This window comes from Gossypium arboreum, chromosome 12, assembly GCF_025698485.1.
Source record: "Gossypium arboreum isolate Shixiya-1 chromosome 12, ASM2569848v2, whole genome shotgun sequence".
NCBI classification, from domain to species: domain Eukaryota; kingdom Viridiplantae; phylum Streptophyta; class Magnoliopsida; order Malvales; family Malvaceae; genus Gossypium; species Gossypium arboreum.
In genome coordinates, this window is record NC_069081.1 from 88,127,132 (window position 1) to 88,271,310 (window position 144,179).

Sequence of the window (144,179 nt, forward strand, 5' to 3'; positions counted from 1 at the left end):
AGGTAAAACATTGGTAAGCCGATCCCAAAATCGACCATGGCTTGGATCAATCGTTCGCTCACGTTGACAAAGAATCAAGTTGGCTATGTCCCCATATCTTTCAGTAAAGATACCCCTAGTGTCCGAGTCCCACTGATTCCAAACCCGAACCAAATCTTCGAGGTTATTCTGGCGAACATTCACAGTTGCGTGCTCGGGCAGATTAGCAATACATCCCTCCACTAGACTATCCCCTTTTTCTTTTTGAGTTTTTAGACACCAGCCCCGAACCACGGCATTCTTCTCGGTTATTTTTATAATTGACTCTTCCATTAGAAACCCATTTTTGGCAACCGATCTCTAGTCAACACCTTCCTAATATTATGCCTATAATGCATGATGCAAAATAAGAACACAGACAAATATCTTGGTTAGTACAACAAATATGAATTACAGAAAATCAAAATAGAAAGTGTAAATGTCCAAGAAATAAAAGGTAAGAGGCGTTTCTCCCATGTACTTATTTTGGTGACTATTAACAGACGGAGGTTTGGCATGGCTCTATTTGGGTGGCTCGTATGGTTCACTATATGCGGTTTCGGTTCTAGACAGGTACTCGAATTGTTCGTACTATCGTCTACTAAGACTAGTACGAAGCCTCAGTCGTAGCCCATCACAGGCTCACGAGTTCAATTCGAGGAATTATATTTACTTATGCCTATGCGGAGGGACAAGTTAACTCACGAAAGCATAAGTCATATGTAACCCGAAAGTATTCACTAGCCTGTGCGGAGGAACGAGTTAACTCACGAAGGCATAGCGTTTACTTTCACTTAAACGGACGAAGCCCGGGTAGAGAGCTCATGTTATGAAAAAATGTAGGTGCACGGTGTGTGGGGAGAAACTTGCAAACCTTTACGCTTTATTTAAAACTAAAAACTAAAATCATAAAAACTTAGAGCTGAAAAACGGAAGATAAACAAGTTAGGAAAATATCTACAACACGATACCAATGATTTTTCGAAATTTAAAATTTTAAGGATCACGACTAAATATGTTTTTGAACAAGGAATTTTCGCAAATTTTGACAACACATGCTTAACTCGACTCGACTCTCAAAAAGGATCCCCAGTGGAGTCACCAGCTGTAGCAACGTAAAAATTTTAGCTTGGTCGCTAAATGTGGCGATTTAGTGAAAACTTGAAAACTCAAGTTTAATTTTGAAATAAAAAGGGAGTCGCCACCATCTTTTTTCTAGGGGTGATCGGACACCTAATAAATTTATTTTTTTAACAAAAAGAAGGCCGAGTTTAGGTCTACGTCGAAAACCAGAGAGAGATTAGTGTTCGGGAGTCGGTTACGCGCGAGGAAGGTATTAGCACCCTCACGACACCCAAAATTGGTATCTTGTAAAACACGTGTTGTCTTGATTTTCAAAAATACGAGTTAAATGTAACATTTAGTCGTGACCCGGTTGAAACACAAGAATTTTTAATTTTTTTTATCTTTGAGAAGGAAATACCGTTTAATCACGAGTCGATTGATGTTCACCCAACATAGCGATGAAATCGATAACTTAATGTTAAATCGGTACGTTGCCTTTATCATTGAAATAAATAAAAAATATGAATAAACATTTTAAAATGGTGTACAGCGGGATGATATAAAATGGACGGGAAATGAAAAATAAGAATTAGAAATACATCAAGGCACATAATAAATACGACAATAATATTAAAAAGAATGACAGTGCATGCGATATATTAAACGTAATAATAGTATCAAACACTAAATAGAAACAATGAATGTTTTTACATAATAATGATGTTAAGAGTATGTATGTAATATAGGAATGAAAAATGTTTACGTAATAATACTAAATATAGGTACACAATATATATATATATATACATAATATAATTAAAATGTACATACACAATATACATATGTAATAGACATATACTAATAATAATAGCAATAATAGTAATAATAAAAGATATATGTACACCAAATAACACATAATAATATTAAAATAAAATAATAGTGACATTAGGAAAAACAAGTATATTAGTGAGTATAATAATATATGAAGATAATACTATAAAATATATATATACATGCATAATAAAATATATGTACTTGTATTAATAATAAATATAATAGGAATAAAATAAAATAAATGTAATAATAATATATACATGATATATACAAATACAAGGTTAAAAGATATATATACTGTAATATATAAAAACTTATATATAATATTAAAACATTTACATAATATATATATACATAATTATAATGTTAAAAAGCATACTTAATATTAATAACAATACTAATATTACATAAAGATATACCTATATATACATTAAAGATATATACATATATAAAAACATGAATAATATGATATTTAAAAAGTATATTCGTAATATGTATAATAAAAATAATAATATACACATCATAAGAATATAAGAGTATTAAAATATAAAATAAAAATAGTGAAGAAATGAGTAAAAATAATGAGTAAAAATAATATACATAATAATAAGAAAATATTATAATATACATAATAATAAGAAAATATTATAATAAGTACTAAAAATATCTATATATCTATATATATATACATGTATAATAATGATAAAAAAAACAATGATAGTGAAAATAATAGATTATAATAATAATAGAAATGATAATATCAGTATGAAAAGTATATATACATACACATATACTGAAATATATACTAACATTAATAATAAATATAATATTATAATACTAATAATAAAATGAAATTAAAGTAACTAAAAAAATTAGCACTATATGTAAGTATATACGTATGCATATGTAATGAAAATATACACTAATATTTAAAAATATAATAATAAATAACAATAATATAATAATAATCGCAAAATTACTATGACAAATCTTATTTGAGGGCAAAAACGACAAAAGGATGAAATTGAGACCAAAATAGGATTTTTGGGGCGAAATTAGAAATAAAATAGGACACAGGGCCAAATTGTAACGCGCCCATGACTTAGAGGGACCGAGAACGCAATATTCCCAGTTACTAAAACGCTGCGCAGTAAGAAAGATTAAATTGAAAGGTGCGATAAATTTTGGGGCCGAATTAAAAAATGGAAAAAATTTGATTGTAGAAGCATGAAAAAGCGGAGGGGTTCAACGCGCAAATAACCCCTCTCTTAAAAAAACAAGCGGACCCTAGCTAGAGCGGGTCGGGTCGATCTGACCCGGGGCCAAAATGGCGCCGTTTCATTTAAAAGGAGGGGACCAAAACGCACCGTTTTGGTCCCTATAAAAGCCAAAATTTTTTTAAAATTTCATTTGAAATTGGGGAAAGAAAAAAAAAAGGGAAGAGGAGGAGAGGAGAGGATTTTCACGGAGGCCGCACATCGGTCGACACGGATCGTCACGAGCAGGGGAAAAGGTAAAAAATTTGTTTTTTTTTTTTACGTTTTATAATATTGTTTTTTTACTTATATTTATGTGTTTATAGATATAGAAAAAATAGATTCGAAAATAAAACTGAAAAATAAAAAATAGAAAATTCACCTTAGGGTTTTGGTTTGATTTGATGCTATTCTATTGCTTTGATGTTTGGAATTGTTCTTGTATTTAATTTACTAGTAAAAAAAAAAAAACAAAGAAAAATCCTTGTATTGATAAAAAAAAAATCCAACCCTTTATCTGTTTTTCATTCGGCTTTTTATAGCCTATTTTTACACTGTCTGTTTCTTATTATTGCGTGTTTACTTGACCTTGCAGGTGGGTTGGTGGCCGGTGGAGGTGGCCATGGGGCAGGTGGCACCAGGAGATGGTGTTGGCAGAGGCTGAGTCGGCAGAAGGCAAGTGGGGGGAAGGCAAGTGGGGGCTGATTAGGGTTAGGGTGGTTAGGGTATTGGGCTTGGTCATTGGGCTAGGTTGGTTTAGGTTAGTATTGGGCTGAGGGTAGGTTTGGGTAGTGGGTTTGGTTGTGACTGGGTTTAGGTTATTGGGCTCCGGGTATGGGTTTGAAAATAGGTTAAGGAGTTTGGGTATTTGGTATTTAGGTGGGTTGTTTTGTACTTGGGCTTTGGGGTTTAATGTGAAATGGGTTTTAGTATGGGTAAAATTGGGCTGTGGGTATTTTGTAAAAGGGCCAAAAATTGGCCTACAACACTTATACGTATATAACCAACCAATATTAACTTATAATCTTATTTACAATCAATCTACAAAATAACTATTAATAAGACACCTTAGGTACATGCAGATAAAAAAGGACCGTTGTTGGATGCTAAATCGACAATCAAAATTAAGAACCTAACCTGCGCTCGGAAAACAAAATTGTACGCTGAGTAAAAACTCAGTGGTATTTCTATAATCCGAATATTTAAAGATAAGAAATTACAAATATACGATTGAAATATAAACACATATTAATATTTATTTATTACAACAACCATATCATATTTCATTTGCTTCACAAATATTTCAATTCACATACTTGCTATATAAATAGCTTTTCACAATTTATTTCACATTTCTTTATACAATTGCATTATCCTTTCCATATTCATTTCATGAGTATATAACTTATATATTCCATATATTTGCAACATATTTCACATTCTATTTTCAATTCACTATTTCACTTCCATTTCTCATACCATACTATTTCAATATCAATCATAAAACTTTATTATTCATTTACCCCTATTAACACGACTCGGACTCGAACAGATACATAGATCCAACCAAAACACACTAGTTTGGCACCCAGTGCCTCATTGGATAATTTAAAATAATAAATTGACACCAAGTGTCTCATTGACTAAACCGAAATAAATTGGCACCCAGTGCGTCATCTGATTAATCCGAAGTAGTAAATTAACACCTAGTGTCTCATCGACTTGAAGTCGAAGAAATCCCTAAACTCTTCCAATCCTATGGCATGCTATCTATATCCAACTCAACCCAATATAGTTAATAAAGTTTAATTTCACCTTTTAGATACAACCAATATTCATTTCAATTCAAATAATCCATATATTCAATATATATATATATAAATATACACCAATTCAATCAATATAAATTCAATAAATTCATCACATGCTAAATCAATCCATTTTAATTGCAAAACACAATAATTCTGACATCAACACTTACCATATACATTAAATCGAATTATAACAATTAACAACTAAATTCGAACTATAGAAATACAAACTAGAAATTCTGAGCTATTCCTCATCGACTTTATCTTTTCCCTTTTTAGTCGAGGGTTCTGATACGATGTTAGCTACGAAATTAAAACAATTAAAAATCATCAATACAACACAATTCAATTTCATATTGAATATTTTAATTTTTACTCAAATATTGCCTAAATTTTAATTTAGTCCCTAAACCGAGACTAATTTTTTTCTTCATATTTAATTCTATATTTTTATTCAAATTCTACTTTAAACTAAATTTAACTCCCTAATTTCACTTAAATCTCTAAATTTCAATTTTTTTATAATTTAGTCCCTATTATTGAAAATTTACAATTTATTCTACAATTCAATCCTTTTTCATTTCTAACTTAAAAATATATCAATTTAATCTCTAATACTAAAATTATTCAACATAGACAACACTTAAAAACTCAATAATTTTTCAAATTTTGACATGGGTTGAGTAGTATTAGAGCCAGGTTTCGATCCTAGGACCTGTGGGTCAAATGTAACGCCCCCTTACCCGAGACCGTCGCCGGAGTCGAGCATGAGACATTACTAAACTTATTTTAGCATTTAAACAAGTTCAAACAATTCTCGTAGTAAACTGTCCATCTGCGTCACAGTCGCTAAAAAAATCATATCTCGAGTTACGAAACTCGAAATCAAATTCCATAAATTTTTCCTTAAACTAGACTCATATATCTACTTACTAATTTTTTTATAGAATTTTTGGTAAGGCCAATTAGTACAGTTTATTAGTTAAAGTCTCCCCTGTTTTAGGGTTTGGCTACTCTGACCCTTGTGCACTACAAATAAAATTTCTTCCTGTACAGAGATCCAATGATAATTTCGTTTGTTTTTCTTAAAAATATACTCAATAATAAATCCATACATATAAAGTGTGAGTCCTAATTATTTTTACACAATTTATGATGAATTTCTAAAGTCAGAACAGGGAATCCAGAAATTGCTCTGACCCTATTTTACGAAAACATAAATATCTCATAAAATAAAACTCTTTTACCTATTTTGTTTCTTCCAAATGAAAATAGATTCATTAAGCTTAAATTCAATATTTTATTCATCGTCTAATTATATCTCTACTATTTTTAGTGATTTTTCAAACTCACATTACTGCTGCTATGTGATTCTGTTTTATAGCCAATTTCACCATTTTATGGATTTCCATAGATTAGTTAGCACATAAAGCATACGTGTTATCAAATATAATCTTGATTAGCCACTCCAATAGCTAATCATTCTCAAACATTTCCAAGCCATCCATGAGCCATATCATAAGATTATATACACAAAATGATTATAATTCTATACATGCCATATTCCCAAAATATACAAGTCATTATACTGAAATAGTTTGTTGATAGTGTGAGCGCGCCTCCGACTGTTCCCGATCTCCTAGCCGGCTTGACAAAACTACAAAGAATAGAGAGGAGGGAGTAAGAATAATTGCTTAGTAAGTTCACATGTAAATAGCAAGTAACATAACCATGCAATAATACGAAATCCACATTTGCATAATATCACCAAAGCATTCATATCATATTTCTCATTCATGATCCTACCATATTATTGTTATATTGAAGTCTCAACCCGAGGGTTAAGTACATACCTGTACAAATTTTCTCATTCACCACACTTACCAACATGTCACCTTCGTTTTAGGTACTCACCTTATCCACTTAAGATTTACCCGTTGAACACATCGGTATATGATTCGAATACACGGATTTCATGCACATAAGTGCCATACCCGCAACTAGACAAACTCAATAGCCTACGGAAATTATGTAGCCAAGCTACCATGTAACCCGACCATAAATGAACTCGGACTCAACTCAACGAGCTCGGGCGTTCGCATCCATAAGTGAACTCGAACTTAACTCAACGAGTTCAGATGCGTAGTTACATCTCACAAACTCAGAATCAACTCAACGAGCTCGAAACTTAAATATCTTAGTGACATGTCACTTGTATTCTAATCTATTCCCAAGGTTCAAATGGGATTTTTCCTCAATCACACATCTTTGCTATCTTCCACGGAATATCGAAACCGATACTCGGTAGCAATTCATATTTAACAATTAGCACACATAATTTACATATTACTCAATAATAACCACAAAGCATAATATTTCATGATATTAATAATCATATCATATAAATAACATTAAATTAATTAAAATGAAAATTATGTTACTACATTTACACCTGAACTTACCTCAGTACAAAATAAAAAAAATTTGCAATTTAGTCCACAATCTTTTCCTTTCCCCGATCAAGGTCGATTCCACATCTTTCTTGGCCTAAAATAACACATTTAGCTGATTTAATACTCACATTTATCAAAATAGTCCTTAACTCTAACTTTAGAAAAATTACAATTTTGCCCCTAAACTTTTGCATATTTACACTTTTGCCCCAAAACTCAAAAATTAAATTTTTTCCCAAAATTATTATGTTTTATGACATGCTGATCATTTTCCCCTTCTATGGCAACATCAAATTCTCACTCTAACATGTAGTTATAAATATTAGGTATTTTTACCGATTATGTCATTTTACTCGTTTTCACGTAAAATCGTTTAGCAAAAGTTGTTTAACACAATTTAAAGCTTCATATTCTACCATAAAACATCAAAATAAACTCATTTCACCTATGGGTATTTTTCCAAATATAAACCCTAGGTTAAATTATTGCTAGAATAAGCTAAATCAAGTTACCGGGACTTCAAAAACGTAAAGAACATTAAAAACGGGCCTTGGAATCACTTACTATGGAGCTTGGAAGCTTGAAACAAACCCTAGCTATGGAGAACCCTTAAAATTTCATCCTAATGAAGAAGATGAACATATTTTGTCATTTTTTTTCCTTTTTTTTAATCTTTTAATTACCAAATGACTAAAATACCCTTCATTAAAAACTTTGGTTATTTCTACCTATGTATGTCCACTTTTGTCCATGAAAACCTAATGGTATAATTACCATTTAAGGACCTCTAGTTTAATTATGCTCTTCAATTAAATCCTTTAACATCTAAAACTCATATTTATCAACTTTTGCAATTAAGTCCTCGTAGGCAAATTATACATGCAATTCATGAAATTTTCTATCGATATTCTAACACATGCATCTAATCACTCAATAAATTATAAAAATTAATCGGAATAAATTTTCCTACTTCAGAGTTGTGGTTTCGAAACCACTATTCCGTTTAGGCCCTAATTCGGGATATCACAGATTTGGCTCGCAAGAGCTTTCCGATATACAACTCACGTGAGCTTCTTATTATATGGCTCGAAAGAGCTTCCCATTTATATGCTTGTATGAGAGTGCATGTACATGAATTGACGGATTACAATTTTGTGCACTTTGTGTGTACTACCCGTGTATCCAACAATATTCTAAATGGTTCAACGGGCAATGTTCTGTTACGAGACAATATGACTTCAATACAAACTAATACTGGTATATACATGAAATACATGGAAATGATAGTACATGATATATTGATATATTAAAATGGATGATATATGTATATGAGGAAGCGGTAAGAGAATGATACGTATCATGACATGTACATATATGAATATCTTTGATATGTTGATACATGAGAATTATGTAAGTTGAGACGAGTAATAAACTCAAGTGTGACATGTTGAGATAATAAGGTTACCGATGTTGAATTTATATGAAACATGTTCAAGTATGCTAACAAGTGTTGTTGTTTGATGCTTAGGAAAGTGCCAAGCTGTTGGTTGAATGATAATATGTTTAATTATAAGTTGCACTAAAATGGTAAGTGCTCAAATTAAAATATGCTTGAGCTCGTGAAAGAGTAGTAAGGTTTAAAGTTATTTAAAATCCTACTATGCTAGGGATGATATGTATAAGTGATGTTGTGGATTTATTCGTCTTGTGAATTATTGAATATCCTGCAGTATCAATCTTGGATTATCCTTGATGTGTATAAATTTCATATTTGAAATGAATTAATATGATTAAAGTTTATACGAGCTTACTAAGCATTTATTGCTTACGTAGTTGTTTTCCTTTACTTTTAAGATTATCGGAAGTTCGATTAGGTTGGAAGCCTGTCAGAGTTATATCACACTATCCATCGGTTCTATCAGTACTTTTGAATGTTTTGATTTTGGTTATAATGGCATATATAGGTTCTTTTTGGCTAAATGTTGGCCTATGTGTGTTTTGTTAAGTTTAGCCACTCATTTGGCTTATGTTTTGGTATTTTGATATGTGCATAATTTTCCTTAAAATGTTGATGTGTGGAATGATTTGTCGTTGAATGATGAAAGGTAAAATAGTAGTTGAAAATGCATATGAAGTATGTTTTATAACTTGATGTGATTTGGTACTATGCTATAGTATGTGTATATGTATTTGATGCTATTGAATAAGTGGTATAATTGGTACCAAATGGTAAGTTTTAGTAAATGATTTACATGTTGTGTATTAATGCAATTAGACATAAAAGTTGGTTGATTACTTGTTACATGGATTATATGGTTAAACATATTTGTATTTGTCATTTAAGGTGCCTAAGGGCATATTGGTTGTATGTGAATAAACTACATTCTTAGGGATTGATTTTACTTGTTTTGGATGTCATAATATGACTTGTTTATATGCACAATGTTAACTGAAGGTACATGCCTTGTTGGGTGAGAAAAATGGCTTATAAAATAGCCTATTTTCGTCCACACGGGCAGAGACACGGGCATGTGCCTTAGTTGTGTGTGACACAGTCGTATGTCCCCTGTATCTTTTAAAAAGAATGCAAGTCAGTAAGTTACACGACCTTAGACAGGGGCGTGTCTCTTGACCGTGTGAGTCACACGGCCTGGTCACACTGCTGTGTGACCCCTGCAGTGTTGAAAAATATTAAATGTTTCTGAAAAATTTTCTGAGTTTCCGATTTAGTCCCGATTTGTTTCTAATGTGTATTTTGGGCCTCGATGGCTCGTATAAGGGACAATATGTTTAATTTTGATTGGTTTCTGACATGTATATTATGTGATGTGAAATGTTTGAAATTTTTGTCTATTTGTTCTGTAAACTCCAGTAATGCTCCGTAACCCTGTTCCGGCCACAAACTTGGGTTGGGGGTGTTACAAGGGCATATATGAAAACCTGCTTTGTAAGTTTTATTTTCACAAGGGGGTTGAAAGTACTTAGAAGCATTTTCGTTATTTCAACTTAGTCTCATAATTAAAAAAAAAAAACCTAATCCAAGAATTTAAAAAAATGGTGTTTTTTTTATAAATTCAATCATTTTAATCACCAATCTTAATATTAAACATGGATAATTATATTTTAAATAAAACTATTATGAAGATTTTTATATTAGAAGTCAAATTGTATTTTATTCTCTATTCAAATTATAAGTAAATTAGTCATTGTATGTTAGATTAAAGAATAAAATAGTCATTTCTGTTAAAAATTTCATCTATTTATATTGTTAAAAACTAAACCCGAAGAGTGGAAGGATTTGAGTAAAAATATAAACCCAAAAAATGGACTTCGGCAACAAAAATAAGATCTGTTTAGAAAATATGTTAGGCCTCATGTAAGCTTTTTTGGCCTGGGCCAGACACGAATTTGCAAAAAAAAAAAACAGTTGTTGTTTTGTCATTGTTTTGCTGCCATTTCACTAATTATATTGTATCTATTTTGTCATTATTATTTGGATATTATGTAACTATTGTTTTATTGTTAATTTTGCTACTATTTCATAGATATTTGCTTGAGTTACACATATCTTAGTGTTATTTTAGTATAAAGACTTTTTAATTTATTTTTAATTTGTTGGGAAATATTTATTTTAATGTTATTAGTGTATTTTATGTATTATATTTTTAAAAATTTATTCTTATATAAAAAATACGGGCGGGCCGAGCCAAGCTTGGGTTTTAACTTTTTTATCCGGGCCAGGCCCGGGCCTAAAATTTTATTACGGTCCAGCCCGCCCATGATCACCTCTATTAAAAACTAGTGCAGTTGATGAAAAAACTCAATAATGATGTGACGTGCCATATGTATCTCAAACTAACAAAAATGGATCAAATTTTAATAGTAAAAATAGATGAAATTTTTAACAGAATGATCAATTTACTCTTTAATTTAACTATAATAATATTTTTAAGTAAATGACGAAAATACAATCGAACTCCTAATATATGAGTCTCTGCATCACTTTTACCTAGTATTGGTAAAATTAGTTCACAAATATTTAAAAGAAATAAAATATATATGAGACAAGTAGCAATAATATAATTTCGTTCGTTGAATTAAAATTTCATCCCACAATATTTTGGCTTTCTGCAAAATTTTCATCAGTATCTCAATAAAATTAATTAAGGGATGGAAATAAAATTATAAATTTTCGAAAGTTAGAATTAAAATCTTTTTATTAAGAAAATTTAGATTTGCAACTTAAGCAACTTTGTATGTAAGCTTTATATCGTATAATATGTATTAATTATATGCTTTGCTTTATTCCTTCCGAAGGGAGGACAACAATATGAAGGCTGCTTCACGTTTATAATAAAGATCGCTTGTATTTGATAAATAATAAATTTAAACACGATTTTTGGATAATTAATTAGTATATTATAACATGATTGTAGGATAATTTGATAAAAGAATTCATGAAGCTAATGTATTAGCAGTCAAATATACATTAAATCAAAGAACCAATTGGCCATTCTATTAAAAATTCTATCAATTTTTATTGTTCATTACATGAGGTACACGTGGCAGACCAAACCAGACCAATTTTTATCAGGGTTCCTCCGCAAAGTTTGTCCACAGAAGGTGAGCTAGGGCCTAAGATCAGGCCGAAAGGCATAGTCGTTGGACAACAGATGAATATTCTTGTACTACCCCTTGTTGGTCCCGAGGGACGGAAGAGGCTAGGTCAGTCGAAAGATGGTTATTAGTTCAAGGACACAAGGTGGCCTTGCTTTTTCAGGATAAGAAGGGTAGAGAAAATGCCATGAGCCAATGTTCGAGTACCAGTTCATCTTTGGCTCAAGAGCGCTTGATCAATGAGCTATTACGCACTCTTTCAAGGGTGGCTACTTCTAGGCAAACCTCCTAGCTATCTCTACACCTTTACCTCCTTTATCATTGAACGGTCATTTAGGCGCCTTAGATGGTGATCCAGGCTATTTTTCTTTCGACGATGAAGCTTATATCCCATCGCCTCACCGGCTAACCTCGACCCTTATTATTTTGAGGTCATATCTAGTATTTAGATTTGGTATTGCTCTCGCGGCCGGCATCGAAACTGTGTTATGGATGAAATTTTAACAAAAAAGATCAATTTACTTTTTGATTTAATGTACAAAGACTAATTTACCTATTTTTTTAGTATAAAAATTGTAATTTTGTTCTTAGTACAAAAGTCTCTATGGTACTTTTACCAAGATAATTTTATTATATATATTATAATAAAAGTTAAGTAAAACATGAGTTTAAATTTTAAAGACGAAATTATTAAGATAAATATAAAAATAAAAATAAAACAAGTTGAGAGTCGTTATAGGGTTTGGTGTTGAAGTTATATATATATATATAAACAGTCAAGTAGATAAGAATGAAATGCCATAGTTGACTAAGCAATTTGGACTTTATAATTCAAATAAAGCATAAAAAAAAAGAAAAAAGAGAGAAAGAAATAGTATATAAGTTAAAACAAAAATGTGGCCTACAAGACGAAAGTTAAAACATTTTTCTTTGAAATTTTCCTCTCTTTTTTTTTTCCTTTTCACTTTATTTTCGAAACTATGCATGCATATATATTTTCTACTGTCCCTATCCTAATTATGGTCCAACTATCCTTTACGGCTATACCACTTTTCTCTTTATGTTTTTTTTTTTTTTATATTTAAGTTTACCTTTATTTGTTAAAAAGAATGTTAATAAGTACCGATTGAGTCTTAATTCGATTGGTATAGATATTATTGCCAATGTAGGAGGATGTGAGTTCTAGTGTGCTAATATACGTTATCCTTCAATTTATAAGTTGAGGAGGGGCTATAGGTAGTTTTAGAAATTATGTTTCCTTTTAAGGGATGAACGCATGTTCAAATTACCTTGGAAATGATATTACTATTCATGAACCCCAAATAATGACCATAAAACGAACATGAAGAATGACAAAAAAGAATATTATCAAATTTCAAGAGTTTTGGAAAAGAAAAACTATTGATTTTTTGAAGTTTACTTTGAAGTGTGTCATTAGTTTAAAATATCATGTTTCATATTTGTCATACCTCCTACAAGAGAGGACACATGACAAGTTGAAAGACCACCGAAAGGATGAACTCTGCTGCTATAATTTTGGAAGGTCGTTGGAACCCTCACCTCCCATTCCTTCAGCCTCCCAGACTTTTGGATAAAAACGTGATCTTCTTGGTCACCAAACCTCATGTGGGTTCAGCTACTCTGTACTATCAAATCAGAATGAATGACAAAATTTGTCCTATTACAAACATCCTAGTCCCATCGAAGACATCTGCCTCATGCATTCTGCAATGATGATTAGATGGCGAGTTCAACATGCTAACACCATCCTACATGGGATCCTCGCCTATAAATACCTCCAAGAACGATAGAGAAAGGATTGATTCTCAAGTATACAAAGCCTATACTCTATCAACTTACTTTGAGTACTTAGTCCTTGCGTTCTCTCCACCTTCACTCCTTATAACCTCCAACTCCCTGCCTTGACTGAATGAACTAACCATCGTAACCACTACCTCATCTTCCTCCTACTTCTTTCCTCATTGTATCACTAAATCAGCAATATTCATTTAGCCAACTGTAGCAAAAAAAAAAAAATCAAACAATTGCATTTAACCTGTAAAAAAAGTATGAAACTTGGTGGGATTAAATGTAAAAGTTAAAGTTTTCAAAATTATAATGAGTCGAATAAATATGTCTTGTATTTAAAATAACCATATCATATATTACAATGAGGCAGATAATTATGTCATATTATTTAATGACTGATTCAGATTATTTTAAAGTTTAACGGTGATGTTAAGATTTGTTCTAATATTGATTCAGTTATATTCGATTTTCTTATATTTGTAAGTTATTTTTTTAAAATAATACAAAAATCAAATCATTAATCAATAGGAGATTATTAAACTCTTTTTTTTCCTTTATATTTTTATTTTTCATTTTCACGGTCAGCTATGATTCATTGTTCCACTTTAAAATGAGGTGCCGCGTTAGTTGTCGTGATTTGTCCACTTGGCAGTAGGGCCCACTACTTTAGAGTGGCTCCCACGTATCTACCACTTGTAATCTATGAATACTACGGTCAAGTACCACCATTTATGTACGAACTCAGACCGGCTGCCTAATATTTTTTTATGGTTAAATTCCACTCATGGTCATTCAATTATTAGTAACTTTACATTTTAATAACCCAATTATGTAAAGTTATAATTTAATCATTGAATTATTCGAAATTGATCATTTAAGTCACTACTTCATAAAATTACTCACACATCAACGTGAACCATTAGTTCACTATTTCTCAAATACACTTTTCATTTTGCTCATGTAGTCACATTGACATACTTTTGGCAACTTTTTGTGATTCCACCTTTGTGGAAAAATCATTGAATTATTCAAAATTATGAGTAAGTTCTCGTCTTGATCAGTGATCACGTTGACAATATTAACAAGTTAATGAATGGATGACTTAAATGATTAATTTCGAATAACTAAGTGACCAAATTGTAACATTTTATAATTGACTGATTAAAATATAAATTTATTGTTAGTTGAGTGAACATGGTGTGGTTTACTTTTTTAGGTCAAAATTTTCTATTAGCCCTTGTACTTTGCATAAGTTATGGGTTTAGTCCTTATAATTTAATTTGGTAAATCTTAGTCCTTGTACTTTTTAAATTTTAAATTCCATTAATGAAGTGGTTAAATCCATTTGATTAAATTTCTTATTAGTGTTATACCATGCATAAAGTTGTAGATTTAATCCATGTCTTCCCGTTGTAGATTAAATTTTTGTCTTAATACAAAATGACAACCATTAAATCTAAAAACTAACTTTTTTTGTGAGTTATAGCAAACTAACATGACATTACACATATGATAATAAATTTGTCGCATTAGATTTTAGAAATAACAAAATTTTAATGAATTTAATAACTACCATTTGGTCATGACTGAAATTCTAAAATTTGAAAAGATCTAAAACTGATCAAATTAAAATACAGATATTAAATCCACAATTTATACATAGTATAAGGACTAATAGTAAAATTTAACCCTTCTTTTTTAGTTTATTCACCACTCTCATCTATTTAAACCACAACTCCACCTCTAACAAGTTTCAAACTCTCTAGTGTCACCCCATCTCGAAACCCTGTTTCCTCCATTTTTGACCCTTCCATAGCTCTTATAATTACATCCCTAATTCCCCTCCCCCCTTTTTTTTCTTGGTTCATCTTCATGTTCTACATCTACCCTTCTTGAGGCGGCCTATAAAGATTACAAAATAATAATAATTAGCAGGCTACTTTATATATAGTAATGAAATACTCAGTTGCAGAGAAGGGTTCTTGTTGTTACTAATTACTAAACTAAGCTTTTTAATTCCATGAGAAAGATAAGAGGATTCAAGATCGGAAAACGGGTTATCCGATTTTCAAAGTGGGTCATCGGCAAAGCTCGGAGGAAACCATATGGATACCGTCGTTTAAAACAGGGAGGACTGTTTAGCAAATCAAACTCTTTGTCCAAGTTCATCAACTGGGGTCGCCGTTTGAAAAACGCGGCTAAATCTATATGTTCGGTGAAACTCGGGTCTGGTTATGGACCCATAGAGGAAAAACCGATTGAAGTTCCGAAAGGTCATTTGGCCGTCTACGTCGGTCGAAGAAACGGCGGCGATTTTCATAGAGTGTTGGTGCCGGTTATTTATTTTAATCACCCTTTGTTCGGCGAGCTATTAAGAGAAGTTGAAAAGGAGTATGGGTTTTGTCACCAAGGTGGAATCATGATTCCCTGTGGGTTCTCGGAATTTGAGAAGGTTCAGACCCGGATCGCCGCCGGAACCGTCGGAAGGAAAGTCGCTTGGAAGCGTCACTATTGAGAGGCTGCCGCCGCCGACGTTGGTAGTGGTAAATGTAGTCGATAATTAATTCTGGAATGGATTGTGATAATGATGTTTTGGTATACTAAACATTTTCGATGGTGTAATGAATTTTCTGGTGTACATTATAGAAAGGTTAAAATATGCCATTCAACCCTATATTCTTTACAAATTTAAAATTTAAAATTTAATCTCTATACTTTTATTTTTAAGAATTTAATTTCTCGACTTTTAAATTTTAAAATTCAGATTCATTGTTAACATTGTTAAATTTATTGGTGTGGCATCTGAAATATAAAAAAATATCCACTTGATAGTAATGTAACTAAAAAATAGGACATTGTAATTAACCTAAATTTAACAAAATAATTTTAATAATTAGACTTAAATTTTAAAATATATAAAATAGAGAAATTAAAATTTTAAAAGTAAAAGTATAAAGACTAAAATTTAAATTCACAAAAAATAGTACTATATTTTAACTTTACAAAAATATTTTTATTTATAAATGAGTAATTCATTTTAAATTTAATATATGATATTATATAAATAATTATTTATGTGGAAAATATGACTAATAATTGTGATTGATTGTGATTTTGATAATAAGTAGATGATTATAATTTGCTATGGTATCCTTTTCCTTCTCAAACTTTTTCTACAAACTTTAGCCAATAGTTGATAGCATAGATTTAAAATGATTAAACAAGTTGCATGATATTTGTATAAAGGTTACCTCTTGATATGATATTTTTATATTTAAAGGTATAAAATTTAAATTTTTGTTACAAAGCGGATGGCATAATTTGAATTACTTATGGGTTTCGAATTGATTTAATTTGGATGGATATTTTTTTTTTTGAAAAGTGGATATCGAGTAAGATGGGTAGATTTTTTCTTTTAGACAATGAATATGAAATGGTTACGGTAATTATTTGTCCCTCCCGTTCCACCTCTACTCCAGTATATGAAATTATCATTTTATCCTTATATATAACTATCAAAAGGGTAAAAATATAATAAAATATCGTAAAATTCATATATTTTATGTTTAAATTTTTTTTAAAGAATTATGTCTAAATATTTACTTGACTTAAAAATATTGACAATATTAAAGACAAATAGCAAAAATTAAATTGAAGTGGGATGGGATCAGGTGGGGTGGGGATGTATGCATCTAACATTTATGGAGCTGTTAGTAATTTTTAAAATTATATATCTATAGTGGAGTGGGGTGAGTGATGGAGCAGGCCAATTGTGGAAAGACGGTGAATTTAGCAATAGTCACTTCCGCCCCGCTCAATTGTCATCCCTAACAATGAGGTATTGTTGGCAAAAGTTAAGGCTTTGAACCCTTAAGTATCTAAATTCAAGTCTCATTACACTCTACTGTAATATGTGAGTTTTTAGTCTTACCATGCTAAATTACTATGAGTGGGTTTAATTTTCTTATACTTCGATTCTTTGTATATTTATATTTTGTATTAATTTAATTCTTTATTATTTAACTTATAAACTTGTTAAGATTAACTTAAAAAATATATTTATTAGAATTGTTATAACTTAAAGAAAGTGAATTATTTTTTTCTTTTAAACTTTAAGATTAAAAGAAAAAGAAAGTAGGCAAATGGTGTGTGTCACCATAAGTGTCCTAGTCATGCACCTTGAATGTGTCAGTGACAAATCCTATAGTGGATATGGAAATCACAAGTAGAGTCACCATATAGACAAATTCTGCCACTACTTTTTTATGTATAAAAATGGATCTTTTTTTATAGTCTAATTAAATGACCTTAAGCTATTTACCACATATAAAGCACCCTGTACCATGTCCATGTGGTCCATCATTTTACCTATATACTCAACCCACCCATGTGCAATGAATCATTGCTTCCATTTTCATCTAAACCACCCATAAAAACCTTATAAAGAATTATCATATTCATATCTTTCACATATAATTCATAAAAAGAAAAAGGGTTGGTTTCCCTCACTAGAATGCAGCTTTGGCAAGAGACATACTATAATGCTTAACTATATAGTGATTTCCATGTCAGTTATAAGTTATACTATGAAAGAATTTAAGTTTAAAACTATAATTAAAATTATTGAAAGAATCAATAATAAATTTTAAAAGAATTAATCTTCATAAATAGTATGATATCTCATTATGATGTGCTCATAAATTGAGAAGTCTTGTTATATTAAACTTTTAACCAAAATAAGCTAATAGGACAAATAATTGGCCATAAAATTGAATTGATATGAATGTAGCACATTTTATAGTCAGTTATTTATTTTTTAAAGAGCATTTGCAATAAAAAAAATTAATCATTATTATTGATTGTGGATATCTTAATTAAAAAAAAAGTTTAAAACCGAATATGATCGGCTACTAGATAACTTGTACTAATTGGCATTCATGAATGGCTTAAATCATGAATAGTTTCAAGTTTTATGTAAGTAGGGATCGACTCATAAAGGACTAAAGTGACTCTTGCTTAAGTGGTTTGATGGTGGAATGCATCAAAGCTCTCTACTACAAAAAAAAAAGACGGTAAAATGTTGACCCTAATCTATAAACTTGTCCACGGGTTAAGTGGTCCGTTTCGACTTAAGCTAGGCATAAATAAGGATTTTTCATTTTTAAAATTAAAAAAAAAAGTCATTTCTATTTAAAATTTGCTAGTTTTATAAACACCTTTTATATACATTTAGATTATAATATTATATATTTAATTTTATATGATATAAATTAAATAATATATAAAAATAAAAGAAAGTAACATATTATATAAAATTTGAAAACAAGTTGGGTTAAATTGAGTTTAAATTTTGAATATTAGAGTTCAAGCCTGATTCATATATTAAGTGCTCTTAAACTACTAATTTTGTTCCATTTTACCTAAAAAAATTATGACATCTAATGAAAATATGCCCCGTGTCATGTCCTTATTAGTTGATATCATTTTTCGGAAAACTAAGATAAAATTAAGAATTTAGAACCACTTTTAATTTTAAAAACCAAGCTGGAAATTCGGCTATAATTTAAAGGGTAATTTACTACTAAAGTTATCAAAATTTGGTTGTCCTACACTATGAATGGTAAGGTCTAACGATGTTATATAATTAAATTAAATTTTCAGTTTTCGTAAAGTATGAAGATCAAATTATATAAATTAAAGTTGAGGGGCTACTTCCCAATTGTTGTAGAGTAGAAGGATATAATTCATAATAAGACCTATTCATAACAAGGATACTATTATTGGCTTAATTATAGTTTTACTACCTTTACTATGCTAAAATTTTAGATTTAATTCCTCTACTTCTATAATGTTATTATCAATCTAAATTGACAACAGTATCCCACTATAAACAAGTGTTTTCCATCACGTTTAACAATGCATATGAAAACCACTTTTATAAACAAGGGTTAAATGCAATAGTAAAACACATTGCATTATTAGAGAAAAAAATTAAGTTTCAAACTCTAAAGACAATAATATTAGAAAAAACAATCACAAACCTCAAAAAAAAAATTTTATGAATAATAAAACAAACACGAAAATACTTTTATATTCGCATAAAAGAAAGTTTTTCAGTACAAAATGTGCATCGAAAGAATAGCTATGACTTGATTACCGATTAGTAACTTGTCCCTTATGTTTTTTCTTTTTATTATTTGTTGAGGACTAAAAAAAGGCACAAATATAAGTGTTATTTGGTCAACAAGTGTAGGGTGCAGAGATAAGACACATTGTATTTATAAGAATTAAACTTGGGTTTGAATTGTGAAGATGATATTATTAGAAAAGGTAGTCACAAACCTTGAAAAATTAATCTTAATGAACTATAAAATAGACATGAAGAATACATATATTATAAAAAAAAAGTATAATGTCAATTTTAGAGATACCTAAAAAATATATGGATTTTATCACACATCTATTTAAATTACCACATAAGCATGGCCTGCAAAACAATCTCACAACCTTAGAGATTTAATGAACACTCGTAATCAGTAGGCCAAATTATAAGGTTCATTGATTTTGTTGGCCTTTTTTTTGGGGGGTTATTTATGTTCTCGGTTGATTTAGTTGGTAGGAACATTGTGTTGTTGTTTTGGTCTCTTTGCTACTAGTTTAGTGGCTTTTATAAATAATATTATTTCTGCTGAGAAAAAAAATAATCTCAAATTTAAACCTTATCATTTACATCTTTTGTTAAATTGACCCTTAATTTTTTTTAGCTAAATTTGACCATTAACCTTTCAAAAAAAAGTCAAATTGCTTTTTTTAACGAAAATTATGACTAAAATATCAACATTTTAACGATGTTGACATGGCAATCTACATGGAAGTCCATGTGTACTTCATGCTGACATAGCACTATTTGTCTTATATGACACATCAGCAAATTCTTTTAAAACTTATAAAACTATTCAAAAAGTGTATTGACACATTTGGAGGCAAGAAAATTTCTATAGTTATTTCTGAGGCTAAAATAGTGGCCACAACTTCAGGCACTGTTTCATTGTTGTACTTGCCTATTTTCAGAGTTGGCAAATTTTATAACAAAGGTATTAGGCTATCTGTTTTTTGAGATATTTTGACAAGTTAGAGCTCAAAATATAAAGACCAGTTGAGTTAAAATTGAAGACTTGAAAATTGGTTCTTGCGGATCAAGTTTGATTACTTGCGAAATAAGTAAAGTCACTTTCTATATGTGAAGACATTAAATTACACCAAGATTGCAATGACCCGATTTTAGGCGTTGTTGGAGAAAATGCGACTTCGGAACTCCATTTTCATAAAACGACTCTGTAAGAATAAAATAAAAAGATTTACGGAGTTAGTATGAAAAAATATTAAAGAATCGATTAAGTAATTTAACTAAGAAAATCATTAATTAAAGTTTTAGTGACTAAATTATAAAAGTTTAATCTCTATTGAATTTTAAATTAAAAAATTCTTGAGGACCTAGTTAACAATTAACTAAGGACCTAATGGTTATTTAACTATTGTTAAATATGAGATAGTGGCAGATGATTATTTCCACTTAGCTTTATATTATAATTAGAAAGATATATATATATATATATATATATATCTTTAATTTATGAGTTAATCATGCTTTATTATTTTAATTAAGTTACTAATTATGGTATATGTATGAAATTTAGTGGAAAGACAATAAAAATATCATTTTTTTTTCATTTGTGTTGGCCAAGCTAGTGAGAAAAGAAGAAAAACTTGTTAAGCTTTTTTAACATTCGATCCTTTAATTGAAGTAGTAGGTGAGATTTCTTCATGATTTTTTAATGAAATTTTTAATCACCTATGCTTGATTTAACTTACCCATGTCTTAAATTTCCAAAATGCAAGATTCACCCGAAGTTACCATTAGTGAATATCGAAGGAATCAAGCTTGAAATTGATAGATATGTAATTTTTAAGTTTAGATTTAGTTGAAATTGTATTAGAAGATAGTGAGATTAATTTAGAATTGAAAGTTTACTTAATTTTGACATTAAGGATTAAATTGAATAAATTTAAAGTTATTGAAAAATTATGTTAAAGGTTAGAAGTACAAGGTCCTTAACGAAATGATATGAAATCAGATTTTGATCCCTTGTTAAATATTGAAAAATATGAGTACTTCATGTAATGACACGATTTTCAATGGTATCAAAAAATGCGGTTTCGGAACCTCATTTTTGTAAACGGAGTCAGTAAATATAAAATAGGAATATTTACGGGGTTATTATAAAAATATATTGAATATTGTCGAGTAAATTTGTTGAATTAATAGTTAATTAATGCTCAGGGATTAAATTGTAAAAGTTTAATTACTATAAATTTTTAATTAACAAAAGGCTTGAGGACTTAAATAACAATTAGCTAAAGGTAAAAAATGGTAATTAAACCAATTTTAAATGAGAATTCGTGGATGATGATGCCATATCCCATTAAGAATAAATAATAGTTACTTTTAAGTTAATAAAACCAAACTTAAGGTAATTAAGCTAGATTAATTATGATTAGTTTCCAAGCTTTTCAAGCTTTCGGTCAAACAAAAATTAAGGCAAACAAGTCATTTTTCTTGTAATTTTTATAGATTTGTGATCATGGGAGCTTGATTTAGCTAGCCTATGTACCAATTTGATAAACTATTAAAGTTTTAGAAAGTTTCCAATATTAATTAATTGTTGAAACAGGTTTGAAATGTATAGATTTTAAACTTAGATTATGAAAAGGACTAAATTGTAAAGTTAATTTATCTTGTTTGTTAACTTTGTTATATTAGGGATCAAATTGAATAAATATAAAACATGTCACGAAATTATGTTAGAAATAGAAAATATAACGTTCCTAATAAGAATATATGAAATCGATTTTAATTTGAAGCTAGAAATCGAAAGTTATGTTTATCTTTAATTTAGGGACTAAATTGAATAAATAGTAAAATTATTAAATGTGCCCATATTATAGTAAACATGTAATTTCTTTCTATTTATTTGAAAAATGGATAAATAAATAAATTTCATTTCATTTTTCACTTTTCACTTTTCACTATTATATCTTATAACAACCTTCACCTGAACCGAGCGTCGAGTTCAAGCTCCGATATGCTACATCTGTTGTCAGAGGAACTACTGATGAAAACATTGAAAATAAACTATTTGAACACTTCAACGTGTCATAATTACAGTCTTAACATGATAATTATACTTTCTCGAGACTTAATCAAGCTTAAGAAAACTCATTTGTAGACCTGAGCATGAATAAAGAACAAATAGCAAAGTTTTCAAAATTTTCTCAATTGGTATCGATACCCCTTGAAGGTACTGATACCAAATTTAACTTCAATGTTTCATAAAATTAAATTAAATCAAGAGCTATCAATACTAAACTTTAAGTACTAATACTTTCCTTTAGGTATAGATAGTGTTATTTGGTAATGATACCATTTTAACATTCTGTTTTGTAACAATTTAAAGCCAAAGTTTAAAGTATCGATACACATGTAATGTATTGATACCCTGATGTAGGTATTGATACTTTAGCCTGGTATCGATATTGTTTTGGCATTCTGTTTGTTTGAAAAACTGATTGAAAATGCTAGGTATTGATACTTTTACCAATGTATCGATACCTTAAAGCCAATGTGACAAAAGCTACCATTTGGTCCCTTTTCATGCCAAAATCAAAATTGGTTAAGATGTGCCCTTAATCACACATCGATCACACCTGCACAAAATACTCCCCATAGATACCAATCAATGCATATAGCCATTACCAATTCAAAACATCACAATTTGACACCAATTCTGTAACGCCCCCACGCCCGAGACCATCGCCGGAGTCGAGTATGAGGTGTTACTAAGCTTAGTTTAACATTTTTAGAACTCTGGATTATTGTTTCTACATTCACAGCTTTTAAGCTACTTGCGTCACAGTCACAAGAAAAATCATATCTCGAGTTACGAAACTCAAAATCAAGATCTGTAAATTTTCCCTGAATCTAGACTCATATACCTATCTACTAATTTTTTTCTAAAATTTTTGGTTGGGCCAATTAGTACAGTTTATTAGTTAAAGTTACCCCTGTTTCAGGACTCGACTGGTCTGACCTCTGTTTACTACGAATCACATTTCTCTCTGTACAAAACTCGTATGACTATGAGATTTGTTTCTACTAAAACTAGACTCAATAAGGATTCTGGGGATATAAAATATACCACCTAATTATATCTTTATAATTTATGATGAATTTCTAAAGTAGGAACAGGGGATTTAGAAACTGCTATGACCCTGTTTCACTAAAATTCAAATATCTTCTAACATATAATTCCTTTACCTGTTTCATTTATTTCATGTGAAACTAGACATAATAAGCTTCAATTTGATATGTATTCCATTACCAAATTCAATTTCTATGATTTTTAGTAAATTTTTAAACTTGCATCAGTGTTGCTGCAGTATTCTGTTTATGGCAAATTTCATCCCTTTTATGAGTTTTTATGCACTAAGTATCTTAATAATTTTCCTTAACATCAAATATAATCTAAACTAACTATTTTCATAATTTATCATTATCAAGCATTTCCTCAACTATTCCACAACCATACCATAAGATCATTTACACAAAAAAAGGTATATTGCTATACATGCCATACTTAAATTTACAAGCCATTACCAAAAGTCTTCCGGATAGTGTGACTGAGCCTTCGACCTATCCCGACTCCTGAGCTGGCTTGTCCAAAACTACAATGAGTAAGAAGGAGGGAGTAAGCATAAATGCTTAGTAAGTTCATATGCAAATAATAAGTAACATAACAAACAGTTATACCAATCAACATTAGCATACATCACTAAAACACATATCACATTTCTGATCATTTTTCATCATCTTATTACCTTATAGTGGTTGTATCAATACTCAACCCGAGGGTTAAATACATACCTGTCCAAAATAACCATTTCACATCACTCACCAATACTTCTCTTTACATCTCGAATATTCCTCCATTGAGTAGAACTTTACCCGTTGAACACATCGGAATATAATTCGGATACATGGATAATTTGCATATAAGTGCCACATATTCAATCAAGCAATCATGTAACCCGCCCATAAGCGAACTCGAACTCAACTCAACGAGCTCGGGCGTTCGCATCCATAAGTGAACTCGGACTCAACTCAACGAGTTCGGATGCCTAGTTACATCTCACGAACTCGGACTCAACTCAACGAGTTCGGACATTCGCATCCATAAGTGAACTCGGACTCAACTCAACGAGTTCGGATGCTCAACCATCCTAGTGACATGTCACTTGTATCCTAATCTATTCCTAAGGTTCAAACGGGCTTTTCCTCGAACACTTATTCTTGCCGTCTTCCGTAGAATGCAAAATCAATACTCAGTAACAATTATATTTAACAAGTAGTTCACATAATTTACATATTATTTGAAATTAACCACAAAGCATACATTTCATAATGAAATTCAGCATAACACATAATTAATATCAATAACTTAAAAATAACAATTATGCTACATTATTTACACATGAACTTACCTTGGTACCAAAATACAAAGATTTTGCAATTTAGTCCACAATCTTTTCTTTTCCTCGATTAAGGTCGATTCCACGTCTTTCTTGATCTAAAATAACACATTTAGCTCATTTAATACTCACATTATCAAATTAATCCTTAACTCAAATTTTGGCAAAATTACAATTTTGCCCCTAAACTTTTGCATATTTACATTTTTGCCCCTAAGCTCGGGATTAAACTTTATTCCTTATTCTTATGTTTTACAACATGCTGATCACTTTTCTCTTCTATGGCAACATCAAATTCTCACTCTAACATGTACTTATGACTATTAGGTATTTTTACCGATTAAGCCCTTTTACTCGTTTTCGCTCAAAATCGAGTAGCACAAGTTGTCTAACATAATTTAAAACCCCATACTCTATCATAAAACATCAAAATACACAAATTTCACCTATGGGTATTTTTCCAAATATGAACCCTAGGTTGAATTATTGTTAGCATAAGCTTAATCGAGCTACCGGGATCTCAAAAACGTAAAAATCATTAAAAACGGGGCTTGGAATCACTTACTATGGAGCTTGGAAGCTTGAAACAAACCCTAGCTATGGAGAACCCTTGAAATTTCGGCCTAATGAAGAAGATGGACAAAAATTGGCTTTTAATTTTGTTTTTAATTCATTTTAATAACTAAATGACCAAAATACCCTTACTACTAAACTTTCCAAAAATTCCTTCCATGTCCTAATTTTGTCCATGAACTTAAAATTGGTCAAATTTCTATTTAATACCTCCTCATTAATATTCCAAAACAATTTCATACTAAAAACTTCTAGAATGCAAGTTTTGCAACTTATTCGATTTAGTCCTTACTTTCAATTTAAGCACTTTAGGCATAGAATTTCATCACGAAATTTTCACACAATCATGCAATCATATCATAAACCTCAAAATAATTATAAAATAATTATTTCTATCTCAGATTTATGGTCACGAAACCACTATTCCGATTAGGCCCTAATTCAGGATATTACAACTTCAATCCAAACAAGTTAGCAATTACACAACCCATCTAACATACTTTCAACCATTCAACCAATTAAAGACTTTATAAATTCATGTTCAAATCATACTATTGAATATTCAAATTTTATCATTCATATTGATTCACACACAACATATATATAACTTATCATATTGTCAAAACATTCATTTGAACATATATGGATATTAGCTACTCACAACCAAACATTAAACAAGGTTTCAAGCAACCATCCATTCACAAGTTATTAAATAAATAAACACCTATGTACATGTCACAATACCAAGCTTAAACAAGTAAAAGTCTACCAAGTTACTAGAGGGATAGTGTGCCATTTGTGAAGTCTGATTGACGAGTCCGCAAACCGAATATCTACAAAGAAGGAAAACAACTAGATAAACATTTTGAATGCTTAGTAAGTTCTTAGAAAGTTCAAAGGTATTAAAATGATAACTTATCTTGATTCATAATATAACTAAACAAACTAAATAACTTGGTAGAGTTTACCTAGCATGGCAATCACAACCACAAAGTGAGCTTAAATGCCAAAATCCATTTTACCAAGTACCATTTCATAACATATCAATACATACATTTGAGTGGTCATATATGAATGCCCAAGTTTAGTATCCAATTCATACTTGAATTCTTGATTATCAAATATATATGTAACCTCTCAAACTCAGCCTAGACATTATGGCTGAATTCTGAAGGCTACATTAGCCACCAAAATGGCCAAATAAAAACCGTTCAGTCTGAAAACCACTATTTCGATCAATTTTTCAGAAAACTTAGCGCGGTTTCCTTAGGTTTATTAAACTTAGCGCGGTTTCCTTAGGTTTATTAAATACATCCTATTGTTAGGTTATCTATAATATAAGTCCAATTTATTCGAAAGATGTGTCATTTGAAAATAAAAACCCTCAATTGATTTTGTCAGTAAACCTTTAGAAAAACTATGTTTCACCATTTTGCAGCAAAAAAAAGTGTTGCTTTTGATTTTTGTTTGAAATCCCATGTTTTGAATCATATTAGGCTGATTATTAAACTTGATCAATTTTTAACCAATATTTCATGCATGCAAAATCCAAGTAAAAACAACCCATGCCACAATCCATGTTAACAAAATTTACAATCCCAAAATTCAAAATCAAAATAAGTAAAGAAGAATAAATAATACTTTATTACTGAAAATCTGAGATAAGACCTTCGTATGCCGAGTCCGATCTTAATCTTGAGGGTTATCTGTAAGAAATAAACTAAAGGGGTGAGCTTGAAAGCTCAGTGTGAGCCTTAATCATAAGAAATCAGTGAACTAAAGACCACAAAAGCATGTAAGTAAACAGAGATAACAGTGATAACAGTGTCACAGATCATTGTGTTTCAGAATATACAGAATCACAAAGTTCTCAGAATGTATGTATATGTGCATTAATGTCAGTGCAATTTCCTACCCATCTATCTGCTATACACCATGAGTTCCCCAAAACTCATTCATCCGTACACACCATAATAGTAAGAGTCGTAGCTCATTGTGGATAAACCACCAGTAACAATAAATAATTTCCTATAAACTGCCAGTAGTTTGCGGACGAACCGCCAAAACTCTGAACAATACTCCAGTGTTGTGGCTATGCTGCCAAAACTCCCATATTAGTGGATTAATCGGCAGAGCTCCCATATTTGTAGATAAACCACTAGAACTCCATAGAATTCCTCTGTTACCAATATTCCCAACCCCATGCAATAGAATGGCATAACATGCATGACAAGACCAAGTACAGTACAGAATAGTGACATGTATTAACATGCGATCAATGATTTAGTAACAATGTCATGCTTTACATGCAATCATTATACAGTAACAGACAATGACATGATTTTTCATGCAATCATAACATAGTAATAATCAGTATACTTAATAGAACAAGTCGTGCAATAACATGCAATCAATCATCAATAGCAGTAAGAAATCGACTGGTTAACCCCTATAGCACTACATATTTGATTAACCACACCTTAAGTCCCCAGACATTCGACCATCACCAATTAAGTCACTTACTGCATTCAGCCATACCACACACCACTTACCATGTTCAACAATCTCTTAAACAGTCCAATATACATTCGACTACCTTTTACTACCACGTACCATGCACGCAAAAAATCAACATGTATATACTATACATTTAATAATTACCAAAACTAAAAATAGGATAAAATAAGATCATATTGCGAGAGTGGATTTATCCCAAAGGGATTAAGGATATCCTATGAAGGTAACATACTTATGATAAGGTTATTGGATAAGCACTAATCGAGTTGCTTTCATAATGGTATGCCATTAGAGAGAGCTCAGTCACGATACAATAGTAGAATGAATTTATGACTAAATGAATTTATAATTAATGCACGAAAAGCTGGAACTTAATTATAAATCATTTGAGCCCTAATCACATATGTCTAATCAGCCCCTCCATTAGCTCGTTGAAATCAGAAATGAATTGCATGTTGAATCAAATGAACATAAATGGATATAATTGATAAGGTTAGAGAAATAGGAAACATTCGGAAATGAATGTGGTTTTCTCACTAAGTATGAAAATAACCTGAGAATTAATTTATGGTTTTCAAATTATAAATTAATTAATTAATTAATTGAAGTTCGAAAATTGAATTAAATTAATTGGTTATTGTGAATCTGTTGAATGTAGAAATTAAATATATTTTCTCATAGATTCTTTTACGGTAAAGTTGTCATAATTTTAATGGATTAACAATCGGGTTGAGAAAATTATTTAATTGGAAAATTTATTAATTTAAATTAATTTAATAAATAATGTCTATTTTGAGAAATAAAAAAACATGTATTGGGTTGTATTAAATTATAAAGTATTGGGTTAAAAGTTCAGAAAGTACATATAATTGGACCTAACACAGAAAAAGGCCAAAATCCCCATCATAATACATACGAAGGGAGGCACACCCTATTATCCCTCTCTCTTCTAGTTCAACTAGAAAGTTGTTTTTCTTTTAAATAGACTTCTACTAATTCAACAAGGGTTTCACTTCTTTTCCCTATAAATATATGGCATCGGTAGGGCTAAATACACAATAAGTTTTACACAATTTTGAGACATTGTTATTCTGTCCAAAAATAATAAGAATTTATTTCTAAGTATAAATTCTATTTTTTGAAATAACAATTCTACTAGTTTCTATTTAAGAGATATTTTTTTTCCCATTGAAAGTAAAGTAAATAATTTATGGTTCTATGTTTGATTCGAATTTATTCGAGCCCACACTCGAAGTAGTTTGTGATATGAAAATAGCGGAGAAGACCGTTCGATTGAAAGTCAGGAATGACAAGGATTTGTCTAGCTGAAAACACATGTGCAATTTTGGGTAAAGATTATTGCTATCAATATAAAAAATGGACTCAATTTTCAAATTTTTAATTTTTCACTGTGCAAGAGAACTATTTTCTCACTAGATTTTTTTCAGCAATGTTACAAAGACACTTATGGAATTATCATCCTATATTGGTTTTTAGCATTACTTTATAGAAAAGTGATTAGACTATGACTCTAATGTAAGCAAAATTTAACTAGTATTTAAACTTAAGTTTTGTCTAGGTTAAAGTAATTGATAGATTTAGAGAGCACAAATTTGTTTAAGTAAGGAATGTCTTATGCGTGCATTGTTTTTGGAAGCAATCAAGAGATTTTCTTGTATTGCAAAACTAAACTTTTAAAGGGGAAGCTTAGTGGAAGAGAGATTTAGTCTTTGTACAACATCGAGATCACTAAATTGGTGAGAGTTAGATCAATGTTAGAACTTAAATAATTAGTTGTACTATGAGAAAGATAGTGAATCATTGCTCTAGGTAAGGCCCCGCAGATGTAGACCAAAGTTGAACCACGTAAACAATCTCAATGTTCATCTTTATGTTTTCGCACATTTGATTTTGTGGTTGAAACTGTGGTCACAATTTCTAGCACTATTTTAGTCATAATTTCTGTTTGCAAAGCAAGTACCCCTCATTTCTACAAAATGAAAATAAAAGGTTCATAAAAATTCAAAAATAATTAGCATGAAATACATGTAAATTGTCATGTTGACTGCAATATTTAAAAATTTAACGTTTTACTTAATATTTTTATTAAAAAAATACTTCGATTTTTTTTAAAAGATTAATAGTCAAATTAACTTAAAAAAACAAAAATCAAATTTAACTAAAAGTAAAGACTAAAAAAAAAATCAACATTCAAGTTAAATTTGACATTATGTAAAAAGAATATACGAGCATGACTCGAACCGATCATCATATAATATGTAAATCGATAGGAGGCAACACGTACCCATTGTTTTTGCGTTGCCAAATGCCTAAATATGGCCAAAGCTTTAATGCTCTTCTCAACACGTTGTTGCCAAAATTTTTAGCCTTTGCTAACGTGTAATTGATTCAGTTTCGTACTTAAGTAAATGCTAAATATTGCAATACTTGCTATTAGGATTAAAGTGAAAGAATGGTATAAAATAGAGATATTATTTTTTTAATAGTTTAATATTATATTAATAATTTCATTCTAAATTTTAAGAATATTTTTATTTAGATTTAATTTTTTTAAGATAAAAATATTGAAATTTAATATAAAAATATTAATGTAGTATTAAACTATTAAAAAATATATAAATAACATGACGTCACTTTTTTATACTATCTATGACTTTAAATAACATAAGTGGCTAAAAACACTACTACTTAATTAGTCAAATACTTAAAAGAATATTTCCTTAATAGATCCTATTAAAGCTCTCCTTAAAGTAGAAAGATAAAATCCAAAAATAATTGAATATAGATACTCCAAATATAATACTTCCATTGTTTGAGTGTTTGATACACTGCTCGCCCTCAACCCTCAACATAAACAGAACACTCACCAAACCTAATTGGTTTTGTTATTTCAAATCTCTGAAACTATTTATAATGGCTCGACAATGTCATTAAAACATATATAATTCGTGTCGGATGAGAAAGTGTCTAAAAATCCTTCACCTTTATCCACAGTTCGAAGATTGTTAGTTCCTCACCAGGACCGATGATGTTTTTCCATAAAAACTGGCTATGAAAATTAAATACCAACCAAATCACCACCAACATGACCGAACATGCATGCATGTTCCATATGTTGTTTTAAACCTCAAACGACACCTGGTCCACAAAATAGTCCATGTGTTTGCTTCTTCACCGAACTATATATATACATATATATATTTATAATATCAAAAACAAAACCAAACCCCACACCACGAAATCCATGCATGTCATTCACTAGTGTACCAAATATGTCTACAAGCGTTACTACCGGTACCACCTTTCTTCTTCTTTTTCTCTTAGCCATGGCTACTGCCACCACTGGCTCACATTTAGAACAAGTTACGGAGGTGGTTCAAATGGCTAGGACCATGGTGGTGCAGTCAAGGAACTTGGCTAAGGCTTCGATGAGCTTATATGGGTTGCACAATACTATGAATTATCATGGTATGGGTTTGGCTGATTGTATTAAGTTGTATGATGAAAGTGAGTCTAGGCTCTCGGTTTTGCTATCCTCTCGAGGGTTTACTGTCGATGATGCTCGGACGTGGTTGAGCGGCGTGCTTGCGAACCATCGGAGTTGTTCGGAAGGGTTGGGACAGAAGGATTTTGGGATTCAAGAACATGGAGAGGATCGAAATTTGACGAGTTTGGTTAGTGAAGCTTTGGCATTGTATGCAATGTATGGGAAGGAAGCTGTTGTTGAGCAAGGTAATTTCTTTTAACTAATTAAATATTTGATAAATAATAATCTTAATAATATTAATAAAATATACCCTAAGATTTTGCCGCCTTTAATCGATAAAATTTTGATTCGATGTAAGATAATATTAATAACAAGAGATCATCATCAATTTTAGAAAAATAATCCTTCGAAATTTTCTTTCGGTATAATCCATCTCCCTCAAGAAATTCTCACTAACTTTTAAGTGGGTTGAAATAAATTCATTGGTAATAAAATAAAATGTAGATAAAGTTATGTACTTTGGGTTTCGTGATTCATGCATCTATGTGCAGCAAATTATGCACATATTTGTTCCATTATAGTGTTCATTGTTTTTTGGTTAAATTATGGTTTTAATCCCTTCACTATACTTAAAATTAAATTAATCAATAAACTAATACTGCTAATTATTCTAATTAAATAAAATACCAGCGTGGGTTTTTTTCCTTAAAACACCCCTTTCAAAATACTAGCATTAGCTGGAAGGTATTTTTCGAATTAAATTATCTTTTCAAAAATAATTTAAATTTTCAACACACTTAATTTTCCTAATTTATTAGAAAATGAATAAATTAATTTTTCCATATTAAATTAAAGATTAAATTGATTCTTCAGTTAAAATTCATTGTTAAAAATCAGATTATTAGTATTTATATCGGGTTAACCATTTGGATTAACTAAATTCAAAATTTTAAATTTCAAAATCTAAATTTAAGCAGAGTAGAAGGACTCGAAGAGGAATTTGACTTTTCTCTTTTATTGGACTGGTTCTTTTGCATAGAAACCTACTACTTACTAAATTACCTATTTGTTCTGTTCTCGACAGAGCTAATGCATAGACCACGACTCGGTGGGAAACTCTTAACATCATGGAACCCAACAACTCCAAAGGCTGATTTTGTCGTGTCAAAAGATGGCTCCGGTACTCACAAAACGATCAATGATGCGGTGGCCGCCGTTGCTAGGATAGGTAACAACCGTCGTCCAAGGGTAATCATTTATGTGAAAGCAGGGGTGTATAATGAGAAAGTAGACATAGACAAGAACCTTAAAAACATAATGTTGGTCGGCGATGGCATGGACAAAACAATCGTAACTGGTAACCGAAATGTACCGGATGGTTCCACTACTTATGGCTCCGCAACATTCGGTAAGAAACTCGGTTCAAATTTTAGATTTGATGATATGGATGCGTTTAATTCAGTTTTTTGTTTTTGTAGGTGTTTCCGGGGATGGTTTTTGGGCACGGGACGTGACATTTGAGAACACTGCCGGTCCGCATAAACATCAAGCTGTGGCATTAAGGGTAAGTTCCGATCATTCTGTGTTCTACCGCTGTAGCATCAAGGGTTACCAAGACAGTCTCTTCCTCCACTCGCTGCGACAATTTTACCGAGACTGTCACATACACGGCACAATCGATTACATATTTGGTGACGCCTCGGCCGTGTTGCAAAACTGCGACATCTTTGTCAAAAGACCGATGGACCATCAATCCAACATGGTAACGGCACAAGGGAGAGACGATCCCAACGAGAACACAGGGATTTCAATCTTGGAATCCCGAGTGAGGCCAGCACCCGATTTCGATTCGGTCAAGCATTTGTTCAAGAGTTACTTAGGTAGGCCATGGAAGAAGTATTCAAGGACGGTGTTCATGAAGACGGACCTTGACGGTTTAATCGACCCCAAGGGATGGAATGAATGGAGCGGCAGCTTTGCGTTGTCAACGTTGTATTATGCGGAGTATAGGAACACAGGGAATGGTGCTTCGATCGGGAATCGAGTGAAGTGGCCCGGTTTTCATGTCTTCAACCGGGCCGAAGAGGCTAACCCTTTTACGGTGAATAGGTTCATACAAGGAGAGCTATGGATTCCGGAGACTGGTGTGCCTTTTAATTCAAGGCTTTAATTTAATTGTTTCTTATTGTAATGTTGTTAATGTTTTTGTGATGTGATAATAATGCCTTTAAAAGTTTTAATCTAAAAATTATAGCTAAAATATTTTATGGGTTAAATTGTATGTTATTTTAGTATTATTAATAAAAGTTTAAAAGATAATTGTGATTAATTAAGAGTTGAAGTTTAAATTAATTTTTATATTTTTTATATAAAGCTAAAATATGATTTGTAGTAAATACTTGTGAAATTAATTCAATCAATAACTTAAATATAGTATAAATATAAATAGATACTCAATACTCGATAGCTTTGCCAAGAAACTTTGAGCATGTGATTTTTTAAAATTTGAAGAAATTACAAGATACTTTTACTATTTTGGGGTTAAGACTATCACCTATCCCTTGTTGCAGGATCAATAAACTAGTCACTATACTTACCAATATAATTAAATGAGCAACCGATAATAGTGTCTCTAAGTAAACTCTAATGTTCCTAAAGTTTATTATATATCTTGTAGAATCGTCTAACCTCTAAACTCAATCTATTTTCCTATATAAGCCATCTTCAAATTCAATTTATCAAACACAATCAAAATATTTTCTCTAAAAAATAATTTAATGTAACTAAATTACTAGTAAATTTACGTTTTAGTTACTTTAATTTTAAAAAAATTACAAAATGGTCACTGAATCACTCAAAAGTTTTCTTTAAGTCACTGTGTTGTTAAGTGCTTTTTTTTTTTAAGTCTAACTTGTGAATTTCAAGCGACGATTTAACGATTAATACGATGGATTAATGCTCATCGATGAGTAGAAGAACATACTTTAAATCCATGTCAATCTGATGATCAGAAAAAAATTTATTTAGATTTTGGTTTGCAAATTTGTGACGTTCAAACAATATAAAAAACAACAGAACTATATAAAAAAAAGGAGAATGGGAGCTTTCTATTGGTGCAGATGGTGCAAACAGATAAGGCCATACAATAATAATTTTAACAATCTAGTGACTTATATAAAAACTTTTAAATAATTTAGTGACTATTTTATAACCTTTTAATTTAAGTGTCCAAAACGTTAATGTACCCAAAACAAAAATAGAAAAGCCGAAGATATAAGATAAGCCCAAAAGCTATGAATTTTCAAAGCCCTAGTTCCAAATAAAAAGATTTAAAATTCCAAAAGCCCTAAAAGTCTAGAGCTTTATCTTCCTTGAGCCGACAATTAGGTTTTTTTTAAGCAAGATTGTACATTTTGGGCTGAAATTTCAATTTTCTAACTCTTTCATTGTCAATCGTAATTTAAGTTAAACTCGATCGCTGGCAGATAAATAGATTGGGGAGAAATTTTATTAAGTTTTTAGGGATTTGTTAGTGGAACCCAGATTATTTATTACTATAAAAGTTTAACCCTAATTTTCTCAATAAAAAAATTCCCCAATTTATTTTTTCAATCACAGACAATTCAGAAATAGTTTATTGGTTCTTTCCTTTTAATTTATTTTTGAATTGAACCGGGTGGTTCAATCTTATACATAAGGTCCAATGGCTGGTGGCTCTGATGCGGCGGAGACGCTTTCATGTGCTCGTTGTAGCAATCCTGCTAGCCTTCAGTATGTTATTGTTTTCGCTTTAAAATATTATCATTTTTAGAATATCAAATTTTTTGGTGTAATTAACATTGGGTAGTTTTCAAATTTGTGAGATATTTTGAATTAGCTTGTAATTGGTTTATAGTGATTTTTTTTTAAAATTATTTTGAGCATAAAAAAATGTGAATTGAGCTGTGTTTGGTTAATAGTGATGAACTTTACAATTAAGCTGAATCCTTTTGTTAATGATATAGCTTATTATCTGTAGGTGTCCTAAGTGTGTGCAGTTAAAGCTTCCTCGTGAAGGTGCTGCCTTCTGGTATGTATATCTTTTTCTTGTAGATTTTTAATTAGTCGCTGTACTTTTCAAAAATTAAAATTTCTGTCTGATAACTGTTAAATTTATTAAGTTATGCTATTTTCAAAATTTGATGAGGCAAACATATTATGGTATATTAAATATTGTGTTAGCTTTACTATTTCCACATAGTACTCTTTAAAAATCCAGTTAGTGAATTAACTATTATCATTTATGTTAGTATTAAAATGTCAAAATTCAAAAAGTATAGGGACTTAAATGATCCAATTGGAGAATATGAATTAAATCTACAAACCTATACATAATACAGTACTAGCAATTGAATTTATCCAAATAGATTTAAGTGTTACTGTTTGGGTAAGGACTAGACTAAAATTGACTAATTTGAACATCAAATTGAAGTAGGGACGAAATCCTCAAATTTCACAAAGTATAGGGACTAATAGAAGAATGTAACCCTTTTCTTCTTTAATGGTGTTGTTTTTATTGACAGCACTCAGGATTGTTTCAAGGCTTCTTGGAGCTCACACAAGTCAGTTCATTTGAAGGCAAAGCTGTCTTCACTTGGTACAGATGGTGCTGGTGGACAAAACTCTGATTTAGCTAGTGAGGGTTGGCTATATTGCTTGAGGAAAGGACAAAGTCGGACTCCGAAACTTCCTCCTTTTAATTGGACAGGGTACTTGTCTAAGATTGTAGTCCCTCTTTTACACTTTCTTTTTAAGTTTGGGTCCTTGTTATTTCTGATTTTTATTATTATCTTTGTTGTTCAGGTCACTTAGACCATATCCCATATCTGTCAAGCGTAATGTACCTGCTCACATTGATAAGCCTGATTGGGCTAATGATGTGAGTATTTGGAAATCAGTTCGTGTATATGGAATACTTATTAGCAATTGAGTGGGAAATTTGTTGATGACCGACCTATTCATGAACAACTAACCTTATTTTCTCTCTTCTTTCGTGTTGATTTTGCATTTCTAAGATATTTTTGTTGTCCTTTCATATGCAGGGAGTTCCAAAGGTTGAGCCGAACAGTGATTGGCAACATCGTGTTGAGGTAAGTTTATGCGAGTGAAATCTCTTCTTAATCCTTAGAGAACAAATAATATATACTTTATATGCTCCTTATGACTTTATCTTCTTCTTTTTTTTCTTATTAACTTTTGGTGTGTCTGTATGAAGATCAAGACTCCTGATCAAATTGAGAGAATGCGAGAAACATGTCATGTAAGTTCCATCTTCCACTTGATTTTGTTTTTTGATTCACAGCCCTTTGTTCAATTTTTAGTTATATCCAACTTTCTTTGGAATTGATTTTTAATTTTTCTCGAGTTGTTTCAAGATCTCTTGGTGTTTAAATCTCTATTGCTAGATTGCAAGGGAGGTTTTGGATGCAGCTGCTCGAATGATCCGTCCTGGTGTAACAACAGATGAAATTGATCGAGTGGTTCATGAGGCTACTGTTGCTGCAGGTTGGAATGAACTTTCATTTTGCTGCATGTATTTGTGATTGTGCATCTATCTGGTTTCACTTTATATGTAATCTCTCATGCAGGAGCTTATCCATCACCTCTCAATTATCATTTCTTCCCAAAGTCTTGTTGCACGTAAGTTCTTCTATATATATTTGTTGAATTTCTGGATATTATTCTATTGATGGTAGAAATACCATGGAGGCCCCTGTACTAGGAGTCGGATTGTATTTTGCCCCCTTTAATCAAAAAAGGGCAAATTAGTCTCTGTACTTTAGATCAAAAAGCAAATTGGTCCTTTCTATTAAAAATTTCATCCATTTGTACGGTTAAAAACTGGCTTGATTGACAGAATAATCAGTCAGTGACATGTGGCCTGCCACGTCTACACAAAAGGATCAATTTGCTCTTTAATCTAACGTTCATGGACTAATATGCCCGTTTTTTGAGTAGAGGGGGTGAAATGCAATTCAACTCCTAGTATAGGGGCCTGCACGGTACTTTTACCTTGTTGATTAATTAAAACATATTTCGTTTTCTTTTCCAGGTCAGTTAATGAAGTTATATGCCATGGGATTCCTGATGCAAGGTATTAGCTTTGTTCTAATTCTAGAAACTTTTACAGTGTTTACATTCATCGTTGGTATTTATCATCTACTAAGATGCGCTTGAACTGAAATCGGGTTGCCTTAGGAAACTGGAAGACGGTGATATTATAAATGTTGATGTGACTGTTTACTATAAAGGTGTTCATGGTAAGAATCTTCTCGTTTATATAATTCCAATGCCACATAATGAAGCTCCGTACTTGATGAAGGATTGACTCATTGTGCAGGCGATTTAAACGAAACATATTTTGTGGGAAACGTAGATGAAGCATCTCGTAAGCTGGTACAGTGTACATACGAGTGCTTAGATAAAGCAATATCTATTGGTATGTGATTCATAGTCTTTTTTGTCGATGAGTTTTTCATATTGTAATCTTTGCAATGGGATAGAGACTTGATTTCTGATAAATCTATTTTGGCACTCGAATTCTAGTTAAGCCTGGAGTGAGGTTTCGTGATGTTGGAGAAGTTATTAATCGCCATGCTTCGATGTCAGGGTTATCTGTGGTAATGTGTAAATTTGGTCTATGCATATATATTCCGGTTTACATATCATCTCGATTACAGTTTTTGTTTACGTCGTGCTCTATCATCTTTTGTTACTATAGGTGAAATCATATTGTGGTCATGGTATTGGAGAGTTGTTCCACTGTGCCCCAAATATTCCCCATTATGGAAGTATCCTTGTTAGATCAAGCTTCGCAAACCTGTTACATTTTATTTTTATGTTCAACTGTCCTAAATGCTTCATGGAAAATCGTGGTAAAAGTACCATGAGGGTCCTTGTACTAGGAGTTTTGCCCCCATTCACTTAAGCAAATTAGTCCTTGTACATTAGACCAATGAGCAAACTAATCTTACGTATAAGGACTAATTTGCCCATTTTTTAAGTAGAGGGGGTAAAATGCAATCCAACTTCTAGTATAGGGGTTTCCATGGTACTTTTATTGAAAATTGTCATCGACGTTTAATGATTTAACTGCTTATGTAAACTGTTTCTTTTATCTGCTGCTTCTCTTAACCCGATCAGGAAATAAAGCGGTTGGGGTAATGAAAGCTGGACAGACTTTTACAATTGAACCAATGATTAATGCAGGTGACTCCCGAAGTTTAATACTTATTGACCACTTATAAATTCTTTCGTTTTACTCACAATGTCGATGGATTTTTGTCTATAGGCGTTTGGCGTGATCAAATGTGGCCTGATGGGTGGACTGCTGTTACAGCAGATGGCAAACGCAGCGCTCAGTTTGAGCATACTCTTTTGGTAACATTCCATTTTCATTTCCATTTTTTTTGCTTAATGCAAGTAAAAGTATCTTAGAGGTCTCTGTATTAGGAGTTCGATTGCATTTTGACCCTTCTACTAAGAAAAAGGTAAATTAGTCTCTATATGCTAGATCAAAGAGCAATTTTATTTTTTGGTTTTTTTTTTTTTGTTAAAAGTTTCATCCATTTGTATTGTTAAAAACTAGCGTGGTTAACAGAATAATTAGATAGTGACACGCATGTGTTGACATATAGAGACCGGTTTTTAACAACAAAAATGGATGAAATTTTTATCTGAAGGATTAGTTTGCTGTTTGATTTAATGTATAAGGACTAATTTACCTATTATTTTAGTAGGGGGGCAAAATGCAATCTATTCCTAGTATAGGGTCTCCATTGTACTTTTACTGCTCTATGCATCATAGGTAGAGCTGCTATTTTCAATAAACATTCGGATTATGATCGTGTTCCTAGGGGACATTCTTGGTTGTCTTGCAATAATCTAATGATCCATGATTCCATTGATGCAATCTTCTTCAATGCAGGTAACAGAAACTGGGGTCGAAGTTCTTACGGCTCGGCTACCATCATCGCCCGACGTGTTACCTTGGTTAAACAAGTAATCTAATCTTAATTGTCCCATAAAATAATAGAACCCCAAGTTAAGTTAAAATCTATACAATATACTTATGGGCAAGAGATTATGCAGTGTACCCAACTTGGGGTACTCTTCGACCCTTTTTTGTTGAATGAGAGAAGAACTATACCATTTTCAATTTAAGCTTTTAATGGCAAGTTTTTAGTGTGTGATCATGTGTAAAATGGATTCTTTTTTTTCCCGCTTAGTTTTCTGTTTGTAACAAAGGCTGATCATAATTTGTATGATGATGATTTGATGTTTGTAGACCATTATAAATTTTGCGGTTCTTTACTACATTAATCAAGTTAGTTCACCTCAACATATACTATATAGATATATACTTTTAAAATAAGTTTTTGATTGATGACATTAATTTAATTGAGTAATTACTAAAATATTTATTTATATACAAAATAAGTTATTTTATTATTAAGGTGTTTTTGTCTTTTATGTTCTTTCTATATAAAGTCAATAATAATTCAATTATTTTAAACATTTAATTTTATCATTTCAATATATTTACTATATAATTTTTTTACTGTCCCATAATCTTAGATTTCACTGTATATAAAATATATTCTTGAATTTAATAATGTTTTTCAATTTTTTTATCCATATCAGTGTTGAAATTTGGTAACTTTTATTAACTTAATCTTTGAATATTTTTTCCATTTCAGTTATTTTGCTCAATTTAGTTCTTTAATTTGAATTTAAAAATATGATACTTTAGATTGTGTTCTATTATCATTCAAAATTTTAAATTGTTTATTTAAACTTTAAAATATAAAAAAAATTAAATTATTATAATAAAACTTAAAACTTAAAAAAAAAATTGACGGTATAATATACCCTTAAATGTCTTGAAATAAAATTTAAATTTAAGGATTAGAAAAATTTATAAAGTTACAAGCTAACATTGGCACAAAATCTTTTATTTGGCATTGTAATGTTGGTCCAATTAAATTTAAATTATATACCATAATTTTTCTTGCGGCGGCCAAGGTTTAAATAATTTTGTACAATATATTGTTAGAAAATCGGGTTCAGACAATATAACCGAAAATAAATTTAGGAAAAATTTAAAACAAAAATTTAGTTGCGATATCTAAAGTAATATATACTTAATCAAAATTGTACCTTCTCGATTTATCTAAGATGAACAGTTCAACGGAGTAGTCTTCTTCGATCCTCAACCTCGAGTTTGCCGACTAGTGAGGTAATTTCGTAATTTCTCTAAACTTTTAGACCAAATTATAAATAAGAAAAATATCTCTAAAAATTTTCTGAAATAATTTTTTAGAAAAGTGTGTATAAATAATGACTCAAGACTTTTTTATATTGAGAGAGTTTAGAGAGTTCAACTATAATTAAAATTAATCAAATTAATATTAAATTTAATCTAATATTTATTAAAAATAAATATTATTAAATTAATATTAAAAATAAATATTATATTAAATTTAATATTAAATCTTATTAAATTAATAGAATATTTATCTACAAGATAAACATTAAATTTAATTTAATATTAAGATAATCACTTTAATATTAAATTAATAACATTTATTAAGATAAGTATTAAATTAAATTTAATATTAAATTTAATAAAATAATATTTTTGAATAGTAAACTGAAGTCAAATTCTCTGGTATAGTCCTAATAGGAGTGTAATTCTTGCACTGCTCAATCACCAAAGACCCACCGCCACCAACCATTTTCCGGCCACAGGAATGCCGCCATCGTAGTCGCCGGCACCCCGAGCTGGTTCAGTTTCTACCAGTTCGGTCTGGGCTAGTGACGACCCGACCAGTTCAGTCTAGCCACCGGTTGGACCGTCGGCCTGATTTCACATAATAGGCCCGATTTGATCAGTTTTTAGATCTTGGTCTCGATTTTGGGCTCCCGAGCCCAATTTACGATCTCAGGTCCAATTTTCAAGTTCAATTACTCATTAATCAATTGTCTGACTTAAAATTTAATTTTCAAAAATATTATATTAATTTTAATTAATTTAATTTTACTTTATCAAAATTAATTTTCTCAAAAATCACTTAGATTTTCCAAATTAACTTTTCAATAAAATTTTTTAATCGATTTCTCTAGTTAAACAATTCTTATGACTATCCAATTTTATTCACATCGAATAAATTGACTTAATTAAATTATTTCCAAAGTCGTAAAATTTACTTCTAATTCAAATGCAGTCCGGTCAAGCTTTTGTTGAGCTAGCGAAGAAATCAATCGGATATATACCATTAGGCTCTAGTAATTGCAATTATGTCTAGAAGCATCATTCCAATTATCCACAATTACTTAATCAAGGAGTCAGTTCACAATAAATACCATGATTGAAAATTCCTTAATGTATACTCTAAACGAAAGTAATCCATCCAATTGCTTTGTCCAATTACCTCGTCATGTGTGTGTCAACCTCATATTTCTTTTGAGTTAAATACGTTTACTAAATACAATCATATTTTATCTCAATGTCACCATTGTGTCTTTTTAATAATTAATATGATCACTGTCAATAAATGAACGTGATAATTTTCTTGTTCAAGAACTAGCAACCCGTGACCACGTTTCATATTTATCAATCCACATAATGTCAATGAGAGGATATCGTTAACTCTTTAATTAAGCTATGAATTCCACTATTGTTAGTAAAGCCATGTCATACACAAGTCATGTACCCAACATTCCGGCTATCGGCTCGATCATCTTTAAAGCATAAGCCTCCACTTATATCAAAGCACATGAGTTATATACGCATGTTCAACGACTAACTCAGGATTTAGGTAAATCATAAAATGAATGTCACAAGTGAATTAATTCACAAACGAATTTAGAATTAATTAATTTTGAGTCCAATTCAATGTATTATTCTACCAATGAATACATCTATGTCTCTACCTGTGGAGTCAACTGTTACGATAGTCGAGACTAGCTATCTCCTTAATCGAAATTGTAGACAGCATAATAATCCTTCTTAATATTTGAATCAAATACTCACTTTGATTCTTTTATAGGATTACAGACTCATTTAGATTATCTATTAAAATAAATTATCTTTTTCGTAATGTAAACATTCTTATAATGTCTTTTATCATCAGTTTAAACATAGACAATTAATAAGTTGATATATACTTGTCACAAATTCGCCATGCATGCAAAATATAAAAAAAAGAAATACAAAAAATATAACATTAAAATATAAAATTTATTCATCCTTTAAATATATAAAAAAAATTACATGTTTATTATAATATATACACATTTCCCAACATATATATTAATAACGAATTTAGATGAAAGACGATTAGGTAATGCCTCAAAAATTATATCGTTGACTTTTAAATTGGGGGATTTTGATTTGGTAATCTTTTTACAAACATAATTGCTAATTTTAGGGACTAAAAGTTATATTAACCCAAAAAAATTGGTGCCTATGTACTTTGCCTTCTCTTCCTCGAATATATCAACGAAACTCATTTCGATCTCCCTTTCACCAACCTCACTCAACTGAGTCGACTCGATCAAAAAACAACAATGGCCTCTACTTCATCTCTCACTCTGTCTCAAGCTCTCCTAGCTCGAACCATCTTTTCCGATGGGTCCACCCAATCCTCCGACTACCGTGTTTGACTTCCCACCACCACTTTCTCCGGTCTCAAGCTCACTACCCCACGCTCCCGTCGAGTCCTTCCCACGCGCTTAAACCGGAGTCTCCGAGTCCGTTCCGCTGCCGTCGAGACAATCGGCACTCCTGCCGAGACTTCCTTATTGGAAAAATCAGTCAACACGATCAGATTCTTAGCTATTGATGCTGTCGAAAAGGCTAATTCTGGTCACCCTGGATTACCCATGGGTTGTGCTCCGATGGGTCACGTTTTATACGATGAAATAATGAGATATAATCGTAAGAACCCTTATTGGTTCAACCGTGATCGTTTCGTCTTGTCTGCTGGTCATGGTTGTATGTTGCAATATGCTCTGCTTCACCTTGCTGGTTATGATAGTGTTCAGGTAAAGCTTTTAAACTTTGTAGCCATGTCCGATTCGGTGAAAAATTGGATTTGGGTTTTCTTTCCTTTCAGTTCTTTTTAATGTTTTGCATTAAATATGGTGTAACGTGTAGTGTAATTGAGTACATAAACTTTTATTTATTACCATTATACATACGAAACTTCAATTAAATTTAATTCATATATATATAAATATATTCATTTATTTTTATATCGTATTAATAATTTTTTTATATATAATATATCAACATAATTTCCTACTTCGATAATGTTGTTTATAATTTGTGAAAATAGTATGAAATTAAAATTTCATATATAAAATTATGTCAAACTAAAATTCATATATAAAAATTGAAAAAAAGTTGATTATTAGATTAAAGAACTAAACTTTACAGTTATTGGATTTTGTTATAGGAAGATGATTTGAAGAATTTTCGTCAATGGCGAAGCAGAACACCAGGACATCCTGAGAATTTTGAAACACCTGGAGTTGAAGTTACAACTGGTATGTTAGAGGTCAAATTATGTTTTGGTCCCTCTTTATTAAGAAATTTTTGATTTAGTCCTTGGAATTTGGTTTTTTGCCTTTATAATATCATTTTGTTGGAAGTGGTGATTGTGTTTTTAAGAAAAATTCATATCAGTATTTTGTATAATTAATGATATTATAAACATAGAGGGACAAAATAGTACATGATTAAAATATAGGGGCTAATCACAAATTTAAGCATAGTAGAGAGATCAAAACCATAATTTGATACTATGTATCATATTGACATGGCATATATATATTGTTGGAAGTGTTGATTGGGGTTTTAAGAACAATTCATATAGTTAAAATGTATTTAACTATTTGGATTAATTAATGATATTATAAATATAGAGGACAAAATTATATTAGATTAAAATATAGGGACTAAAGACTAAATACTAAATTTGAGCATAATAGAGGGATCAAAACCATAATTTGATAGTATGTTATACTTATGCAAAAGTTATTATTTATATAGAATTTTGTCAAGAAACATCTTATTGACATAGACTCACTATAAATAAAGCAAATGTATGTACTTATGTCACGGGGTTAGAATTTTAGTCTTGCAAACCGCGCGACTTTAAGAGATTTCTTTGTTCCAAATCTGCATATGTTAGTGCAATTCTCGCAAAAGTGAGAATTCTTGCAGAAGTTCTTTAAGACATCGAAATATAGCGGAAACAAACTCGAATTGAAAGAGCAACGAAGAACAAAAAAGCCAAAGGAAAATGATGCACACAAAATGTTTGAGTAAATGCTCTCAATATATTCTTTAGCTAAAAAAGAATCAAGTAATTACAAATGAAGAGAGAGACCTCTATTTATAGTTGAGCTCTGTTAGATCTAATGGTACAAATTAAATTACATTAATTGTTGAGATTAGTTCTCATCTACAATAAGAGAGTTCTAAGGGCATTTTTATTTTTTAGGATTTAAAATAATTATCTTGGTACAATTTACTAGAGTGTTTCAATTCAATTAGGATTCAAGTAGATAGGTCTTGAGTCTCGTCCACGTGATGGGTAAGTCTTGACGAGCCGAATGACCCTAAGGGAACATGAAAGGTTTGAAATATGTGCATTAATTATGGGACCCTTTGTGCGGCCCATGACATTCTCCCCTACATCCTCAGAATGGAACTGGTCCATCTTCTCTTGGAATTACCATAGAACCTCGATAGGTTCTTAACTAGCTTAACTGTCGGGAAATCCCCTCCATCGTACAAGGTACTCATGCCTTGACTTGTAGTACTTCCGTCAGATCACTCGGTTTGCCATAATGCATTCAACATCAAAATCGTAGGAAATATTTACTCCTATTAGTGCTCGTTCGGACTTGCCTTGATTTGGATCCTCTTGATCCTCATGGAAAGGCTCAAGCATATTGACATGGAATACGGGATGGAACTTGAGTTTTGCTGGCAACTCTAGTTTTTAGGCTACCTTGCTTACACTTTTAGAATTCTGAAAGGTCCCTCATATCGTCACACAAGCCCCTTATGCAAGCCAATGTGGCACAAAATCAAGTGTTGTTTATCAAGAATTGAGTTACCAACGTGATACTGTACATTTCTGTGATCCTGATCAATCCATTTCTTGTTGTGCTTACTTGCCTTATGTAGGCAAGCTCAAGCTAAGTCATTATGCTTTTGCCAATCTTTAGCAAATCACTAAGCTACTAGATTTGGTCATTCGTAACGAGTCACAACAACATTGGATGTGAGTGATTGTTGCCCCATCATTACCTCGAAAGGACTCTGATTCATGGCCCCACCCCGCTGCAAGTTATAAAAAAAAATTGGCCACAGAAACAACTTTGACCAGTCTCTCTGTGTGGCACTCACATGTACTGAAGATAAGTTTCTAATACAGTTTTTACTCTTTCAGTTTGCCCATTAGTTTGCAGATGCATACTAGTGGAAAAGTTCAAGTCTGACCCCATCAACTTGTATAACTCTGTCTAGAATCGACCCGTAAATCGCCCATCTCATTCACTGACAATAAACTGTGGCACCCCCAATATTTCACCACATATCTAAGGAACAAACGAGCTACCTCCTCAGTAGGGCACTCATTGGTTGCTGGAATGAAAGTTTTATCATTGGAAAATCTGTCAAACATAACAACAATACTTGCAAACCATCAGATTTAGGCAAACTAATAATAAAATCCATAGATACACTTTTTCATGGACGTTCCAAAATGGGCAAAGACTGCAATAAATCGACTAACGTTTTCAACTCTATTTTGTCTTATTAGCACACTAGACAAGTCTTCATATAAGTCTCAACATCATCACTCATGTGAGGCCAATAATAATGGTCCTCAAAAGAGCAAGAGTGCGGTGTCTACTTAGATGGCTAGCTCGAGTCATGACACTTCTTCATGACTTTCTTGTACAGCTTCTCATATTGAGGCACATAAAAATGATACCCCTGAGTTTACAACAAATCTCCATTGAGCCAAAATCGTCTCATTTTTCTCTTTTTTTGGCAAGTTCTATCAATGTTTTGGTTGTGGGATCATTGAACAATCCCTCTTTAATGCACTCTAATAAAAAGCTATCTGGTTGGTTGTTTGTTGCAAATTTCATTTTTTAGCTTAATTCATTAGCCACTACATTGGATTTCCCCGACTTATATTACATGCTGAAATAAAATTCTGTGAAGAAAACCTGCCAACGAGTCTATTTGGAGGATAACTTTTTCTGAGTAAGAAAATAACTATTTTTCACATTGTTTATAAATACCACGAATTTGGAACCTAGCAAATAGTGTCTCTATGTTCGCAAACAATGAACCATTACGGTCATCTCTTTCTCTTGAATTGTGTATCACCACTCAGTATCATTAAGCTTATGACTCTCAAAAGCAATTGAATGACCATCCTACATCAATACTCCTTCAATAGAATAGTCTGATGCATCCGTATGCACCTCATACGATTTGGTATAATTCGATAAGGCAAGCATAGGATTTTTTATCATCACATTTTTCACTTAATCAACGATTTTCCGACATTGTTCATTCCAATCCCATATCTTACTCTTCTTCAATAAGTCTGTCAATGATGCGGTGATTTTGGAGTAGCCTTGGATGAAGCGTCAGTAATAGTTTGCCAGCCAAGGAAAGATCGCAACTTTGTTGCCTTGGTTGGTGGTTCCTAATCAGCAATTGCTCGAATTTTCTCCTCGTACATCCAGATTTTTCCACATCCCACAATGTGGCCTAAGAATGGCACCACACACTGAGCGAACGAGCATTTATCTTCCTTGAAAAAAATCTCATTCTCTCGCAAGGCTTGGAAAACTTCCCTTAAATGCTCCACATATTGCTTAAGTAACTTGATGTACACCACAATATTGTAAAGGTAAATAACCATAAAATAATCTAGAAAAGGTTGAAGTACCTTATTCATTAGGGTGCAAAATTTTGCTGGAGCATTGGTTATTCTAAAGGGCATAACCAAGAACTCATACGAGCCATAACACATCATGCAAACTATCTTTAGCTCGTCCCCTTCGGCTACCTTGACTTGGTGGTACTCGAATCACAAATCCAACTTGGTAAACCACCTTGCACTTCCTAATTGATCAAAGAAATTTGCAATGGGATGAACCGGATACATATTCTTCACAATAATCTTGTTTAATGCCTGATAATCAATGCACAATCTTAATGACTCATCGTGCTTTCTCTGAAATAGAATCGTGTACCAAACGGGGCTTTAAACGATCTAATGAACCCATAATATTTTCGCTACTCTTTTAACTTTGGCGGAGACATACAATATGAGACCTTAACTGACAGGTTCAATATTGGGCATCAACTCAATCTTGTGACCCACCTCCCTTTTAGGTGATAACTTTTTGGGCAACTCAGCAGTCATCACATCCCAAAAAGACTATAATAATTGTACTATTTCCTTAGAAATTTCATCAACGGACTTGATAAAATCGTCAGCTTTCAAGGTTTCTAATTATGAAACTTCATCTTTGCATACATATTTTGAAAACTGGATTGATGATAATACATTGGCTTCCACACCATTGTCTCGTTTAACTGACACTACACATCGGTGGCATAGATCCATGATGCACATGCAATCAACAAAAAGGACAAGAAGTGCATTAACTCGATCAAGGGATTTTAATCCAACCATAAAGTCATAATCATCAAATGGTATTAACTTGATAGTTTCCTTTTCGGTCGAACTGCCAAGTTGAAGTTCAACTCATTTTGTAACACCTATTATTGAGACTCTCTTGAAATTCATTGTCTCAATCCACCCCAATTTCCCCTCAAACTTGGGACCAAGATTCTAAGTAGACTATTCAGACATGAATAGATATAAAGAGTCCATGTCTATCAGTGCATTCAATCTTCTACCTGCCACCATGATGTCTATAAAGATCAGTTCCTTTTACTTACGACCCTTTTTAGCTTCAACAAACTCAAGATTGAATTAAGCTTCAACTTTACTTTTTTTGACTCATTATCTTCTTTGATGGTAGAACATAGATCGTTTCGGATAATTCCTTACCATATGCGGACCCTTATAAATGAAGCATTTCAATAGCCTTTACTTCTGTTCCTATTGTTTGTCGAGTTTAGCTTTTTGAACCGTTTGGTTCTTACTGTCTTCATTCTTTGTCAGTCTGTTTTTTTTCTCCCTCATCATTATTCTTTGGTTTGAATTTGGGCTTGGAAGACTCAAACCTTTCCGATTTCTTAGTACCTAGCTCAATAAGCGACTCTGCAACAGTCATGGCTTTGGTAAGTTCCTCAACTCCATGTCTTTCCAATTCCTTTTTAACTCATGGCTTCAACCCATCCATGAAAATGAAGAATGTCTCCTCACTCAAATCCGTAATTTGGAGCATTAGTTCACTGAACTGCTTCATATATTCTCAAATTGTGCCACATTGTAAAAACCGACGCAACTTAACCCAAGCCTCCTCTCGACATATTGGGGGGTAAAACTACTCCTTGAACTCTTTTTGAAACTCTTCTTAAGTCTCAATTTCGATCCCAACTTGCATTTCATCTAGGGATCTACGACACTACCGTAGAAAAGCGACATCAATAAAATACATGAAAGTAGTGTTTACATTAACATCATCTTTCTTGATACCCACAACACAGAAGTATTACTACATTTCTCATAAGAAGTTGTCCACTTCCCTCGTGAACCTTGTCCTCTTGAACTTTTTCAATTTGGGGACATCAATCTTATGGCTTAGTGTCGCATTTAACATTCTTTTTCTTATAGCAACTCTTCACACTGTGAGCTCTCCTTTGTGCTCCTCGATCTTTGAGTTCAAAGTTGTTATTATGGTTTCGAGAGCATCATTCCTTTCAATTAGCTTATCCACAATAGTGTTAAAAAGCACTTGCAATGTGTCCACATTGGAACTAAAGGCCTTTTCCAAATATTCATTGAACTGCTATTTTATTGGGTCTAACTCCTCAGTGCATGTCTCCATTACCTCGAGCGTTTTCTTCACTTCCCCCATGGATTTCTTGATATGGACCACTTGACTTTCCAAAGTCGACAGCATATCCCTTGATTTGTTTCGTTTCTTGCCCCTCTCATGAGTTTTTATTGGGACATTTTACTTTTCTGCTCCTTTTGACATTTCAACATTGCCTTCGTAACCTTAATTCGGATACCAACTGTCACAGGATTAGAAACTTAATCTTGCAAATCATGCGGTCTTAGGCGATTTCTTTATTCTAAATTTGCCTATGTCAGCCTAGTTGTCGCAAAATCGAGAATTCTCACAGAAGTTCTTTAAGTCACTAAAATATAGCAAAAGCGAACTTGAACTGAAAGAGCAACTAAAAATAAAAAAGCCAAAGGAAAGTGATGCACACAAGATGTTTGAATAAATGCTCTTAATATATTCTTTAGCTCAGAAAGAATGAAGTGATTACAAATAGATGTAAAAGTCCAGATTCAACGGTACAGATTAATTACATCAATAGCTGATATTAGTTTTCATCTACAATAAGAGTCTTAAGGGATTTAAATTGTTTACATGTTTATTATTTAGTATTTATAGTAATTATCCTGATAAAATATAATTTATTGGAGTGTTCCACTTCAATCAAGATTCAGTAGATGAGCCTTGAGTATCTTTCAAGTGACGGGCCAATCTTGACGGACCGAATGACACTAAGGAAACATGACAGGTCTAAAATATGCGCATCAGTTATGGACTTCTTTGCACGGCCCATGACACTTATATATGGTATATTTTCTTTTACATACAGGTCCTCTTGGTCAAGGTATTGCAAACGCTGTCGGGTTGGCTCTAACTGAGAAGCACTAGCTGCTAGGTTCAACAAGCCTAACAATGAGATTGTTAACCACTACACATATTATTACTTCTCAATTTTTTACGGTTCATTGTGTTATGATATCTTGTATGGATAATAAATTGATCTTTTTTTTATAGGTATGCTATTTTAGGTGATGGTTGTCAAATGGAAGGTGTTGCGAATGAAGCTTGTTCGCTTGCCAGACACTGGGGACTTGGAAAGCTTATTGCTTTCTACGATGACAATCACATTTCGATCGATGGTGACACGGAAATTGCTTTTACTGAGAATGTCGAGGAACATTTTAAAGGCCGTGGGTGGCATGTTATTTGGATTAAGATTGGGAATACTGGTTACGATGAGATTCGTGCTGCTATTAAAGAAGGAAAGGGTGTCAAAGACAAGCCCACTTTGATCAAGGTCAAATATTATCTAGATGCTTGTTGAGTTTATAGTCGAAATTAGGCTCGTAAAAATAGTCTTCCTCTTATTCTTTGCAGGTGACAAATAATGCAAACTTGTACAATGTTTACGGTAGTGCATTGGTTGCCATGGAAGTGGATGCTACTAGGAAAAACCTTGCGTGGCCACACGAGCCATTCCATGTACCCAAAGATGTTAAAAGGTAAGGAGATTTGTAGAGGTTTCAATATATGCATTTGATTATGTTTTCTTATTTGGTGTTTGAAACTTTCTTCCCATATTTGTAGGTATTGGAGTCGCCTTGTCTAACAGGGAGCTACCCTTGAAACCGAATGGAATGTAAAGTTTGCTGAATATGAGAAAAAATATAAAGATTAAGTTGAAAAGCTCAAATTAATCATCACCGGTAAGCTATCGACCGGATGGAAGAAGGCACTTCCAATGAGTACCCCTCTTATTGTCTCTATAACAGCCCGATTTAAAGCCTAGTCGAAATAGTGGTTTCGGGACAAAAAATCTGAAGTTAAAAAAATTATTTTATTATTATTTTAGAGTCATAGTATGTTTATATTAGTACATGAAAAATTTGGTGAGTTAATTTTGATGTTTGTGAGCCTGATTGTGAAAAATGACTAAATCGCATAAAGTGTAAAAGTCCTAAATTGATAGATAAAGGTGTTAAATAGCTAGAGAATCTAAATTGGGGGCCTTTAAAGGTCAATTAGACCCCTAGAAATAGGGTGGCCGGCCATAGGAGACATGTGTGGTAAAAAAATTCAATTTTTGGTGGGATTAGGTGACCAATTTTAACTAAAATAGAAAATAGAAAAAGGAAATGATATCACCCTATTTCCCATTTCTTCTTAGCTGAAAATATCAGCCATTGTCGGGGTTTTAAGCTTCAAATATTTTCAGTAACTTGAAACACTCACAAGTAAGTGATCCTAATGGCTTTTCTAAAATATTTTTGTATTTTTGAGACCCTTGAAGCATTAGTTTTCAAATGAGGGTGCTATCTTGCAAAATGATCAAGAGTTTAGGGTTTTTCCATGAAAGAATTTGTGTTGTTTGCTGAGTTTTTATGGAAAAAATGAGTCTTGGTCGTTTTATAAACAACTTTTGTGAAAGGCGTTAGCTTGAAAACACCGAAAGGGACTGTTTTGCATAAGTTGCAAAATAAGTGATAAATGTGTGAAATAGTGGGAATTTTAGGTTGCTATAAGAGTAAAAAGAGTTTAGCTAGGCTTAAGAGGTGAAGAAATTCGATAAAAATCAATTTTTGGGCATAGAGGTAAAATGGTCATTTTGCCAAAGTCTAGGGGCAAAATGGTCATTTTACTAAAAATATGAATTTTCAATTGCCTAATTGTAATTAGTGACTAAACGAGTGTATTTTGCTAATATAGATCAAGAATTTTCAAATTCGAACCAAGACCGGGGGAAAGCCAAACAAATCGACTAAACCGTATAGTCGCTACATTTTGAAATCCGAGGTAAGTTGTATGTAAATAATATAACTACGTTGCTACTATCTGTATGTAAATTGTCATTGAATAGATATGGCATGAATTTCTTGATTTCGAGATTGAGAACGTGTATTGATCATTGAGATAGTAGAATTCACGTTGGGACCTTAGGAAGTAAACCGGATATTCATGCCGTATCACTTGGGTCATTTGTGTGAGCTAGCGTAAGACATGTCTAGACATGCATCGGTTACATTATGAGAGCCAGTGTAAGACCATGTTTTGGACATGACATCGACATTGAGATGAGTACTAGTGTAAGACATGTCAGGGACATGCATCAGCCTTGAGACGTAAGCCAGTATAAGATATGTCTGGGACATGCAACGGCTATGAGATGTGTCAGTGTAAGACCATGTCTGGGACATGGCATCGGAACGGTTATGTGAGAGCTAGTGTAAGACCATGTCTGGGACATAGCATCAGCCTCAAAGATGATAGCCAATGTAAGACCATGTCTGGGACATGGCATCGGCACTTTACCCATGATTGAGGCTTATGAAATATCCGGTAGTGTTCCGAATGGTTGAACGGCAAGAGTTATAAATTTAAGTTAATAAGAAAAGTATAACCGTATTGTGAGTATTACAGGTACTTAAGTGATACATATGTATAAGATGTGAACTCATTGTATATGCTATGTGATTTGTATGAAGTAAAGAGTAAGTCATGCGTGTGCCCACTTTGGTATCATAAGTTGTTGGTAAATTGTAGACTTATTGTTGTATATTTATTTATATGCAACTTACTAAGCTTTATGCTTACTCCTTTTCCTTTTCAATTCTTTTAGTGTTGCCTAACTAGCTCAAGGATCATCGGAAGTCAGAGATATCGATCACACTATCAGCCGAAACATTCGGTATAGTTCGATTTATATTTTTGAATATGGCATGTATAGAATTAGAACTTATTATTTTGAGCCTTGGAGATTTAGCTTAAATGTGTTAGCTTGGGATAGATCCCACATTTAGTATTAAGCCATGAATGATAGGTAATATTTATTTTGAGTTTATAAAAGTTGCATCTACATGGTTGAATGAATGTTTATTGTGGCTGATTTGATTTTAGAAATTATGCTTGTTTTGGTATTGGCTGGTATTTGCGTGAAAATAGGTATGCAATAGTGGCAATGAGGTTTGGTAAATATCCTTATATTGCCCACACAGGTAGACACACGGGCGTGTGTTTAGGCCATGTGTGACACACGATCAGCCCTATAGGCGTATGGTCGGGTCGTGTGATCCCTGTACGTAAAAATTTCAAGTCAGTATGCATGATAATAAACACACAAGGAGAGTGACGATCGTGTGGAGGACACGGCCTAGTATAAGGGCTTGTGCCTTGGCCGTGTGACAATTTAAGAATGCTGATGTCAGAAACAGAATACCCAGGTTTTTGCACAAGGGTTAAGACACAGGCGTGTCGTGATCGTGTGAGGGACACGAGACATTGATACGAGCGTGTGTCTGGCTGTGTGAAAACCCCTGTAGGTGTGAATTAGAATTTAATTCCACACGAGTGTGGGACACGGGCGTGTCCCGGGGTGCTTAGGCCGTGTGAGTCACACGGACCACCAGCACGGCCATGTCGAAATGGTCACACGGGTGTGTTACCCTTCCACACGGGCGTATGCCTTATTTTAAGGTAAATTTCTTAAGGTTGGTTTAATGACCCAGAATGGTTCCGAATAGTTTTTAACGGTCGATTTGGGGCTTGTAGCCCCATAATAAAAAGTTTAAAGTAGAAATTGAAAAAGTTTTAATTTGGACCAATTCTCGGTGGCTTGAGATTGTTTGTATGTATGAGATAAAGTTAGGTAATGCCTTGTACTCCGACCCGGCGTGGGTTACGGGTACAGGATGTTACATTTAGTGGTATCAGAACTATGATTTAGTCGGTTCTAGGACTAACCTAGCGAGAGTATGAGTCTAGCTATACATGCCATAATTGTACATTGATAGTGTGACGAATTCTGACGATTATAAATTATGTTTTTATATAGTAAATGGATCCTGATAGAGTCACGGCGTATGACGTGAAAAGTAATGCGCCGGCTCCTGCCGAAGGGATCATGCCCGTTGAGAGTGAGCTCATGACTATAGGCCAAGGCAGAGGGGCTGGAGAAGTCTACCTTCAGATGATAGATGCTTGGTATACAGAGTTCGTTCCTGCGACCCCGAACCCTTCACCTCCCCCTCTCCCGATTTCTAGTATGCCCTAGTAACTCCGTAAGGCGCGGACATGTTTAGAAGAGAGAAGCCTCCGGTAGACAAGATCCGAAAATAAGGAGCCAAGGAATTTCAGGCTAGCATAGATGATGATCCGGAGAGAGCATAATTTTGGATAGAAAATACCATCAGGGTATTTTATGAATTATCATGCACACCTGAAGAATGCATAAAGTGTGCGGTGTCACTTTTACGGGATTCGACATATCAGTGGTGGAAACTCTCGTGTCTGTGGTACCGAGAGAAAGAGTACTTCAGAATTTTTCAAAGAAGAGTTCCCAAAAATGTATATTAGCCAGAGGTTCATGGATCAAAAAAGGAAGGAATATTTAGAGTTGAAGCAAGGTAATAAGATTGTGATGGAGTATGAACGCCAGTTCCTGAAACTCAGCAAATATACGCGGGAATGCGTATCCACTGAAGCTACCATGTGTAAGAGATTTGAGGATGGATTTAATAAAGATATCCGAGTATTTGTTGGCATCTTAGAGATAAAAGAATTTGTAGTACTCGTCGAGAGAGCATGCAAGGCTAAGGAGCTAGTAAAAGAAAGGAGAAAAGCAGTTATTGAGTCGCAGGATTCAAAAAAGAGATAGATAGGGAAATCATATCAGTTCTCGTCTAAAAGATCAAAAGAGTTTGTTACTCGATCGAATGTTTCAGTGGGGTTTTCAAATAGAAACAAGAACCAACAGAACGCAACTTCTAGAGCCCAGATCGCTTCTATCGCGAGTGTCGGTACTGCTCAGCCAAATAAGCCAGAATGCTTGCAGTGTGGCAAGGGTCATTTTTGCGAGTGCCAAGAAAACGAGAGGGGTTGCTACAAGTGTAGGTCACTAGACCACTTTATTTATAATTGCCCTAAAATGGGAGAGAGAAAGCAAGAAGTAAAGGCAAGCAATGCTCCATTGAGGGGTAGACCACAAAAGAACCTGGGAAGCGTGGCTTCTAGCAAAAGTGCACCCAGAGACGCTGTAGTGAGGTTCAAGGGCAAAGCACCTGCAAGGACTTATGCTATTCGAGCTCAGGAAGAAGCAGAATCTCCTGATGTGATCACGGGTACTTTTTCTATCCATGATATATCTGTTGTTGCATTAATTGACCCGGGATCTACCCACTCTTATATTTGTATAAAATTAGTACCTCGTATGAGCATGTTAGTAGAGTCCACTGAGTTTGTGATCAAAGTTTCTAACCCTTTAGGCAAATATGTATTAGTGGACCAAGTGTGTAAGGATTCCCCTTTGACAATTAGAGGTCATTGCTTTCCGACTAACTTGATGTTATTTCCGTTTAATGAATTTGACGTAATTCTTGGGATGGATTGGTTGACTTCTCATAATGTTGTAGTAGACTGTGGGAGGAAAGTTATTAAGTTGAAATGTGAAGACGGGAATGTTCTTCGAGTTCAACCAGATGGATGAAATAATCTGCCTGTATTAATATCGTCTTTAACTGCTAAGAAATATTTAAGGAAAGGATATGAGGCCTATCTAGCTTTTGTGTTGAATTCTCAAGTATCTGAGTTGAAGATTGAATTGGTACAAGTGGTCTGTGAGTTTACAGACGTGTTCCCGGAAGAATTACCCGGACTACCTTCAGTGAGGGAAATCGAGTTTGGAATTGAGTTAGTTCCCGGTATGACGCCTATCTCGATTGCTTCATATAGGATGGCTCCAACCTAGTTGAAAGAGTTGAAAGCACAGTTGCAAGAGCTAACGGATAAGGGCTTTGCGAGCCAAGTTTTTCACCATGGGGTGCTCTAGTACTTTTCGTGAAAAAAAAAGACGAGTCGATGAGATTATGTATCGACTATAGACAGCTCAATAAGGTGACAGTAAAGAACAAATATCTTTTGTCAAGAATCGATGATTTTTTCGATCGGTTGAAGGGGTCCACTGTATTTTCCAAGATTTATCTAAGATCCGGGTACTACCAGTTGAGAGTGAAGAGCAAGATGTACCAAAGACTGATTTTCGGACTAGATATGGGCATTATGAATTCCTTATTATGCCTTTTGGTTTGAATAATGCCCTGGCGGTATTTATTGATCTGATGAACCGCATTTTCAGGCCATATTTGGATAAGTTTGTTGTCGTCTTTATCGATGACATATTAATTTATTCGCGTGATTAGAGCGAGTACGCAGAGTATCTGAGAGTTGTGTTGCAAACCTTGAGAGACAAAAGATTGTATGCCAAGTTCAGTACGAGTAAATTTTGGCTTAAGGAGGTCGGTTTTCTAGGACATCCTGTATCAGGAGACGGGATCCAAGTTGACCTAAGTAAGATTTCGGCTATTGTTGAATGAAAACCTCCGAAGAATGTGACAGAGGTTCAAAGCTTTTTAGAGTTGGCTGGGTACTATAGACGGTTTGTAAACAGATTCTCTGTGATAGCTACGCCGATGACGAGACTACTATAAAAGGATGTCAAATTTGAATGGACAGAAAAGTACCAGCAGAGTTTCGAGAAATTAAAGGCTTTGTTGACCGAAGCCCAGTGTTAGTGCAACTGGAGTCGGGTAAGAAGTTTGTAGTATATAGCGACGCCACTTTAAATGGTTTGGGGTGCGTGCTTATGCAAGAAGGTAAGATCATAGCTTACGCTTCAAGACAATTGAAGCCACATGAGAAAAACTACCCGACGCATGATTTAGAGGTGGCCTCCATCGTGTTCGCACTGAAAATTTGGAAATACCATTTGTATGGGGAGAAATGTCGGGTATTCACCTACCATAAGAGCTTAAAGTATTTGATGACTCAAAAGGAATTGAATTTACGACAACGATGGTGGTTAGAGCTGATAAAGGACTATGAATTGATTATCGACTACCATCCGGGAAAGGCGAATGTAGTCGCCGACGCTTTAAGTAGAAAATCGTTATTTGTACTGAGAGCAATGAATGTCAATATGACATTATCTGATGATGGTACAATTCTAACAGAGATGAGAGCTAGACCGACGTTTCTTCAAGAGATCTGAGAAGCTTAGAAAGGTGATGAAAAATTGAAAACCAGGAGAACTCAGTGTGAGTCTGGAATTGAATAAGATTTTCGTATCGGTACCGATGGATGTTTAATGTTCAGAGATAGAGTTTGTGTATCCAATGACAATGAGCTTATTCAGAAGATTCTGAGAGAAGCACATAGTGGTTGTTTGTCCGTCCACTCTGGCAGTGTGAAAATGTACAACGACCTTAAGAAAATGTATTGGTCGTCGGTTATGAAAAGAGATATTTCAGAGTTTGTGTCTAAGTTCCTGGTATGTCAAAAGTAAAGGCTAAACATCAAGTGCCTTCGGGTCTGCTTCAGCCTATCATGATCCCCGAGTGGAAGTAGGATCGGATCACTATGGACTTTGTGATGGGTTTGCCAGTAATCACGGAGAAAAATGATGTTGTTTGGGTTATTGTGGATAGGCTAACAAAGTCGGCACATTTTATACCAGTGCGTACCGATTACTCCTTTGAGAGATTAGCCGACCTGTATGTTTCCGAAATTGTGAGACTACACGGAGTGCCCATGTAACAGCCCGATTTTGGGCTTAGTCGGAACAGTGGTTTTGGAGCTACTATTTCGAGGCCAGAGAAAATTATTTTGATAGTATTTTGTGTGTTATAACATGTTTATAAAGGTGCATGAAAATTTTGGTATATTAATTTTAGCGATTTCTAGTCCAATTTCGAAAAAGGACTAAATCGCGTAAAAGGTAAAAGTTGTATTTTAGTACCCAAATGTGTCTAATAGCTAGAGTATTAAAATTGAGGGCCTTTGAAATGAAATTAAACCCTTAAATATGGCTTGGCCGGCCATGGGACAAGAAATTTCAAATGGTCAATGTATTTGATAAGGTGATGTCATATTAGGTGATAAAATGGTACCCTAAGGAATTAGCTTCAACTTTTTCATTTTCTTCCTTCTTCTTTGACCGAAAATACCAGAAAATAAAAAGGTTATGAAGCTTTGAAATTTCAGCAAAGAAACTTCCTTGAAAGTAAGTGATTTTAATGCTTTTTCTTGAAGATTTTTACATTTTTGGAACCCCTAAAGTATAAGCTTTAATAAGAGGGGACTATTTTGCAAAATGATTAAGAGTCTAGGGTTTTTCAATGAATGTATATGTGTTTTTTTCTGAGTTTTTATGGAAGAATGTGAGTTGTAGTTGCCTAATAAACAACTTTTGTGAAGGAAATTTGCATGAAAATACCTTAAAAAGGTTATTATGCAAAGTTGTAAAATGGGTTGTTAATGTGCGTAATAATGATTTTTATGAGTTTCCATAGTTATGAAAATGGTTTATCTAGGCTTAAGGAGTATAGAAATTGAATAAGAATCTTGTTTCGAGCCTAGGGGCAATTTGGTAATTTTGGCAAAATAGAGGGGCAAAATTGTAAATTTTTCCAAAGTGTGTCAATGGACTAATGTGATTAGTACATTATTTTAATTAGCTAAATGTGATGTTTTAGATGTTAAAAAATACGATTTGGGACTAGAATGGGGAAAATTAATTTATGGACGATTACGTCTTTTTCACTTTTGTGGTATCGAGGTAAGTTCGTATGTAAATAATACCATGCTAGACATGTATTTAAATGTTACCATCATATGAATTGTACAAATATTAATGTGTATGTGATTAATATAAATATGATGAGACAAAGCATTGATAAGCGAGGAAAAATCTCATTTGAACTTTAGGAATAAAATAGGATACGAGTGACATGTCACTAGGAATTATGAGTCTAGATGACTAGCTCGAGAGTGAGCATTTAAATGTCATGAGATATGAGGTAGCTTTAGCTACAATTGAGGCACTTATATGTAAAGGTTTTTCCGAGTATCCAATTAGTATTCCAAGTGTTCAATGGGTAATCCGAGGAAAGAGTTGATGATGGTCCCAATGAGGTAAGTCATTGGTGAGTATGCACTTGAGTTATGTTACGAGTTGTTCAGGTATGTACACTAAGCCTATGAGAATGCCTTGGTATGTGATGATCTATGATGCATAAATAGGTGTTCTTACCATGATGGATGAAATGATGTTGTATTAAATTTGTGAATAATGATCATGAATGAGTAACTTAGCCTTGACAGATTTGAGTTACTGCAGTAGTGTAACTTTGAAAATATGCTAAAAATAGTGAAAAATGAGTTAGAAGCTGAATAAAATATGGAAATAAATCTTATTGAGTTTAGTTTCTTATAAAAGAAACCGTGTAAGCAAAAGAATTTCCTATAATGAGATATGTGAAGTTGCGTGGGACAGAGTAAGAATGACTTTGAAATCCCCTGTTTTGATTTGAGAAAATCATTATAAATTGTACAAAAATAGTTATGAGTTATAATTTATATGTTTAGAATCCTTAATGAGTCTATTTTCAAGAGAAATAGACGAAAACATTATTCAAGTCCTGTGCTATGAGATAATTGAACTTTAGTGTAGAAGGGTCCGAACTGCCAGACTATGAATCAAGGGTAACTTTGAGGAATTAACTATACTAATTTGCTAAACCAAAAATTCTGGAAATTTTATGGTAGAAAGGTACATAAGTCTAGTTTCAAGGAAAATTAACGGAACTTAATTTGAAGTTTTGTAGCTCCAGATATAAATAATTTAGTGACTGTTGCTAAGGAAGACAGCTTGTCGTGAATTTGAGAATATGTTGTAAACATTGATAATACATGTTAATGAGTTGCTTATTGTTTTCATATGAACTTATTAAGCGTAAAGCTTACCCCCCATTTCCCTCCCATGTTCCCTAGGGTTGCTAAGTTAGCTTGGGTTTGAGGCCGTCAAGGATATTATCACACTGTCGAGTTAACGCTATCAGCGTAAGTAAATCCTAATGTTTCGAGTCTATGGCATGTATAGGGTTTTTAGGTTGAATGTGTGATATTATGATTTAGCCAAAGGTATTGGCTTGTTATTAAGGTGGTATGTAGTCTTGTAAATTGGCCTATGTTGGCTAATGACGTTATGGGCCTATATGATTATTCTTATGCATGTATGTTATTATCTCTTATGATGTGGCTTACAGCATGTATGCCTAGAGATTGAATTGAGATTCATTGATGAGTTAGTAACTGATGCAAGATTAAGTGATTGGTAAATAGTTAATAATATGGATATGATTATGCATGCCTAGTGATGGACATGAGGTTTGTGACGTAATGATAGTTATGACAAGTATGTGGTAATGATATGAGTAAATTCTATGATATTTATTGTATAGGAAATTGTCATGAGCATAACATGTTTGTAGATGCTTAAGAGCTCATTTATGCCATGTTGTATGTTATTGGATAAGTATGTGTGCATATGTTGTGAGGGTGACAAATGGCTTGGAAAATAGCCTTGTAATTGTCCACACGGGTAGACACATGGGCGTGTGTCTAGATCGTGTATGACACACGGTCTGCCCCATGGGCGTGTTGTCCAACTGTGCGTCCCCTGCACTTAAAATTTTAAGTCAGTTTAGTACACGGGTAGGTCATATGGGCGTGTGACATGGCCGTGTTTTAAGTTCAGTGTTGCGTACGGGCTAAGAGCACGGGCGTGTCCCAAGCCACACAGGCGTGTGTGACCACACGGTCTATACCCACACGGGCGTGTGGAGCCTTAAAGCATGAAATTTTTCAAGTTTTTATTAAGTTCTTGGTTTAGTCCCGAACCGCCTTTAATACATGTTTTGGGCCTCGTGAGCCTGTTTAAGGGACAAAATGTATGTAAAATGAAAAGTTTTAAATTGATCAAAATTTTACAGCCTGATTTTTTATAGTTGGTTGGGTTTAAGTTTGGTAACACCTCAAACCCTATCTGGCATTGGATATGGTTGTTGGTTGAGCTTGAAGTGGGTCAAATTCACGGGGTTGAATTAATTGAGGAGACTGAAAAGAAAGTTAGAGTGATTCGTGACTGCTTGAGGGCTGCATCAGATAGATAGAAATCTTACGCGGATTTGAAACGAAAGGAAATTAAGTTTCTAGTCGGTGATAAGGTATTTTTATAATTATCTCAATGGAGAAAAGTTATCAGATTTGGTAGAATAGACAAGTTGAGTCCTCGTTTCATAAGACCTTATGTAGTTACCGAGAAAGTAGGGTCAGTTGCCTACCGATTGGATTTGCCACCGGAATTGGAAAAGATTCACGACGTATTTCATGTGTCTATGCTACGTTGATATAGATCAGACCTTTCTCATGTGATTAAGTCGACAGAGGTTGAAATTCTTCCAGACATGACTTATGGCGAGGAGCCAGTCAAGATTTTGGCTCGGGAAGTCAAACAATTGAAAAATAAGAATATAGCACTTGTGAAGGTTTTGTGGCATAAATATGGAGTCGAGAAAGCCACATGGGAACTCGAGGAGACTATGAGAGATCAGTACCTGAACTTATTCGCTGGTAAGATTTTCGCGGACGAGAATCCCTAAGAGGGGAGAAATGCAACAGCCCGATTTAGGGCCTAGTCGGAATAGTGGTCTCGGGACCACAAATCCAAAGTTGGAAAAATTATTTTATTATTATTTTGTAGTCATAGCATGTTTATATTAGTACATGAAAAATTTGGTGAGTTAATTTTGACATTTGTGAGCCCGATTGTGAAAAAGAACTAAATCACATAAAGTGTAAAAGTCCTAAATTGATAGCTAAAGGTGTTAAATAGCTAGAGAACCTAAATTGAGGACCTTTAAAGGGCAATTAGACCCCTAGAAATAGGGTGGCTAGCCATAGGAGACATGTGTGGTCAAAAATTTTAATTTTTGGTGGGATTAGGTGACTAATTTTGACTAAAATAGAAAATAGAAAAAGGAATTGATATCACCCTATTTCCAAAATATTTTTATACTTTTGAGACCCTTGAAGCATGAGTTTTCAAATGAAGGTGCTATCTTGCAAAATGATCAAGAGTTTAGGGTTTTTCCATGAAAGAACTTGTGTTGTTTTCTGAGTTTTTATGGAAGAAAATGAGTCTTGGTTGTCTTATAAACAACTTTTGTGAAAGGTGTTAGCATGAAAACACCTAAAGGGACTATTTTGCATAAGTTGCAAAATAAGTGATAAGTGTGTAAAATAGTGGGAAATTTAGGTTGCTATAAGGGTAAAAAGAGTTCAGCTAAGCTTAAGAGGCGAAGAAATTCGATAAAAATAAATTTTCAGGCATAGGGGTAAAATGGTCATTTTGCCAAAGTCTAGGGCAAAATGGTCATTTTACCGAAAATGTAAATTTTCAATTGACTAATTGTAATTAGTGATTAAATGAGTGTATTTTTCTAATATAGATCAAGAATTGTCAAATCTGAACCAAGACTGGGGGAAAGCCAAACAAATCGACTAAACCGTATAGTCGCTACATTTTGAAATCCGAGGTAAGTTGTATGTAAATAATATAACTACGTTGCTACTATCTGTATTTAAATTTTCATTGAATAGATATGGAATGAATTGCTTGATTTCGATATTGAGAATGTGTAATGATCATTAAGATAGTAGAATTCCCGTTGGGACCTTAGGAAGTAAACCGGATATTCATGCTGTATCACTTGGGTCATTTGTGTGAGCTAGCGTAAGACATGTCTGGGACATGCATCGGCCACATTATGAGAGCCAGTGTAAGACCATGTCTTAGACATGGCATCGACATTGAGACGAGTACTAGTGTAAGACATGTTTGGGACATGTATCAGCCTCGGGACGTAAGCCAGTATAAGACATGTCTAGGACATGCATTGGCTACGAGATGTGTCAGTGTAAGACAATGTTTGGGACATGGCATCGACACGGTTATGTGAGAGCTAGTGTAAGACTATGTTTGGGACATGGCATCAGCCTTGAAGATGATAGCCAATGTAAGACCATGTCTGGGATATGACATCGGCACTTTACCCATGATTGAGGCTTATGGAATATCCGGTTGTGTTCCAAATAGTTCAACGGCGAGAGTTATAAATTTAAGTTAATGAGAAAAGTATAATCGTATTGTGAGTATTATAGGTACCTAAGTGATACATATGTATAGGATGTGAACTCATTGTATATGCTATGTGATTTGTATGAAGTAAAGAGTAAGTCATGCGTGTGCCCACTTTGGTATCATAAGTTGTTGGTAAATTGTAGACTTATTGTTGTATATTTATTTATATGCAACTTACTAAGCTTTATGCTTACTCCCTTTCCTTTCCAATTCTTTCAGTACCGCCTAACTAGCTCAAGGATCACCGGAAGTTAGAGATATCGATCACACAATCAGCCGAAATATTCGGTATAGTTGGATTTATATTTTTGAATATGGCATGTATAGGATTATAACTTATTACTTTGAGTCTTGGAGATTTGGCCAAATGTGTTGGCTTGAGATAGATCCCACACTTAGTATTAAGCCATGAATGATGGCTAATATTTATTTTGAGTTTATAAAAGTTGCATCTACATGGTTGGATGAATATCTATTGTGGCTGATTTGATTTTGGAAATTATGCTTGTTTTGGTATTGGTTGGTATTTTCGTGAAAATAGGTATGCAAGGGTGGAAATGAGGTTTGGTAAATAGCCTTATATTGCCTACACGGGTAGACACACGGGCGTATATCTAGGCTGTGTGTAACACACGGTCAGTCTTATGGGGGTATGGTCTGGCCGTGTGACCCCTGTACGTAAAAATTTCAAGTCAGTATGCATGATAATAATCACACGGGTAGAGACACGACCGTGTTTCTCAACCGTGTGGAGGACACGGCTTAGTACACGGGCGTGTACCTTGGCCGTGTGACCATTTAGGAATACTGACATCAGAAACAGAATACCTAGGTTTTTGCACAGGGGTTAAGACACGAGCGTGTCGTGGCCGTGTGAGGGACACGGGATATTGACACAGACGTGTGTCTGGCCGTGTGAAAACTCCTGTAGGTGTGAATTAGAATTTAATTCTACACGGGTGTAGGACACAAGCGTGCCCCAAGGTGCTTTAGCCGTTTGAGCCATACGGACCACCAACACGACCTTGTCAAAATGGTCACACCGGCGTGTTACCCTTCCACACGGGCGTGTGCCCTATTTTAAGGCAAATTTCTTAAGGTTGGTTTAAGGACCCAGAATGGTTCCGAATAGTTTTTAACGGTCGATTTGGGGCTTGTAGGCCCATAATAAGAAGTTTAAAGTAGAAATTGAAAAAAATTTAATTTGGACCAAGTCTCGGTGACTTAAGACTGTCTGTATGCATGAGATAAAGTTAGGAAATACTTCGTACACCGACCCGGTGTGGGTTACGGGTATAGGGTGTTACAATCTCGAGTCTGAATATCGACTAAATTTAGTCAAACACTTGAATTCCTAGACAAATCTTGCTTCGTATGTAAAATGAGGCTTTTTTGTTTGCGAATTTCTAGACATATACTCCAGTGAGCCCCGTTGATGCTACGAGAAACCTCTCTCAACAAAATCTCAATGCTCTTGTAAAAGTACTCCCAGGTTTTCTCAGTGGAAGTGCAAGCCTTGCTTCTTCCAACATGACATTGCTCAAAATGTATGGTAATTTCCAGAAAGACACCCCCGAGGAACGTAATCTTTGGTTTGGTGTTAGAGAACACGGAATGGGAGCCATCTGCAACGGCATTACACATCACAGCCCTGACCTTATTCCGTATTGTGCTACTTTCTTCGTTTTTACCGACTATATGAGAGCTGCTATTAGGATGTCTGTATTGAGTTAAGTTGGAGTTATTTACGTTATGACACACGATTCCATTGGTATCGGGGAAAATGGATCAACCCACCAACCAATCGAACATTTAGCTAGCTTTCGTGCAATGCCTAACGTTTTCGTGCTTCGTCTAGCTGATGGAAACGAAACTGCCGGTGCATACAAAGTTGTTATCCTCAATAGAAACACACCTTCCATTATCGCACACTCTCCAGAAAAACTACCCCAACTACCCGGAACTTCCATCGAGGGGGTTGAAAAAGGTGGCTACATTTATATCAGACAATTCTTCAAGAAACAACCCTGACATAGTCCTAATTGAAACTGATTCTGAGTTGAAAATTGTCGTTAAAGCTGGCAATGAACTAAGGAAGGACGAAAAAGCTGTTCGAGTTGTCTCCCTTGTTTCTTGAGAACTATTCGATAATCAATCAGACGCCTAAAAGAAAGTGTTTTACCATCTAGTGTATTGGCTAGGGTAAGTATTTAAGCTGGATCAACTTTCGGGTGGGAAAAGATTGTTGGATCGAAAGGGAAGGCAATTGAAATTGATCGGTTCGGGGCAAGTGCACCAGCAGGTAGATTATACAAAGAATTCGGTTTAACACCAGAGGCTATTGTTACAGCAGCAAAGGAACTTTGTTAGGCATTATTAGGTGCCTTTTATGATTGTTTTTGTTTTTAATAATAAAAGAAATCATGTGAATTTCTTATGTTGCTTTTGTGATTTTATATGTTTATGAATTTGTAATTCCTCTTTGAACTATTTTCAATTTGTTGGTATCATGAGTTAATTAGATATTAATTTAATTGATAAATTATTAAATAAGTTATTTTATTATAAATGTATTTTATCTCTTTATATTCTTTTTATATAAAATCAATAATAATTCAATAACGTAATATATTTTAAACATTTCAATTAAATATTCATTTGATTTTTATATTAACTTTTAATAAATATATTTACTATATAATTCTTTTTACTGTTTCATAAATTCCAGTATATTAATATATAATTTTAAATCTTGATATTGTTTTATAATTTGATTTTTAATTTTTTATTCATATTAGTCTCAAAATTTAGAAATTTTTGGAATTTGGTAACTTATATTAACTTGGTGTTTAAATTTTTATTCATATTAATTGTGTATTATCCTCACTTAAAATTTTAAAATTTTATATAAACTTTAAATATTTAAATTATTATAATAAAACTTAAAAGAAAAAAAAACATGGCCACGAAAATTAAGAATTAAGCTGAAATAAATTATCAAAATTTAGGGTTAAATGTCACATTATATAATATTTAAATATTTTGCAGCAAAATTTGAAGAAATTATATAAAATTAAGCAGTTTCGCAAGAAATATTGAAAAAAAAGAAGAAAATGTTGAATAGATGATCATCTTCTTTGACCAACACCACCGAACAAGCAAATTGAATTTTCCAACAACCTTTCACGTTGCCCTTTTCTATGATGCCATCTTTTATTTGGCATTACAATGTTGGTCCAATTAAATTATAATTATTTACTTTATAATGAGGCGGCTAAGGTTTAAATAATTTTTGTATTACTAACCAATCTGGATGCTGCTTTAAATATTATATCTTTGACTCTTACATTGGGGGGTTTTGATTTGGTAGAAACGAATTGCTTTAGTAAAGGGAAATTAGGATATTGTTTAGGGACCAAATTTGAATAATAAATTTTAGAGAGTGAAAGAATAATTTTATTATTATAATTTCATAAATTTTAAAAAGATTAAAAGGCGAAATATATTAAGGGACAAGGTTTTACTTGGACGTAAACTCATGTGTGCTTAATTATATATATTATCTTTAAATTCTTATTATTTTTCGATTTAAGGATTTAATGTATGAATAATAATAGGAATTAGATTTTAAATTAATTTTAAACTTACAATTATTTTATTTGAGTTTTAATATATTTATTTATTGTTTTTACTTGACGTAAACTCATGTGTGCTTAATTGTTTTATATAAATATATTTGTATTTAAAATTTGATTTATGTGTTTAATTTGATAAATTAAATTAATAAAAAATTAATCACGGAAGTTAAGTGAGATGACAAAGGTCTGGTCGAGAGTTGGATTCTTGTCCTGGGTATGGTGTAACTTTAAAACTCGTAGCCAACTTCTATCCTTTTAATGAACTTAAAAAATGCGGATGATTAATTATTGGGCTCGCTCCAGTAAATACATTAAGAAATAAAAGAAATTAATGAAAAAAAATCCATAATGTAATATTAATATTTCAAATATTAAATCAAAATATTTTTAAATTTAATAACCATACTATAATTTAGTGTGATTAATTAAATAAAATGAATATAATTTACATTTCGAAAGAATTGATATTAGTGGATTAGGCTTGAAAGATAGCTTAGTGATAAAAATGGGTTACTATAACTTTCAACCCCCAAACTTGGCAATTAGGTTCATTTTAGTATTTGTATTTTTTTTAGTTCACCTAGATATCTAAACTTTATAATTAAATCTATTTTGGTAAGTACAAAAGTTTGATGAGGCAGCACAATCTCAAATGCCCACATCATCAATGATGCAATCCAAGTTGTCAAGTTTAGGCACTAAAATGAATCTAATTGCTAATTTTAGGGACTAAAAGTTATGTTAACCCAAAAAAAGTTGGTGCCTATGTACTTTGCCTTCTCTTCCTCGAATATATCAATTGAACTCATTTCGATCTCCCTTTCACCAACCTCACTCAGCTGAGTCGACTCGATCAAAAAACAGCAATGGCCTCTACTTCATCTCTCACTCTGTCTCAAGCTCTCCTAGCTCGAACCATCTTTTCCGATGGGTCCACCCAATTCTCCGACTGCAGTGTTTCACTTCCCACCACCACTTTTTCCGGTCTCAAGCTCACTACCCCACGCTCCCGTCGAGTCCTTCCCACGCGCTTTAACCGGAGTCTCCGAGTCCGTTCCGCTGCCGTCGAGACAATCGGCACTCCTGCCGAGACTTCCTTATTGGAAAAATCAGTCAACACGATCAGATTCTTAGCTATTGATGCTGTCGAAAAGGCTAATTCCGGTCACCCTGGGTTACCCATGGGTTGTGCTCCGATGGGTCACATTTTATACGATGAAATCATGAGGTATAATCCTAAGAACCCTTATTGGTTCAACCGTGATCGTTTCGTCTTGTCTGCTGGTCATGGTTGTATGTTGCAATATGCTCTGCTTCACCTTGCTGGTTATGATAGTGTTCAGGTAAAGCTTTTAAACTTTTTATCCATGTCCAATTTGGTGAAAAATTGGATTTGGGTTTATTTCTTTTCAGTCCTATTTAATGTTTTGCATGAACTGTGGTGCAATGTGTAATTAGTACATAAACTTTGATTTGGTGTACTTGAACTTGAATTGAATTGTGGTTCGTATATATACATAAATACATTCGTTTATTTTCATATTGATATAATTGTTTGTGTGTATAATATATCAACATAAAATGTTACTAATTCGATAATGTTGTTAGTGATTTGTGAAAATAAGATCAAATCACAATTTTATGTATAAAATTGCCCCATATCATAGTTCTTCTATGACATTACACATTATAGTTTTGATATTTATCTCTAAAAGAAATGAAAAAAAAGTTGATTATTGGATTAAAGAACTAAACTTTACAGTTATTGGATTATGTTACAGGAAGATGATTTGAAGAATTTTCGTCAATGGCAAAGCAGAACACCAGGACATCCTGAGAATTTTGAAACACCTGGAGTTGAAGTTACAACTGGTATGTGAGAGGTCAAATTATGTTTTGGTCCCTCTGCTATTAAGAAATTTGTGATTTAGTCCTTGGAATTTGGTTTTCTGCCTTCATAATATCATTTTGTTGGAAGTGGTGATTGTGTTTTTAAGAAGAATTCATATCATTATTTTGTATAATTAATGATATTATAAACATGGAGGGACAAAATAGTACATGATTAAAATATAGGGACTAAAACACAAATTGGAGCATAGCAAAGAGATCAAAACCATAATTCAATACTATGTCATCATACTGACATGGCATATATATATATATATATTGTTGGAAGTTTTCATTGTGTTTTAATAAAATTCATATGGTTAAAAGTTGTTTTAACTATTTAGATTAATTAATGATATTATAAACATAGAGGGACAAAATTATACCAGATTAAAATATAAGGACTAGAGACTAAATACTAAATTTGAGCATAGTAGAGGGACAAAACCATAATTTGATATTATGTTATACTTCTGCAAAAGTTATTATATATTTAGAATTTTGTCAAGAAACATGTCATTGGCATAGACTCGTACTATAAATAAAGCAAACATTTGTACTTATATGTGGTATATTTTATTTTACATACAGGTCCTCTTGGTCAAGGTATTGCAAATGCTGTCGGATTGGCTCTAGCCGAGAAGCACCTAGCTGCTAGGTTCAACAAGCCTGACAATGAGATTGTTGATCACTACACGTATGATTACTTCTCGAGTTTTTTCGGTTCCTTGTGTTATGATATATAATAAATTGATCTTTGTTTTTGTAGGTATGCTATTTTAGGTGATGGTTGTCAAATGGAGGGTGTTGCGAACGAAGCTTGTTCGCTTGCCGGACACTGGGGACTTGGAAAGCTTATAGCTTTCTACGATGATAATCACATTTCGATCGATGGTGACACTGAAATTGCCTTTACTGAGAATGTCGAGGAACGTTTTAAGGGGCTTGGGTGGCATGTTATTTGGGTCAAGAATGGGAATACTGGTTACGATGAGATTCGTGCTGCTATTAAGGAAGCAAAGGCTGTCAAAGACAAGCCCACTTTGATCAAGGTCAGATATTATCTAGATGCTTGTTGAGTTCATAGTTGGAATTAGGCTCGTAAAAACTGTCTTCCTCTTGTTCTTTGCAGGTGACAACCACTATTGGTTATGGATCTCCAAACAAGGCAAACTCGTACAGCGTTCACGGTAGTGCATTGGGTGCCAAGGAAGTGGATGCTACTAGGAAAAACCTTGTGTGGCCACACGAGCCATTCCATGTACCCGAAGATGTTAAAGGGTAAGGAGATTTGTAGAGGTTTCAATATATGCATTTGATTATGTTTTCTTGTTTGGTGTTCGAAACTTTCTTACCATATTTGCAGGCATTGGAGTCGCCTTGTCCAACAGGGAGCTGCCCTTGAAGCAGAATGGAATGCAAAGTTTGCTGAATACGAGAAGAAATACAAAGATGAAGCTGCAGAGCTCAAATTAATCATCACCGCTGAACTACCGGCCGGATGGGAGAAGGCACTTCCAGTGAGTACCCCTCTTATTGTCCCAAGTCCTGAGTCCCGACTAAATTTAGTCGAACACTTGAATTCTTAGACAAATCTTTCTTCGTATAAAAAATGAGCTTTTTTCTGTTTGCGAATTTCCAGACATATACTCCGGAGAGCCCCGCTGATGCTACCAGAAACCTCTCTCAACAAAATCTCAATGCTCTCGTAAAAGTACTCCCTGGTTTTTTTGGTGGAAGTGCAGACCTTGCTTCTTCCAACATGACCTTGCTCAAAATGTATGGTAATTTCCAGAAAGACACCCCTGAGGAACGTAATCTTAGGTTCGGTGTTAGAGAACACGGAATGGGAGCCATCTGCAATGGCATTGCACATCACAGCCCCGGACTTATTCCGTACTGTGCTACTTTCTTCGTTTTCACTGACTACATGAGAGCTGCTATTAGGATGTCTGCATTGAGTCAAGCGGGAGTTATTTACGTTATGACCCATGATTCCATTGGTCTCGGGGAAGACGGACCAACCCACCAACCAATCGAGCACTTAGCTAGCCTCCGTGCAATGCCTAATGTTTTCATGCTTCGTCCAGCTGATGGAAACGAAACTGCCGGTGCATACAAAGTTGCTATCCTCAACAGGAACACTCCCTCCATTATCGCACTCTCTCGACAAAAACTAACCCAACTACCCGGAACTTCCATCAAGGGGGTCGAAAAAGGTGGCTACATAATATCAGACAATTCTTCAGGAAACAACCCTGACATAATCCTGATCGGAACTGGCTCTGAGCTGGAAATTGCCGCTAAAGCTGCCGATGAACTAAGGAAGGCTGGAAAAGCTGTTCGGGTCGTCTCCCTTGTTTCTTGGGAACTCTTCGATAATCAATCAGACGCCTACAAAGAAAGTGTTTTACCATCTGGTGTATCAGCTAGGGTAAGTATTGAGGCGGGATCAACTTTTGGGTGGGAAAAGATTGTGGGATCGAAAGGGAAGGCAATCGGAATCGATCGGTTCGGGGCAAGTGCACCAGCTGGTAGATTATACAAAGAATTCGGTTTAACACCAGAGGCTGTTGTTGCAGCAGCAAAGGAACTTTGCTAGGCATTATTAGGTGCCTTTTGTGACTTTTTTTGTTTTTAATAATAAAAGGAATCATCCAAATTTCTTATGTTGCTTTGTGATTTTATATGTTTATGAATTTGTAATTCCTCTTTGAACTATTTTCCCATAGTTTTTGTATCACTTCTTGCTGCTTTAAATGCTTATACGTAAGAAAGAGTTGATAATCTTGCTTTTAAAAAAAGGGTTAATATTACTTTTAGGCGCTGAGTTTCACAATTAGTTCAAATTTGATATTTAGGAACTTGTCAACTAAGTTTTGACATTGTAGCACTCTAAGATTTTGTCATGACATCAAGTTTTTATATTTGTCAAGTTAAAATGGACTTAACTATCAAGTTCAAGAATCGAAGTTGATTAAAAATAATAGACACTAAAGTTGATTTAATTATCAAGTTCACCACTAACAATATCTTTTTCAAGGTTCAAATTTACATTAAATTAAGTAATTATATTGATTATGTGACTATAAAAGTATCAAGAAGGTCTTTATATTAAGATTCAGATTGCATTTTGCTCCATCTACATAAAAAATAGGTAAATTAGTCTTTGTACGTTAGATCAAAGAGCAAACTGGTCTTTCTATTAAAAAGTTCATCTAATTTTATTGTTAAAAATTAATCTTTGTACATTAAAATATAGTACACGTGATATGTCAAATGCAATTGTTTAATTATTTTGTTAGTTATATCAATTTTAATAATAGAATTTTTTATCAAAATTCAATTTATATGAAGGCCAATTTAATTATTTTTCGAGTTAAAAAGAAATAAAATAGAAAGTCTATTCTAATATAAAAGACAAGGTACTTTTAGCAGTAGCAGCATAATGAAGCAAGCTTCTGTTATTTGCACGCTTTAAAAATTAAACAACTCCTATATCTACCTACCTACCCAGCCACCCACCCACCCATCCATCCATCCATCCATCCATCCAAATCTCAATCTCTAAAAAATGTCGAAAAATTAAAATTAAAATAAATCATAATTTTATATTAAAATAATTGCAAATCTAAAATGAATCCAAAATAAAATTGGGTTTATATCAATAGTACCTGTAGTGTGGACCCATTAAGACAAGAATTAAAATTGAGGGGGTTTGGTAAAGCTAATTCCCACACCAACCCCATTTTCTCCTAGCCTTTAGATTTTGGTTGTTGGTGAAAAAAACCCTTCTTCCACTCAATTCAATCCAACAACCACCATCACCAAAAAAGCTTCCTTTTTTAATCCCAAAAACTCCATCAAATCTCAATTTAAAGAAATAAAGTTAAAAACTTTGTTTCTAAGAGAAAAGTGAGTGTTTGAGACAGAGATGGCAACGCAGGTTGGCAAAATCGACAATGGAACACAAAAAACATGTGTTCTTCCCAATGTTTCAAAAACCCAGAATCCCAAACATGTTCCTTTTGTTTCATTCAAATCAAATCTCAATGGAAAGACAAGTTCTTGGGGTTTGGTTGTGAAGAACAATGGGAAATTTGGGTCAATAAAGGCTCGGTCTTTGAAGGTTTCTGCTTCAACAGCAACAGCTGAGAAACCATCTAGAGCTTCAGAGATTGTGCTTCAACCAATTAATGAAATTTCGGGTACTGTTAAGTTACCTGGGTCTAAATCATTGTCTAATCGGATCCTGCTCTTAGCTGCTTTATCTGAGGTATGTTGATTTTCATTGGTTAAATTTTGGTATTTGTCCTTCTACTTTGCGAAAGTTATGGATTTAGTCCTTTAATTTCATTCGAATTTTTTAATTTTAATTTATATAATTTAAATCCTTTTGGTTATATTCAATTACTAGCACATGTTCTCTAAGGGAGGGGGCAAAATGAAAATTTCCCATATAGCTCCTTTTTTTAAGTTAGTGTAATGGTAAAATTTTACTTTGGTCCTCAAATTTTTTATTCATTTCTGGTTTCCTTAAAATAATTTTCTAGCATTGGATCATTATAGCTCCTTATGCTTTTGAAATTTGAAGTTTCCACATTGGTTAATACTTGAGTAACATGTAAAATAACAAATTGATATAGCATTACACGAATGATAATATGACGAATGATAATATGTTTGTCGCATTAGGTTTTGAAAATTACTTAATAAATTTAGCAGTTGACCGAAATTTTAAAATTTTAAAAAGTATTAATTCTAAAAATGACTAAATTAAAGTACATGGATTAAATTCACAACTTTGGTAATAGAGAGGGATTAAATTCAAAACTTGGTAATGCCATATCCTTATATGTTTTTAATGTTTTGTTTGATATGTAGGGAACTACTGTGGTTGAAAATCTGTTGAACAGTGATGATGTTCATCACATGCTTGTTGCTTTGGGTAAACTTGGTCTGTATGTGAAACATGATAGTGAAAAGAAACAAGCCATTGTTGAAGGTTGTGGTGGTCAGTTTCCAGTCGGAAAAGGTGAAGGTCAAGAAATAGAGCTTTTCCTCGGGAATGCTGGAACTGCAATGCGACCACTTACTGCCGCTATTGCAGCTGCCGGTGGCAATTCGAGGTCTGTCCCTATAAGAAAATCATGTTTTATAGTCAATGATTCCTTATAATTGACATTAGCTTTTCATAGGGTAAAAGTATCATGGAGGCCCCTGTACTAGGAGTTAGATTGCATATTATTCGGCAAATTAGTCTCTATATATTAGATCAAAGAGCAAATTGGTTCTTTTTGTTAAAATTTTTATCTGTTTTTACTGTTAAAACTGGCGTGGCAGGGACTAATATTCTAGAAGGCAAAATGGATGAAATTATTTAACAGAAGGACTGGTTTGCTCTTTGATCTAGCGTACAGGGATTAATTTTCTATTTTTTGAGTAGAGGAGGCAAAATGCAATTCTACTCCTAGTATAGAACCTCCATGGTACTTTTACCAATTTCATAGTCATGGAACTATATATGCTTATATGTTGATGCTCTTTGTTTTGTGTATTGGTTTCGAGTTAATGGATATATGTTACATGTCTCTCTTTAGCTACGTACTTGATGGCGTACCCCGAATGAGAGAGAGGCCGATCGGGGACTTAGTTACTGGTCTTAAGCAGCTCGGTGCTGATGTTGATTGCATTCTTGGCACGAATTGTCCCCCTGTTCGTATAGAAGGAAAGGGTGGTCTTCCCGGGGGAAAGGTACGGTTTAAATCATTTTTGTTATGTTCAAGTGCTTCTAGTGTTGCTGCCTATATTCACGATATATTTTTGTTTTGGGTCATTTTGCAGGTGAAACTCTCTGGGTCTATTAGTAGTCAATACTTGACAGCTTTACTCATGGCGGCTCCGTTGGCTCTTGGGGATGTGGAAATTGAGATAATTGATAAACTTATTTCCATCCCATATGTTGAAATGACTATGAAGTTGATGGAAAGGTTTGGGGTCACCGTGGAGCACACGGATAGCTGGGATCGATTCTTTATCCGAGGAGGTCAAAAGTATATGTAAGTTTCTAAATGTGCACTCACTTGCATGGCTGGAATGGTCTCGGACGAGTAGTAAAATTTATAAATCTTTCAGGTCTCCTGGAAATGCTTATGTTGAAGGTGATGCTTCGAGTGCCAGTTACTTCCTTGCGGGTGCAGCAGTCACGGGTGGGACTGTCACAGTAGAAGGATGTGGAACAAGTAGTTTACAGGTACTTAGTGAAGTATTGTTCCCGTTGTTATGGCGCCTTTAAGGCCTACCTCGAATTCCATCACTATATAACTTGTGCTTGTTCTTTTGTTTCGATTTAAGGGTGATATAAAATTTGCCGAGGTTCTTGAGATGATGGGTGCCAAAGTCACCTGGACCGAGAATAGCGTAACTGTCACCGGACCCCCAAGAAATTCCTCGGGGAGGAAACACTTGCGTGCTATTGATGTCAACATGAACAAAATGCCGGACGTTGCTATGACTCTTGCTGTTGTTGCTCTTTACGCTGATGGTCCAACTGCCATAAGAGATGGTATAATCTTGCTTTTCAAATTGAACCCGAAAATGTATTTGGATTAAATTTAATATTTACCTTTCTTAAATAACATCGTCTTTGGTTCTCTTCAGTGGCAAGTTGGAGAGTGAAGGAGACCGAAAGGATGATTGCTATATGCACAGAACTCCGGAAGGTAGTTTTGATCTAGTTTTATGCTTAAAACAATCCAACTACGTGATACTAATCCAGGTTTCTTCCCTTAACTATATCGGTGCAGCTCGGAGCAACAGTCGAAGAAGGGCCGGATTATTGCGTGATCACACCACCAGAGAAATTAAACGTGACAGCAATCGATACTTATGATGATCACCGAATGGCCATGGCATTCTCTCTAGCCGCATGCGCTGAGGTTCCAGTTACCATCAAGGATCCTGGTTGTACCCGGAAAACCTTCCCTGATTACTTTGAAGTTCTCGATAGAGTTACGAAGCACTGAATGACTCTCTTACTTTAGAGAAAGCAAGAAAAGCACGAGAGATAGGTTCGTACCACCGTCCTTAAAAATCATAGGACGAAAGGCAATCAAACCTCGTCTTTGATGTTCCATCTTGTAATCTGATAATTCCGCAATCGGCAGCTCGGGTTTATTACCGTTTCCTCGATAATTTATTTTTCTACTTGTAATGGGTGAGTAGTTGGTCTTTGGTCGCTGTCATGAAGACTGTTATGTTAAACAATATTTGCTCAATTAAGGATTGATTCTTTTTTGCTACTAGTAGTACTATAGTTGAGTGGCATAATTGAAATAAATTACGTTGAGTTGGGTGGTAAATATTTGGGTTTCGATTTTGAATTTTGTGAATGGAAAAAATAAAAGTTCCAAAAGTTCTCTCATTTGATGTTCGACTTAGTTTGACTTTGTAATAATCGAACTTAAATATTAAAGAATTAAATTGTATTAAGAGTTAAATTATATTTTTCTCTCTTTACTCAAAAAATGGGTATATTAGTTTTTATACGTTAGATTAAAGAATAAATTGATCATTTTGTTAAAAATTTTATTTATTTCTATTATTAAAAATTGATCCATGTATGTAAGCAGGAGGTACATGTGTACCTCTCTAGTTATTTCATCAGCCATGCAAATAAAAATAAATGAAATAATGTACACAGATTATAATTTACAACTTTTAGTAAAAAGAGTAAAATACTGTTACGAAATGAAAATTAGAAATAACTGAGGTAACAGGTTTCGGTTTTACTAATATATTTTTCATCAAAGTAATGTATGCAGTTGTTAATTTTACCAGAAATGACACACAGATTTATTTCTAATTTGATTTACCTGATTAATTAGAGCAGTATTATTTCACTGAAAATTTTTACTTTTAATTTAAGTTAAATGAATTTGATAATTTTTTTCAGAGAGTGAGAATTTTATTAAATCAATCAAACACCAATCACTTCTTATCAACAACAACAAAAGAACATTTCCACAACCCAACCACCATCACATCAAAATGCTTTTTTCTTATAATCCGACAACTCTTTCCAATTTCCTGTCATTTTTGCTTCAAAAACAGTTGGTGTCTTTGACACAGAAATGGCACAGGGCAGCAAAATCTACAATTCAACCTAGAAAACATGTGTTCTTCGCAAACATGTTCCTTCAGTAACAGCTTCAGAAACATTGATACAACCAATTAATGAGATTTCGGAAATCTCTCCCATAGTATCCTGCTTTTAGCTGCTTTATCCTAGGTATGTCGATTTTTATTTAAGTTCTTAGGCTATTAGTAAGTTTATGTTTTGGTCATTTAATTTTAAAAGTTATAAAATGATCACTAAACAATTCGAAATTTTTTTTTAACTCATTCAGTTGTTAAAATCGTTGTTGTATGATCTTGTCTATTCACAACGCCTGTATTAATTGTAGACTCTCATCCTCCAGTTGAATTTTTTTTCATGAAATATCTTTGAATGTCTAAACAACTTTCTTCTCCTATTTCCAACACTAACCTTCAGATCAACTTAGATCTAATGTATATTATTTTACTCATTGATTAGTATTGATCCACCGTCACTTGAGCTCGCTAATTGGACTTTTAAGAAAAAGGGAATTTAACAACCCAATAACTTAAATAAAAACTTTTGAATAATTCAATGACCATTTTATAACTTTTTAAAATTGAGTGATCAAAATATAAATTTACTAATAGTTTAGTGACATTCGGTATAGTTTTTTTCCAATAAAATTTGATAATGCTATGATTTTTAATGTTTGGTTAGGGAACTACTGTGGTAGAGAATTTGTTGAACGGTGATGATATTCATTATATGCTTCTCGCTTTGAAAAAACTTGGGGTGTATGTAGAACATGAAAATGACGAGAAACGAGCCGTCCTCAAAGGTTACGAAGGTTGGTTTCCAGTAGAGGATATGGAAGGTCAAGAAATGGAGCTTTTTCTCGGGAATGTTGGAACCGCAATATGGCTTTTTACCACTATTATTGGTTCCGCCGGTGGTAGTTCGAGGTTTTTCCTATAATTTTAATAATGTGGAACTATATGCTTTATATGCTGATGTTCTTTCAAATGCATATATGTTACATGTTTATTTAGCTACATTCTTGATAGCATACCCCGAATGAGGGAAAGGCCGATCAGGGACTTAGTTACTGGTCTTAAACAACTTGGTGTGGTGTTGATATTGATTGTACTCTCGGTACGAATTGTCCCCCTGTCTATATAAACGAAAAAGGTGGTCTTCCCAGGGGAAATGTACGTATGGTTTAAATCGTTTTCGTTATATGGTGTTGTTACCATTTATGATGTTCCATTCTGGGTCTTTCGAAGATGAAACTTTCTGAATCTATTAGTAGTCTATACTTGAGTGTGTCACTCATGGCAGCTCCTTTAGCTCATCGGGATGTGGAAATCGAGATCATCGATAAATTGATTTCGAGTCCATATGTTGAAATGACTATAAAAGTGATGGAAAGGTTTGGGGTCACCGTGGAGCACACAAATAACTTGGATTGATTCTTTTATCCGAGGAGGTGAAAAGTATAAGTAAGTTACGTAGCTGCAAAATCCCGTACTCAGTTTCGATAAATGTTGTAAAATCAATAAATCTTCCAGGTCTCCTGGATATGCTTATGTCGAAGGTGATGCTTTTAGTGCAAGTTACTTCCTTGCTGGCACCAGCAGTCACGGGTGGGATTGTCACGGTAGAAGGATGCGGAACAAGTAGTTTACAGGTACTTAGTAAAGTATTGTTCCCGTTGTTATGGTTGTCTTTAAGGCATATCTCGAATTCCATCACTATACAACTTGTGCTTTTTTTTCTTTCGATTTAAGGGTAGGGGCGAAGCCATGTAGAGACCTAAGGGGGCCATGCTCTCCCAAAGTTTAATTTTTTTTCAATTTAGTCTTTTATAAATATACTATTTTTAACAGCCCATTTTCAGTAAAATTAGAACAGTGATTTCAAGACCGTAAATCTGAGATTAGAAGAAAATTTATTTTAATATTATTTTATGGTTTATAGTATTCTAAAAATATCGTATGAAAATTTTGTTAAGAAATTTTATCGTTTACATGTCTAATATGATGAAAAGGACCAAATTTCATAAAATGTAAAAGTTGAATTCTAGTAGCTAAAGATACCAAATAGCTATGAAATTCAAAATTGAAGGTCTTTATATGGAAAATAGACCAATTGGTGGAGTCATTAGATAAGGATGATTATTCATCATTGGAAAATTTAATAAAGAAAAGGATTAAATTGGAAAGATGATAAAATAAAAGATGATAAATGAATTAAATAATAAAATTTCATCATTTTCATCATCTTTCCTAAAATAAGACATGGAAACCCTAGCCATGGAAACCGAAGTTCAAGCAAGTTTATTTTGCTTAATTAGATAAGTATTTTGGTCCCGTTTTTAATAATTTTTATATTTTCGAGATCATAATAACTTAATTTAGCTATCTTGAGGATTAGTTCTAAAATGAGATAATATAAGTTCGAAACGAACTATTACCTGTATATACATGAAGTACATGGAAATGATATTACTTGATATACTGAAGCATGAAATGATTGTTACATGAATATGGAACTTGCTTGATGACTTTGTTCATCTATGATGATGAGCTATTATATGTGCTTACATGGCTAACATGTTGAAGATATGTGTTTAGGCTTTTGGCCAAGTTGATTGGAATATGTTTTGTATGCTTACCTTCTATATGAAATAATGGTAAGTTAAATTCCATGTTATACGAACTTACTAAGCTTAAATGCTTATTCTATTTTATTCTCCCTGTTTTATAGTAATTCGGAAGCTCAATTTGGTTGGAAGCTGGTCGAAGTTACTTCACACTATCCATCGGCCCATTTCGATATATAAAGTAAATCAATTTTGGTTATAATGGCATGTATAGGTTAATTTGGCCAAATGTTGACATGTAAATGTTTTGTTGTGATTAGCCATTTGAATGGCTTGTGTTTGATATATTTTGATATATATATGGCTTATCATGCTTGATGTGTGTCGAAACCATTTTTTAAAGGGATGTTTGAAAAACGGGGATCGACTTTTGAAAAACGAAAATGGGAGTCGCCACCAACCTTTTTAGGTGTGATTGGTTCACCTTATAAAACGTTTTGGTCTACGAAAATTAAGAAAATAGGTTCGGGAGTCGGTTACGTACGAGGAAGGATTAACACCTTCGCAACGCCCAAAATTGGTACCAAATTGAATAGATTTCTGTCTTAATGTCAAAAATTTGAAAGGATTTAAAAAATAAGATCTCTTTTTTAAAACCAGAATTATTTAAGTTAAAAAAATTGAAATTCCTTAGCTCCGAAAGAATACAAACATCACATCCAACATGATAGGACAGATATTCTTAAACTCTCGTAATTGAGATCATCTCGTGATTTACAAAATCTATTTAGAAGGATACTTTAGGCATTTAAACAAATAGGAAATCGCAACCCAGCATGTTAGGGCACTATTTCTCGAAGTTTCCAAACATCAAGCATTGCCTTTTATTTTTTTTTAAAAAAACCTTGGAATATTATTTTAAATGACGTTTTAGGATGACATATTAATGCATCATGAAGCATAGATGTACAAAATATTCTAACATTTCCATACAAACATAAATAATATCATTAAGACAAAACTAAATAACATGAACATACGTTTAATAAAAAAATCATACTAGGTAAATATAAGATAATAAACAAATAAAAACACGAGTAAACTAAAAGAAAAACATAATACATGAAAAAATTATATAACAATATATATCATAAAATAGCACATAAAAGAAATAATTAAACATAGCATAAAAAAATGAAACTATGCACAAATAAGATAAATGACATACACTAAAAAATGAATAAATAGAACATTTACAAATTATAAAAATATAATACAATAGTTCAAAATACATGAAATGATAATATAATATATATACATGCATAGAAAATATATATTTGAAAATAAACTATATAAAAGGTTAAATATTATAATATATAAAATACATAATCAAATGTATAAAAGATAGGAATAAATATACATATTTGAAAAATGAAGAAATTAAAATAAAAAAAAGATTGAAAAACTAAGATAGACGAAGAATAAAATAAGAACAAACCACAGAGAGTAAGAACGCAAGAGGGAGAGAAATTTGAGTGAATGCTCTCAAGAATTCTTATTGCTTCCCTAAAACTCAAGTGTGTTTACAATGAAGGGAGAGGCCTCTATTTATAGTTGAACCTCCTCAAATCCAACGGTACAGATCAATTACATCAATGGTTAAGATTAAAAGATATCTACAAATTAAATCTCCAAGATTACAAAATCATATCTTCAAGATTGCATATCGTATCATATCATATCTAAGATTGCATATCACATCTAAAATTGCATATCATGTCTAAGATTGCATATCCTTAAAGATTATATTTCCATATGAGTCAAGCTTATAGATAGACCTTAAATCTTTTCATGTAATGGGCTATTCCGATTAGGCCAAATTATATGTTTGTAATTTTGTACTGGACTTGGACTTTGTTTTATTTTTATTTTTTAGGGGTTTATTATTTTAAATACTGAAATGGGCCGGGCAAAAATGGGCTATTACAGCTGCCCCTCTTTGCTCATTGTCGTGTAACGAGAATAGAGTAAAGACTATAAAAGGTCCCATTTTGCCCGGTCTCATCAGCTTCAGACTTCATGGTCTTCAATCTGCTCCTTGCAAACTCAGGACTGTCATGTTGATATCTTCGATCTGCTCTCCGTCGAACACAGAGACACCAAATCTGCTTCTTCGATTTGTTTTCTAACAATACAGAGATGCCAAATCATCTTAGATCTGCTTCAGCGTAAACACGTGAAAGCCAAATCTGCTATGTCTTCGATTTGCTCCTTGTGAACACAAAGATGCCAAATCATCTTGGATCTGCTTCAGTAAAATTATCTGAAAGTTACATTTGCTATGTATCTGCTCTCCGTCGAAATGGAGATGCCAAATCTGTTATCCTGGATCTGCTTTGGTGTGAGAACATCCGAAAGTCAAATCTGCTATGTCTTCGATTTGCTCCTTGTGAACACAAAGATGCCAAATCATCTTGGATCTGCTTCAGTAAAATCATCTGAAGGTTAGATCTGCTATATATCTGCTCTCCGTCGAAATAGAGATGCCAGATCTGTTATCTTGGATCTATTTTGGTGTGAGAACATCCGAAAGTCAAATCTGCTATGTCTTCGATTTGCTCCTTGTGAACAAAAGGATGCCAAATCATCTTGGATCTGCTTCAGTAAAATCATCTGAAGGTTAGATCTGCTATGTATCTGCTCTCCGTCGAAATGGAGATGCCAGATCTGTTATCTTGAATCTGCTTTGGTGTAAGAACATCCGAAGGTCAGATCTGCTATGCTTTAACCTGTTACCCTACTGCTTAGGAGGTTAAGGCGCATCTTCGATCTACTCCACTACTGCTTAGGGAGTTAAGATTTGCAAATTTAACCTGTTACCCTACCGCTTAGGGGATTAAGGTGAGGCTTCGATCTGCTCCACTACTGCTTAGGGAGATAAGATTTGCAAATTTAACCTGTTACCTTACTGCTCAGGAGATTAAAGCGAGTCTTCGATCTGCTCCACTACTGCTTAGGAAGATAAGATCCATAATTTTGACATGTTACCCTACTGCTTAGGGGATTAAGGCGAGTCGTTATTGATCTGCTCCGCTACTTATTAGGGAGATAAGATCTGTAATTTTAGCCTGTTACCCTATTGCTTAGGGGATTAAGGCGCTGAATTTTGTAATTTTCAATCAATCTTGCTACATTGTCCACTGGGGAATCCACCTGTAGAATTGATTTCCTGGAATTTATGCTTATGCCAAATAATTAAGATGCCATGATCGAAATGAGTCAAATGCTCCTAATTAGACATATTATGATGCAAAATGTTTATGAAAATAACTCCTATTTCAGACGTCATCACTCATTCATCTATTGAGCTTTCCACCTCGTTCTTCTCGACATATCAATCACACTTTGCTCGTATGCCTCGAATCTCAATTTAGTCTACCGTGCCACTCCCCGAATGTTACGACCCACTGAAGATGTTTATGAAATGATCATTTCTTAAGATTAATATTTCTTAAAACATCCAACCACCTTTTGGACTGAAAAAGAAAATCTCTTGAGTATCTCCAACCCATACATATGGGAATTCCTTAAACAATTGTCTTGTTTCAGTTTCTTGTATTATCTAGAAATTTCCAGAGTAATATCCAAAACTTCGTTTGTGAAGATTTTTTTAGTTCATCTATCATTATTTCAATGCAACATGCCTTATGAATAATGGAAGACAAATAAATGGATTTTGAGGATAATTAGATTTGGAAAAATTATTGGAAGAAATGCGAAAAGATTAACCTGAGAACATATCTTTGCGAAGAAAAAGAATCCAAAAATAGTAAATAGGATAGAAATCGGATGCCCCAGATATCGCCGCTTAAGCGTCTATACACCAGCTCCATGAAGACTTTCTTGAGTTCAACATGTGTTTAAAAGATCCAAAGTAATTCGTTGATGCCTCGATATGTAACATACTTCACTTCTCGTCGAATCTAGTATAGCAAAGTTACTGCATGACTTTCCAAATTTGAGCTGCCCTTTCGGGTTTTCAACTCAAAACCCTTTTGGTCTCAAGGTGCCCTTTGCGTGTTTTCACCTTGGCCTCTCCATTTTTCTTTTTTCTTTTTTTTTCTTTTTTTTTTTTTGCTTTTGAAATAGAAGTCCCAAAGTGCCCTTTGCGGGTTTTCACATTGGCTTCCCTTTTCCTTCAGACAAAGTACTCCTTAACCGATTCCGAATTCACTAGATCAGATAAATTCTTCCTATCCATTTCTTGTCAAAATCAGTGCACCTCTAGAGAAAGCCCCCTTCGCAACATATGGCCCTTCCCAATTCGGCATCCTTTTGCATGGGAAGGATCTTCTTCAGCACAAGGTTTCCTTTATGAAATTCTTTTGGACGAACCTTCTTTGTCATAAGTCTGTGTCATCCATTCTTGGTACATTTGCTTAGGATGAATACTTTCAAGTTAAGTTTGCTAGAGGTATTCAATTCTTGACTCTATCAAAGCTTAGAGGAAAAATCTTAATTCATAAACCCATGAGAAAGGGATTGCCCCAGCAGCAGTCTTGGCTATTGTTTGTCAAACCCTACAAAAAGATTGTTCAATGGTTCTCAGCAGACAAGAATGAAGTTGCTGACTTTATCCTTCAACCTGGAAAGCTGAGGTATAGAGATTACTCTCGGAGCATACATCCCACCATGACTCGATGATGTTTCTGAAGTATCCCTAGTCTTCATAAATTGCCCCCCAACTGTGAAGCTGCCAAATGAGCGTAGCAAATAGGAGCCACAACAAATATGGCTGTGGTGCTCCTTTGATATATATAGGATAGAGAATGAATAAACTCGTGCAGATCATCAGCTGAAAACCCAGCCTGGTCTAAGAGAACATGATAGTGGGTCTGCCTCGTGATTCCAATCATTCCAGCATGGGTACCAAGGTAAAAAAATCATTGTTCTTTGGATAGCATACTTTGTTGTTAATGACAGTACCATGTAGCACATTGTCAGGAGATCTCTACTGAAAAAACTTGGTATGATGGTTTTTTGTACAACAATAACCACAATCTTTAGGGTTCCACTTCTCGTCCAGGAACTTGCAAGCCTCAATAACTTGATCAAAACTTGATTGAATTGAGACTCACTAACCCCATCCCTGAAAATAATGATTTGATCAGGTTTCCTCTTCCCTGAACTTGTATAGAAGTCTAAGAGAGCTTTCTTCATGATACCGTCATCCACTTTGTCAGAAACTGGTTTTGAAGAAAAAAATTTATCATTTTGAGCTTCAGAGACTATGTACGGCCTGATGCCCCATAGTTGGAAATCAATGGCCACCTCCTGGAGTTAACCATCGTAGCTATTGGTGGCACATCAGACTGCTCAGGAAAGTCAAACAATGCACCCATTCCATGGATGATGGTTGGAACCTTTGAAACAACTGGAATTGAAGGTGTTTGCCCCAGCGTAAGCATAGAGAGTAGACGGTAGTTTCTTATGCTAATTTTTACTAGTCTCGGTCATCTTCTGTAATTTGTTTTTTTTTTCTTTTTCTTTTCTTTTGGCAACCTTTGTTGCACTGTGGTATGGCGCATTATCTTTGAAAAGACAACAAACTTTTGGCATTGTGCAATTATATATAATCTTTTTTTTTTTTTTGAAATGGATGACTTTTGACTTTGTAATATTGGCATATGAAGCAATCTCCCCCTCTTAATGGAGTAGTTGACGTCTACAAAGATAAGTCATTGTCAGCTTGAAACTTTTGACGAGTTCGGACCCATAACATACATGCCCCATAAGTCTTGACTCCTTTAAATTTGGCATTCATTGTACAACTGATGCGATCCCTTTCCATAGTGGACCAACAGTGTCCCAAAACCTCATGTTTATCCTGGCAATTGCAAATCATCCTGCATAAGTCTTTAGACCACATTTTTGAATTCCCATAATAGTCTCAACAAGGTCTTGTTTTGTCTCCTCAACTAATTCCAATTTCGTAATCTTTCCTTCCTCTAAGGCCATATTTCCTACCACCACTTCATGGGGTAAAAACCATTTTCAACAAATTCAGAAACAAGTCATAATTTCTGTCACCTTCAAAGTACTGAGATTCCTCTAAACACATATCGCACTCAAAAGGAACTCTGAATCTGTAGTATCGTTACCCGTGTCATTGATATCTATGGATCTATGATAGGTACACAAAAGAATATACAAGGAATAAATGAATTCAAGAATGACTATTTACATGAAATGTCAAAGGTCAAAAGAATCAGAATATTTACTCAGATGAATAATAAAAGTATGTTTTATTGAAAATGAAAATGTCTGAACATGAGCCCACTTCTCAAAAGAAATCTCATTACTCCTAGGCTTTAGAGCAACAAGAGTGTTCTGAATATTACTCCGTAAAATTCCTAAAGATTACAGGAAGTTCCTCTGCAGTCCAATTGTTTAAAGAACTTCCCGGTTCGTAAGGGCGAATACCCTCAAGGTTTCTTTGTTCAGTCTCTTCCTCATGTATGACATTGATGGGATGATTTTCATTTCTAAACACCCCCTTCTCTAGGTAAGCTATCCCTCCTGATACAAAAGTCTAGGATATGTAAGGGAGCATATTCTTTTCGCTCAGCCGTGACTTTCTTCTCTCTTTCTTTCTCTTTTTAACCTTAATTAGGGCCTTTTTATAGATTTAAATGCATGTGATGTGATGCAATACAAATGCATGAATGCAAAAGAAAATGAGATGTTGATCTTGAATTCAATTCCATTAGAATAACTTTTCTAGAAAACAGATTTCTTTACATGAAAATAGATTACATATGTGGTCTTGCTCTTCATAGTCCAAGTAAACGCTGATCTTTTCTTCATGGTCGAATCTTGTAAATTATCTAAAAGATGTCTTTTCTAACTCCTTGTTGCTTAATCTGAGCCTCGATCTCTTACTTGCTTATCTCTATGATACTCATCAAAAAGTGTCGGCTCTTAGATAGTCTTCGTTGGCAATTAAATCAAGTCATGTATTCCTTCGTGGACTATCAGCTTTCTCTTGTCATGCTCTTGGATAATCTTTATTGGCTTGAATCTCTGGCAATTACATCATGTATTCCTCCGTGGACTATCAGCTTTCTCTCGTCGTGTTTATTTGGACTATATTCAAATGACCGCACTATAATCCACTTTATCAAGAAATTCGTTTCCTTATGACAAACTATTGAAATTCGTTTCCTTATGACAAACTATTCTATTTAGGAATCGAATTTCGAATCAACACCTTCTTTTCTTTGATGTAATGTAATGCAAATGCATGAATACAAAAAGGTATCGATCTCGATTCAGTTTCATTTTAGAAAACGTTATTTAAGGAACAAAAGTCTTTTCATAAAACGGATTACAAATACACTTTCGCTCGTAGGCCCAGAGTCTTAACCCTATCTAATAACAAAGCTAACTATCGACCTCTATCTGAACTACCCCGCTTTACATTGCTTTAGGAAGAGTAACGGTGTATAGCCAACGAATCCCCAAATCCCAAGAAGAGGTACCCAATCAAAACTACCGCAGCGATAAAGGACTTCATTAGGAGTCATCCAAGGTGCTTTCCACAAAACCTCTTCCTCTCGAAGATTCTAAAGAATATCCATCCACCTTTCTTCTGTAAGGGGGAATAACCCTCAAAGAACACTCGGCAAGGAACCTTCTCAAGCTTCCAAAAGTGACTATGGAACCATACTAACAACAACTATGCGCATCCAATGAATCTACTTTACTAGCTCTCCGACATGTACTTCAAGGATCAAAACGTCTCAGCTAGGATTGCTAGCACCGGTGTCTTCTGTTGACCAATACGATCAAAAAAATCTACTACTGCCTCAACTATGTGCCTTATCGCCTTCGGGAAAATCACCAAATCGTAAATACTTAAGGCCCAAACGTTGACCTTCTTCGTCACATCAGGGTATGCCAATATCAGATCCCTCAAAATGGCCCACAGAATGCACTTACTATCGCCCTTTTACTGCACTCGAGCTACAGCCCACTGCTCACTCATCCCTATGATCATCACTAGTTTCCTCACGAAAATTAGGAGGCTAGCAGGCATAACATAAGCTTTGTTACCTTGAATTCTCGGACAGCGAAACAAGGTTGTATACTCCTCCAAAGTAGGCACTACATCTACCTCTCCAAATGTAAAACAACTATAAACAGGGTTCCAGAACTGTACCATAGCTCGAAACAGATGCTTATCTACCTTAATGTCTAGCAAATAGGAAAGATCTCCATAAGTCTGAAAGAAAAGCTATCTATCTCGTCATCCCGTTGGGCCCAAATGTCCTTCATCTCCCGAAAATATTCTGTGTCGAACTGATACGAGTAAAGTCCTACAACTCTGATGTATATCCCTCGGTGACACTATCTCCTTTCTCTAACTGGGTTTTCTCTGACTAGGTACAGACAAAGGCGTTGTCCACCACTTTATTAAGATATTCGTTCCTCATTACAAAACTTTCTAACTCAAAAATCGAACCGTGAATCGATACCTTTAAATGCCAAATGACATGCAATGATAGCAAAATAAAAATAGGTCAGTCTCATATATATATATATAAAAATGATAAATAAATACTTATAAGGGTAGCTTACTAAAGGCTATTACTATCTTTCCTAGGGTAAGCTCTTTAAGGTTTACTATATGAGTTTTAGCTCTAAAGCAAGGGTACCTGAACCAGCAGATTCCTCGGTCTTCATCCATTATAGGCTCATGCATGACGAAGTTCGTTCGGGGACACATTTCCTATGGCCATACGGAGATGAAAATCTCACGAAGACATAGGTACAGCATCCCGGAAGCAATCCACTAGCTCATACGAAGGTGAAAACCTTACGAAAGCGTAGCTTCTCACTCCCACTTAAGGGTGTGACCACAACGGTCATACAAATGCAATGTACGACAATTAGATAACAAACATATGCAGCAAACACATGTAAAATAGGATCAAATTTTAAATTTTCCAAAACTTCCAACATTAAGACATAAAATAATCAATTTCTTGGCTCGACGTCCCCAGTGGAGTCGCCAAGCTGTCGAAACCATTTTTTAAAGGGATGTTTGAAAAACAGGGATCGACTTTTGAAAAACGAAAACGGGAGTTGCCACCAACCTTTTTAGGTGTGATTGGATCACCTTATAAAACGTTTTGATCTACGAAAATTAAGAAAATAGGTTCGGGAGTCGGTTACGTACGAGGAAGGATTAGCACCTTCGCAACGCCCAAAATTGGTACCAAATTAAATAGATTTCTGTCTTAATGTAAAAAATTTGAAAGGATTTAAAAAATTAGATCCCTTTTTTAAAACCGGAATTATTTAAGTTAAAAAAATCAAAATTCCTTAGCTCCTAAAGAATACAAACATCACATCCAACATGATAGGACACGATATTCTTAAACTCTCGTAACTGAAATCATCTCGTGATTTACAAAATCTATTTAGAAGGATACTTTAGGCATTTAGACAAACGGGAAATCGTAACCCAGCATGTTAGGGCACTATTTCTCGAAGTTTCCAAACATCAAGTATTGCCTTTTATTTTTTTTTAAAAAAACCTTGGAATATTATTTTAAATGACATTTTAGGATGACATATTAATGCATCATGAAGCATAGATGTACAAAATATTCTAACATTTCCATACAAACATAAATAATATCATTAAGACAAAACTAAATAACATAAACATACGTTTAATAAAAAAATCATACTAGGGTAAATATAAGATAATAAACAAATAAAAACATGAGTAAACTAAAAGAAAAACATAATACATGCAAAAATTATATAACAATATATATTATAACATAGCACATAAAAGAAATAATTAAACATAGCATAAAAAATGAAACTATGCACAAATAAGATAAATGACATACACTAAAAAATAAATAAATAGAACATTTACAAATTATAAAAAATATAATGCAATAGTTCAAAATACATGAAATGATAATATAATATAATATATATACATGCATAGAAAATATATATTTGAAAATAAACTATATAAAAGGTTAAATATTATAATATATAAAATACATAATCAAATGTATAAAAGATAGGAATAAATATACATATTTGAAAAATGAAGAAATTAAAATAAAAAAAGGTTGAAAAACTAAGATAGACGAAGAATAAAATAAGAACAAACCACAGAGAGTAAGAACGCAAGAGGGAGAGAAATTTGAGTAAATGCTCTCAAGAATTCTTATTGCTTCCCCAAAACTCAAGTGTGTTTACAATGAAGGGAGAGGCCTCTATTTATAGTTGAACCTCCTCAAATCCAACGGTATAGATCAATTACATCAATGGTTAAGATTAAAAGATATCTACAAATTAAATCTCCAAGATTACAAAATCATATCTTCAAGATTGCATATCATATCATATCATATCATATCTAAGATTGTATCATATCTAAGATTGCATATCACATCTAAGATTGCATATCATATCTAAGATTGCATATCCTTAAAGATTATATTTCCATATGAGTCAAGCTCATAGATGGACCTTAAATCTTTTCATGTAATGGGCCATTCCGATTGGACCAAATTATATGTTTGTAATTTTGTACTGGACTTGGACTTTGTTTTATTTTTATTTTTTGGGGGTTTATTATTTTAAATACTGAAATGGGCCGGGAAAAAATGAGCTATTACAATGTGTGTTTGATATGTTTGAGTGATGGTGAACTTATAAGTATGTTGATGATTGGTTTGAATTGGTATGTTTGGCATAATTATGCATATATGTGGTTGGAACAATAGGTGATTGTGGATGTTGATTGACATGTTATAAGATGATATTTGAGGTGCCTAAAGGCATATTGGTTGTATGTTGTGGTAATACATGTTTAGGACATGATTCTAGTTTGATTTAAATGTCTTGTTATGGCTTGGTGATGTGCAAATTAATGTTTATAGGTTGATGTCAATTTGGGTGAGAAATGTGGCTTGGAAAATAGCCTATTTTCGTCTACACGGGCAGAGACACGGGCATGTGTCTCAGCCGTGTGTGACGCGTGGTCAAATGACACGGGTGTGTATCCCTTGCACGTTTGAAATATTTTTTAACATATTTCGAAAAATTCTTTGAGTACCCGATTTAGTCTCAACTTGTTTCTAATGTGTATTTTGGGCCTCGATGGCTTACATAAGGGACATCATGCTTGATTACGACTGGTTTCTGATATGAATGCTATATGATATGAAATATCTATTTATTTGTTTTGTAAATTTCAGTAATGCTTTGTAACTATGGCCCTCCCAAAAATATAAATAGACCCTCTAAAATTTAAGATTTTGCAATTTCCCCTTTGTATATATGTTATAGCCCTCCTAAAAATATAAGTAGGCCCCATCAATATTTTTTATAGTATTAAAATTAATACTTAAAAATTATTCTTGATAAAAACAAAAGGATAATTTTATTGAAGAAGCTAAATTACTCATGATGATTTTTGAATGATATTTTTGTTAAATAATAATTTAATGTTTATTTAATATTTTACTTAAAATAATAATATTTTATAAGTGATATAATAATATCTATAAAAAGAAAAAAAAGAAAAGATGAGACTTTTATCATTTTCTCTTTCATAACGGTGACTAGCAAGAAAAGAAAAAAATTTCTTCATCATTTTTCCTCCAAATTTTAAGCATAAGATATGTTTTTCTTCAAATTTTTCATAAATTTTGAATCTTTGAAGCATGTTTTACATATATGTACCAATAGTTTTATTTTATTTTATTAAGTGTATTAAAAGTTGACATTAAAGGATATTGATAGAAGCTTATAAAATTAAGTGAAACGTGCATGTTTCTAACTTGCTAGAAATGTAAAAATGAAACAAAAATAGCTAGATAATTTTATAGTAAGTTTCGGCCAAAGTGAAGGGCAGGAAGAAAACATTTGTCACTTTGTTTAAAATTATATCAAATGATAGCTTGTGAAACAGTGAGCATTCTGGTGAAAACAAAATAAAAAATGGTTAACCGAGTTGAAAGTTATGTGAATTTCGGATTAGGAAACTTAAGTTGTCAACTTGATAAACCATGTATATATAAGCTTGTCATTAGTAGTTGATTTACTTAGTATTTAAAATATTATATTTCGAATTGAAAACTATGATTTCAATTATAAAGTTAGTAAATTCTTGATTTTAAGTTGAATTTGACTATTATGATTTCGAATGGTTGAACAAGCATAAGCATGAGTATGTTTGATTAAAAGTAAAAAATTATATATTATGCTATTTATGATTTGAATATGGAATGAAATTGAAATGATAGAACGTCGTGCACAATTTTAAGTAATGATATGTTATTTCTTCTTAATTGTTGGAATACTGCTTCTTTTGAAACGATTTTTTATATGTTTAAATCAATTGTCATGTTAGAATACTTTTTCTTTTAAATCGATTGTTTATATGTTTAAATCGATTGTTATGTTGGAATATTGCTTATTTTGAATCGATTATTTTTACGTAGCACGTCTAATTTTAACTTGTCCCCTTAAGATTAATATCCTGGCTCTACCACTGTATTAAGGATGATGTAAAATTTGCTGAGGTTGTTGAGATGATGGTTGCCAAAGTCACTTGGACCAAGACTAGCGTAACTATCATCGGACCCCTGAGAAATTCATTGAGGAGGAAACACTTGCATGCTATTGATGTAAAGATGAACAAAATGCTAGATGTTACTATGACTCTCGCTATTGTTGCCCTTTACGCTGATGGTCCTAGTGCCATAAGAGATTGTATAATCTTGAACATGTTATAGTATAGGGTAAACTACACCAATACTCACCAAACTATTAGTGAATTTATTTTTTGTCATCTAACTATTTAATTTTATTTTTTAATCACGAACAGGCTAATGATGGTAACTTTTAAAATTGGCATAATAGCAATTTTAACCCTTAACATTTACACATTGTGTAATTTAGTTTTTTTTGCAATTTTGATTTTTTGTGACATTGAGGATTAATTTAAAAAAATAAAAAATAAAAATTATTATATTAGATTTTTAGTGTTTCTATTTTTTATATATATTTTTCAATCAAATTTAGTTGATAAATTTAATTTTTAGCTTTTAGGTGAAAATGTCGCAAAGAAAAGCAAAACTACAAACAAATATCAAATTATACAATGAATAAATGTTGAGAGTTAAATTTTTAGAATCAAGACTAAATTAACACAATGTATAAATGTTGAGGGTTAAAATTACTATTATGCTACTTTTAAAAGTTGTCACCATTAGTGTGCTGATGAATAAAAAATAAAATTAAATAATTGAGTAACCATTTTATAATTTTTTATATTTGAGTGACCAAAAAAGAAATTTACTACTAATGTATTCTACCCTTTAGTATATATGAATAGCATAAATAGGAGACCTTTTGTAATAACATCTTCTTTGGGTTACTTCAGTGGCAAGTTGAAGGGTGAAAGAGACCGAAAGGATGGTTGCTATATGCATGGAACTCCGGAAGGTAGTTTGTGATGACCTGAATTTTACTGTTATAAAAAAAGTGTATTTTCGGGTCTCCGTTTTTAAAAAATGAATTCGTAAATATTTATTAAAAATATTTACGAAGTTAATCGAGTGGTTAATTAGAGTTTAATTAAGTGAATTAGCTTAAATTAAGGATAATTGGATAAAAGGATTAAATTGAATGAAGTGTGAAAGTTTAATTATAGAATAAAGAAAATTGAAAGGGCTAAATAAGTAAATAAGCCAAAAGAGTGCCAAGTGTATGACAAAAATAAATACAAGTGTAATAAATATAATACACACATTTGTAATACATGTATGTATTTACTTATTGTTTGAGTAAATATTAATGTATTTATTATTATTAAATTGATATTATATGATAAATAAATAAAAGTAAGACAAATGTGTGGTAATGATTGGGTACAAGTGTATTAATAAAAATACATATACTTGTAATGCTTGTATTTAAGTATTAATAGATATTTATTATTTATAAAAGGTATTTATTAATTAAATAATTATATTATAAGTTTTTATGTGAAAAATAAATAAAAAGTTGACAAATGTATGGTGCATATGGTGACATGTGTAATACTAATATACATACAATTGTAAAATACATGTATATTTACTTATTATATGAGTATATTATTAAATTATATATTAATATTAAGTAAAAGATATTTATATAATGAATAGATTAAAGAAAGACAAATGTAATAATATATGTGTATACAAATGCAAAATAGATATTAGTTATTAAATAGATATTTTATTATAGCTATTATTAAGTTATTATAATATATATATATATATATATATATATAAAGTAAAAGGAATAAAAAGAAAAAAAATAGAAAAAGAAAGAAAGGATGAAACCAAACAGAGAGCAGGGGAAAGAAAGAAGGAAGGAAAAAAAGAAAGAAGGAAAAAGGGGAAAATTGAGATTTCAAGGCTTAAAAGTTAAATAGGTAAGTCAATTTAGCCTTTTTTACTTAATTTTGATGTTTTGGAAGCTTTGGGACAAGGTTTTGATGAAATTAAGTGAATATTTTGAAATTTATTAGATTTCTAAATATTTTTCATGTTGAATAAAAAGATGAATTAGGGGTTAGTTTGATAGGAATTCAAGTTAAAAATGAAATAAGGATTGAATTGTAAAGTAATTCATAAGTTTTATGTTGTAGGGACTAAATTGATGAAATTTTGAAATTAGGAAAATATGCTGGAAATTTAATAGTTAAGTATGAGTTTGGACAAAATTTGAATAGAAATGAAGTATGAATTGAGATGGAAAAAGTAAGTGAATTTAGTTAAGATTAAATTGAAATTAAAGTAGAAATTGTATTAATTAGATATAAATTAGTAGTGAATTAACGAATATGAATTGTTTTAATTCTCATAGCTAATGTTGTCTCGAGAAATCTCGGCTAAGCAAGAAAAAATGGCAAAGACAACGGGAGTTAGCTCGAGAAAATACGGTTTGTATTTCTATAATCTGAACTTAATACTTAAATTGTTGGATTTATTATTTAATATATATATATATATATATATATATATATGTAGTAGGTGTTTTGAGATGATTATTTGAATTGGATTGAATATTGATTATATTGAATTAATTTATGAATATATATGAATGTTTGAATTGAAATGAATATTGATGTGGAAATTGAATAATAAATATTTGTTATATTGGAAAATATATGTAGTTGGAAGTGTGATGAAATTGATAGAAAATTGTGATTATTGTGAAATTGAATATTTATTAGTGAAAAGTGAATGGAATTATATTGAATTGAAAAATATAGTTAATTAATTAAAATATGAATTAATTGAAAATTGGAAAGTGAATTAAATACCCTATTAACTAGTCGGGCTAGTCGATATAGTTGGCATGCCATAGGATATGGAAGAGTACGGGTTTTGCCGGCTTCGATCGAGCACTTATGTGCCGACTCTTCATTCTTATTACAATTAATGTTACCGATTCGGTACTTTGTGTGTCGGATATTATTATCATACTCATTCATTATCGCTTTAGATTTGTTCCGATGAGGTACTCGTACCGCATCTTTATTCTTTCCGGATTTGTTCCGACGAGGTACTCGTGTACCGTATTATTCTTTATTCTTATTCTTCGTTCGGCTTCACCGATGAGGCACTATGTGCCGTACTGGTGTGTTGGTTGGATCCGTGTATCCGTCTAGGTCCGAGTCATGTTAATAGGGTAAATAAAAGAGTTGGAAAGATCATTGTTCTTTGAATAATTTAATTGTTCTTGTATATTTGATTTTCTTGAATAATTGATCATTCTTGGATAACCGATCAATTGATTGATCTTGAATAATGACTATTACTAAATAAATAATTGTTCGATTGATGATCGTTAATGAATATTACTTGATTGATTAATTGCTATTGAAAAATAATAAATGATTTTGAATTTAAAGTAGACCAAAACATTGGTTGGAAAGTGAATGTTTGAATACTCATTGAGTTAGAATAGTTCAATATATATAAATTAATATGTTTTATAATTGTTTAAGTGTTCGATTATAGAAATACCATTGAGTGTATACTCAGTGTTTGGTTTGTTTCGTCATGCGAGTTAAGTTAAGGCTAGATCATTGAATCAGCATCCCAGGCCGATCCCGAATTCGATGAGGTAAAGCATGTTGAGCATTTGTAATGGCATGTACCTAGGATGTCTTATGAGAGTTATTTAGGTTGTGAAAGTATTGATAAAATAAGTAAATTATGATTGGCAATGGTATATAGCATGAATTTGAAATTTGAAAGAAAAATTCGTAGTAATTCTCATTTAGTCCCGAATTGATTTTTACTGTTCATATTGGACCGCGAGGGCCCATTAAAGGGACATTATCTTAAAATTATGATGAGTCTGAACGTTTATATTTAATTAATGTCTGTATTGTACTATACTGATTGGTAATGTCTCATAACCCTGTTCCAGCGACGGTATGGGGTTAGGGGTCGTTACATAGTTCCAATCTAGTTTTATGCTTAAAACAATCTTGGCAAGAGATATTGATTCGGGGTTCTTCCCTTAATTACATTGGTTTCATATTGCAGCTCAGAGCAATGGTTGAAGAAGGGTCGAATTATTGCGTGATTACTCCACCAAAGAAATTAAACGTGACAGTAATCGATACTTATGATGAACACCAAATGGCTATGACATTCTCACTAGCTGCACAGAGGTTCCAATTGCCATCAAAGATCCTGGTTGTGCTCGGAAAACCTTCCCCGAATACTTCGAAATTCTCAAGAGGGTTACGAAGCATTAAATGACTCTTTTACTTGTACTAGTGTTACAGGGCTAGATCTTTCGTCTCGCGATCCGTGCAGCCTTAGGCGATCCGTTCATCCAAACTCGCCTAAGTCAACCTTTACTCAAGTGAGGATTCCTTTAGAAGTCCTCCAAGGCACCAATTTGTAAAGCGAAAGCGATTTATGCCAAAAGAAGCTTACACAGAACAACAGAAAGAGCACATACAAAGTGTTTGAATAAATGCTCTCAATATTCTCTTATTCACAAAAAATAATGAAACAATGAATGGAGTGAGTACAAATGAGGGGGAGACTCTCTATTTATAGTTGAGCTCCCCAAAACCAACGGTCAAGATTACAATACATTGACAAGCGAGATTAACTACATCCCTTAAATTATGGGATTTACAAGATATGTCATATCAAATCAAATCTAATCTTTACAATATATGATTCTATCAATCTTCTAAGATTAATTACCAAAATAGCCTAACTTGCCATATCTTCATTATCTGGCCAACCAGGCTTCACTCTGACAGACTTCTTCAACAACTTACTGAATCGGACCAGTTCTTGTGGGCCAAATAATCTCCATCTACACAATACCTCCACTGGATGTATTTGGTGCGATGGTCACAGGCTTTGAACTGTGACTGGTGACACTAGAGGGAAAAAAAGGCATAAGACATAAGTTTGTACCACCATGATGGAACCTTGTCTTTGATGTTTGTTATATAATTATAATAAAAATAACCCAACCCAAGGTCCAACTTGATTAATTCTCCTATATAATAAAATTCTAAAGAACTTCTTTGGGGGACAACACCGAGAGATTCCATTTTTACCATCTCTATTTCTTCACAGAACTCTCTCCCCTCCATTGGTTTATACTTTGTATCAACAATTAGTACCGTGGACGTCGATCGAACACGTGACCTTCAAATAATTTCAAAACCCGTACCCTTCGACGCCACTGACGGCCATGGATCAACAGCTTTCTACAATTGAACCCGTTATTAGTCTTTGCATGAAACCAAACTGAGCCATCGGACACTGGCTTCATATCAGTCTACCCAAAGCACACCGTAAAACACCACCATGGTTCGACAATCCCCTCTTTGCCGGAAACCAACAAAATAACAGTTACTTTCCTCCATTAACCACTGAGAATCCCGTGGAGACTCTTCCTCATCCACCCCCAAAACAATGGCTTGTCTAATTAGGGATTATTTTTGGAGGCTTAAGTGATTCCTGCTTTTTGGAAAATTTCCATGCTCCGTACCTCACTTCATTTTCCAGATAAGTCTTACTCTCTCTTTTTATATATAAGGATGAAATGCTGCAATTTTGTGAATTTACTGAATTAATCTCATGCGCAGTCTTACAGGGGTTCTTTTAGTATTCCATTGTATTTGAATTGTGGTCTTATGATCATGATTTATTAAAACCACAATAAATATAGCTTTCTAAATGCAGAAAATTTCAGTTTTAGAGCTCAGTTACTCAAGCCTGGAAAAGTGCATGACTTCATGTTGCAATTAAAAAAGGGGGGGTGACCCTTGTTATAATTAATTAGGACTTGCATGCCATTTGGGTAGAAAGGTTGGAATAGTGGCTATTGCTGGCTCTCTGTCCCCTGTATAAAACTTGACTTTTGCCAGTTCTTATTTCTTCTGCATGTACAGGTTTGTATCTCATTTCCCCCATTCTAGAAAACTCACAAGTTGTTCTACTTCAATTTCCTTCATCCTTGTTTTCTTGCAACGCTTGTAACTAATATTCACAATATTTTTCCTTAATTATCTGTATCTGGATGAGTTATGTAATGATTCTTAAAGCCCATTGATGAACAATTTTGTCTAATAAAATCCAAAATCAAGTTCTCCTTGAAATCCCGGCGGGCTAATTTAATTAGAAAGGTTAAGAAGAACAAACATCCAAGCTAGGAATAAGCAGGTGAGATGCTGCAATCTTTTTTAGTTATATATATATATATATGTTGAGTGTTTTTCTGTGTGCCTTCTTAGTGGGAGAATCAAGTATATAGTTATTGTTCATAGAATTGAATTTCTAGGTAGGCTCCATGCATATTGACATGTATACTACCCTAGAGTTAACACGTATTCACCGGTCGAGGTGTTTGCCGATTTATTTGTTTGGCTTTGTGCCCTGTGCTCACGAATAGCTAGGGATGTGCGAATTGAGCTCGCGAGCTCTTCCAGCGAAGCCCCTTAACCACTCCACCGGGTGGGATCCAAATTATGTTTACTGTTTGTAGTGTTCAACATTGTTCCCCATATTGTTTGACCCAAAGTTTACTTAGAATTGAGCTTTAGGCGTACTAAAGTTTTGGTTTAGGAATCGGGACAAAGTCTGTACGTCTTTTCTTATACAAATATGCTTGGCAATTAACACTATTTTTGCAGGATGAAAGAAGCACTCGGCAACCAACTAAGTTCTTCATACCTCTGGCTTCTATGTGCAGTTTTTATATGCAAATGATCCTTGAATTCTGAAGTTAGTTTGCACATATTCATCAACATTATTTATGGCATCTTCGATAGCAATTCGCTTGATTCATCCAGGCAAACTAAAATCCATAACATAGGAACAACAGTTGTAGGTGTTGATAAGTTTAGCAACAAGTATTATGAGAAACTTGGGGACATTCAAAATGGTTTGTTTCGTTATCCTTTTTTTATATAATGTACATGTTGAAAATGCACCACCGGTTCCAAACATTTCATTGGATATTTATATTACGAGTGTCATTTTTACGGTTTACCTGATATTCATATCGCGGTTGTCATTTTTATGGTTCGCTCGATATCTATATCGCAACCTTGGATGTTTTAACAGTTCGCTTGATATTCATATAGCGGTTGTCATTTTTACGGTTTGCTCAATATTCATATTGCAACCTTCGACATTCTAACAATTAGCTTGATTTAAGATCACAACTGTCATTTTCACGGTTTGCTGATTTTAACTTGATTTTTACGGTCGTTTTCTAAGCTTGCTAATTTCTTCAACAAGGTGAGGGACAAATTTTTACTTATGAGAAACACGGTTCGCGGTATTCTGCAATACAATTCTTGACTCCTATACCACACTATTGGACAACAAAATTTGCTTGATAAAATTTCAAGTTAAAACCTATTTAGTATGCCCTAAATTACACACTTCACAAGTGTAGGCTTGTCTTAGAAGAATCCGACTTGATTAATTCCCCTATATAATGATATTCTAAAGACCTTCTTTGGGGGACGGACACTTAAACATTCCATTTTTACTATCTTCTTCTCTACTTCACCAAAACTCTCTCCCCTCATTTTCCATATCCGTTGATATTGTGTATCAATTCATCTCGTAATCTAATAATTCTGCACTGGGTAGCTCAATTTTATTGCCATTTCTTCCTAGATAATTTTATTTTTTCTACTTATAATGTGTGCGTACTTGGTGTTTGATCCTTGATATTTCATATGCAACAAAATCTCTCATAATTTGAGCTTACATTTATGCTTAAATTGAGGCTACATTTTCAAAAATCTTATTGATATAATATTAATATTTTAATAACGTAAATTAAAATACTTTAAAATTAAGAATCAATTTAAAATCAAAGATAATGATTATAAAATATTTGGTGAAATTTATAAAATATGAACAAAATAAAGATTATAAATCGGTTTTTTTTTAGGTCCATTTATAGTGATTCATTGGGGATTTTTTCATAATTTGCTGCTAAGTTTCTAAGGGAAAAAAACAAATGAGCCTAACTATGTTAGGGTTATTTTCATCAAATCCTTTAACTATGTTTCAATTTTTAAATTAATATTAAAATTTTAAAATTTTAATTGAGGTATCAATATCGATCGTATCAATTAAGTTTTATCATCGGTCTAAATATTAACATGTTTATACCTATTGCATGGATAGATTGAATTCGATGTGTTAAAAGAAGAAGAAGAAATAATTCTTCTAAATTTAAATGACACTTTTTTAACACGTCATATTGAATTTCTCCTTATGATAGGTAAATACATGTTTACAATGTGAATCTACATATTTTAAATATGCTTTACATCATATAAAACCGTCATTTAACAATTAAGTTGATAGAAGAATTTAATGGATACAATACCAATACTTTAAGGATTGAATGAAAATATTTGAAAATGTAGGGGCCAATTAAAAACTCGAACATTTTGTGAGGTAATCCTTTGTTAGATGTCGTATTTTTATTTTTATTTTTCAATTCAAACCTTAATTTAAAATATATTAACTAATTATTGCTTCCAAGTTGCAATTAAAACTATATATGCTTCAGCTTTCAAGCATTCTGAGGTAAGTGAAAAGGCAACAGCTTGTCAGCTTATGAGCAATTTAGTTTAATTGTTTTGGGTTAAAGTATCTTGGTGGTCACTGTATTATAGGGATTGAATCAATTTAGTCTCTATATTATTAAATAAATTAATTTAATTCCTATATTATTAAAAAGAATTAAATAAGTCCAAATTGTAATAGAGCTAATATTTACTGTATAAAAATGCCTTGAAATTTATTTATATTTTCAATTGCAATTCAATCCTAAACAAAATCTTTCATTTACAAAACCATAAAAACTTTAAAAATATTAACTCCGTTAAATAATATTTGATATTTTTAAAACAATAAATGTTAAACCTATTCCAATTTGACCTTAATTGATTCTTTTTAATTGTACAATGACTAACTTTGATCTATTTAATAGTAGAGAGACCTAATTAGGTCTCTATAATAGAAGGACCTCTCTGATAAATTCACCAATTATTTTAATTTTTATGTTTCAATGACATCAGGCCTTATAAATCGAGTCAAGCTGAGTTCAAGCCATGCTTTCTTTTTCCAAGAGAGTTTGCAAGTACAAATAGAGCACAATCACAAATATATTTATTCGAGTAATTACAAAGTAGTTATAAACTAATTTAAAGCACAAACAAATTAAGAATTAGAATAATTTGAACTAAAATCGATGGACAAAACTAAAACCGATGTAAGATAATAAAGCTGGAGAATTTAATTTTGTAAATAACAAAAACAAACATAATATTTTTTTTTTTTTTTGGATAAAATGAAATTCTTATTATAGTGCAAGTAGAGGGGGGCATTGACCTAGGAAAAAGTCATTTTCATGTGTGATGACAAATTGTGCCCTTGAAAACTATATCCTATCGAAAAGGTTTTTAAATAAATATAATATATAATTTCATGTTGTCAAAATAATAAAAGACTTTTCTTGGGTTTGCTTTTTAAATATGTAAGCTAATTACATCATAAAAAAATATATTTTTTTTAAAAAAATTGAGATTATTATGGTGCTCGTCATTACTAACCCCTTATACCCTTTACTCCAATAATGATAGCTTGCATAGTTCGTTTACATGAGTTTATACGTGAGCTTGCATGTGATGGGTTCGACATTTAGAGAACATGTGTTAATTTTAGGATAAGGTATATGTTGACATGCATGGAAGTCTCCCTAAAATGTCACATCTAGGAACCATATCATATAAATAGAGAAACTAGTCTCCTTCAAAATTATAAATTTTTATATGTAAATTGTAAGTACGGTTATACATATAATAAAATCAATCAATATAATATATTCATTATTTCAACTTATATATATTTTAATGTAATTGTATGCTATTTGAGCATGTACAAAGGCTTATTCAAAACTATACATATTTTAATGGTACAATTAGTGGATCGATCCCTTAGTTTTAAATTGTAGTATTTTCGGATTTTGACTTTTTTTCTCTTTTTCTTTATTATAAGAATTGAGAATTTGGAAATATACTTTAAATTTGATCTTATCTCTGCCTTCATTGGGTGCTCAAAGTTTTTGCTTTCACCAAAAAGAAAAAAAGAAAGAAAATGTTTATATAATTCATAAAATATTATAAATAATTTTAGTCTTGCAAGATTTTTTTAAAGTAATTTAAATAATTACTTTGTCTAAATAAACAAATAAAAATATTAAACTCACACATGATGAAAATTTAAAATTTTGCATTCCAAAATTCTTAACTGTAAACGAAAACTTTATTCACACATTGATTTAATATTGAGGGGAGGTCAATTCTTTCCATATAAGTCTTTTAAATGTCGTTATTTTGAAGTCGGTGGATCTCTCAACGAGTTGATATTATCTTCAGGTCAAGCTAAGATTTTTTCCTTTACTCTATAAGGAGCCTAAACTAAAAGTAAGAGTCACAAAGTGAAAGTGCCTCATTGAATCAAGTTGTGCATAATAAGAGAATATAAGCATCGTTCGCTTGGTAAAATTTAAACTATTGCCCCTTATATGACTTCAAAGAACATATATGCTACCCTCGACAAAGATGGGTCTTAGGAAACAAAACCCAAATTTGACCTAAAAATAATACTAACATGTTGAGGAATTTATCAACTCTATACCTTCCCTCAATATTTAGAAATCTTTAAGAAAAACAAAAAAGAATATGGTTCATCAAATTGTTGGCATATGGTGAGTTACATGCATCTCCACCATTTTCGTACGTTGAAGCCTCCGCCCCCCCAACCCCTCTTTTTTCCTGTTTAATTATTATTATTAATCATAGACCAAGTTGAAGTTTCCGTACGTACAAATTTAGGGTTCATAAGGAATCAAATTTTCTGAAAGTCAAATGAACAGCGCCCATAAATACGGCCATTAAGCCTTAACTTGCTGCTACTTAGTTATTTGCTCAACTACAATAATTTTCTACTTTAAACACAAATTCTTTCTTATAGAATAATAAGTGTTTACAATATGTGAGTCTTTGTTCCAATATATATTATTTATTAATTTTATCTAATTCCTTTTGATTTGATTTGAATTTTTTCGATTTTTTGTTTGTTGTACTCTATATTAATTTGATTCCATATTGTAATTCGTTTGACAAGTATCTATACTTTAGGGGTGAAGGGAGGGATAGGGAGGGGCTCTAGCCCCCTCTAAGATGAAAAATCGTTAATTTTAGTTCCCAAATATTATAAAATCTTAAATTAACATATAGTAGTTTGGATTTAAAAAATACTAGAATTTCTATTTAATTATTTTGAAAACCATAAAATATAAACTAATACAATAATAAAATTATATTTTAACTCTTATAAAAATATATAATTTAGTCTTGACTCCTTAAAATTTTTTTGACTTCCACTCTGCTATACTTACATTGTACATGTGAATGAACTTTATTTGTAATGGAGAAACTCTTTAAAAAAATCCTCAAAAATTATCTAGTTAAAATCAATGAACAAAAAATTAATTTAAAAATCAAAATAAAAATTATATTATAATTTTTGAAATTAAAATAAGTTTTTTATCATTTAAACAAAAATCAAAACCCTTAGTCAATAGCGAAACTAGGGAGGCTGATAGGGCTCAGTCCCCCTAAAATAGAAAAATTTTCATTTATACCTTTTGAATTTTTTTTAAAATTTAAATTAGTAAAGTTAAAATTATATTTTGACACCTTAAAAATAATAAAAATTTAATTAAATAAGTTATTAAAATGATAAAGTTATATTTTTATTACCGAAAAATTTATAATTTAATTTTTATCCCTAAAAATGGTTTCTCATTACTCCCATGCTCATTACTCCCATGCGATTACATATTCCTACATGGATAGTTTAAAATCAAACCCAACAAAACCTCTCAACTTGTCTGTCAAATTGACTGTGTTCGAATAAAAACCTAGTGTTTTAAGTTAATTAAAGCTTATAAAAACAATATTAATGTTTTTGCAACTTGTCGGATTAGACTGTTTTGGAATCTCTTTAATTAATATTAATGAAAAAGAAAATTATTTTCTTTTTTTCTATTACTGAAAGCATGCAATTATTTATTTATTTTATTTTATTAAATCTAAACTATTTCTTGATTATTTATATTGGAATAAATTTTCTAATGGTATGTAGTACAAAATCTATCATGTCATTATCATTTTTTTATTTTACAAATAAATAAAATATTAAAATTTTAATTATATTTTAATTGGGCAATGCTAAAAAAAACGAAAATTAGCTTAAGTCAAAAGAAATCAAAGGAATAAGACAAACATTAGAGTTGACTAAATAAAGATTGTACTTACGTACGATATCAAACACTTAGTGAATAAAAATTTAATAACTATATTTTTATGAAAAGTTAATTTTTTTTCATATTGGATAATTTTATATTGTAATACAAAAAAAAATACGTTGTGAGGTCATTTTAGAAATGATTTTGGTACCTAGTAGAAAAAATATCATGATTGTTTTTATACTAGGAATCGGATTGAATTCTGTCCTTTCTACTAAAAAATGGGTAAAATTATTCTTATACGTTAAATGAAAGAGAAAATTGATTCTTTTATTAAAAATTTCATCTATTTTACTATTAAAAATTAGTCCATATATATCAACATTAAGTACATGTGATCTTGTTTAGTTACTACATTAGTCACACTAGTTTTAATGGTACAAATAGATGAAATTTTTAACAAAAAGATTGATTTGCTTTTTGGTTTAATGTACAGGATTAATTTACCTATTTTTTAAGTAATAGGAGAAAAATGTAATTTAACTCTTAATACAAGGATCCGTATGGTATTTTTTCTATCCCTATTCTTTATTTTGACATTCAATTCTCTTACTACTATTGATATGATTTTTCATTCCAAATCACTAACACTGTTAAAAAAAAGAGTTTGTCGACTTATATGAACTTTAAAAGAAAAAAAAACCCGACCCAAAATTTCTTATTTCATTTAAAATTCAAAACTATGATTATTAAAATAATTATTTTTAACTAATTAAAAAATTTTAGCTCAACCTCATGATTTGATTTTTTAAAAATAAAATTAAGAAGAAGAAGAAGTAAATCATCATTTGTTGAATATAGTATGGGGAGTAAACGACAATTTTACCCAAATTATAATGTAATAGTTCATATTCTTTTCATTTTCATATGAGAAAGAAGTTAATAATAATAATAATAACAATGCTAAAGCTACATATTACAGGCCTTTAAATTTATAAATGTCAACGGCTTCACAAAAATGGCATCACCTTCACCACTTTGCATGCATTTATAAGCTGAACCAATCTCAAATATTACACAAAATTAAAAAAAAAAAAAGTGTAAGAGAATTTGAGGAAAACGATGAAGCTGGTTTGGTCGCCAGAAACAGCTTCAAAAGCTTACCTAGAAACTGTTAAATCAGTAAGTTAAATTTCATATCTTTTTAATTATATGTTTTTCTCTTCTTTTTTTAAATTTTCTGTTCTAATATATAGATTGCTTTGCAGTGTCGTATTTTCAACGACTCTGGAGTTGCTGAGTTCTTATCGGCGATGGCGGCGGGTTGGAACACTAAGCTAATCGTCGAATCATGGTCATACGGTGGTCCTGTAGCTACAAGCATCGGCCTCGCCGTAGCAGCCCGTCACACGAGCGGTAGGCACGTGTGCATAGTCCAAGACGAACGATCGAAATCGAGCTACGTTGAGGCCATGGCGGTGGCCGGGGTGCCGTCAACAGTGATCGTCGGCGACGCGGAGGAAGCTATGGAAGGGTTATCGGGCATTGACTTCCTCGTCGTTGACTCGAAACGGAAGGATTTCGCTAGGGTTTTGAGGTATGCTAAATTGAGTCATAAGGGTGCGATTTTGGCATGCAAGAATGCATGTAGAAGGGCCATTTCAGGGTTCAGGTGGAATAGGGTGCTTGGTAAAGGAACACGTGTCGTGAGATCAGTGGTTTTACCCGTGGGGCAGGGACTGGATATTGCTCATATAGGGGCTGATGGTGGTGTTGTGGGGTACAAGAACAGTTCTAGCCGTTGGATTAAACATATCGATCAACGATCAGGAGAGGAGCATTTTTTTCGAGGCTAATTTCTTTTTTTCGATATTTTTGGTCCTTTTGTAAATATCAATAATTAAAAAAGAAAATGTTAATTTAGTGATTAAAACTTATAAGTATATTTATATTTTGTATTTAATCAATAAATTAACATTTTATCATGATTAGAAGATTAAATGGGCACTAGATTTTAGTATAATTTAAGAGATTAACTCATTTCGAGAGATAAATACATATTTGTTAATGAATATGTGTTTGATTGTTAAATTAATAGAATTTATAAATGTGTAAGGTTAAATTTGTTGAATTATTTAAGACCAAAATGATAAAATTACAAGTGTTAAGGACTACATCTGTTATTATTCTAATTAAAAAAATCATGCTATCATTTTTGTTAACAATTAAACGGAGAGTGTCCAAAATAAAATTGATAAAAAACTGTCAATAATAAAATTGAAAGATTTATAGTTTAGTGACTAAAGTAGAAATAGTTTAATAGTTGAGTGATTAATAATGTAATTTGATTTAATTTTTTATTGAAGAAAAACGGAATAAAGAGTGATCATTGAACAGAAAAATGAAGTTAGAAACAGATAAAAATATAAATTAGTAAAAGGTTAAAATAAAAAATTGTATAAAAATCTCAAATTAAATTATTAATTTTCGAATAGATCAGAATACAAATTTTTGGGATGAAATAAAATAAAAATCAAAACCTTATTTATTCAAAGGAATTTCAATTGATTGAATTAATCTCACTTTGATTATTTAATCACAATTTAAATTAAAATTGGAAACAATGAATGGAAATTCGAATATTGAGTTAAATTATTCGTTTCCATTTTTCTTTATTAAGCTCATAGGGTTTTTTTACACTAATAATATAAAAATAAATAATTATCAAAATGGAATAGGTAAAAAATTAAATACAAAAACAGCACCACCTCACCTTTCTCCCACTCATGTCACAATCATTAGGTTTTTGTTTTTTTTTTTTTACAAAGGAAATTTTTTTTCATTATTGTGTCAAGCGATATTGGTATGTATTTTAAAAAAAATATCCATATTTCTTGTGGTATACTAAGGTAAAAACATATTTTTTAAAAGTGTTGCCGTCATGTCAGGTGGCATTGACAAAATTTTTTAATATTTTATTTTACCGTTAGTAAAAGAAATTGAATAAGAAAAAAAATGAGAACTCTGAAGAAAAAAAGTCTAAAAAGCAAAAAAAAAAAAGAAAAAAAAAGACCTGTGACTGTCCAATCACGTCGGCATTGGGCCGTCAGACTGGTGTCGCCTAACTATCGAAATTTTTTGTATCTTTTCTTTTCTTGTTAATTTCGTGGACATTTTCAAAATTCTATGGAACGTCCAAAACATCTTGTTTGCACCTGAATTGTCGCGGAATGCGATCTCCATTTTACCATTCAACTGTTGAAATATTCAACATGAAGGCGTTAATACATCACACGAGTGAGTGGACGTGAACCGGCAAAGGAATGACAGTCGCAATGTTTGGCTTCATATATGGTATCCACACAAACTGCACAATTAATAATAAGGTTATAGTGACATGAGTAAAATAACATAAATAAATAAAGTAATTACATGACATTAATATAATTTTATTTTAGGAAAAAAATTTACCCCATTCCTGACGTGTGCCTCAATCATCTGTCAGTAGACAACAAAGGTTTTTGACTACCCGATACCCGAACAAGTATACCATCTAAAAATAAAACAAACTTGTTAGAACATATTTTCTTAAAATAAAAAATTCTTGATCCAAGTTTTAAATTTTTTTTACCTATTTACAAGTCGGAACACATGTTTGGTGACCCATTGTTGCCAGAAATGGTATCTTGTACAGCGCCCAAGAATGCAGCAGTATCGGACACCGCCTATATCTTGTATTCCATACATTGTTAACCGTCAAAGCTCACGATACAACGTTACTAATATTATTGAGCCCCAACTGTACGAACGAGCAACTTCCATATCAGACAATAGGGTTAAGTACATCAAGTGGACTTTATTATTATTTGCATTTGGCATAAGTACCCCCTATGAATTGTAGTATATACACCCAAACAGCGCACATCTTCTCCCACTCAATAACACTACTCAATAAGATTTCAAAATTTTCCTTCAACCAGGAAAATTTCAAACTCATAAATCTAGCTTCACCATCACCGAGCGAGCACCGAAGCAAGTGATAGTAGAGCGTCACAGGTTTGAACACTTTACTTGAACCTGTGATCGCATTATCGTCAGCTATAGGCCCGAGTTACAGTGTAACATCTGCCACGATGATGGTGCATTCCCCACATGACAAATGAAATGTGCGCGTCTTTGGGCACCACCGCTCAACCAATGTGGATATTAAGTCGGCCCTCAACTCAAACATCCTGAGTAATACCATTGATCCAAATCTGACGGCATCCAAGTATGACATAATCTATTTGTCCGACACACGTGATACTCATCTTAACCATGTTAAATTATCGCATTATTTAAAATCTTCTAATTAAATATAAAATGACATGCAATTTTATAAATATACCCGTGAATAACAAATAACAATTTTTTTATTGGCACATTGATCATCCTTATTGTATGGTCATTTGCTCTAATCAAATAACATATTTCGATATCTGTACAAGCAATAAAAAGTTTAGTCATCAACTGAACAAATACATAATATGCAAATAACAAAAATATTTTTTCCTAACCAATTTTGTAATTAATTTTTAATACTATTTTTGTAAATTATAAATTATAATATAATATTAAAATATACACACTATTATTACAAAAAAAATCATACACTACTAAAACTATCTAAATATATCCATGAACATTAAACACAAATCTAAAAAAAATCATACACTACTAAAACTATCTAAATATATTCATGAACATTAAACACAAATCTAATTTTTAAAACAAAAATATAATGTTAAAAGTTATATCTAAAATTAACAATAATCTTATCTAAAATATAAAAAATATTTTTAATTTATTATTACAAAAAAACACACATTAATAATTATTACTTTTCTCCTTAAACCTTCAAAAAATATTAATTTTTCCAAAATATACTAAACTCTTTTTCTCCCTAAAACTCAACTTTTTTTTTCTTCCAACCATATTTTTTTCTCCCGGTGGTGGATGGGGCAGGGAGGACCAAACCCCATTTATATACTAATCATAAAAAAATTAAAAAAGAAAAGAAATAGCCAGGAAAGCCAACATTGATATGACAGCCTACCGCTGACGTGACCGGATAGTCACGAGTGCCTTTTTTTTTTTTTGCTTTTCAAGCTTTTTCTAATTTCTCTTTTTTTTTTTAGTTTTTTTTACCAAGAGTAAAATAAAATATTAAAAAATATCGTCAGTACCTCTTGACACTATGATGACACCATTAAAAAAAATTGTTTTACTTCGTTATACCTAAAGAAATACAGGAATTTTTCCTAAATATCTACCAATGTCGTCTGATACAGTGACGCCACCAATTTTTTTTAAAAAAAAAGACTAATTTTTACGGCATGACTTGAGGGGAAAGTGGGGTGATGTCATCTTATGTCAGACGGTACCGGCAAGAACTCTTCCCTTTATCTGCTTTCGTATTTATTTTTTTACCTGTCCCGTTTTGATAATTATTTATTTATTTATATTATTAGTGTAAAAAACGTCATATATTTTATGTTTGCACCTTCAATATGAATGGGAAAATCAAGAGAAACAGATCCAAAAGTAATTGTTGGTCCATTATTCAATAAAATTGAATGGCATTTATTGCTAAAATATTTTTAAAATACATATCTACATGTCTTTTGACAAGAAAAATTGTACATTTGCAACTTATGAAAATAGAGCATTGTTAATCTCAATGTTCTGATTATTGGCTAAGGTGATTTGCTTTATACCCATGTTGTTGGCTCGTGTCACAATAATTGTATGCTAATAATGTAGAGGACGGTGATTTACTCTCGCCAACAATGTGTAAATCGTAAAAAAAAATTGTCATGAAAGTTGTTCGTAAGTGAATCTACATGAAATGTTTACAGTGACAAACAATCATAAACGAATTCATTTTCAATCTTGTTGAGATTTTTTTTTATGCTTTAATATTATTCCTTTTGAAAAAAAATCAATTGTAAATAGTTTTTATTAGGAATAAGGTTGTCCAATGCTGATGACTCGACTCTTGTTCAAACACTTGCTTGAACAATTGTTTAAACACTTGCTCAAACAAGACCTTTTGGACAGTCTAACTAATGTAACGACCCGGATTCTAATGGTGTCAAAAATTATGGTTGTCGAAACCTTTTTTTTTTGAAGGTCAACTTTTTATTTTAAAAACGAAAATGGTAGTCACTACTGATCCTTTTATGAGGTGTGATCGGGTCACCTTGTAATTTAATCGTTAATAAACAGTGTGATTTACTAAAATAAAGATTTTTGGTCTACGAAATTCAGGAAACGGGTTCGAGAGTCGGTTACGCACGAGGAAGGATTAACACCCTCATAACGCCCAAAATTGGTGCCTAGTTGATTAATTAAAGTCTTGATGTCGAAAATCAAAAAATTGAAAACAGTTTTAGAATACGATCCCTCTTTGTCAGGGGCGAAACTAGAAAATTATTTTAGGGGAGTCGGATGAAATTTTAATTTTTTATAGTTTATATTTTTATAATTTGTAAAGGATTAAATTGAATTTTTATAATTTTAGGGGGGCCAAAGTGCAATTTTACCATTACTAATTTAAAATTTTTAAAAAATTTTAAGGGCCTAAAATGAAATTTTCCATTTTAGGGGGGACCGGGGCCCATGCCAGCCCCCCTGGCTACGCCCCTGTTCTTTGTATTAATGTTAATTTTACTAAAAAATTATTAAATAAATCGAGAAGTATGTTAAAGACCCTTTTATCTGGAGGAAACAAAATGTCACATCCCGTAAGTTAGGACATGATACTTCGAATACTCAAGAATGAATTTGCCTTTATTTTTATTTGAAATCTTACGTGTTTTAATTTAAAAAGGATATTCGGTTATTTAGACCCAACGAGAAAAATCAAAACCCCGTAAGTTAGGGTACGACTTTCTCGAGTTTCCAAACACAGATCATTGTCTTATTTTGAAAACTTTCCTTTTTTTGAATAATATCAAGTGTTTTACTTAAACAAAATGTATTTTTTGTTTTATAACGATGATATGCGAATAAAATTGTCGCATAAATGACAATGTGCTACAGGAAAACAGACTTTTAGCGGCGTTTTTTTAGCCTTTAGAAAGTGCCGCTAGAACTATTTGTGGCGTTTTCACAAGCGCCACAAAAAACGCCGCAAAAATTTGCGGTGTTTATTTGAAAAAAAAGCCATAAAAGATCATGACTTTTAGCGGCGTTTATGGGGGAGGCACCGCTAAAAGTCATGGCTTTTAGCTGCGTTTGTGGGGGAAGCGCCGCTAAAAGTCATTGCTTTTAGCGACGTTTGTGGTGAAGCGCCGCTACAAGTCATGACTTTTAGCGGCGCTTTTGTTACAAACGTCGCTAATTTTAGCATATTTACAATGTGCATTTTTCACCAATATCCAACCCTTCCTGCATTAAATCCAACCAAAAATAGCAAATGTAGCATAAAAAATACAACAAAAAACGTTAAATCAAAATAGTACTTCAAATTCAACGAAAGATATATGATGTAAATTAATAAATGAAGTATAACTCAAAATATTCTTATAATAATGTTAAATGTGACAATGTTAAAAATATTCTTACAATGAGAAAACAAATGTCTAAGATGGCAGCTTTTACGACTGCTGAAACATCTTCATCATATGCTGAAGCTGTAGCTTGAGCTCATCGTACTTTCTGCTCTGCTCTGCTACCATCACTGCTGTCGCTACCTCCCTCGCTGTTGTCGCTGCCTCCCTCGCTGCTGCATCCGCTCTAAGTTGTTGCTGGAGTTCTTCATATTTTCTTTCAACCTCGGCAATTTACTCAACTGTGCTCGCTTGCATCTGAGCTATCTGGTCTCTTAACCTCTGAACTTCAGCTTGAGCTTGACTCCCGGAAGGCATGTATTGCTGGGAGTCGGATCCAAAATATTGGGTCAGGGTAACACCAGATCCTTAAAATCGAACCCGACCATACCTTTCAGGACCCAAAACTTCAGTAATAATTCTGTTATCAAAGTTCTCAAGATTAACAGAACTATCAGTCGAAGCAATCGCTTCATACTCCGCCTTCTTCTCCTTTAGTTTCTCCTAATAAATCAATCAAAGAGTTAGAAATGAAATATATAATAAAAAGGAATGCAACATAACCTAACATTATTTAAAACTACTAACGACGAATTAAACCATTATAATTAAACATTATAAATATTTATAGTAAATCAAATTTTATTAAGTAAATATACCAAAATTTGTCCAGCTTCGGATGTCATAGGGGATCCATCTTTTTTCCTATGCGTAATCTCAAAAAGTTGAAGGCGTCCAACTTTTTGACCAGACGAGACTTCCTACAATATAGTAGTAAAAATATTATTTAATAGTAGAAAGTCATTAATATTTGATAGAATTAATAAATTCATAATACCTCGGTCTCATTCTGAAGCAAAACTTCTCGACCTATGCTGTGCGTGAATTTTGTTTTTGCTGCTGCTTGTTCCAACTCGCTCACGGTCCTACATAATGTAATTATTATTACGTATATAGTAAACACTATATACCGAAAAATTTATAAGAATTTGGAAGTACGTAATACCTCTCCTTTCTTTGAATTTCAGAATCTAACCGCATCTTCCCATTGGTACCTCAGTATTCCTGGTGGGACATTTCGCAATTTTTCTTCGGGGCTTATGTCTTTTTTAAAATATTGTTTTTTCAAAGTGCTTTTATAGTCTCTCCATTTTTTACCCAATGCCTTCTTGATATAGTTATTCGAGACCTCTAAAGCAAATCTCTCCTAAAAAAACACAAGTTTAGAATGTAAATATAAATGAAACTTAAACCAAAGTATTATAAATAACAATTAGATGTTTTGTTACCTTAATATTATCGAGAGCTTGATTTTTGTTGCTATCAGGCATGTGATGCCATGATTCGTAGTTGATGGGCAACATATTGGCATTTCGTGCTATAATGCCCAAATAGCCTGCTAAAAGTTGAGCTTCAGATCCAACAGGCTGACCATGACTGTTTCTACTTACTTTGACACGCTCGACAGGATTTAAGTCATATAAATCTTTAAGTAGCGTCGTCCTCGACCTCTGCACGTCCCACCACTTTCAACTGAAAAATGATATGTTATTATTTATATTAAAATTGAAAAATAAATCAATAATAAAAGTCAACACACATGTAAAATAAACTTAACATTACTTTGAAATTCTGCAGGCTCGTCAAGTGTCTCCGGCACATTCGAAGATCCAATAACTGTCTGCTATTCACTATTTGCTTCTTCAGAATTTGGAGTATTCTGGACAATACTTAAATCTCGTAATCTTCTCCTACGTATTTTTCTTGCAATACACATAAAATAGTTGAAATTTTAATAACAAATTACAACAATAATAGTACATATAAAATAGTTAAATTATATAACATGAGAAAGATTAAAATTGTAATATTGCATATAATTAAAAAATCGTAAAATCTTACTATATCATAATTCGTAAATATCTTCATCCACATCCTGATGAACCCATTGAAATTGTGTACTAGTACTAGGGATATTTTTATTTAAGTTTTGTTCTGGGAAAGGCAAAGTTTCTGATCTTTCGACGAAGTCATCTCTACTTCCATTGCCCATGTCAAACAAGTCTCTAGGGGTGTTTCGGAGTACAACGTACCAACCCTCATCAGTTGGATCTTTCGAGTAAAAAACTTGTTTCACTTGAGAAGAAAATACATACGGCTCGTCTATCAATTGTTCTCCAGTGTGAATCAATCGAGAGAAATTCACCATTGTAAAACCAAATTGATCGTTTTTAATTTCGCGAGCAGTATTAACATCAGCCCAATCAAATCAAAATAAGACAACTTTCCATTTTCTATAGTAATCTAACTCAATAATATCAGTAAGAAGTCCGTAATAATCCACATTTCCCTCAACGAGATTACTGTCCTTAGCACTAGCATAACTTGTAATTGAAGAATTAACAACTATTCCACAATTTTGAGTTCTCCTCAATCTCTCGCGATATTTTGTATTAAATCTGAATCCATTGATGATGAAGGCACTATATCTTTTTACTACTCTATTCGGGCCTTGGGAGAGCCATTTAACTTCGTCATTGACGTCCTTCCCACTCCAAACCTATTGAATCGAAAGTAAATTGAGTAATTATAAATGTTATGAGAAAACATTATTATTTGTCAATAAAAGGTTGAGTTGCATACCGTTTGGCTTAACCATTCATGGAAAGATTCTATGAATAACTTATTAATCTCTCGTTGTTGTAATCTTCGGGAGCGTGAACGAAATCTCAAGATTTGTTTGTACTCACTATGTTAAAAAGAGGTTTAATTGGCTAGAAAATAAACAAATAAAAAAGATGAATATTTATCATATTCTAGAACTTACTTACGTAATGGTTCAATTGAATAGTGGTGAAACCATAAGGAGTAAACAATGATGAAAACAATGTTGAACCATAAGGAGTGAACAAAAATATTACATGCAAAATATTACATCCAATTAGTAATGGAGAAAAACAAAGGAGGGAGATATGATTAATATAAAATATTGTATCATAGAATTAGATGAACCATAAGGAGTAAACAATGATGAACTACAAAAAGAGGAAAACAAATTTGTACCCAAATTACACGTTTAGTGTAGCAGAGAAATTTTCAACTGCTTCCAAAATTGACAGCACAGACGCAATGGTTTCAGGGAAGTTCACAGCAAGCGAGACAAGAGGAAAGGGAAAAGAGTTAGGGATTTCGGGGATGGGGGAAAAGATTTAGGGAAAAAAGTATGGGAAAAAAGGGGGATTTGGGGAAAATGTTAGGGATTTCGAGTTTGAGGAATTAGGGGAGGATTTGGGGAAAAAGTGTTGTTCTTTGTTTTAGGGATTTAAGGAAGGACGAACTGAAATGGGGGAAATGACTTAGCGAAAAAATGTACTGATTTCGGGTAAGGGGGATAAACTTCAGGGGAGAAAAATGACGCCATTTCAAATAAGGACAATTTGAGGCGTTTTCAACAAAGCGCCGTTAATGATACCTATTGTGGCGTTTTTAAACAAGCGCCGCTAATACCCAACATGCAGACACTGAAAATGATAACATTTAGAACAATTTATTTGAGGCGTTTATATAAAGTGCCGCTAAATGAGACCTATTACGTCGTTTTTGTCAAAGCGCCACTAATACGACAAATATTGCCACTGAAAACAACGACGTTTGAGACGACTAATTTGTGTCTTTTTAAACAAGGTGCCGCTATTGGAGACCTTTTACGAGGTTTTTGGCGAAGTGCCGCTAATGCCACTTTTATCTACACTGCAAAACGACGCCGTTCTAAATTAAAGTGAATTACAATTCATGGCGTTTTTATAGAAACGCCACTAATGCCACTAATATTCACAGAAAACGACGCTGTTTTTTATTAATGTATAATTAAATTTTATGGCGTTTTATTAAAAACGCCGCTGTTGCCTATCATTTGCGGCGTTTATATATAAATGCCGCTAATGCCTTTGATACTAAAAATATTTAAAATTTATCAAAATTTAAAACTATTTAGAATTTCTTTTAAATTATATCTAAATAATGTTAGTGTGACGAATCTTAGTGTAGTACAAAATATATATTTTATATATTTATATTAGGTGTAGTACAAAATGGCAAGAATCTCATAAAATTCCAAATATTGCTTCAGTCTTCAACAATATACCTTAAACTTAATTTAAACCTCAAACTATAAACTTACACTTTAAACACGAACTATAGTTGAAACTTTAATTTTGATTTAATACACATTTTAAAAACAAATACATACATATATTTTTATATTGAATAAATATAAATATTATGTATGTAATATATAAATTAATTAAATAAAATTATGATGCTATTTATATCAATAATTGTGTTAATATTTTACAAGATCTAGATCAAATTACAGTTCATGTACACAATTGCACACTAAACCACTTTTCATCTGAGCTATTTGGGATTTAACCCATTTTGATATATATTCTTTTAAAATAATAATTTACATATATTTATATTATTTATATTTGTCTTCTAAATTAAAATCCAAAATTATACTCTAAACTTGAAACCTTAAACTTGAGACCCTAAACCCAAAACCACAAACACAAAACCCCAAACTTTAAACCCCAAAACCATACACCGTAACCCCTAAACCAACCATAAATCCTAGACCATAAAGCCTAAACTATAAACTCTAAAAACCATTAACCCTAAACCATAATCCTAGACATATTTTTGTGAATTCGTGTGGCCAATGTTAGTGTAGTACAAAACATATATTTATATTCTTATATTAAATAATATGGGTATAGTACAAAATGGTATGAATCTCAATAATATCCAAATGTTCTTCAGTTCTAATAGTATCCTTTCCTTGAACCCTAAACCTAAACTTCTACCCTAATTAAATAGAATCTTAGTATATATTACAAGTTCTAATATATATATTACAAGGGACAAAAGTAATTAAAATAGAATCTTAATGCTTACCAAAACCCTAAAATAAATTAATTTTTATCATTAATCATAACCTCTAATCCCTAATAGCATAACCCTTAAAACCATGAACATTAATATTAATTCGACCCTAATACCTAAAACAATAAACCCCAAGACTCAAACTCTAAAACATAAACCCATAATCCAAAATAATAAACATTATATCATAAACCCTAAAACTCTAAATTAACCATAGACATTAAACCTAAAATTCATAACCTTAAACCTTAAAATAACATTTTTTTTGCGACGTTTTTTGTATGATTCACATTTTGCGATGTTTTAAAACAAACGCCGCTAATTCTCGATATATTGCGGCGTTTTATAGAAAACGTCGCTCATGCCTTTATAGCTCACCAATAGACGTCGGCGTTTTACTCAACACTTTTGCGGCGTTTTTATACAAGCGTCGCTAATGCTTGACCTGTAGCGGTGTTTTTAAAGAAACGCCGCTAATGCTTGATTATTTGCGGCATTTGTTACATAAGTGCCGCTAATAGTGATCTTTTTGCGGCAATCTTTTCACAAGCGCTGAAGCGCCACTGATGTACATCTTTTGCGGCTTTTTTTGTCCAAACGCCGCTAAAAACGCAGTTAAAAGTCTATTTTGCTGTAGTGATGAATATACTAATAAGAACGATTTATGAGAGTCGCATAATGTACACTATTTTAATAATATGAACAATTAAAGATAAATAAAATGAATAATAACAATGATAATAATAACAAAGTATGAGCATAAAAGGACAATAAAATGAATAATAACAATGATAATAATAACAAAGTATGAGCATAAAAGGACAATACCAACTTAAAAAAAAACAAAGACAGAGAAATAAGTAAAATAAATACATAAATAAATGTAAGAGAGAGTAGTTTATAAAAATATTGAAAATAAAGATCCAAATTAAAATATAAATGAGATTAAAGGTACAATTTGTAGTAAAATATAATAATAATAATAATAATAATAATAATAATAATAATAATAATAATAATAATAATAATAATAATAATAATAATAATAATAATATATGTACAAGTAAAAAACATAAATAATCTAAAAAATTTTAAAGTATAAAAGGGTAACAAATAGATGAATAGATGATAATAAAATAATAATAATAGATAATAAAATAGTAATAATAATGAAAGTATAAATAAAATAAATAATTGATGAGAAAAGTAAAAATAAAAAAATGAAAATGAAAGAACAATAAATAAATGGATACAGGAATTAAAATAAAAATAAATGAATAATATATATATACAAGTATATGAACAAGCAAATGGGTAAAATAAAAGGAATAATGTAAATATAAACAAGTAAATAAATAGATGAATAAATAAATGAATTAAAATAAAAGGGTTAATTGACACTTAAATAAAATTAAAAGAAAAAATTGAACAAAATAAAAAACAAAAGTGGTTGAAATATAAATTGTCGAAACCATTTTTTAATGGAAAAACGTGAGGATTGACTTAAAAACGAAATATGGAGTCGCCACCGATCCTTTTTCGAGGTGTGATCGGATCACCTTGAAGTTGATCATTTTAAAAAAACATTTGGATTTATTAAAACAATGGTTTTGGGTCTACGAAAAATCGAGGGAAAAAAAAGGGTTCGGGAGTCGGTTACGCACGAGGAAGGGCTAGCACACTTGTAACGCCCAAAATTGGTACCAATTGACTAATTAATGTCCTAATGTTGAAAGTTTAAGAAAATGTTAACATACGATCCCCTTCAAAATGTGTGAACAACTCGAGTTGGACTTTAAGATTCACTCGTTCCAAAGGAATAAAATACCACATCCAGCACGTTAGGATGTGATATTTTAAGCCTCCAAAAATTGAGATCACCTCATGATTTCTAAATGCGCAACAAAATCTTAAAAGGGTATTCGGTTATTTGGTCAAACAATGAATCGAAACCCAACACATTAGGGCACGATTCCTTGAATTTCCAAACACGAAACATTGCCTTGTTTTGAGGAGTTTCTAAAGAAGCAACCAAAATACGGCTCAAAATATATTCATTTGGTTTACTTAAGGGTAAAAAGCAATTGATATTGGGAGAAAATTTGGAATTTAAAAATTCAATAAAAACAATCATACAAAAATAGTATTGAGCATGAAATAAAAAACGTGGCAATAATATTATACAAATGAATAAAAATAGTATGAAAATACAAAAGAACAAATTAGGGCACCCACAATAGCAACAATTCCACACCATACATTATGCAAATACTAATATTAATAATCAAAGACTAATGAAATTTAAAAATATAATAAATATAAAAAACAAAAAAAACAATGTTAAAACAAATAATGAGAAAGAAAAGAAATTTGAAATCAACAATATATAAAACAATTTAAAGAAGTAAATTATATAAAAAAGATTTTAAAATAAATAATATAAAAACAATTCTACAAAAAAAAAACTAAAATTAGAAGAGAAAGGACTCAATTGAAGTAAAAAAAAATTATAGTTTATAAACAAATAAAACTATTAAACAACATTGAGGACTAAAATATGATGCGCGCAAACCAATAGGGATTAAAAACAAAATTATCCCACGCCCCTGAACGCAGCATTTCAACGTGGACCAAACTGTAACAGCGCATAAATCCCAGGGAAAATTTAAAAAATGAAAGACATACAAAAAGGGCCCAATCACATGATAACGCAAAAGCGAGGAACCTGATGCGCAATTTACCCATTTAGGGTAAAAATGCGCGCATGGATCAGGTCATTGGGCAGAGCCCAAATGGAGCCATTTGATTTGTTTTTTTAAAACCACAAAAAAAAAGGTCATTAAAACCTTATTTCGTTACTGCTTAAAAACAAGGGATTTTCCCCTTTTAAACTCCGCCCTTTCCTCTTGCTCTTCTTCTATAGGTCAAAGAGAAGCAGTTCGACCGCCACTTTTGAGCCAAATTTTGACCACTCTCCGGTGCTGCGATTGTGGGTTCAGGTAAAGTCTTTCTCTTTTCCCCTTTTTTTTTATTTTCGTTTGTATGAAAAAAAGAATAAAAAGAAACAACAAAAAAATAATGAAATGAAGCAATAGAAAATCAAAATAAAAAAAAATCACCTTCAAAAATTTTAGATCTGAAGTTTTTCTTTTCCTCTGTATTTTTGCTCTTGTATACGTAATATCCCCTAAAAAAACAAATGAATATTCGTAGCTTTTATAGCCCGAAACTACAACAGTTACTTGCTATTTCTTTGCTAATGTCGCAGGTCACGAAAAAGTGGAGGAGGAATGGGCGTGGGGCGTGCTCCAAGCGAGCTGGGGCAGACGTGCGAGGTGGAGTGCGTGGTATCTGCTGGTGGCTGCGTTCGTGCGGCGCATAGAGTAGCCTAGGGTTCTTTTCTGATTTGGGCTATTGTAGAGCTTTGGGCTTTAGAATTTGGGTCAAAGTTATTTGGGTTGTTTTATGCAATTAGGCTGGCTTTATATTTTTGGGTTTATTATTTGTTTTTGCTTTTGTTTTGTATGTGTATGGGCTGTAATTGGGTATTTGGGCTGGAATTAGGTAGCCTGGGCTAAAATTAGGTCCTACAGCTGCCCCTCTTTGCCCGTTGTCGTACAACGAGAACAGAGCAAAGACTTCAAAAGGGCCAATTTTGCCCGGTCTTACTGATTCTTGACTACTTGATACTTCTTTCCCTTACGTAGCCTCGCTCTAATCCACCACTAGATCTTCAAGGAGAATAGAATTGGTAATTCCAACCTGCTCCACTGGAACGTTAGGGAGATAAAGTTGACTATGATCTGTCCATTTATAGCCTCAACCTGTTCCTCTACATCTTCAGGGATATAAGGCTAGTGGCTTAAATCTGCTCCATTACCGATATATGAAGATAAGATTCAACGTCTTCAATCTACTCCACTACTGCTTAAGGAGATAAGATCTGTAATTCTCAATCTGCTTCCTTGCTACCTTAGGAAGATAAGACTTGTATCTTGAGCCTGCTCTCTTGCTACATCAGAGAAATAAGGCTGGTTGCTAAAATCTGCTCCATTCTCGATACATAAAGATAAGATTCGTCGTCTTCGAGCTACTCCACTACTGCTTAAGGAGATAAGATCTATAATTTTCAATCTGCTTCCTTGCTACCTCAGGAAGATAAGACTTATATCTTCAACCTGCTCTCTTGCTACCTCAGAGAGATAAGGCTGGTGGCTAAAATCTACTCCATTGCCGATACATGGAGATAAGATTCACCGTCTTCGATCTGTTCCACTACTGCTTAGGGAGATAAGATCTGTAATTTTCATTCTGCTTCATTGCTACCTCAGGAAGATAAGACTAGTGAATATTCAACCTGTTATATTGCTACCTTAGAGAGATAAGGCTGGTGGCTAAAATCTACTCCATTACCGATACATGGAGATAAGATTCACCGTTGTCGCTACACTCTAGGTAACATGCCCTGTGGATTTGGTTTCATATGCCTATGTTTATGCCAAATGATTAGTATACTATGATCAAAATGAATCAGCTACTCCTAACTAAATGTGCTATGAATGATATGAATGTAGAAATGTTATGAGAATGATTCCTTTTTTAAATGTTTAAAACGTCATCACTCATTATTCATCAGAGTTTTATCACTGTTATATTATGCTACCTACTTGCTCGGCTAGCATTTTCCAACAGAAAAGATGTAGAAACAACCCATTTTGCTCAACTGTCTTGCCCCATTGTAACCTTAGGATCCATTTCACTATACTTTTGGGACCTAAGGTTTGTACTATCTTCAAACCCTCTCCTGCAACCCCAAGAGTATAAGATCTGAACCTCTTCATGAATTTCGTCTATTACACCATTCCCTGGGTGTCATGACCAGATGTGTGCACCTGATATTTGCATGAATAAGGAATATTATTTCCCTTTTCCGAGAATGATCCCCACCTATGCTTGGGTTGACATTGCTCATTTCCATTATTGATGCGATATCCTATTTTCTTGTTCAACTGATATCTTGACTAGAAGTCCGAAGAGATAATCTCAATTTGGACTCAAATATTTCCAACCCTTAAATTAGGTAAGTTCTAAACAATAGTCATGTTTCAGGTTCTTGCATTGTTTAGAGCTTTCTAGAGTAATATGCAAAAAATCCTTTTGTGAAGGTGTCATTAGTCCATTGATCATTATTTTAATCCAAGCACTTGAAAAAGATTATAAAGATAGGCAGAACTGGAATTTATCAGGAACAAGATTCAAGAAGAATGGATTAATCCAAAAAAAGTAAATATTGGAGTACAAAAATAGGTAAAAAGGGGACAAAAATTAGTGCCTCAGATATCGCAGCCTAAGCTCTTCCGTACGAACTCTACGAGGACCATTTCAAGCTTATCATGTGCCTAGGAAGTCTAAAGTACCGTTTCGATGCCCCAAGCCGTGGCGTACTTCCTCTTCATTAATTCCAGCATAGCAAGACTACCACATGCCTCATAATTGAAATTTGAATTACCCTTTTTCGGGTTTTCAATTCAAAACCACTTTGGTCTAAAGGCGCCCTTTATAGGTTTTTACCTCAGCCTCTCCCCCCCTTTTTTTTAGGCGCCCTTTGCGGGTTTTCACCTTAGCCTCCTTTTAAGCAAAGTACTTCTTGACTGAATCCGAATTTAATGGGTTAAGCAAGCTCTTACCATCCATCTCAGTTAATATCAGTGCCCTTCCAGAAAATACCTTCTTTACCACATAAGGTCCTTCCCAGTTTGGCATCCATTTGCCTCTGAAATCTTTTTCAATACCAAGTCCCCCTCACGGAAAACTCTAGGGTGAACCTTTTTGTTGTAAGCTTACATCATTCGCTTCTGGTACATCTGACCATGACGGATAGCCTTCAGCCTCTTTTCTTTAATCAAGTTCAGCTAATCATACCGGGACTGGATCCATTCTGCTTCGTCAGGCTTTAACTCTAATAAAACCCGGAGAGAAGGAATTCCGACTTCAATAGGCAAAACTGCCTCCATCCCATAAACCAGTGAGTAAGGTGTTGCCCCAATAGAAGTTCTGACGGATGTTCGATAGGCGTACAGAGCAAATGGTAACTTTTCATGCCAATCCTTGTAGGTCTCAGTAATTTTCCCCACAATCTTCTTGATATTTTTTTTAGCTGCCTCAATTGCACTATTTATTTTTTGGTGATATGGCGACGAGTTGTGGTACTTAATTTTGAACTGCTTACAGATTTTTACTATCACACTGTTATTCAAATTCAACTAATTGTCAGATATGATCCTCTCTGGCATGCCATATCGACATATGATCTCCTTCTTCAAGAACTTGCTGACTGCCGACTTCGTGACGCTGGCGTATGAAGCAGCTTCTACCCACTTGGTGAAGTAATCGATGACCACAAAGATAAATCGATATCCGTTAGAAGCCTTCGGCAAAATCGGCCCAATGAGTCTGTGCCCTACATTGAAAAAGGCCACGGAGAAGTCATAACATGAAGAAATGAAGGAGGCACATGGATCTTGTCTTCATAAATTTGGCACTTATGACATTTCTTGGCATAACTAATGCAATCTCCTTCCATCGTAGACCAGTAATACCCGAATCTCATGATTTGACTAGCTATTGTGAACCCATTAGTATACGTCCCGCAGACACCTTCATGGACTTTTTTCAAGATATTCTTAGCTTCAACAGCGTCAACACATTTTAGCAGCACCTGATCCTTTCTCTTTTTATACAAGATCTCTCCATCTAAGACATAGTCGCTAGCCAGCCTCCTCAACGTTCTCTTATCATTTCCAGCTACCAGATCAGGGTATTCATGGTTCTTTACGCATCGTAGAGTATCATGATACCAATAATGATCATCTCTCTCCTCTTGTTCGTCGATATTGCAGCAATGAGCTAGAGCCTCACAAATACTCATCTGGATCAGCTTCATATCCTCATGTTTATTTACTCTGATCAAAGAAGTTAACATAGCCAAGGCATCAGCCATCTGGTTTTCGTATCGCAGGAGATAGTAGAAAGTGATATCATCAAACCCCTCAATTAACTCTAGGACCAGCTTTCGGTAACTAATCAGCTTGGGGTCCCTTGTTTCCCATTCACTTTTGAGCTGATAAATCACCAGTATAGAATCCTCATACACCTCTAACACCCTGATTTTATGCTCTATGGCTGCACGGATTCCCATGATACATGCTTCGTACTCTGCCATATTGTTTGTGCAATCAAAATCTAATTTGCAAGTGAATGGATAATGATCTCCACTTAGGGATATTAGGACTGCCCCAATTCCATCACCAACGGCGTTCCATCACCAACAGATTCCCATGATACATGCTTTGTACTCTGCTGTTCCTTCTCCTGTCATCTTTGGCTCAGGATAAATAATTCCTCTTGACACGAATGTATTGGATATGTAGGGAAAAGTCATTGATTCCCACTTGACCTCTGCCCCACTCAATCGTGCTCTTCGTTTCTCCTGCCTCCTTTCCATCTCCTTTCTCCTTTGCTTCGCATCTGGCCAACATCCTAAGCCAAAGAGATCCTATTTATCAGCCAAAACTGGCACCTCAACTCGTCCATGAAGATACTTTCTAAGTCCCCTTCCAAGCAATGTCCCTTTTTCAACTGTTAATTGCAAGCTCATCTTCGTTGCCTCGGATATTCTTGGCATTAGGACATTACCTCCTTCGATAATGAAAGTTGCATTTACAAATTCTAATGACTGAAAGAAACACTCTATTGCCTCACCATCATTCTCTATGCATGGTGCATCACTGGTAACGGATGCAATAATATCCTCTCCCGCGTTATCGTTATCAGCTTGCCCCCTATCACCAACTTTAACTTTTGGTGCAATGATGACAGTACTGGCCCTGCCAGTGAATCCAGGGCCTCCCCAATAGGTAATTATAAGAAGGCTTAATGTCCATCACTAGAAAGTCCACATCGTATGTGTTTACCCCGATCAAAAGAGGTACCTCAATCATTCCCATCGCTTTCCTTTTGATGCCATCAAATGCCCTCACTATGTTCTGGCAAGTCTTCATATGAGAGTTTTCTGTTGGCAACCTATTCAATGTGGACAAGGGCAAAACGTTCAATGCTGATCTATTATCAATTAATACCCCCAGTAATGTATACCATTTGCAGCGAATGGTGATGTGCAAAGCTTTGGTAGATCCCATGCCCCCTAGCAGTATTTCATCATCACTAAAAGAGATGAAATTGTTGGTGCTTATGTTGCTGACAAGGCGGTCTAGCTTGTTTACTAAAATGTCATCAGCGACATGGGTTTTGTTCAACACCTTCATCAACGCGTTACGGTGTACCTCTGAGTTTAGGAGCAGAGCTAGCACTGATATGCTTGCCGGTTGCTTGTGTAATTGTTCCACAACGCTATACTCGCTGTGCTTTAGGAACCTCAAGAATTTCTTAGCTTCTTTCTCCGTTACAAGCTCATTAACCAGTGGTCCCGACCTTTCTTCCCTCTGTTAAATCACTAAGGACTTCCCTTTTTCAAGCTCGGCCTTCGTATTCAGCGTGCTGACCGGACTCTCCTCTCCTGATGATGTCACATTACAGTTATAATTCCAAGGTACCCCTTTTGCTATCCTTATAAGGAAAAGCCGCGGGTTTCTGAATTACAACTCTTGGTGTAATCTTTGTTTCAGCTTCATTAATTCTTGGTAGTGAAATAATCACCACCGGGTGGTTGACCTCAAAAACCTTCTCCATCGACCCCTCCTCCGAGGTGCATACATTTTTCTCCTCAGTAAATTCAAAGAACTCTAGCTCCCTATTGTCCGTTAAACCCTGTACTAAGGTTCTGAATTCATCGCATGTTTCAATCTCATGGTCCTCCCTATTGTAGAACTCACACTAGTTCCACGCCTCTCGGGATTTGCTCCCCAAGTTTTGCGTGATTAACCTTCTTTCCATCATCTTCTTCCAAACCTCCATCAATGGGGTTTTCACTTCTGCAATGTTCAACTTAACTCTTCTCCCCATATTATCGACTATCGCGTTTACCCCATTATCAGTATAATTGGGTAACGAATTTTCTACACCATGTGCATCATTGAATTTCACAACACCCATGTTGATAAACCTTTCGACTAACCTTTTGAAAGAGGTACAGTTCTCTATCGAATGTCTCGTAATTCCCGCATGGTATTCACCTTGAGCACTTGTATCATACCACTTAGGGTATGGAGGTTGCTATGGTTATAAGTAGAACGGGGATACAATATGTGCATCAAATAGACTTTTTTACAACTCCCGATACATTATTGGAATGGGAGTAAACTAGAGCTTCTCCGCGTTCTGCTTTGTATTATGCTCTTGCCTTGGAGAAGCTTGCTGGCCCGTAGCTACCGCTTTCAGTTGGTTTACCATGATTGGTTTCGCATAACCCATGCTCACATTACTAACTTCATTTTCTCTTTTCTTCGGGGCCGACCTCCTGGTGCTTTACCCAACCTCTATATTTCTGCACCTTATCACATTCTCTATCATTTCACCAGACATCATTATGTCCAAGAAACTCTTAGTTGCGCTTCTCAACATGTGATTAATAAAAGGTGTCTTTAAGGTATTAATGAAAAGTATGGTTGTTTCTTTTTCTAACAGTGGCGGTTGAACTTGTGTAGTAACTTTCCTCCATCTCTAAGCATATTGTCTGAAACTTTCATTTGACTTTTTCTCCATGTTTTGTAACGTGATCCTGTTAGGCGCTATATCCGTCACATAGCCATTTTGCTTTATGAAGGCCTGTGCTAAGTTTTTCTATGATTTAACTTGGGTACGACTCAGCTGATTGTACCATTTGGCCACGGCCCAGCCAAACTGTCCTGGAAATAGTGAATCAATAACTGATAATTATTAACATGACCAGTCATCATCCAAAAAAACATCGTGATGTGAGTCTCAGGGCAACTGATTCAGTTGTATTTTTTAAACTCTAGCATTTTGAACTTCGGAGGGAGTACCAAATCTGGGACCAGTCTTAACTCCTTTACATCCATCCCGCAATGATAATCAGCGTCTTTCAACGAATTGAATTTCTCCTCCAACCATTTGTATCGGTCTTCCAGTTACTTTGGGAGGTCCGCTCTTGCCCTTCCTGTTTCCGCTACATCATCGAAGTCAGGGACTATAGGATTTGGCCGATTATTTTCAAGGTTGGAACATGAGCCCGTTGGGAAGTTTATTAGTGCCGAAGTACCAGTCTGATACTGGGGTTTGATATTAACAGACACCCCTCATGGAGGTACTGGGGTATTTATTGGAGTGAAACCTAGAGGGTAAGCAAGGACTTCACTATCGTCCTCAGTATTGATCACGGGACTCTTTCTCTTTTTTAGCCTTCCAACTAGTAGCTGAGACAATTGGTTCATCATATTCTTTTGTGATTCCAGCATATGATCCTTCATATCCTGCTGAATCTTGGCCAACTGTTCTTGCATCTGTAATTGCAGTTGATCCTGCATCTCTTTCTGCATTTGCTCCAATTTTTCCAGCCTTTGATCCATAGCTTTGGTTTTTTTTCCGTGTGTAGTATTGATGTTCCAGGATAACTATAATACAATTTTGAATTAATTAAAGTTCTTTTATGAAATTTAATACATATGATGCGATGAAATGCAAATGCGTGATATGAATGCAAAACTAAAAAGACGTCGATTCTGATTCAATTCCATTTAAAAACTTTATTAGAAAAAAAAATCCTTTACATAAAACAAATCATAAGTACGGCTTTGCCTTAATGCTCAAAGTTTTTATTTTCTTAAGAAAGTAAGCCAGCTCATGACCCCGGTCTGACTCTAATTCATACTTTACACTTAGCACATCAGTCTGAACCGCTAAGGTCTGTAAATGATCAACCACTTCTCGAATATGAGCCACAGCTACGCCCATGATATAATCTCTATCCCTGACCTAGTCTTGTGAACGATGGAGCTATTCCTTCCACTGCTCATTGTTTGACTCAATGAATTCAATTCGAAATTCACAGTTCTATAGTGTAGTCTCGAGTTCTTCTACCTTTCCTTTCAAATCCTCGATCCTGCTCAGGCTGGGTCTTAATTCAATGTCAGAGTTACACCCACAATGACAATGCAGTACCTTTTCTAACTCTGCTACCCGAACTACTAACATTCCTTTTCATCTTGGCCCTCTACCAAACTCCTTTTTTAGGCATTTTCACGTGTCCGAGCATCACGGAACTTCTTCTCCCACTGATCAGCTTTAGCCCTTTCCTCTTGAATTTTCTGTCGTCGCTGCTTTGACAACTTTCCTAATCCAGCAGTTCTCATCGACATACGTAGCTCCTTATAATCGGTCTTCAAACTGTCCAAGTCTTCTTTAACCTTTTTTTTCCCTTTTCTCAACATCTCAGCCTCGAGTTTCTGAACGTCGACATCTAACCTCAAATGTATATTTTCCTCCTCCAATTACTCTATCTTCTTTCCCAATTCTAAATTTCTCTTTTCGAAGTTTTGTTTGATGATTTCTAGCTCGGAAGGGATTGCTCGCAAGTATTCTTCCATCGACCGAACGCCCTCTAAACTTGGCCCAAGGATATTATCGTTGATCCTCTTACTAAACCACCCATTGTATTCAGGAGTCGTCATTGAACCTACAACCAAAATTTTCATTCGATGTGTCTGTTTCCAAGCATAAAAAATGTAACGCCCCCACGCCCGAAACCGTCACCGGAGTCAAGCTTGAGGTGTTACTAAACTTATCTTACCTTTTAAACAACTCTAAATCACTTATTTTAATTTTCGGAATAAACTATTTTCTGCGTCATGGTTGCTTAAAAATTCATTTCTCGAGTTTCAAAACTCGAAATTAAGATCCGTAAATTTTTCCTGAAACTAGACTCATATATCTATCTATTAATTTTTTTTAGAATTTTGACTTAGCCAATTAGTATAGTTTATTAGTTAAAGTTATCCTGTTTCGAATTCGACTACACCGGCCTCTACTTACTACGAACCACTTTTCTCTCTGTAAAAAAATTCATATGACTATACCGTTTGTTTCCATTAAAACTAGATTCAATAAGGATTCTAAACATATAAAGTACACCACCTAATTGTTTTTGTAAAATTTATGGTGAATTTCTAAAGTTGGAACAGGGATCCGAAATTGCTCGCCCTATTTCACTAAAACCTAGATATCTTATAAAATACAAAACCTTTACCTATTTTGATTATTCCATATGAAAATAGACACAATGAGATTTAATTTCATATATTTTTCACCATCAACCCATGTCTCTACAATTTCTTGTGATTTTTCAAAATCACGTTATTTCTGATACTTGAATCTGTTTTTAAGTTACTTTCACATTTTTCATAGTTTTCATGTGATAGTTACTACTTAATCATACATACTATTAAACATGTATATCATCAGCCATTATATTAGTTAATCACTAGAAAGTATTTACATATCATTCATTGATCATATCATATTAAAAGAAACCAAGTTCCTATACATGCCATACACAAAACGAAACGTTTAACTATACCAATGTGGTTTCTTCGATAGTGTGATCGGTCTCCGACGTTTCCTTCAATCCCCGAGTGGCTTGATAAAAACTATAAGAAAAAGAAAATAAAGAGAGTAAGCACTAGGCTTAGTAAGCTTACAAGCAAATAAATTACAACATTCAACATGTTGAATAAGTATACATAATGTCACCTAGCCTCATAAACTTCCTTTACTTCTCATTTTCTACCTTCTTCTTTACTCACTTACCTTCTTTCTTACGACCTTTCACTATTCATAAATATAATCTACCTTCCTTTTTGCTGATAATTCACTGTAATTTAACGTGTACAATGACCCGTTGAACCACTCGAATACTAAGGATACTAGGGTCGTTCATGTCTATCAATATCTCGCTAATGCCATGTCTTCGACATGGACTTACATGAATTATTCCTGCCTCCAATGCCATATATATATATATATATATATATATATATATATATATATAGGCTTACATGGCTCATTCCTGTCTCCAAAGCCATATATCTGATATGGACTTACATGGCTCATTTCATCATGTCTCCGTCTGTCAACCCCAATATCCTAACATTCCTAAGGTTCAAACGGGGCTTCCGATGCTTTTTCTCTCACTTACCTTTAATTCGACTTTAAATATTCTCATAACATAAATATATAAATGCTGGAAATTGAAAATAATAATGTAAATAAAAGAATATTGCATTTATTTCTTCAGAAACTTACCTCGATACAAAATGTGACTAAACTTTACAATTTAGTCCTTTACTTTTTCTTTTCCCGATCTACTCTCAAATTTCGCTCTTCTTGATCTATAATAGCAAATTTAGCTTATTTAATATCAACATTTATCAAAACAACCCTTTACTCAAACTTTGGCAAAATTACATTTTGCCCCTAAACTTTCACATATTTGCACTTTTTCCCCAAGGCTCGTAAATTAAACTTCATCCTATTTTCTTATGTTTTATGACATGCTGATCATTTTTCCTTCTATGGCAACATCAAATTCACACACTAACATGTACTTATGACTATTAGGTATTTTTACCGATTAAGCCTTTTACTCGTTTTCACTTAAAACCAAGTAGCACAAGTTGTCTAACATAATTTAAAACCTCATATTCCATCATAAAACATAAAAATACACAAATTTCACCTATGGGTATTTTTCCAAATTTGATTCCTAACTTAAATTATTGCTAGCATAAGCTTTATCGAGCTACTGGACTTCAAAACGTAAAGATCATTAAAAGCGGGCTTGGAATCACTTACTATGAAGCTTGAAAGTTGAAGAAACCCCAGCTATGGAGAGAGGTAAGGTTCTGCTGGTAACTTGAAGAAGATGATACAATTTTATCATCTTTTTACCTTTTATTAATGTTAATAACCAAATGACCAAAATGCCCTCCTTACTAAACTTTCAAAAATTCCTTCCATATCCTAATTTTGTCCATGAACTTAAAATTGGTCAAATTACCATTTAAGATCTCCTAATTAATATTCCAAAATAATTTCATACTAAAAACTTCTAGAATGCAAGTTTTGCAAATTATTCGATTTAGTCCCTAACCTCAATTTAAGCACTTTATGCATAGAATTTTATCACGAAATTTTCACACAATCATGTAATCATACCATGAACCTTAAAATAATAATATATATATATATATATATATTTTTTACCCTAAATTTGTGGTTTCGCAACCACTGTTCCGTTTAGGCCCTATTTCGGAATGTTACATTTCTCCCCCCCTTTAGGGATTTTCGTCCCAAAAATCTTACCTGTGAAGAGATATGGGTACTGTTTTCGCATAGCCTCTTCGGGTTCCCATGTAGCCTCGTCTACCCCATGTCTATTCCATAGTACTTTCACAAGTACAATACTTTTGTTCCTTAATTGCTTTACCTCTCGAGCTAGAATCTTTCTGGGTTCTTCACCGTAAGTCATGTCTGGTGAGTCTCAACCTCTGCTTGAGAAATCACATGTGACGGATCTGAACGATAACGACGTAGCATAGACACATGAAATACATTATGAATCTTCTCTAACTCAATCGGTAAAGCTAACCGATATGCTAATGGTCCGACTCTCTCAATCACTTCAAACGGTCCAATAAAACGTGGACTTAGTTTGCCTTTCTTGCCAAATCTGAGAACTTTCTTCCACGGGGATACTTTCAAAAAAACTTTGTTACCAACTTGATATTCGATCTCTTTTCTTTTTAAATCTGCATACGACTTATGCCTGTCTGAAGCTGCTTTTAAACAATTTCTGATAACTTTCACTTTTTCTTCCGTTTCTTTAACTAGATCAACCCCGTAAATCTGGCTTTCTTTAAGCTCATCCAATATAAAGGTGTGCGGCATTTACGTCCATACAAAGCTTCATAAGGTGCCATATTCAAACTTGACTGATAACTATTATTGTAGGCAAACTCTACCAATGGTAAGTATTTTTCCCAACTACCTTGAAATTCTAATACACAACATCTAAGCATATCTTCAAGTACCTGAATAACTCTCTCTGACTGACCATCGGTCTGAGGGTGAAAAGTCGTACTAAAACTCAACTTCGCACCTAAAGCCTCTTGTAACTTCTTCCGAACCGTGAAGTAAATCTTGGATCTCATGTCGAAATGATCGATAATGGCACTCCATGTAGTCTAACTATCTCGAAATGTATAACTTCGGCCAACTTGTCAAGTGAATAATCCATACGGATTGGGATAAAATGAGTGACTTAGTTAGCTTATCAATCACAACCCATATTGCATCTTTCTTTTTCGGTGTTAACGGCAATCCATCACAAAATCCATAGTAACTCTGTCCCATTTCCATTCGGAACTAGCACAGTTGCAATAATCCCGAGGGTACCGATGTTCGGCCTTTACCGTTGACAAATCAAGCATCTAGAAACAAACTCAAATATCTCTTTTCATTCCTACCCACTAATACAATTTCTTCAAATTATTATACATTTTGTACTTGCTGGATGAATAGATAAAGAACGCTATGTGCTTCCTAAAACCTTTCAATAAGCTCATCATTCTTTGGTACACAAATTCTGTCTCTAAACATCAAACAACCATCAGAACCAATCCAGAAATCTGATTCTATGCCTGACTCACATTGAACTCTTTTAGCTTGTAACTCATTATCATCTTTCTGAGCTTCACAAATCTCTTCAAGAAATACCGGTTTAGCTCTAAATTCAGCTAAAATAGAACCATCATCTGACATGGCTAAGTTGGTATTCAAAGCTCGCAATGTAAATAAAGATTTCCTACTCAAAGCATCAGCAACAACGTTTGCCTTACCTGGGTGATAATCGATCACTAGCTCATAATCTTTAATCAACTCTAACCATCTTCTTTGCCTCAAATTCAAATCTTTTTGAGTAATCAAATATTTCAAACTTTTGTGATCAGTGAATATGTGGCACTTCTCACCGTACAAATGATGTCTCCAAATCTTCAAATAAAAACAATGGCGCTAGCTCTAAATCATGTGTCGGATAGTTCTTCTCATGTGGCTTTAGTTGTCTAGAGGCATAAGCAATTACCTTCCCTTCCCGGATAAGTACACAACCAAGTCCATTCATGGACGCATCACCAGAAATCACAAACTCCTTACCGGTTCTAGTTGCACTAAAACAGAGCTTTAGTCAACAATGCTTTTAACTTGTCAAAACTCGTTGACACTTCTCATCCATTCAAACTTGACATCCTTTTGCAGCAATCTTGTCGTGGGGTAGCTATCATGGAAAATCCCTCTACAAATCGCCTATAATATCCGGCAAGACCAATAAAACTTCTAACTTCTGATACATTTCTAGGAGGCTTCCAATCAACAATGGCTGAAATCTTGCTCGGATCAACCTTAATACCTTCACCTGAAACAATATGTCCAAGAAAACTAACTTCTCGTAACCAGAACTCATTTTTGCTGAACTTGGCATACAACTGATTATCTCTCAGAATTTGTAAAACTGTTCTCAAATGCTCTGCATGCTCAGTCTCATCATGAGAATAAATCAAAATATCATCAATGAACACAACTACAAACTTATCTAAGTATGGTCTAAAAATTCGGTTCATTAAGTCCATAAAAATGGCAGGAGCATTAGTCAAGCCAAATGGCATCACAAGGAACTCATAATGACCATACCTAGTCCGGAAAGCAATCTTCAAGACATCTGACTCTTTAACTCACAACTGATAATATCTGGATCTAAAATCTATCTTGAAAAACACAGTAGCTCCCTTCAATTGATCAAACAGATCATCAATTCTAGGCAATGGATACTTCTTCTTTATTGTTACCTTGTTAAGTTGCCGATAATTTATGCACAATCTCATCGATCCATCATATTACCTTGTTTCAATTCCAGGAATTCCTTTCTCTTCTGGTCAATAAACCTCTGACTGATGTAATTTTTACGAAATTCCTCCTGAAAGAAATCCCAAGTGACCCTCTCCTTTGGTACAACTGATAAAGTGTCTTCCACCAGTAGTAGGCTGAGTCTCTAAGAAGTGATACTACACATTTCATACATTCCTCGGGTGTACAAGATAATTCATCAAAGACTCGATAGTATTTTCCAACCAAAATTCGCTCTTTCGCATCATCATCTTTTGTTGCTCGGAACTCTTCCGCCTTGTTTCTGATTCTATCAATCGGTGGTTTTCTCTTATCACCGCACTGTGATTGGGGAGCTTGAGCTACATGGGTAGCCCGAGAATCATGAGGGGTGGAGGTCTAATCTGCGGATTCGCATGCGAACGAACTTGGCAAACAAATCATTCAAAGCTTGGAAGAGAACTTCTCAGTCACTCCTCCCCGATTAATCATTCGCCTATTCTCGATGGTGCTACCCTTCTACGGAGCAGCGCATTACTTTCTACATCATCATCACCAGCTCACTCGGGATCCATTACAATAAAAGAAAATATTTAAAAATCGTCAGGAGTCGTCACACTATCAAAATACAAATATGGCATGTATAGCTAGACTTTTTCTCACACTAACTGCTCCGAGAACCAACTAAACCTGCTCGATACCAATAAATGTAACGCCCCACGCTCAAACCGTCACCGGAGTCAAGCTTGAGGTGTTACTAAACTTATCTTACCTTTTAAATAACTCTAAATCACTTATTTTAATTTTCGGAATAAACTATTTTCTGCGTCATGGTTGCTTAAAAATTCATTTCTCGAGTTTCAAAACTCGAAATTAAGATCTGTAAATTTTTCCTAAAACTAGACTCATATATCTATCTATTAATTTTTTTTTAGAATTTTTGACTTAGCCAATTAGTACAGTTTATTAGTTAAAGTTATCCCTGTTTCAGAATTCGACTACGCTGGCCTCTACTTACTACGAAACACTTTTCTCTCTGTAAAAAAATTTCATATGACTATACCGTTTGTTTCCATTAAAACTAGATTCAATAAGGATTCTAAACATATAAAGTACACCACCTAATTATTTTTGTAAAATTTATGGTGAATTTCTAAAGTTGGAACAGGGGATCCAGAAATTGCTCTGGCCCTATTTCACTAAAACCTAGATATCTTATAAAATACAAAACCTTTACCTATTTTGATTATTCCATATGAAAATAGACACAATGAGCTTTAATTTCATATATTATTCACCATCAACCCATGTCTCTACAATTTCTTGTGATTTTTCAAAATCACGTCATTTCGATACTTGAATCTGTTTTAAGTTACTTTCACATTTTCATAGTTTTCATGTGATAGTTACTACTTAATCATACATACTATTAAACATGTATATCATCAGCCATTATATTAGTTAATCACTAGAAAGTATTTACATATCATTCATTGATCATATCATATTAAAAGAAACCAAGTTCCTATACATGCCATACACAAAACGAAACGTTTAACTATACCAATGTGGTTTCTTCGATAGTGTGATCGGTCTCCGACGTTTCCTTCAATCCCCGAGTGGCTTGATAAAAACTATAAGAAAAAGAAAATAAAGAGAGTAAGCACTAGGCTTAGTAAGCTTACAAGCAAATAAATTACAACATTCAACATGTTGAATAAGTATACATAATGTCACCTAGCCTCATAAACTTCCTTTACTTCTCATTTTCTACCTTCTTCTTTACTCACTTACCTTCTTTCTTACCTGACCTTTCACTATTCATAAATATAATCTACCTTCCCTTTTTGCTGATAATTCACTGTAATTTAACGTGTACAATGACCCGTTGAACCACAAGGAATACTAAGGATACTAGGGTCGTTCATGTCTATCAATATCCTGCCAATGCCATGTCTTCGACATGGACTTACATGAATTATTCTGTCTCCAATGCCATATATATATATATATATATATTATGGGCTTACATGGCTCATTCCTGTCTCCAAAGCCATATATCTGATATGGACTTACATGGCTCATTTCATCTCCGTCTGTCTGTCAACCCCAATATCCTAACATTCCTAAGGTTCAAACGGGGCTTCGATGCTTTTTCTCTGTCACTTACTACCTTTAATTCGACTTTAAATATTCTCATAACATAAATATATAAATGCTGAAAATTGACAATAATAATGTAAATAAAAGAATATTGCATTTATTTCATCAAACTTACCTCGATACAAAATGTGACTAAACTTTACAATTTAGTCCTTTACTTTTCTTTTCCCGATCTACTCTCGAATTTCGCTCTTCTTGATCTATAATAGCAAATTTAGCTTATTTAATATCAACATTTATCAAAACAACCCTTTACTCAAACTTTGGCAAAATTACATTTTGCCCTAAACTTTCACATATTTGCACTTTTTCCCCAAGGCTCGTAAATTAAACTTCATCCTATTTTCTTATGTTTTATGACATGCTGATCATTTTTCCTTCTATGGCAACATCAAATTCACACACTAGCATGTACTTATGACTATTAGGTATTTTTACCGATTAAGCCTTTTACTGTTTTCACTTAAAACCAAGTAGCACAAGTTGTCTAACATAATTTAAAACCTCATATTCCATCATAAAACATCAAAATACACAAATTTCACCTATGGGTATTTTTCCAAATTTGATTCCTAACTTAAATTATTGCTAGCATAAGCTTTATCGAGCTACCGGGACTTCAAAAACGTAAAGATCATTAAAAACGGGGCTTGGAATCACTTACTATGAAGCTTGAAAGTTGAAGAAACCCCAGCTATGGAGAGAGGTAAGGTTCTGCTGGTAACTTGAAGAAGATGATACAATTTTATCATCTTTTTACCTTTTTATTAATGTTAATAACCAAATGACCAAAATGCCCCTCCTTACTAAACTTTCAAAAATTCCTTCCATATCCTAATTTTGTCCATGAACTTAAAATTGGTCAAATTACCATTTAAGATCTCCTAATTAATATTCCAAAATAATTTCATACTAAAAACTTCTAGAATGCAAGTTTTGCAAATTATTCGATTTAGTCCCTAACCTCAATTTAAGCACTTTATGCATAGAATTTTATCACGAAATTTTCGCACAATCATGTAATCATACCATGAACCTCAAAATAATAATAATATATATATATATATATATATATATATTTACTCTGAATTTGTGGTTTTGCAACCACTGTTCCGTTTAGGCCCTATTTCGGAATGTTACAAAAAATCTCTCAAACCTTCTTCTTATAATTGTCCTCCTCATACGAGAACTCACACTTAGCTAGCCCATGTGTCATCAGTATAAACTGCCTGGACCTAAATTGTCTTAAAAGGAGTAACGGGGAGGATCTCATCAGGAACCAACCAAAGAGCTCTCTACTCAATGTCCTCTTCCTAGAGATTTCAAAGGAGCGCGATCCAATTCTCTTTTGATATGTCATCTTTCTTGGGCCTAGTTGCTATATCCTTTAGTAGGGAGTAATTCCTAGAGAAAACCGGATAGGAAACCTTATCTACCTTCCAAAAATGGCTGTGGAACCAAACCATAAGTAACTATGCACACCCTATAAATGTACCTTCACCTGCCTTCCGACATGCACTCAAAGATCTGAACGTTTCTGCTAGAATTGTCGGCACCAGTGTGACCTGTTTGTCAAGTCGATCAAATAAGTCGACAATCTTTTTCTTCATATCTGGATGTGCGATGATCAGATCCCTCAAACTTGCCCAATGAATACATTTACCATCACCTTTCTGTTGAATTTGGGCTGTAATCCACTGTTCACTCATCCTAGTGATACTCATTAATTTCTTTACAAAAGCTGGGGCATTAGTAGCCTTAGAATAAGCTTTGTCGACTTGAACCTTTGGACAACGAAGCAAAGCTGTATATTCCCCCACAGTAGGCACCAAGTCCACCTTCCCGAAGGTGAAACAACTATATGCCGGGTTCCAAAACTGAGCCATAGCCCGAAACAAGTACTTGTCCACCTTGATGTCGAGTAGGTATGGTAAGTCACCATAATTTTGATAGAACAGCTGCTTAGTCTCATTATCCCAACAGGCCCATATATCCCTCAATTCCTGGAACTCATTTTGGGTCACATTGATGTGAGTGAAGTCCCACAACTCCGATGTATACCCCTCAGTTAGACTACCTCATTTCTCAATTTGCATCTTCTCTAACCACATATGGACAACCGCATTATCCTCCACTTTATCAAAGAATTCGCTCTCCATGACAAGCTTTCTAATTTAGAAACCGAACAGGAATTGACACCTCTTTAATATGAAATTAAATGCAACCATAACCACAACAAAACACAACAAGTTAGTATCGAAAAATAAAAACCAAAGAAAATAGAAAATAATCAAACACCTATCTGGGTAATCACTGGGGTTTAACATAGCTCTATCTAGGGCGGGCTCTTAGAGTTCACTATATGTGCCTCGGTTCTAAGAAAAGGGTACCTGAACCAGCAGATTCCCCAACCCTCACCCATTATAGGCTCATGTGGATCGAGTTCAGTTCAGGGGAATACATTTCCCTATGGCTATGCGGAGGTGAAAACCGCACGAAGACATAGGTACGGATGTATCCCAGAAGCAGTTCACTAGCCCATGCAGAGGTGAAAGCCTCACGAAGACATAGCTTATTACTCCCACATAAAAGGTGTGACCACAACGGTCATGCAATGAAATGCGAGGGGAAATAAAAACTCAATACACAAAAATATGAATAAAATGATGAAAACCATAACATCAATGAAATGCAATGAGGATCGTATGTTTAAAAACCAAACTTTGATTTTTCGACAAAAGGACAGAAAATAATCAATTTTACGGCTTGACTCTCTTATTGTCCCCAGTGAAGTCGTCAAGCTGTTGAAACCATTTTTTAACGGAAAAACGTGGTGGTCAACTTAAAAAACAAAATATGGAGTCGCCAACGATCCTTTTTCGAGGCGTAATCAGATCACCTTGAAGTTGATCATTTTAATAAAACATTTGGATTTATTAAAACAATGGTTTTGGGTCTACGAAAAATCGAGGGAAAAAAAGGGTTCGGGAGTCGGTTACGCACGAGGAAGGGCTAGCACCCTCGTAACGCCCAAAATTGGTACCAATTGACAAATTAATGTCCTAATGTTGAAAGTTTGAAAAAAATGTTAACATACGATCCCCTTTAAAATGTGTGAACAACTCGAGTTGGACTTTAAGATTCACTCGTTCAAAGGAATAAAATACCACATCCAGCACGTTAGGATGTGATATTTTAAACCTCCAAAAATTGATATCACCTCATGATTTCTAAATGCGCACGATTCCTCGAATTTCCAAACACGAAACATTGCCTTGTTTTGAGGAGTTTCTAAAGAAGCAACTAGAAAACGGCTCAAAAAATATTCATTTGGTTTACTTAAGGGTAAAAAGCAATCGATATTGGGCAAAAATCTGGAATTTAAAAATTCAATAAAAACAATCATACAAACATAGTATTGAGCATGAAATAAAAAAAAACGTAGCAATAATATTATACAAATGAATAAAAATAGTATGAAAATACAAAGGAACAAATTAGGGCACCCACAATAGCAACAGTCCCACACCATACATTATGCAAATACTAATATTAATAATCAAATACTAATGAAATTTAAAAATATAATAAATATAAAAAACAAAAAACAATGTTAAAACAAATAATGAGAAAGAAAAGAAATTTGAAATCAACAATATATAAAACAATTTAAAGAAGTAAATTATATAAAAAAAGATTTTAAAATAAATAATATATCTGAAAGTTTGAAATAAATCGTACAAAAAGAAAGAAAGAAATAAATATATAAATAATATATAAAATAATAATATATAAATGAGCTTTAAAACAAGTATTACGTGAAAAGAAATCTAAAATTAGTAATATACAAAACAATTTAAATAAAGTATATTAACCTAAAAGAAATCATATATATAGAATAAAAATAATTTAATACAAATTATATACATATATAAAATAATAATGTATAAAAGTGTTTAAAATAACCATCACATAATCATTTAAAATAAAGAATATACATAAAAGAGAATTTTAAGAGTAAATGAATAAAACAATTCAAAAAAAAACATACAGAAGAAAATATAAAGAACAATGAATTCAACATAATGATATATACAAAATAAGTCAAGAAGCTATTTATGAAAAAAATTAAAAAAAGGAAAAAATTATGATTAATATAAAATAATTTAATATATATAAAAAATGAACAATGAATTTTTTGTAAAATAATTTAAAATAAATAATATAAAAATAATTCTACAAAAAAAACTAAAATTAGAAGAGAAAGGACTCAATTGAAGTAAAAAAAAATTATATTTTATGAACAAATAAAATTGTTAAACAACATTGAGGACTAAAATACGATGCGCGCAAACCAATAGGGATTAAAAACAAAATTATCCCACGCCCCTGAACGCAGCATTTCAACGTAGACCAAACTGTAACAGCACAAAAATCCCAGGGAAAATTTAAAAAACGAAAGACATACAAAAAGGGCCCAATCACATGATAACGCAAAAGCAAGGAACCTGATGCGCAATTTACGTATTTAGGGTAAAAATGCGCGCATGGATCAGGTCATTGGGCAGAGCCCAAATGGAGCCATTTGATTTGTTTTTTTAAAACCACAAAAAAAAGGTCATTAAAACCTTATTTCGTTAGGGCTTAAAAACAAGGGATTTTTCCCCTTTTAAACTCCGCCCTTTCTGTAACGCCCCAATTTTCGGGAATTCTGTGAATGTTGACAAAATTTCATGCTTTGATTTTGTCATTTGTGAGTGAAATTATGAAATAGGACCTATGTGAAAATGTTTGAAAATGCTATAGGCTAAATTGAAGTGCCCAAATAAATAGTAGTGCAAAATAGGAGGATTTGCATGATAAACCTCCCATTTTACATGAAGTGGCCAGCCATCATGTTGTTGTAGACAAAATGTACACTTGATATCCATAATTTATGGTACAAATTGATACAAATTGATAATGGGTTAGGTAAATGTTCCATGACAATGTATTAGGTAAATATTCCATGATAATGGGTTAGGTAAATGTTTCATGATAATGGGTTAGGTAAATGTTTCATGATAAGAATTACATGTCTTTTGTATTAAAGAATTAAATGGATGAAATATGAAGTTTTATTAAAAGAAAAAGGGGTGAAAAGAACAAAGTTTTGTCCATCTTTGTTCATCATAGCTGAAAGTTAGAGAAGAGAAAGGAGAGGAGAAAGCTCTTGAGTATTCGGTCATTAGGAGGAGGAAAATTGAAGGTAAGTTCTTGGTACCTTGCTTTTATTTTGAGGTTCATGAGTTCTTCTTGATTCTACCTTAACTCTTGAAGTATATTTTGATTTTTGGTTGTGTTGTGAGCATTTGGTCATGAATTAAAATGAAGGAAATGGTTGTTGTTTCATGTTCTTTTGATGAAAAATGGAAGATATGTGAAGTTGAGCCAAACAAATGAGCATGCATGTGCCTTAGATGCTAAAGGGAAATCGGCTAACATGTTGTGCTTTAAAATGATGACATGGAGATTATGCTTAAGTAAAATCATAGATATGTGATGATTGATTGGTGATATACATGTTTAAATAACAAGCATGCAAGTTAGGTGTGAAAGAGTGATTTGGTAATAAATCTGCTTGGGACAGCAGCAGTAACGTGACTTTGGAAAATCACCATAAATTATGGGAGATGAATTAGAAGCTGAATAAATTATGTAATTAAAGCTTAATGAGTCTAGTTTCAAATGAAATAAACTAGAACATATTTTGAATTCTGTACAATGAGAAATTTGATTCGTAATGAAGAGTGGTCAGATTAGTCAAACAGTGAAACATGGGAAACTTTGAGAAAAATCTGGTATTTATTGGCTAAACCAAAAATTCTGAAAATTTTATGGATAGAAGATATATGAGTCTATTTTCAGGGAAAATTAACGGCACTTGATTTGGAGTTTCTTAGCTCCAGTTATAAATGATTTAGTGACTGTTGCTCAGGAAGACTGCTTGCAGTGAAATTATGATTATGTGGTAAACATTGACAAAAATTTGTTAATGAGTTGCTTATTAATTTCTTATAAGCTCACTATGATCTGTAGGTGTGGTTGGCCGAATATTGTAAGGGGTTAATGTGAAAAATAAAATAGAATAAAATAAATAAAAATAAAGAACACATAAATTTTACGTGGAAACCCTTTCGGGAAAAAAACCACGGGCAGAGGAGAAGAAAATTCACTATGTCGAAAAATTTTTACTCTAATACAAGAGGAATAGACTATGTCTATTTATAGGCTTGCAAAGCCATATTCTAGTAGGATTGAAACACCTTATCCTAATCAATATAAAATAGATGGAGTTTAATAAGGTTTAAAACCTTATTCTAAAATAAAATAAAAGAAGTCTAGTTCTATATGGATTTTACTTTTATTTTATTTTCCATCGTATTTTATTTAAATAAGAATTTGGGTCACTTAATTCTAACAATCTCCACCTTGACACAAATTCTCAATGAACAAGTTCTTCATCGCGAACTTTCAATAAACAAGTTCTTCACCTCTTCCAAAAACCCCTTAAGGGTTTAACTTCAACAATGAACACCAACCAAGTCTAAGCAATGCTCAAACTTGGTTATAGGAAGTGACTTAGTCATCATATCTGCAGGATTTTCATGAGTGCTAATTTTGCTCACAACAATATCACCACGAGCAATAATATCACGAACAAAATGATACCGAATATCAATGTGTTTTGTTCTCTCATGAAACATTTGATCTTTTGTAAGAAAGATGGCACTCTGATCGTCACAAAATCTCGTGCTGATTTGAAGGTCTTCATTGAGTTCACTAAATAGTCCTTCAACCAAATAGCTTCTTTACAAGCCTCAAGAATCGCCATGTACTCAACTTCATTGGTAGACAAAGCGATCGTAGTTTGCAAAGTGGCTTTCCAACTAATTGCACAACCTCCGATTGTAAAGACGTAACTCGTGAGAGATCTTCTTCTATCAAGGTCTCCAGCAAAATCAGCATCAACATACCCTATAACTCCATCTTTAGTTCTTCCAAACTGTAAGCAAACATTAGTAGTGCCTCGTAAGTATCTTAAAATCCATTGAATCGCTTTCCGGTGTTCTTTACCGAGATTCGCCATGTATCGCTAATCGCCCGACCGCATATGATAAATCGGATGTGAACAAACCATAGCATACATGAGAGATCCTACTGCACTAGAGTATGGAACATGTGACATGTACTCAATCTCATTATCTGATTGAGGAGATAAGGCCG

The 144,179-nt window shown here is 33.2% G+C and overlaps 7 protein-coding genes, 2 long non-coding RNA genes and 2 pseudogenes across 10 annotated transcripts; 9 read left to right on the top strand and 2 right to left on the bottom strand.

Moving 5' to 3' along the window:
- Positions 1-15,595: 15,595 nt before the first annotated feature.
- On the top strand, positions 15,596-16,520 carry LOC108478442 (auxin-responsive protein SAUR36-like). Its single transcript, XM_017780900.2, has one exon. It carries the CDS (start codon positions 15,884-15,886, stop codon positions 16,376-16,378), a length of 495 nt encoding a protein of 164 aa, XP_017636389.1. The 5' UTR covers positions 15,596-15,883; the 3' UTR covers positions 16,379-16,520.
- A 7,928-nt stretch (positions 16,521-24,448) lies between these two features.
- LOC128285326 (uncharacterized) lies at positions 24,449-26,137 on the bottom strand. Its single transcript, XR_008275829.1, has 3 exons — positions 26,015-26,137; positions 25,462-25,547; positions 24,449-24,645 (listed from the first exon to the last, which is right to left on the bottom strand). It is a non-coding gene; the product is annotated as an uncharacterized LOC128285326 (long non-coding RNA).
- Positions 26,138-31,779: 5,642 nt separating this feature from the next.
- Positions 31,780-34,323, top strand: LOC108459473 (probable pectinesterase/pectinesterase inhibitor 36). Its single transcript, XM_017758845.2, has 3 exons — positions 31,780-32,292; positions 33,132-33,455; positions 33,526-34,323. Exons 1-3 carry the CDS (start codon positions 31,809-31,811, stop codon positions 34,215-34,217), a joined length of 1,500 nt encoding a protein of 499 aa, XP_017614334.1. The 5' UTR covers positions 31,780-31,808; the 3' UTR covers positions 34,218-34,323.
- A 1,033-nt stretch (positions 34,324-35,356) lies between these two features.
- Positions 35,357-40,384, top strand: LOC108457749 (methionine aminopeptidase 1A). Of its 2 annotated transcripts, XM_017756875.2 has the most exons (16): positions 35,358-35,818; positions 36,066-36,116; positions 36,610-36,795; positions 36,890-36,965; positions 37,129-37,176; positions 37,302-37,346; positions 37,492-37,591; positions 37,675-37,726; positions 38,139-38,180; positions 38,285-38,346; positions 38,427-38,525; positions 38,633-38,706; positions 38,808-38,877; positions 39,230-39,295; positions 39,378-39,466; positions 40,014-40,384. In XM_017756875.2, the coding sequence occupies exons 1-16, from the start codon at positions 35,751-35,753 to the stop codon at positions 40,089-40,091; spliced, it is 1,206 nt and encodes a 401-aa protein (XP_017612364.1). In that variant the 5' UTR covers positions 35,358-35,750; the 3' UTR covers positions 40,092-40,384. The 2 variants fall into 2 exon arrangements, with proteins under 2 accessions (XP_052879342.1, XP_017612364.1); XM_053023382.1 differs by lacking the exon at positions 40,014-40,384 and having other exon boundaries at positions 35,357-35,818; positions 38,808-38,885; positions 39,378-39,472.
- A 3,157-nt stretch (positions 40,385-43,541) lies between these two features.
- On the top strand, positions 43,542-66,695 carry LOC108458625 (transketolase, chloroplastic-like; annotated as a pseudogene).
- Positions 66,696-68,540: 1,845 nt separating this feature from the next.
- LOC108460654 (transketolase, chloroplastic-like) lies at positions 68,541-72,339 on the top strand. Its single transcript, XM_017760232.2, has 7 exons — positions 68,541-69,123; positions 69,562-69,652; positions 70,262-70,367; positions 70,440-70,722; positions 70,803-70,951; positions 71,037-71,190; positions 71,313-72,339. The coding sequence occupies exons 1-7, from the start codon at positions 68,647-68,649 to the stop codon at positions 72,270-72,272; spliced, it is 2,220 nt and encodes a 739-aa protein (XP_017615721.1). The 5' UTR covers positions 68,541-68,646; the 3' UTR covers positions 72,273-72,339.
- Positions 72,340-73,360: 1,021 nt separating this feature from the next.
- Positions 73,361-77,169, top strand: LOC108460684 (3-phosphoshikimate 1-carboxyvinyltransferase 2). The gene is made up of 8 exons (XM_017760272.2): positions 73,361-73,946; positions 74,555-74,799; positions 75,271-75,424; positions 75,515-75,729; positions 75,806-75,923; positions 76,025-76,235; positions 76,331-76,392; positions 76,477-77,169. The coding sequence occupies exons 1-8, from the start codon at positions 73,605-73,607 to the stop codon at positions 76,693-76,695; spliced, it is 1,566 nt and encodes a 521-aa protein (XP_017615761.1). The 5' UTR covers positions 73,361-73,604; the 3' UTR covers positions 76,696-77,169.
- A 597-nt stretch (positions 77,170-77,766) lies between these two features.
- Positions 77,767-97,240, top strand: LOC108460001 (3-phosphoshikimate 1-carboxyvinyltransferase 2-like; annotated as a pseudogene).
- A 586-nt stretch (positions 97,241-97,826) lies between these two features.
- Positions 97,827-100,014, top strand: LOC128285618 (uncharacterized). Its single transcript, XR_008276130.1, has 2 exons — positions 97,827-99,179; positions 99,650-100,014. It is a non-coding gene; the product is annotated as an uncharacterized LOC128285618 (long non-coding RNA).
- Positions 100,015-106,341: 6,327 nt separating this feature from the next.
- Positions 106,342-107,236, top strand: LOC108458627 (uncharacterized). The gene is made up of 2 exons (XM_017758033.2): positions 106,342-106,485; positions 106,572-107,236. Exons 1-2 carry the CDS (start codon positions 106,426-106,428, stop codon positions 107,157-107,159), a joined length of 648 nt encoding a protein of 215 aa, XP_017613522.1. The 5' UTR covers positions 106,342-106,425; the 3' UTR covers positions 107,160-107,236.
- Positions 107,237-123,470: 16,234 nt separating this feature from the next.
- Positions 123,471-125,037, bottom strand: LOC108458628 (uncharacterized). The gene is made up of 4 exons (XM_017758034.1): positions 124,389-125,037; positions 124,175-124,299; positions 123,762-124,060; positions 123,471-123,612 (listed from the first exon to the last, which is right to left on the bottom strand). Exons 1-4 carry the CDS (start codon positions 125,035-125,037, stop codon positions 123,471-123,473), a joined length of 1,215 nt encoding a protein of 404 aa, XP_017613523.1.
- Positions 125,038-144,179: the final 19,142 nt, after the last annotated feature.

Coding starts and splice junctions, on each gene's coding strand:
- LOC108458628 (XM_017758034.1), bottom strand. CDS start 125,037: ATGGGAATCCGTGCAGCCATAGAGCATAAAATCAGGGTGTTAGAGGTG. Junction 124,300..124,388: donor CATTAGTTATGCCAAGAAAT/GTCATAAGTGCC, acceptor TTTTCAATGTAG/GGCACAGACTCATTGGGCCG. Junction 124,061..124,174: donor CCAGCGTCACGAAGTCGGCA/GTCAGCAAGTTC, acceptor ATCTGTAAGCAG/TTCAAAATTAAGTACCACAA.
- LOC108457749 (XM_017756875.2), top strand. CDS start 35,751: ATGGCTGGTGGCTCTGATGCGGCGGAGACGCTTTCATGTGCTCGTTGT. Junction 36,796..36,889: donor CCTCCTTTTAATTGGACAGG/GTACTTGTCTAA, acceptor TTTGTTGTTCAG/GTCACTTAGACCATATCCCA. Junction 37,727..38,138: donor TTCCCAAAGTCTTGTTGCAC/GTAAGTTCTTCT, acceptor TTTCTTTTCCAG/GTCAGTTAATGAAGTTATAT.
- LOC108460654 (XM_017760232.2), top strand. CDS start 68,647: ATGGCCTCTACTTCATCTCTCACTCTGTCTCAAGCTCTCCTAGCTCGA. Junction 69,653..70,261: donor TGGAGTTGAAGTTACAACTG/GTATGTGAGAGG, acceptor TTTTACATACAG/GTCCTCTTGGTCAAGGTATT. Junction 71,191..71,312: donor GATGGGAGAAGGCACTTCCA/GTGAGTACCCCT, acceptor GCGAATTTCCAG/ACATATACTCCGGAGAGCCC.
- LOC108458627 (XM_017758033.2), top strand. CDS start 106,426: ATGAAGCTGGTTTGGTCGCCAGAAACAGCTTCAAAAGCTTACCTAGAA. Junction 106,486..106,571: donor ACCTAGAAACTGTTAAATCA/GTAAGTTAAATT, acceptor ATTGCTTTGCAG/TGTCGTATTTTCAACGACTC.
- LOC108460684 (XM_017760272.2), top strand. CDS start 73,605: ATGGCAACGCAGGTTGGCAAAATCGACAATGGAACACAAAAAACATGT. Junction 74,800..75,270: donor GCTGCCGGTGGCAATTCGAG/GTCTGTCCCTAT, acceptor GTCTCTCTTTAG/CTACGTACTTGATGGCGTAC. Junction 76,236..76,330: donor TCCAACTGCCATAAGAGATG/GTATAATCTTGC, acceptor GGTTCTCTTCAG/TGGCAAGTTGGAGAGTGAAG.
- LOC108478442 (XM_017780900.2), top strand. CDS start 15,884: ATGAGAAAGATAAGAGGATTCAAGATCGGAAAACGGGTTATCCGATTT.
- LOC108459473 (XM_017758845.2), top strand. CDS start 31,809: ATGTCATTCACTAGTGTACCAAATATGTCTACAAGCGTTACTACCGGT. Junction 32,293..33,131: donor GGAAGCTGTTGTTGAGCAAG/GTAATTTCTTTT, acceptor TGTTCTCGACAG/AGCTAATGCATAGACCACGA. Junction 33,456..33,525: donor TTATGGCTCCGCAACATTCG/GTAAGAAACTCG, acceptor TTGTTTTTGTAG/GTGTTTCCGGGGATGGTTTT.